We start from the raw sequence: 139,513 nt of genomic DNA, 5'->3' as shown, positions 1-139,513 counted from the left end.
CTTGATGACTTATTTAAACTATCAAAAATGAATATCTAAATCAATACACATAATGTCACTGCAACCACATCTACATGTCTGACAAGTTCTGCTGAAGAGACACTTACATGATCTGTTTCTAGAATTGTGAGCATATTTGATCCCTCATGAGAAGTATGCAAGGCAGCAAAATCAAAAAGCTCATGAGGTCGTGCAAAACATTACTAAAGTACTACCATTATTCATAACCATGATTTACCACACACTTTGCAAGGAAACAAACTGGGCCAAACTTTAAAACCTCTTGGCAGAGAAAAAGAAACAGCCCTTTCATCAAATTGTGCCGACAAACGGTTCATTACTCTCATCATCTTGTTCTCCCTGCCTAAGCTTTTAACACAGTGTGCATAGGCTTCGATAATTACTAGCGACATCTGGCCGACAAATAGTCAGACTTGTTTCCTCCACCATATCTAAATCATTGCGGAGCAGATCTATGGTTTGAAAAAGCACGTGACCAGAGCTTCGGAAGTCCGTAACATATGGAATCAGTCTTGAATCAGTTCTATCTAATCTGATGTAATCTCATCTAAATTAATTTGTGACAATAGGCTTGTTTGAGATGAGCAAAATCTGTGCAGAATCGATCACTGATCACCGCGAGATGACCGTGGATTTCAATGGCTACCAACAGATTGAAGGTCCAAATTGCAGTTTCAGTGCAGCTTCAAGGGCTTTAAACGATACCAGATGAGTAATAAGGGTCTTATCTAGCGAAACGATCGGTCATTTAAAAAAAAAAATACAACCGTTTATGCTTTATAAACAAAATATCTCCTTGAACGTACTTTCCGCTTCCGCATTCTTCATAACGCTTACGCTGAATGTTCTACGCCTTCCCTGTTCTATTTACGGAACGAACGCGGTGCCAGTTTCGTTTTTTTCCGTAAGTTGAATAGGGAAGGCGTAGGACATTCAGCGTATAAGCATTATGAAGAATGCGGAAGCTGAAAGTACGTTCAAGGAGATATTTTGTTTATAAAGCATAAACGGTTGTATTTTTTTCGAAAATGACCGATCGTTTCACTAGATAAGACCCTTATTACTCATCTGGTATCGTTTAAAGCCCTTGTAGCTGCACTGAAACTGCAATTTGGACCTTCAATCTGTTGGTAGCCATTGAAATCCACTATAAGGAGAATAATCCTGGAATGTTTTCATCAAAAACCTTCATTTCTTTTCGACTGACGAAAGAAAGACATCAACATATTGGATGACATGGGGGTGAGTAAATTATCAGGAAAAGTGTATTTAAAGTTGGACTAATCCTTTATTTCTTGCTAAGGACACTCCATATACCGCATCCTTCACAGGATTCATCCTCTTGAGGATACAGCCTTTGAAATTAAATGAAATGAGACACAGCTGATCTCTGTGTGCTGTGTGATCCTGTCTGGTTCTTGCCAGATTGGCCTTGTGCTGCACACCTACCAAAGCACACCAACCTGTTCACACCCTGGGCTGATCTCAGCGGCCTTTCCCTCAGCTTGCCTGTCATCGTGCCTCATCCCTACCGACTGTATGGACTGTTCACCACCTCATCCTCAATATTTTGTCTTGTCATTGTCTTATTGAATAAACCTCAAACTCATCCTGCATTTGAGTCCTCCCTCATAGATCCCTGCGAGTAGTTAAGTATATCATATAAAGAGAATATTAACATAGTTACAATACATTTGAAACAAATAATTTAATGTATAAAAAAATATGTGGGCAATACATTATACAGGTCCTTCTCAAAAAATTAGCATATTGTGATAAAAGTTCATTATTTTCCATAATGTAATGATAAAAATTAAACTTTCATATATTTTAGATTCATTGCACACCAACTGAAATATTTCAGGTCTTTTATTGTTTATCTCAAAAAATTAGCATATCATGAAAAGGTTCTCTAAACGAGCTATTAACCTAATCATTTGAATCAGCTAATTAACTCTAAACACCTGCAAAAGATTCCTGAGGCTTTTAAAAACTCCCAGCCTGGTTCATTACTCAAAACCACAATCATGGGTAAGACTGCCGACCAGAAGGCCATCATTGACACCCTCAAGCGAGAGGGTAAGACACAGAAAGAAATTTCTGAACGAATAGGCTGTTCCCAGAGTGCTGTATCAAGGCACCTCAGTGGGAAGTCTGTGGGAAGGAAAAAGTGTGGCAAAAAACGCTGCACAACGAGAAGAGGTGACCGGACCCTGAGGAAGATTGTGGAGAAGGACCGATTCCAGACCTTGGGGGACCTGCGGAAGCAGTGGACTGAGTCTGGAGTAGAAACATCCAGAGCCACCGTGCACAGGCGTGTGTAGGAAATGGGCTACAGGTCCCGCATTCCCCAGGTCAAGCCACTTTTGAACCAGAAACAGCGGCAGAAGCGCCTGACCTGGGCTACAGAGAAGCAGCACTGGACTGTTGCTCAGTTTTGCATGTCATTCGGAAATCAAGGTGCCAGAGTCTGGAGGAAGACTGGGGAGAAGGAAATGCCAAAATGCCTGAAGTCCAGTGTCAAGTACCCACAGTCAGTGATGGTCTGGGGTGCCATGTCAGCTGCTGGTGTTGGTCCACTGTGTTTTATCAAGGGCAGGGTCAATGCAGCTAGCTATCAGGAGATTTTGGAGCACTTCATGCTTCCATCTGCTGAAAAGCTTTATGGAGATGAAGATTTCGTTTTTCAGCACGACCTGGCACCTGCTCACAGTGCCAAAACCACTGGTAAATGGTTTACTGACCATGGTATTACTGTGCTCAATTGGCCTGCCAACTCTCCTGACCTGAACCCCATAGAGAATCTGTGGGATATTGTGAAGAGAAAGTTGAGAGACGCAAGACCCAACACTCTGGATGAGCTTAAGGCCGCTATCGAAGCATCCTGGGCCTCCATAACACCTCAGCAGTGCCACAGGCTGATTGCCTCCATGCCACGCCGCATTGAAGCAGTCATTTCTGCAAAAGGATTCCCGACCAAGTATTGAGTGCATAACTGAACATAATTATTTGAAGGTTGACTTTTTTTGTATTAAAAACACTTTTCTTTTATTGGTCGGATGAAATATGCTAATTTTTTGAGAATTTTGGGTTTTCATGAGCTGTGTGCCAAAATCATCAGTATTAAAACAATAAAAGACCTGAAATATTTCAGTTGGTGTGCAATGAATCTAAAATATATGAAAGTTAAATTTTTATAATTACATTATGAAAATAATGAACTTTTATCACAATATGCTAATTTTTTGAGAAGGACCTGTAAATACATTTTATATATTTATCATATTATTCTTATATTTTAAATAAATCATAAGTCTGATAGTGTATGAAAGGGTTCAAGTGTACTACAAATGGTAATGAAATACTTTTTTTTTTTAAAAATACAGAGATATGTTAAAAGCACATTTTAGTTCATATTCATGGTGTCTCAAAATAGCACAGTGGAGTACACTTAGGTGTTCTTAAGATTATCTTAAGAAGTACTAAAGAAGAATTTTTAGTATATTAAGTACAAAATTAGTGCATGAAAATAGAGCACTTTAAGTATATTATAGAAGTATACTAAGTGTACTGAAATATTTCTACAAATATGTATTTATGTATTTATTACTTTGAAGTACATTTTTTCTTCAGTTTACTTTTGTCAAACTTTAGGATGTGACAGTAGCATAATTTTTTTATATTTGTTTTAATCACATGTCACTTTCTAAAACAGCATTGGCAAAGTGGAACTGCAGGCACAATAGACTTTTTCTACTAATTGATCAATGGTATTCTCGGTGGGAGTTGCATGGGATGCTCTTAAGGCAGTTATTAAGGGTTGAATCATTCAAATTGCTTCACAGAACTTTTGGAGTTGGAAAATAGCATTAAGAGGGCTGAAACGAAGATGAAACATCTAGTGACATCTAGTGGTCTTAGAGATTTAACTCAACTAAAATACAGATATGGCACCATTCAGTCTCAAAATATTTAATTTTTGCTATTCAGGACAAGACAAGAGAACCACATGAGCTTATGTTTTATGCAGATGACATTTTAGTATTTGTTTTTGATCCTGGTAGGGTTTTACCTTGCCCCCTTAGAACAACTGACATTTTCTCTAAGTTTTCAGATTATAGGGTGAAATGGTCTCAGAAGCTCTTGCACCAACTGCATTTGTCCTGTCACAACTTTTCATCCTGGCATGTTTCAGTGGCCTATATCGGGCATTAGATATTTAGGCATTTTATTTGAATGATTTGAACTGAATTTGAATGATTTAATGAGTTGATACTGTCTCCTTATGAAAACAATTTCCTGTGATATGGATAGATGGTCTCCACTCCATATGTCAATGGCTGGAAAAGTCAATGTAATTAAAATGTTTTGTAAGGCTAAGCTGAATTGTCTATTCTCTGACGCACTGACACAATAAAGTCAAGCTCCCAGTTTCTCCTACTGCAAATTAAAGATCACTACATTGTAAAAGATTTTTAAATACAAAATGGTTCATAACCCTCATGTACTGTTGCGGGTCAATTTGACCCGTTTTGATTTTTAGTTGTCAGAAATATCAGTTAACCAATGTTTTTTATTATTATTTTTTTTTTATTATTGTTTTTATTGCTTCTAAAAAATATATAGTATATGTTTTATGGCTTCCACCCACATTCACTTTTGATGAGTGGACAAGAGCCACTTAAAACTCATTTAGATCTCAACCCTTATTTCTGAGACTCACCAGCACCTTGTCTAACATTATCAATGAATATCTCATAAACTGTCAATGAAATTAGATATACAGTAGATAGGTAAAGAGGACAAAATTGAACAAAACACAAGTCCAAAATACAATTTCACACAGAAAAGATCCGTCCAGAAATGTGCATGTGGTGCTGGTTCTGTAATTCAATGCCGACTTTATAGGACTAATTTCAAATTATTTCAGAAATTAAATGGTTGTTCTGGGGAAAAGATCAAAGCTGATAATACACGACATTAAAAATATATATTGCCAGCGCAGGGCTGTAAAATGTTTTTGTAAACCTCATTTTGGAGGCCTTCTGAGAAAGAGAAAGGGAAAAAAACTAAATGTAGTCTCAAACATGACCACTGGATGTCACTGTCATTCCATAACCACAACACAGGCTGACTAAATGAGAGATTTGGTGATTTAAGAGAAACTTTTGGTGTTTTTCTACGTGTACGATTTCACACTGTTACACTACACATTTTGTCATGTAATATGAATAACACAAATATATTTAACCTCTTTCTGGCTGTAGATGCACTGCGTTGAGCAGTTAATCGCATGACTGTCACTGCCTGTCTCGTGTTTAATTCACTGTTAGCGGTAAATCCTGTCGCTCGTGCTCTGAACTGCTGAGGATCTAGAGCTCGCAATGGGTGACTGGTGGACAGATTATTGGAGTGTTTCGCGCTGTCAGGACACTAGTTTCTACACGGACGTGACCACAGTAGGACGTATGAAGTCAGCGACAGTTTTCAAACAAGAGAAAACTGAAATGTTACCTTTATTTCACTGGATTATAACGGAAAGCTGGCATTAATTTAGAGAAGATCAACAAAATGTGTTCTAAACTAATACATCTCGCTAAAGATACCCAGTTTTGCACACGTGCCGCCCTTCCAACTGGAATGAATCTTTCAGAAGTGTGAAGCTCTTCATAGTCTGTGGAGCGCGTGCACAGGTGAAGATTCCACAGGTAAAACAGCATCATGATGCCGACGGACCAAACGCGCTCCTCTGTCTCTCCTGTGTAGGGTTCATAAATGTCAGAAACGTTAATGGGACATATCATAGATAACCCCTGTGGCCAAAATGAGCGTCTATTCTCACCTATGGCGGATTCTGCAGATATTATTGGCAACGATAATCACGGCTGTCACTCAAGGTATGTAGATTTCTAGTCAAGTTGGAAAAGCTCAATCATGTTCTTGTCATTGTAAATAGTATTATACTGTATTTAGGATGTGAAAGGGGTTTGTAATTCTTGAAAATGAATTTAGGAGCATTCAGAATCTTTACATAGAAGAACAAATGGGTGACGAGTTTCGTTTTAGACAGGCTATTTAAATCTAATCATTCTATTAATGGCCAGATTCCAGAAAAGGAATTTTAGCCTATACTACTTTAAGAGTTAATTGTGTTCCATTCCACCTTTTTTTTTTCTTTTTTTTTTCTTTTGCAGAGACACAAATCTTTTTTCTTTTCTTTTTTTTCTGAGACTTATTACTGTATAGTTCTATTTCATAAAATTAATGTAGCATGAAAAGTTGATGGTTAAAACAAATCAAATGTATAATCAAATATCAAATGTTTGACCCAAGCACTTTGAAACCTTCTTGCAGTATCAGTATACAGATTCTAACAGTACAGTATAAAGTTTGTTTGATTAAAATTGTACAACATTGTAGAAGATTGGTCAACATTATATTAAATTACCCGAGTAAAAACTATTTCCCATGCATTATTATATGCTGGCACGCACTATCTTATGAATGGGCATGATCTTTCTGACATACATGAATCTATCTGTAAGGTATGCCTACTTATCTGCAGAAACTATTTTTAAAACCTTAAACATTCTGGATAAAAGCATGAAGAAGTTTACATCCCTATAAAACTGATTTTTCAAACAAGTTTTAAGGGCATTATTGGATACAGAACCATATCCAACCTTTCCTCAAAGGTATTTGCTCACTTCTCATTCTTTAGATTCCCATTTCTCTCATCTGTCTCAATCCTTTCTGTACTTTTCTTTTTGTAGTGAGTGCTTGTTTCTCAAGGCATGGTCTGCACAGGATTAGTGCTCATCCTGTCCCAGAAACAGTGTTTCTACAGCTTCACTCATTCACAGGGGCTGAGACATCTGTGCTGTGTGTGTTCTCTCTCTTTAATGGTGTTTTAAGACATTTTAGGATCACTTCTATGTTGTTACACATGATGGAAACAGTATCATGCAAGAAATTGTGCTATTATTGTACTGATTAAATATATATACTTTTATACAACAACTTTAACAAAGTTAATATTGAGTAACTTTTCGGACAAAATTTGTCCAGTTAGTTTATTTATTTTATGTCTCTACCAACAAAACTTGTTCCAAAAGAAGCAAAATAATCAAGCCCTTTCAGAAAAGCACTCAGCCAATACAATTTTCAGTGTTACAGTACCATTTGTTGAACATCAAATGATATGTGGCATAGTTATACAGTATGCTGGCATATGTATTACATTCATTTCAATATTGTCTACTGATATACTGTTAAATGTCTACCATCTGTGTTAGACTTCATTAGACCCCATCAGTTTCACCTTCTTAGGAGAAGTCACCTTCTTACAGTTTAATGTGGTGATTTTTGGCATCAAGGATGTATTATAAAGGTTGGTGCTGACTTAAAAAGTAGCATGCAGGCTTGCTTGTTGACAATGTGATAATGTAGTATAATCACAGAAAGTATCTGCTATATACTAACAGCTGTCATAACATATATTTATGTCATCAGTACCAAAGTCTTCCAGCATTAAGGCCCCAATTGGTCAGTGTGAATGTTCTCTGCTCTGACAAGCAGTTTTTACCACTTGTACTAGAAAGGTTATTTAATAGAAATAATGTAATGCCAATTTATTAAACTTACAAACTTTTTTCCTTAAACAGTAAGTGAATGTGTCAAATTGTTTTAATCCTTTTTTAGACTTAGAGTGAGGTGTTAAGGTGTCATAGCAAGAAAGAGTGTCATCTCCAGTTTTACTCGAAGAAGTTTGAAGTATTTGAAAGAAGGGAGACAACTGTTGATGTGTCTCAAGGGGAAACACATCTGTGCTGTCAGCTACTGTTTGTAGTCCTCTGAGTCTTTTTACTGTATTCTCACAGCATGATAGTGAAACCCACTGCTTTTTTCAATGTTATCAAATCTACTTAAGAGTCTTCTTGTTTTAAAAAAAGTGTTCTCACATTTCAGGTTGGTCCAAACGTAAATAATTAATATTATAATCTTATGTTAAATATAATATATTTCAAGGACATTTTAAGGACATTTTTGTTGCAATTTTGGTGTTGCAATGGGTCGCCAATTTGTTTGAAATATACGCTCCAGGTCTTCAAGCAAAACCAGTTGAGAAGCCCTGATCTAGAACATCAGTCACACCACTTTTGCTGTTAAAGCCACATTGCTGAGCACATACAAACAGCAGAATGCTTTATAGGGTGGACTGATGATGCATGGATGGATAGAATCTGAGTGATTTTACAATATTTTCAAGAATATTTGTGGAGGGTGAAATCAAAGTAATATTATTTATATCTGCTTTCAAACCTGCTATCGATGTTTCATTAGTACTACAATAATAAGTTCCCATTAGTTAACTAACATTGACTAACAATGAGCAATTTGTTACAGTACATAATATATTTGTTAACTTTAGTTAATAAAAATACAACTGTAAGTTTTTAGTTTATATTAGCCCTGGTTCATTAAAAAATAATAAAGTGCCCCTATTTGGAAGAATGCTTGTAACCAAGCAGATCACGCACCCCATTGACTACAATAGTAGGAAAAATAAATACTATGTTACAGGGACGTGCACAGACATTTTGGGGGGCAGGGGCTCAAGTGGAAAAAAGGGCACTTCTAATAATTATTTATTTAAAAAATAATGAACCCTTAAATATATTAAGACAACTTTGACTTCCCTTACACTCATGCAATTGTTTTATACTCCACAGATTTCTACAAAATAATCAGTTCACACAGAGACCATGGTCTTCTTTAGTATTCACTAGGTTTATCACAAGAGAAGTAAACAGCAACTATTTTCAAGCAGCTATATATATTTAGAATAAATAACTGCACCAAGGAGAGGGACATAATCTATATAATTTGTTTATTTTGCACAAATCAAAAATTGTTTTATTTCTTTTGGTGTTATTGTAATACTTCTTTCATGAAGTGGACAATTTTAAGATTGTGGTCCATTTTTGTTTCCATGTCTTTTACTCTAATGGAAAGAAAACTTAACCCTAACTCTACACATTTAGATGGTGTTTGTTTTAAGCCTTCTACCATCCGTCTGTTTGCATCTGTAGATTTCTTCCAAATTAACCAAAACAAGCTAATCTGCATATTATATATTATTATATATTATAACAAATGCCTGCAGAGGGCGCCAAAAGCCTGCTGATTTTTGTAGTTACACAGCACAGCACGATCAAAGCCAACCACCATAACTGAAAATATATTATTAGTTAAATAATAATATTCGCCCACTTCTTTGTGATAGAAATGCTACAGCCACTGTAATTTCTTCAACAAGAATATGTGGACATCAAACATGCAAAGACGGAGCGAGGGTTTAAACTTTTATTCATGTAAGTGTAAGCGTAGATTTAAGAATAGCATTATGTAGCTAATACTGTATTATGATTTTTAAATAGTTTTATTAAACCATGCATCCTTAGAAAACGGTCTAATAATGTGGTTCATGGATGTTCGTCCATATGGAATGCTCCTCTTCTGGTATTGACAGCCCTACAGATATCTTTACCATGGTTCATAACGCAATGCATGGCACAATAAAATAACTGAAATTATAATATGACATAAATTTCATTAGTATCAAATCAGGCAGATGTGTTGATGTGTTGACTACTAATGCAGCGTTAAATGTATAAATAACCCTTAAATAGCCAAAACTTTCAGGTTTGTGAACATATAGGCTAGCCTACCTGAAAGAAATGCACGGGATGGATCCATCTAGGGCTTGTTTCTTTTTCGCTTCTCATTGCCAGACAGCAGTTGCATTTTCGCGGGAATAGTTGTCACAAGTTTTCAGCCAGCAGCAAACACGAGGCGGGGCGTGGCGCGCGTGCGCGCGCGCTTTCGGAAATGAATGGCGTGTCGCGGAGGGAGGGCTGCTGAACTCGACAAAGCCAACCTAATATAGTATTTTTTAATTTGTTTTATTCAGTAAATATATTTGTTTGACAGGGAAGCTGTGCTCAAACAGCTTCAATAATATATATTCATTTATTAAAAAATAATAATAATAAAAAAAGCACCCCAGAAAAAAGGGCACTTTCTCTCGAGGAAGAAAAAGGGCAGGTGCTCAAGCCCCTTTTTTTGTCTATGTGTGCACGTGCCTGCTATGTTAGTCAATGGGGGGTGAGATCTGTTTGGTTACTGACATTCTTCCAAATATCTTCCTTTGTGTTCAGTAGAACAAAGAAATGTACACAGGTTTGGAAGAACTTGAGGGTGAGTAAACACTCTAAAAAATGCTGGGTTAAAAACAACCCAAATTGGGTTGAAAATGGACAAACCCAGCAATTGGGTTGTTTTAACCCAGCAAATGGGTTGTTTTCCCAACCTGCTGGGTAGTTTTATTTAACTCAAGTGGCAACCTCCCCCGTTTCTCTTGAAACCAATTTGGAAGAGACTTAAACTGCAATTCATCGACTGGCCACTAGGGACAGGCTACAAAAGAGAGCAGAATCTCATTGAGCCCCATGTTAAAATGCCCAACTTTACAAAAAAAAAAAAAAAAACATGTTTACAGCCTGGTAAAAATTGTGGTTTTGGTCTATATAGCTAATTTTGCCTTTCATGACAACTGCGAGGGGGGTGATTCTTTTTATTTATATATATATAAAACTTATGCATTTAAATTATATTAAGCCTTAAAGTTCTGCATAATTAAGGGAGCGGTCACTTGAGTGAAAGGTGGATTGCCACTGCTGTCACCACTAGTCGTTTGTCTGCTGCCGTAACATGACCTCAGCTCCACCCACATCCCACCTCTTTGCCCATTTTCTGTGTGCAAAGTGACGACTGAGTGACGCGCGGTGGTGCTCTGCCAAGATGGCAACGACCGGCTTTAGGTTTCAAAAATGCTCTTCAGAAACCTACGGGTGACGTCACGAACACTATGTCCATATTTTTTTTTTTACAGTATTTGATTTAACTCAACTCAACAATTGTTTAAAAATTACAGTATTGCTTGCTTAAAATTAACCCAAAGTATGTTGGAAATTAACATTTATTAATATTTTTAATAAATGAACATTTATTAGCAAGTTTAATTAACAATAATTAATCAATAAACATTTATTAAATTCCTTTTTAATAAATGTTCACCTTTTGGTTATTATTGTTGCCTCTAGAAATTATGTGTCTGATTTTTAATTTTCCAACCTATTTTTTTATATTTTGGGTTCATTTTAAGCTAGCCATATATTAATTTTTAAACAATAGTTGGGCAAATTAAAACTACCCAGCAACCCCTGGGTTAAAACAACCCATTCGCTGGGTTTGTCCATTTTCAACCCAACTTGGGTTGTTTTTAACCCAGCATTTTTAGAGTGAATGATGACAGAACTATCCCTTTAAAGGTTCCTAATTTTGTTTTGGAGATCTCTTGCAATAGGTTTACACGGAAACGTGCTGGTCAAAGTAGATGTAATTTGCGGGCAGCCAATGAAGACTATATAGCCTGGCATTGTGCAAATTTGTTACATTTTACTTAGGTATTTAATGACTAGTGGTATTTAATGACTCGTTAAAGCAGTTCAGAATCAATTCTTTCTTTTCGGAGACAATAACTTTATTTGTTGTGCATTTTGATTTTTAAAATGTATCACTAAATGTTGAAATTAACATTAACTAAGAATAATAAATGATTTAGAAGAATTTTCCATTGTATGTTAAAGCTGCAGTCCGTAACTTTTTTGGTTAAAAATTATTCAAAATCATTTTTTTGAGCAAGTACATAACCAGCCAGTGTTCAAAACTATCTCCTTACCTTAGCCTGATTCACAACGGTAAGCTTGTAATAATGTTTTCTAATTAAATCAGTACTGTTGGGTTTCCATAGGAAATTTGAGCATGTCGTCGTTCATCTTTGCATCATTACGTCACGTCTGTTTACATAAAGGAGTCCCAGCTAGTAGGCTATATCATGTGAGGATGCTGCTGATACATAGCAGATCATTTTTAGCCTTTTCTCACAGCAGCTGGAATAATTAAACTTATCATTTTGATGGTGGAAATGCTGTTATTAATATTAACAATTTGAGAAAAAAGTATAACAATAATAATAATTTGCACTCTTACGTGACTCTGACGTGATCCGAGATAAGCGATCATTAGATCATTAGATTTAATCACCATTGGCAGCTCAATTTATTGCTTTTTTCCCCTCAGTTTGTCAGAACAAAAGTGGAAGACATGTTACTTTTTCAGATGACATTTTCCAGTGAAAATTCTTATTTTGGTCATACTTCAAGACGTAGAATCTGTGATTCTGAAATACAGTATCCACACTGGTGCAACGATTGACACCAAACATTAGATTCATCCGCACCGAGGAGCCGTGCGATGCGCAAAACCTGATATTGCTGAGTTCAACATGTTCCTGGGTCAAAATTTTTGTTGATCTTGGAACAACATTCAAATCAACCAATCAGATTTGAGGGACAAGTTTACTGATTATGTCAAGTTTAGGCTTAACATCATGAATTGGTGCTTCTACATCAGTGTTATTCATCTATCATTTCCCTCTGATTTTTGGGATAACTTATGGGTAGGGTTAGGTTTAGGGGTAGGAATTGGGTTAAGACTAAATTTTCAGACTAGAATGTTGTTCCAGGATCAACAAAATATGTTGACCCAGGAACGCATCTAACTCAGCAATATCAGGACATGCTGCTGATGCACAGCCCACGTAAAGATGATAATTCCGCAATTAACTGCAATTGCAGGTTTCAAACAGAGATGGCGACAAAGAGGCAAAACTTACGGACTGCAGCTTTAACTAATGTAAACAAATGATACCTTATTATGACACGTTACTAGTGTTTGTCATGGCAATGACAACCTTTTGACCTGCCAAAGTCATGCATCTAATTGCTAAAATGCTATTTATGACTTCATACCTGTTTAAAATGCTACCATGTAAGTCCCCATTTACAGTATACAGTTATGCAAATTAAATGTATATCTCAGTGTTTAAAAACACACATTAAACATACTGAGCATTTATCTCAGTGTTTAGCATGTATCCTTAACACTGTTTTCCCCATAGTGTGACTAGCAGGTTTATTAGCCCATCATACCTACGGATTAGAGCTGAATCCAGCCAGATGTTATCTATGTCATCTGCTGAAATGGAGGGTAAATAGAATGGATGTTGACCTATTGACCTGCACAACTGCTCATGCTAATGCATCCAGTCCTGCTCTTGGCTAGCAGAGAGACCTTTATATGAACTCAAAGCCAAATGCAAATCTGAAACAAACAACTCACCAGACATAATTTCTCTAACAAATATACACATTATCTGCTCAGATATGTTGACATGGACGAAGCATTTAATCTTAAAACATTACAGAAGCACATAATTTAACATTCATGCTCAAAAATGTAACCTTGCTCTTAGATGTTCTTAAGTAGTAGTATCATAATGAGTGTGAAGTTCATTCTAAAGAGATTATGAGGAAGTGTAGGCCACTATTTAAAAGTGAAAAATAAAGGTAAAGCAAATGAAAGGTAAATGAAAGTGAGTGTTTTTAGAGTCTTGATTCCACAAACAGTATTTTGAGGGATATTCTTCTGAAAATGTTGTCATTGTTTACTCACCCTCTTGTCATTTCAAACCTTCCTTTTAGATTAAATGAATTTCATTGTTGTTGCTGTAGTTGTTGTTTGTGTTCAAATCCAGTCCAAAGGGTTCAATTACTTTTCCCCCAACAACTGTGCAAAACACAGAAAATGAATAATTTCAACGACAATGTCAGTCAGGCAGAATTTTATCCAATTCAGATTAATCTTCTCTCCTTTGCATGTTCTGTTTCAGCTATAAATGTGAGTGTAGGGGTTGTCATGTGCCATGAGTTCAGTGTGAGATTAGTTTGAGTCAACTGGCCTTCACTATATTGACTGCATGACCCTACCACTCAATCTGCTTTTTTAAAAATTATTTCCAGGAATTTTGAACCGTCTCTTTTGAGCTCATCCATGTTATTGGAGTTTACTTTTTTCTTTTTTTTTCTTTTTACTGGCATATAATACACAATGCGGGATCTCAGACTTCTCTGAGTTTACCAATCTGCAGGAGTTTTTCATGAATATACTAGAATATTGAATTGATATTATGCCTATAAGATGAAAGTGGCTGAAGCTTAGGTGGATTAAAATAGGCTGCATCGGATGCAATATTGCAGATTTACATTTGGTATTTGGAATCAAAAATCTTCAATCTTTCTAAAATGTAATATTCATATTTCAGTAACACTTTACAATAAGGTTCATTAGTTAACATTAGTTAACTACATTAGTTAACATTAACTAATAATAAACTGCACTTATAGAGCATTTATTAATCTTTATTAATGTTAATTTCAACATTTAATTTCAACATTATTAATCTTGTTAACATTAGTTAATGCACTGTGAACTAACATGAACAAACAATGAACAACTGTATTTTCATTAACTAACATTAACAAATACAGTAACAAATGTATTGCTCATGGTTTGTTCATGTTAGTTAATACATTAACTAATGTTTAACTAATGAACCTTATTGTAAAGTGTTACCCATATTTCCATATGTGGTAGCAGACCAGGGCATTAATAGAGCTTTCTTTATTTTATATTTGACAAATATGCCTCTCATGTTCAAGTCTGGTCAAGTCTAGTTGGTTAATGAATCAGAAATATTAAAGACAGTATTGCCTTTCAAAATCATCATCGTACAATTGGTCTTCATACAGTGCATTTTATTTTATTTTATTTAACCATATCTCTATTTGCAAAAAAAAAAAAAAAATATGAAAGTTCAAGAAAATCGTCTCGGTTACGTATGTAGGAGGGAACGGAGACGTACGTCAGTAGTGACCGACGAATTGGGATATCGCTAGAGAGCCCTATCAGCTTCGAGTGAACTAAAACAAGCCAATGGAATTGGCGTGCGATATTTGCATAATGTGCACCGCCTCCGACAGGTGTATATAAATAGGAAGCAGATGCAATCGCACTCTGTTTTTCGCTGAGGAGACAACTGGTGTCCGCACAACAGCGAGGGTACAGAAACTGTGGCGACAGGTCCTGAGGTCCTGAAGCTTTGCGTTCTGTCCACGCACACACGCAGAACGCGGACGGGACAGAGCAAAGCTAGGGCTGGGTCTGCCTCCTCCGAAGGCAGCGCTTGCAGGTTCACTACCTGATCTCTGAAGGGAGTGGTAGGAACCTTGGGCACATATCTGGGCCGGGGTCTCAGGATGACGTGAGAGTCGCCAGGCCCGAACTCTAGGCACGATTCGTCGACCGAAAATGCGAGCAGATCCCCTACCCTCTTCAGAGAAGCCAATGCAACCAGGAGGACGGTCTTGAGAGACAGTGCTTTTAACTCGACTGATTGCAAAGGTTCGAAGGGCTGACCCTGGAGAGATGTAAGAACCAGGGTCAGATCCCAAGAGGGTATGGAGGAAGGGCGAGAAGGATTCAGTCTCCTCGCCCCCCTCAGGAACCTGACGATCAGATCGTGTTTCCCCAGGGACTTACCCTCAACTGCGTGGTGATGTGCAGCGATAGCGGCAACATACACCTTCAGGGTGGAGGGAGACAGCCTTCGCTCCAACCCTTCTTGCAGGAAGGAAAGCACGGATCTGACCGAGCATAATCGGGGGTCCTCTCGGCGAGAGGCGTACCATTCGACGAATAGGTTCCACTTCAGCGCGTAGAGGCTCCTCGTGGAAGGAGCTCTAGCGGAAGTGATGGTGTCTATGACCGCTTGCGGGAGATCACTCAGAACCTCCACATCCCGTCCAGGGACCACACGTGGAGGTTCCACAGGTCGGGACGCGGGTGCCATAGGGTGCCCCGTCTCTGAGCCAGGGAGGGGCTGTCGCGAGGAGCATGAGGTCCGAGAACCAGGTCCAAGTGGGCCAGTACGGCGCCACTAACAAGACCTGCTCCCCGTCCTCCCTGACCTTGCACAGGAGTTGTGCGAGAAGGCTCACTGGGGGAAACGCATATTTGCGCAGACCCTGGGGCCAGCTGTGTGCCAGGGCATCCGTGCCGAGCGTGCCGCCGGTCAGGGAATAGAACCACTGGCAGTGGGCAGTTTCTGGGGAGGCAAACAGGTCTACCTGGGCCTCGCCGAAATGCTGCCAAATCAGCTGAACCGCCTGGGGGTGGAGCCGCCACTCGCCCGCAAATGGAGGCTGCCGTGAGAGCTCGTCGGCTGCACGGTTGAGCACACCTGGGACCTTGACGGTTGATGTACGCAACGGCCACAGTGCTGTCCGAGCGGACCAGTACGTGCTTGTCTGACAGCAGCTCCTTGAAGCGGCCCAGTGCAAGACGTTCTGCTAGCAACTCCAGGCAATTGATATGCCAATGCAGTTGGGGCCCCGTCCACAGACCCGATGCTGCATGCCCGTTGTACGTGGCCCCCATCCGGTGGCGGAGGCATCTGTGGAGACCACAGCGTGCCTGGACACCTGTTCCAGGGGCACTCCCGCCCGCAGGAACGAGGGGTCCGACCACCGGATGAGGGTGCGACGGCAGCTCGGTGTCACGGGGACACGGAGCGTACCGCGCTGCCACGCCCATCTCGGGACCCGGCCGTGGAGCCAGTGTTGAAGTGGCCTCATATGGAGCAATCCGAGCGGCGTGACTGCGGCTGCAGATGCCATATGCCCCAGGAGCCTCTGAAAAAGTTTCAGTGGGGCCGCTGTCCTGCGCTTGAGCGTACTCAGGCAGGTCAACACCGACTGGACGCGCTCCTCGGTGAGGCGCGCAGTCCGGGCGACCGAGTCTAGCTCGAGACCGAGATAAGAGATCCTCTGCCCGGGGGTGAGTTTGCTCTTTGTCCCAGTTGACCCGTAGACCCAACCGGCTGAGGTGAGCTAGAACCATGTCCCTGTGATCGCACAACTGATCTCGCGAGCTGGCCAGGATCAACCAGTCGTCGAGATAGTTGAGAATACGAACGCCTTGTTCCTTGAGGGGAACAATGGCCGCCTCCGCAACCTTCGTGAAGACGCGGGGTGACAGGGCCAGCCCGAAGGGTAGGACTTTGTACTGATATGCTCGACCCTCGAGCGCAAACCGTAGGAAGGGTCTGTGGCGAGGCAAAATCGAGACATGAAAGTATGCGTCCTTCAGGTCGATCGCTGCAAACCAATCCTGGGGACGGACGCATTCGAAAATGCGCTTCTGCGTAAGCATCTTGAACGGCAACTCGTGAAGGTACCGGCTCAGGATGCGCAGATCCAGGATTGGCCGTAGCCCACCGCCCTTTTTGGTACAATGAAGTAGGGGCTGTAAAACCCTGACTTCATATCGGCTGGAGGGACCGGCTCGATTGCATCCTTCGCCAGGAGGACAGCAATCTCTGCCCGGAGAACAGGTGCATTGTCCAGTGACACCTGAGTGTAGTGGACACCCCTGAAAACCGGGAGACGCCGGGCGAACTGAATCGCATAGCCGAGTCTGATGGTACGAATGAGCCAGCTGGACGGGCTGGGGAGCGCTATCCACACTTCCAGACACCGAGCCAGCGGGACCAAAAGCACCACAGACGCACCGGGGGTGGGGCAGCGAGGCAGAGTACGGGGACCCGACTCGGACGGCATGGGAGCGGCCCGGAGTGTGGTCAGACTCTGCGAGGCAGCAGTGCGTATGGGAGACGGCGCACGGGGCGCGGCCTGCACCATCACACTGCCACCTGCTGGCGATGTGAGGGGGGGCTGCGCTTGACAAGGCAGGGCCTCGCACGCTGACAGCCGCCAGCAGAGTACGGGGACCCGACTTGGACGGCATGGAAGCGGCCCGGAGTGTGGTCAGACTCTGCGAGGTAGCAGTGTGAATGGGAGACGGCACATGGGGTGCGGCCTGAACCACCACACTGGAACCTGCTGGTGAAGTGAGAGAGGGCTGAGAGCGGCAAGACAGGGCCTTACACACTACCAGCCACACCCTCTTGGGACCTGGAGGATCAGATAACAGTTCTATTCGTGGGTACCGCTGGACTCCGTAGAGCCAGCGGCGGAACAGACCAGAATTCTCCACCCGGCCCTCCTCCGGGGGAAGAACTGTTTACTTCAGCTTCAGGTCGCCATATCCCCAGGACCGCCTCCCGCTAACCAACTGGGTTGGCTGCGGGGGGAGCGGGCTGGGTTTTAGGCCAGCTTGTGAGATGAGTGCGTCGAGAAAGTGTACTTTGACAATGACACATCCCAGCAAGACTAGCCAGGGGTGTTTCCGGACCACCACAGTGGACATTGTCTGGCCAGGGGCCTGCGCTATGACATGGATCATGCGTAGCTCAACCCTGACTCAGAACTAACCACAAGCAATGAGTGCTTTGGCGTACCACGGACTTGCCAGGGGCCAAGACCCATGCAGGGCAGAGGTGGTGTGACCGTAGTACTGCCACCCCACCCTAAAGGGTAGTGAGAGAGAAAAAACTTGTAATGCAGATTATGGCCCCCTTGGCGTACCATATTTGACACCAAAGAGGCTACAAACTGCCAAGTTTTTCCATGCACGTCCGGGCTAAAGACAGGGGCGGGGCAAGGCGAGTATGCGTCGCACAACGCCCCCAGGGGTCCGGGAAAGCATGGTTGTCAAGTCTGAATCTGATTCAGCATGAGCACATCACGACTGTGGGACAATCAGCATCATCTTTATGTTCAGAGCCCAACAATACTCTCTCCAATGTAGCAGTCGACATCTGATCCTCTGCTGGAGCCCAGACTAAGAACGTGGCCGTCCAACTGGACGACACACGGCGCACTGGGCGCCGACGTGGCCATGTTGTACTAAACATGAACCACCCACGGACATAGTCACAGCATATTTGCGATGCACTAGAGGAGTGGGGGGCCCACGGAGAATGACTCGGCGGGTATTGCCCCACTGTGATCCTCTGGTCACCCAGGCTCATTAACCAAAGTAGTATTTTTCTGATTCAGAAAAATAAACTAGATTGGGGAATAAGTGAGGGGACTCCACCTCATTAAAGGCGCTCGAGTCTCGACCGTGCATCTAGAGCGCCAGACAAGCCCTTACGAGAAAGGCGAGACAAACAATGCGCCGACGTGGGCATATTCTCATAAGAGAATATGAACCACCCACAAACACAGTCTCAGCACGCTAAGCAGACATGAGAGAAAGTGATTGTGGCCGTCAATGAGGATGGGAAACGACCGCCTCCAGAAACGCACAGACAGAATGACGTCTTGAAAAAGACGCAGTGTCTGTCTGTGAAGCTCTTTTAGAAGGGGAAGAGTCAGCTCTCTCGTGCTGAAGCACACAGGGAGTGACGCGATGTGTTCGGGTACACCACTCCCCGAACACACCGGGAGGAACGGCCCAAATCGCAACATACAACTGCGTTTTATATGGGAATTCAGTTGCTGTTAAAACAGCAGTTGAGAGCTTAGCTCAGGCTCCCCGGGAAGCTCGCGACCTCGCTGTTGTGCCTTAACGCCAACACAAACAGACGCTGAATCTCCAAGGCTGTTTAGTTTCACTCTTGTGAAGTCTGAAGCTGGACACCAACTGTTGGCTCCGAAGCGAAAGACAGAGTGTGATTGCATCTGCTTCCTATTTATATACACCTGTCGGAGGCGGTGCGCATTATGCAAATATCGCACGCCAATTCCATTGGCTTGTTTTAGTTCACTCGAAGCTGATAGGGCTCTCTAGCGATATCCCAATTTGTCGGTCACTACTGACGTATGTCGAACGTGACCGACTGAAAGGGAACTCCACAGTTCATTTTATTTTAGCTGTTCTATGTTTGAAGGCCAATCTTGCAGTGGAAATGTCACTCTACCAATTGTTTTCTTGTGCATATAATAAGATATTTTTAATGACAGCACTTTATGAATTACTGAGGCAAACTAGCATTAATTGGCTGCAAAAATGTATGAGCCTTTGCCATATAAAGAAGTAAAACTAAGTGGCATTTATTTTAAAGAAATATTGCGCAAGCAAACTTCTCATGTAAAACAATAAAAATATGTTTGCTTAAATTATAACAGAAAGGATGAATTAGTGAAAAACATATTTGGACAATTTCTGTTTGTCAAACACAGTATTGTTCATCTCAGAGCAACCTTCTTACATTCTATAAAGTTTCATTAGGATACATTAAAAATAATATGGAGGAAATTATCTATGATTTACTGAATGAGCTCTGTTGTATGAATAACATTACCCACTCACGGTATACAATATAGTCAGAAAAACAGTCTTGAATATATACAGATTATATATATATATATATATATATATATATATATATATATATATATTAAATATTGTCTTCTATCACTAAACATGTTGAAAACTGTGGAAAAAATTGCAAAATTCTTACTTAAATTACTGCTAAATTTGATCCAAAACAGTCAGTAGTGTAGGCAGAGTGGCAGTGGTGCATGCTGGGAGATTTAAATTGGGAGATTCTGAATATTTTCATGCCAGAAATGTTGCTATGATACAAACATGCATTTCTTAGTGTGATTTAAATGTCATAAAATGGCCAGTATGTGTGATATAATGGTACAAAAGTCATAAATTTGAAAGGAGTGTAAATCTAATATGAAAAAAAAAATTACTTGACTTGACTAAAGCTTGCTTAGCTTCCAAGATCAGGAGTTTCCATGGTTGTATAGTCGTAAGCAACATCCAAAATAATTAAACCAAAAAATCAAATATAGCTACTAAGAGACATTTTGGTGGTGCATACGCAGGACTATGTAGACACACTGTATGACATGCAGGCAATATTACACATTTCTCTTAAACTTATTTCTCTCCTTTTTCATTTGTTTCTTTGTTCTCCTACAGAGCTGGACAGTCAGGAGATCTCTGATGCTACCAAATCCTCCCCCCCATATCCGTTGTTCCTTCCTGTAACTTATCAGGTATGGGATGCTGAATACTTCCTACTAAAAGAAGCAGGACAGGACATCATGCGCAATTCCAGCATGCAGAGCCACACACAGCCATTTGTCATGCTCCAAGCGGAACGTCTCCCAGTTATCAATGCCAGCTATGGCCCACTCTCAACCAAACAGGAGATCCCCCTGGACTTAGTGCAGTCGGTGCAGTTATTCCGGCCCTCACCACCAGTTTTCACCCTCAATTGGAGAGTCCAGTCCTTTGTCCTGACCCGGTGGGTCTATTCATCTTCTCCCAAAGTGCGAGTCCTGTTCTACGTGGCTGGGAGAGACTGGGACAGAGGAGAGAAGGAGAAAGGAACAAAAGATGAGCTGCCATGCGTGACTGTGTACGCCTTCTGGCAGACTCAGGAGGTCCGTGGCTCTTGTGTCATCCGAAATGAGCATGGGTCTTGCATGGCAGAGGTTGACCCTCCTGCGAGCTGGTTCAGCCCAGTTGAGGACAGTTCCAGTCGGGAGAGACAAAAGCCAACCCAGGAGAACCCTGTGGAACTGTATTACCAGGCCCGATCCAGTGCTTACGGCCCGTGTACAGCCAGTGGGGAGGAGGGCAAGAGGTGGGATTTGGGTGGTGGAAATGCTGGGCAGCCTCAGGCTGAGTACATGCCCGTGACCCCCATGCAGAGAATCGGGAGTGTTCGGCTCCAGCAGGTCAAACAAGGGGCCATGCCAGTGTCCGTGCTCAGACTGAGAGAGTCTGTGGTCATCCAGACCTCCTCTAAACCCCTTAAGAAGACTGATATTGCTTCCTTTTATGTCTACGTGAGGAGCTCAGCCAACCTGGACACTTTCTCCCTCAGGTAAGTCCTGAAAAAAGACATTTATGCATTTCGTAACTTTTCCTGGGAATCAAACCCACAACCTTGCCATTGCTGATGCCATGCTCTTTAAGCTACTAAACAGAAATGCCTTACCACAGTCCTAATGCATTATGAAAAATATACCAATACATTTGGAACAAGATTTTAATGGATTATGCCTTTTTCCTGAAAATACCAGTAATTTTAGCATCCTTTCTGGAAGTAGTGCAGATTATAAGTGCAGAGAGGAGAAATACATGTAATGATAATAACACATAATGATATTTTGAGCTGTTATTTTGATGGCAGAACTCTGGGGTCAAGTCTTGGAACACAGCCTGGAAAGCTCATTGTGCAGATTTGATCATCTAGCTATATGGCTGAAAAAAGACATGCACGTTTAATCTCTCAGATTATATGCTGTGCCACAAACATTCTTTTTGCTTCTCTCGCTCTCTGAATGCTTTGGCTGCTCATTCATTGTCATGCTGTTCTTTAAAAAGCATGTATAAATAGAGAGTCTCTACTTGGTTAGAGAAGGTGAGCATCATTTAGAAACCAGGAAGGGTTCAGTCAGAACCTTTATTCAAGGAGAAATGACTAGTTTAAAATTAATGTGTTGAGTGGCACCACCCATTACCCATTTTTTTGCAGGCATGTTCTATCTGACAAAGTTTAGACCAGAAAACTGTGCCATTCTATGAAAATGTTTTAAAACAAAGGTTCGAAACAGTATGAGGTAACAAAGCTTTGTTGAAAATCACATGCCTTGGTGAGTTTGAAACAATCTCTGAATGACTGATTCAAAACAAAAGATTTGTAAGTGTTTTAAAGCTTCATGAAGCTGTTGCCTTTGTTAACTTTTTCTCAAATGTTCTTTGGGTGTAAAAGTAAAATTATTCAAATGAAGTTGGTCGATGTAACGCCTTTTTTTTTTTTTTTTTACCATGATTGACACAAGGTTGTACCTTTTGACAACCTGAACTAAATTTGCCATCTAGTTAAAACAAAATAATCTGATATTTTATAGAAACATATTGATCTGATTATACCTTGACTTCAATTTGTCAGACAAATATTTCTCAAATATTAGTATCTTAAAACAATAGTATTATAGTATTTTTAAGACTTTTTAATGAGCCTTTAAAAATGTTATTATATATGCAGGGTTGTAACACTTTGATATTCTGACTTTTTGCCCTTATTTTAAAGTTTTATTTTAATTCAGAAATTCTAAAATGTGTTGCTCATAGAATAGTACACAAAAATGAATGTCACTTATCATTGATGATCACTGATGCCTAAACATCAATTCATTCTCTTCAAAGAATATAATTGAGATGTGGATGAGCTTGTGATGCAGTGGATTTCAGCACTGAGGAAATTTGGGAAATCTCAGAAAATTAAATTAAAAAGCTTAGGAAGACTGAGGACATTTGAGATGTCAGTTGTAGACTTTCAGTAGTGTGCCCATCATGCTTTCTGAAAGCATGGTATACATGTAAAGCTGCTCTACTTCTGTGATTTATGAGCATATATTTTGACTTTTGTTGTGTGTGGACCATTTTATATTCACATGCCAGGCTGTTTCTGTGTTATTAGGGTCTTAAGAGGACAGCTGGACCTGTTGGTCTTGCCTACTCCTCCCCCTAATCCCCTTCATTCTTAACATCCATCTCTGTTGTCTCAGGCTTCCCTGGTGAAGTTCATTCCTCTCTGAAGCACATTTCTTCCTCTAGCCCTGTGTGTGAGCTTTTGCTGCTGAAATACCATCTCTCTCTTTCTCTAAGGCCTGTTGCTCTTGCCACTTAATCACTGTCACCTTAAATCTCAGTCTGTCCATGGCCAGCTCTCTTCTATACAACTCACATCAGTCACTGCAAATCCAGTTTCTCTTCTCTTCTCTTCTCTTCTCTTCTCTTCTCTTCTCTTCTCTTCTCTTCTCTTCTCTTCTCTTCTCTTTAATCGCAAAACATTTTAAATGCACGCAAACATGATTACACTTCTGAATGAAATACATTAATCAATTTGAAACTTTTCATTATCTGATGCTATAATCAAATAATGAACAATTGCTCAGTTGCCCTTGAAGCATTGAGCTGTTAACATTTGTGAGCTTTAGTGAGGTTTGATACAGTATGTCATGCTGTGATATAACTTTGGTGGCTTTAAATGGTGATGAAACTATAGCAGAAATGGGAAATATACCATTTGTATTGGGCTTAATGAATTTGTTTTAATGTTCTTTTAAAAGACATGACCACTTATAAATTATGGTAGCTGACTGGTCCAATAGCAGTAGAGCATTATTAGGCCATTATAGAGGATTGTTATTGAATGGACACATAAAACATAAACATTATGCATGCATACAGATTGTGTTATAGTGTGGGTTATTACTGTTATTAGATGTGTATTTATTTTAAAATATACATGTGTATGATTTGTTGCTTTCTACTCAAAAACCTGCCTAATATGCGGTTGGTTCTCCGCATGCTGCCAAAACAGCAGTGAGCCACATAGGCATGGACTCTACAAGACTCCTGAAGGTGTATCTGGTACCAAGACTTTAGCAGCAGATCCTTCAAGTCATGAAGGTTGTGAGGTGAAGCCACTGTGGATTAAACTTGATGGTCCTGCACATCCCACAGATGCTCAACTGGATTGAGATCTGGGGAATTTGGAAGCCAGGGCAACACCTTGAACTCTTTATCATGTTCCTCAAACTATTCCTGAACAATGTGTGCTGTGTGCATTATCCAGTTGAAAGAGGCCACTTCCTCCAGGGAACACCATTGTCATGAAGGGGTGTATCTGGTCTGCAACAGTGTTTAGGTAGGTGGCACGTAGGTGGCATGTGTCATGCCATGGAATCCAAACAGAACATTCCCCAGAACATCACACTCCCTCCACTGGCTTGTTTTCCCACAGTTTATCCTGGCGCCATCACTTCCCCAGGTAAAATGGTGTAAAAGAAAACCTCCTTCTACTGCTCCAAGGTCCAGTTCTGATACTCACATACCCAATCTAGACGATTTCGATGGTGTACATTGTCGATGTCAGTACATTCAGCAGTTCATTTTAACCGCTAAATCACACAGGGGTCAATCAACGCTTCACCAATCAAGCCTTGTAAAAAATAGCTCCTGCTCGTCTGAATTTCATCACAAATAAATCTGTCAGGAGGCCCGTTAGGAATCACCATGATAAATTTCACCTGTAGTCACGCTCATATTTTATAACAGAAAGTGACGTGTCACAGTGGTCATAAATTAGGAGGTTATGAGGCAGGAAAGATAAACTGTTGCTCAGTGATTGTTTTGATTAAATGAGAGAATTTTCATAATTTAGACTTGTCTTTTCATAATTAAAATGCTGTGAGATTCATTTGGGTTTCTCATCTGATTGTCTCACTAACTGCTATGGAAGGGCTTTTGAAGTATACAGGAAGAGTTTGTTAGAAAATGCAGAAAAGGATCCAGTTTCAAACCTGGATTCCTGTGAATTGAGAACTTCTGAGCATGTGCACAATCAATCGAGAAAGTTTTCAGGCATTAATATTTCTTAGAGTCATGAAACGATCTTTTTTAGTAGACCTTTTGAATCTTTGATTCACACTATCATTCCCACACTGACTAGTCAAGAGTCAATATTCTAACCCTAAAGCATATTTTAACACTGTTATAGAAAGCCACTCTCTCAATTATGATGCAGAAAGATCAAACCATTATTTCCAAACGGGGGAGAGGTAAGCAAAATCAGCATTTTCTCAGAAATGCAAATACAAATGGACCACGAATGGCACCATTATCTGATGATAAGCCAATCCCACTTTGTTTATCCCATTGTTCCTCACATTTAGCAGTTGGTGAGTGTTAATTTTTGGCCCTGGGTGTTTTCCCAACCACTTGGTCATTTAATATTCTGAATATGGTGCTTTGGCATTTTCTGTACCTGTTTGAGTATGTGCATGACATTTCAAAGCCTACATTCATTATGTGAAATGTCAGTGATGTTTGATGGATAATTAAATAAGGGTTCACAAATTCGTGATATCAGATGTCGAGCTCGCTCTTATACCCTCTACCGTAATACTGTGAGGCTGTCAACAGTGACACACAGAAGATGATTTGGGATGGATGTTTCACAAGTTGTTTGGTCTCCATAGGTCAAATAGATTGATTTGGTTAGCAGTGTTAAATGTCTTGGACAGATGTTTCCCAGGATTGTCAATGTCAGAGAAGGGGACATCGTTCATCAAATATTTTTGCAAGATTTGATGATAACATAGGCAAAGTTTCACTTTTAGGGGTGGGGTCACACAATCTGCATCTTACATAGAATTAATATCATGAAATATGTGTTTACAAAGACATTTTAATGCACAAACACAAATAAAATGCAAGCATAGTGTTTTAAAATAGGAATTAGAGAGAGTAGTTTATAACTACATCATTCTAATTGAAAATAACTATGAAATACACTGCATTCAAAATTAGCTTGGCTCACTTGATGCTTCCGGTACTGGAAGTGAAAATGCACATTCAGAAACTTGCAGCAGAAAGATGAAAAAAAAGATATAACATTTTCAAGAAAAGGAGGGCCAATTGTGATCACTGTAAAAAAGAAAAAGTTAGTTCAACTCAAATTTTCAAGGCAACCGACTGCACAGAATTTTTGAGTTGAAGATATCAACTTATTTTTTTAAGTTTTGAAGAACTACAATTATTAAGTTGCGTCAGCTAAGTTTTTCAAGTTCTGACAACTAAGTTTTTTAAATTCAAGTTACTGGAACTTTCAAGTCTGTAAAAGCTTACTATTTTGAGTTCAGATTACCATCCCTGTAATAACTTACTATTTTGAGTTTAAATTTTGATTGGTGGCTCCCATCATGCACTGCAACATGAAGCACTTTTTTTGATTGTCACCATTGTTGAGAGTCATATGCTGATTCTTGATGTCTGTGTGTTTAAAAAAAAAAAAAACCTTCAGATTATAGAAGCTCTGCTGGATCTCAAGTGGTAACCGATTTACTATAAGAAATAATATAACATATCACCAGTTAATGCTGGACGTCACCAATGAATCTGTCCATTTCACAATGAGAAAACACAACCATTATGACTGAGCTTCCCAAAGCATTGTAAACCTAAATTGATGAACTTTGGCTCACAGCACTTTTGGGAAACACAGCTCAGTTCATAGTTTCTCTGGTCATAACAAATGTGCTCTACAAACACAAAGTTGGAGCAGCCAGAGATAAATTAATGTTAATAAATAGAGTCAAGAGCCCAACTAAAGGAAATGCTTTTCACCATCATGGTGACTTCAAACTAAACTTTCATTAAAACATTAACATCTAAACATCTGTTAATTCTCAGTAAGAACTTTTGTTGATGTATGACAGAAATCAAATCAAACTGGTTAATAATAAGTGTAATAATGTTTAATGGCTGGAAGTCAGGTGTAGATGTTGTGTCTCTCTTTTTTTCTCTTGTTGTTTCAGTGATTCTGCTTATCAGGTGTCTCCACTAATTGTCAATCATCACTCAATCATCAATCAATTATCTCATTAACTTTAACACTGCTTCAGTGTTACTTTTTAACACCCGGCAAGATGGACTCATATGTACACTTTGGGGTGTTAATTTAACACTGGGGATTTTGCTTTGTGGGTGTCAACTACAACTTCAAAATAAAATCAACTCAATTTATAAAGTAAGATGAACTTTTCCTTAGAAACGTCTGAAAGTGAGTTCAAGTGGCTTACAACAGATAGTTCAAGTTCCAACTAGCAATTTTATTGTCAGTGAATGCAAAAATCTTAGTAAGGTGAACAATTTTGAGTTGTCGTTTTTACAGTGATCTTACGTCTGAACAGTCCCAGAATCATCTCTTGGCATCTGTCAATGCCAAGATTAGTGCTCCCATGAGCCCTTCACTCAAGACAGTGATTACATCTTACAAGAACAGAAAGCAAAGATGGCCCCATACACACACACACATTTTAAACACAAAAGGATCACATCTTCTGAAACATAACCTTAACCCTATATTACATGCACGAAAAACACAAATCTTTCTGTTTTCATTAAAAAAATCAATATAATGCAATCTTCCCTGTGCTTATATGTTTGCAAACATGATTATGTGTGTATGTTCAACTGCCCTATAGCAAATCTGGCCCGATTACCAAGCAGTCAAGCAGGCAGGCAGCTAGGGTCTTACAGTACAGCCCATGTGAGACTAATAGTGTGCCCTATGGCATTTTATAACCCTAAAACACTGCATTCCAAATTATTATGCAAGTGACATATCAGTAAGATTTCAGTAGAATAAACATTCAGATTTTAGTTTTTCTAAGGAAATGTTTGTTTGTTTATTTATCCATGTCTTTTTAGATAACTGGTATCAATCTCGGACAAAATAATTTGCCAGGTCTATGGAAACCCTACTTAGAGGTTGTTCCACATTATTAAGCAAGTCACAGTTCTCCTGAAATATGGAGATGAAGAAAGATCTTTCTGGAGATGAAAAGCATGAAATGGTCCAATGTTGTGCAAAAGGCATGAAACAATTAATATTTTGTGAAAACTGAGTGGAGATTATCAAATTATCATAAGATTTGTGAGTGATTAGAGCACAGCAGAACTCGGTCAGATAAAGGCTTATTAATGAAAGTTCCTGTCAAAAAAAAATATTGTATTAAAAGGGCAGCTATAAAAAGCCAGTGTTGAGCAGCAAACAGGTATTTGAAGCTCCTGGTGTCTCTGGAGTCTTGAGAAGCTCTCCATGCAGGCTGGCAGTTGTGCGTAAAGATTCATTTTAGACACCACTAACCAAACCTCACAAAGAGAAACATTAACAGTGGGTTTAGAAATACATGAAGACTCATTTTTAAATAGTTTTATTCACTGACTAATGCTGTACTACAATAGATGGTCTAAACGGATGGATTTCTGGATGGTTGGTGAATGGCCACCATGTTCCAACAAGACTGTGACGTCAGCAAGGAGCTGGTGGGTGATGATTTGGGCTGGAATATTGGGAAGTGAGATGGAAGGTCCCTTTAGGGTCTCTGAGGGTATTAAAATGACTTTTGCAAGATATGTGAAGTTCATAACTGGCCATTTTCAGCTATGATATAAAAAGGAGGATAGTGCCTTCTGAAATACAATGCACTATGCACTATCCCATGCTGCAAAAAACACCACAGCAATTAAACTGTTTGAAAATGTATTTGTACACCCACTGTAAATGTTTCTCTTTGTGAGCTTTGGTTAGTGATGGCTGAAATGCATCTTTACATGCATGGAGAGCATCTTGAGACTCCAGAGACACCAGGAGCTTCAAATACCTGTTTGCTGCTCAACACTGGCTTTTTTTATAGCTGCCCTTTTAATACAATTATTTTTTTTGACAGGAACTTTCATTAATAAGCCTTTATCTGACCGAGTTCTGCTGTGCTCTAAATCACTCACAAATCGTATGATAATTTGATAATCTCCATTCAGTTTCACACAATATTAGTTGTTTTCATGCCTTTTGCACAACATTGGACCATTTCATGCTTTTCATCTTCAGAAAGATCTTTCTTCCTCTCCATATGGCATGAGAACTGTGACTTGCTTAATAATGTGGAACAACCTCTAAGTAGGGTTTCCATAGACCTAAGTAGACCTGGCAAATTATTTTGTCTGAGATTGATACCAGTTATCTAAAAAGACATGGATAAATAAACAAACATACATTTTCTTAGAAAAACTAAAATCTGAATGTTTATTCTACTGAAATCTTACTGATATGCCACTTGCATAATAATTTGGAATGTGGTGTATTTATGACAGACACTCATGGAGAAAAAAGACCCTTCAGCTACAGATGAAAACACAAATATGGCTTTGAGATTACAAAAGATTTCGAGCAGTGGTCTCAAACTCAGTTCCTGGAGGGCCACAGCCAGTCAGAGTTTAGCTCCAACCAGGTCCAATTCACACCTGCTTGGAAGTTTCTAGTAATCGTGAAGACCTTGATTAGCTGGATCAGGTGTGATTGATTAGGGTTGGAGCAAAACTGTGCTGAGCTGTGGCCCTCCAGGAATTGAGTTTGAGACCGCTGATTTAGGCCCCGTGCACATGGAGATGCGTTTTTGTGAATACGCACAAATTTTGTATCAGATAGGCGTTTCGTCCACACGGATCCGGTGTTTAAAACGCCGTCTTTGCGTTTTCGTGTGGACGGCCTATCCATATATTTTGTGAAACGATGATGTCATCACCCCACATGTCGACCCTAGTCAGATGCTGCTAACAGCACAAAACAGCAACAACAACAGCAATAGCAGACTCTAGATGCTTGTGTTTGTGCTGCAGAAGCTACTGAGCCAAAATAAAGCGTTATTTCTAAGCTTTACTATAGTTTGTATACAGCGTGCAAGGTTTATGCACATGCTCCAAGTCTTATTCGCTGTTTTAAGTGTATCTCTGTGGCAGAATTACAGTGCCACATAATGGTCTGGCATGTATACTACATCGTTTTGAGTCGTTTCAGTGGTTTCGTGTGGACGCAGATATTTCTTGAGACGAGGAAAACAAAAGATCGGATAGGGTAAGCTCTGGCTTCATGTGGACGTAGCCTTAGAGGGTCCTGGAATCTGGAAGGTGCATATTTTTTACTCATATTTTTTTACTCATATTGATATCCTCTATGCCACTTTGTTTGCCTGTATTGGTTCTCGGGAAGCTTTTATATTCTGTTCCAAGAGCTGTAATGGTCCCTTGGGCTAAACAGGGTTTTGACACTATTGAGCTGCTGAACTTCCTCTCTCCTGTGGGTACATAATGTTGCAGTTGAATGTTCAAATATATTGATATATTATTCTGATAATAGTGTGATATAGGGTCAGTGTGACAGTTTGTAAAAGTTTAGGAGGAACAGGAACTAGTTATAGTCTTATACTCACAGGAACTTCTGAGAGCAACTTCAGTTGACCAGTGGAGCATCTGCATCATGCAATATATGCGTCTCATTACAGTTATTTTTTTCTTTGACAGAGCTTTTAAACAATTAATGTTTGAAACAAAGGTTGTAAGGGTTTTGTGTGTGTGTGTGTGACTGTGTGTAGGTTGGGGTTGTCGTGACCATTTAGGCTTGGCTAACTGGGTCTGATGTGGATGTCATTGATTTCCTGTCCTCTGTAAGAGAACGGAGACTAACATACTTTTCTTCACCCCTATATTGGAAACCACACTGTCAGCCTCAGCTTTACACTTCTTGAACAAAGCATCATTGGCCTTATCTTCCCCTGCCATACACGTGCACCTACACATGCAAACCTGCTATGTATAGAAACATGAGCATTGCTTCCAATGCGCATGGAACCAGTAAAAAATGACAAAAAGAAAAGTATACTAGAGTTATCTACAAAACACATTTTAAAACATACATAAGGATAAGCAAAACTGCATTTAAAATCTGTGGTGCTTTAAAGGGGATAAATGTAAAGACTTACCTTTTACAAGATGATTTTACCATGCAAACTGTCTGACAGGTGTTTCTGTACCTCAAACAACAGATCATGGTTCTAGCAACACTAAAGTCAAGGGTTCGATTTCCTGGGAATGTACGCTGATGAGTCAAAACATTATGACCAGTCAGAGGTGAAGTGAATATCGTTGATCATCCCCAAACAAGGTATGGGTAGATTATATGATGAGCAGACAATCAGTTTTCATAATTAATGTGTTGGATGCAGGAGAAATGGGCAGGAATAAAATATCTAAAAGACTTCAACGGGGTCAAATTGTTATGGTAAGGTGACTGGCTATGAGTATCTCTGAAATGGTAAGGCTTGTGGGTTGCTTCCAGTAGAAGGTCGCCCGGTCTAGTAGGTCCCATTTTCTTTTACATCATGTGGATGGTTGTGTACATATGTGCTATTTACCTGGGGAAGTGTTGGCATCAGGATACACTGTGGAATGGCAACAAGCCATGTGATGCTCTGGATACTGTTCTGCTGGGAAAACCTGGGTCCAGCCTTTCATGTGGACGTACATTTGACATGTGCCAAGTACCTAAAGATTGTTGCAGACCAGATACACCCCTTCACGACAATGGTGTTCCCTGGTGGAAGTGGCCTCTTTCAGCAGGATAATGCACCCAGCCACACTGTACACATTGTTCAGGAATGGTTTGAGGAACATGATAGGCAAGAGGATAGGCAAATCATTTGTAAATAGACTGCATGCCCACAAATCAAAATGCGAAAAAGGACATTGATTAATTACACCAGTGGAAACCTATATAAGTTAAACAATAAAGGATCCAGAATCAAGCCTTGGGGGACACCACGTTATCAGAGTATACCATTATATTGTTTAAAAAAAAAATTATTCAACTTTATTTGTCATAACAGTCTATGAGATGACCTGTTGTGTTACTAGTTTAACCACTATTTTGCTTACTAATAAAGACTTCTGCAATCTATTCATAATTAATACATTTGCTTAAAGTGATACTAGGGCAAATCTAATCATTTTTCTTTTTTACACTTAACAGAGCCATGGTAAAAAAGGGTGTGTCCTTCCGTACAGCCACACCAACCAACACGCTACTATGGGACATTACCCTAGACACAGGTCCCAGATGGAAGTGTTGGAGTGATCTGTCAGAGAAAGACAACTGCAAACGTGAAAAGGTGAGTGTGTCTGTTAAGGAAAATTTAATTAATTACTTTTTAATCAGATGATTAGATGGTGTTTAACCAACTCTCACTGGTGCCTCTGATTAGACATTGCCAGGCTGGAAATATTGTCCATGGAAATATTAAGCAGATTGGTCAAAGTGAATTTCTGTTATTATTCCCATAATTGGTTCAGTAGTCCTTATCTGTTTAATATAATAACTTTTATGCTCTGCTTTTATGCTTTCAATTTCAAGTGAATTATCCAAAGAAACACCTGAGAATTGCTAACAGACCTCAATACACACATACACATGTATGTTTGCCACTGAGTTCTGCATGTATGATTTACTATGCATGCATTAGATGGGAGCACAAAGGTCAGGGTTGTACAGTGGTGCGTGTCAGAATCCTATTAGTGAAAGCCTGACTTTAAGTCTCCTCAGTATTTATGGTTGATGGCAGGAATGATTCTAGGATTTCAGCCTTTGATTTGAGCATTAGATGATGTGGCATTTAATGCCTTAAGAGCAAAGTCGGTAACACTTTGGTTCACTGTTTTTTTCTTGATTGCGTTTATGGGGCGCAGTTTAACATGTCTTAACGCTTCATTTTTTAAAAAAAAACACCATATTTTTCATATATTTTACCTTTATTCTACACCACTGTTTCCATTATCATTTGAACGGCAGGATGACTTCCTGATTCTATGATGCCACTCCCTCCGAAATACGCAATGTGCTCAGATTGGTTAGCTGGCCCAGTGTATTGTGATTCACTGAAGCGTCTGGAAACACCACGCCCCTTACCATTAGTTGTTGCATTTGCTTCTGTGGAAATGTAAAAAATGGCATCTATATTGCTGTATCAAATTGAGCCCGAATCAGACCCAGATAGCAGTAATGATGAAGAGGGTCAAGCAGAACCTCTGCAAGCACGGTTTTTAAAGGACGTTTATAAATGGTAAGTATTTCCGTTTATACTTGTGTCAAAGTGATATTCATCATAAGTTGATATACGTTTAGATATGCTAAGTCATTTGGTAAATGTTACTGCTGTTTAAATGAGCTCTTTTTAAAAAAGGTTGTAGTAGAGAAGAGGCTTCAAAGGACTTCAACAAAACAGGGTATTTATTATACGTAGGAGAAGGAACACAACCAAAACATATCTAACGAACAATAAGAAGAGACAAGGATTGCAGGGAGTGAGTCCATTATAAAGGGTGTGCAGATGATGAAGTCCAGGTGCAGGAAATGAGTGCTGATGGGGAGATGACGAGGAAGTGAGTGCAGGTGTGGAAACACGAAGGATTGTGGGTAATGGAGTCCGGGAACAGAGGGAACTGTGACGTATATAGAGTCATTTTAAGCAATAGTTGAGTTAAATTAAACTACCTAGCAGGTTGGAATTAATAGATATGGTGTATATATTTAGCTAAATGCTTCTCTCTAGAGTTAATTTTTCTAGCTGACTAACGAGTTTATGGTCACTGAATGTTTTTCTGAGGTAAATGTGACGTTATGTGACATTGTTTACAAGCGGTTATTAAAGTCTTTCCGCGGTTGAAACACTGATTAAGCGAGTATATCTCATGATATGGATTTTGTTAAGTTGAACTGTATCTTTTATCATACCTTGAGTTGCTCCTTCATGTTTATTTCACGCTGTAACTGGTATTAAAGCAGAGGAGAGGATCAGTTCACGTGTGAGTCAGGCTGCCGCTTCTCTTGAACTGATACTGCAATCTGTCACTAAGTTACACATTAAAGAGCGCCAAAACGGTATAGGTTTTTGTTTTATTTATTCCGAAGTAAAATGGGCAAGATATGAAACTTGAGACTTTGTTTCATGTCAAAAGCAACAAACCACAAATCATATTTTGTGATTTATTGGATGGTTATTTATCCTCACACTTTTTAAGTGGGTATACAGAAATCCTTGAACATTCCTAGTGGATATACAGCATATACCTGCGTATCATGTAGACTACACCACTGCTTTTGATGCATCGCATCACATCGACGTGGGTTCCTGTGGGTTATGTTAAGTACTTTCACTCATCAGTACAGACTTGGGTTCTGTGTGGAGTGTGTGACATCCTTCCAGTGAAGCTCACATGCAGGTACACAACCGTTAAAGTCTCCATGTTTGTCAGAGAAGACAGCTGTCTACACCCTACCCAGTCAGTACTTTGGTAGGTAAAACCAGTTCACATTATCACTAGATCCCATAGACTCCACACAGAACCCAAGTCTGTTGATGAGTAAAAAAGGACTTAACATAACCCACTGGAATCTCCTGACTGTAAGTCATTTATAAATGTGTATTTACTTAAAACAAATAAATTACATAAAAAAAAAAAAAAAAAAAAAAAAATTCAGTTTGCTTTAGCACATTTGCATGTTTGTGCTTTTAAACACAGCTTACAAATTCACAATACATCAATTAATTATATACTGATCATTTACTAATGGTTTGTTCATCATTTGTTGAGATAATATACAATCATTTAACAACAAAAAAGTTATTAACCCTCTATGGTACGCAATATATCAATAAGGAAAAAAATATTTGTGTTGTTTTTCCTGCTTAAAATTGGACACTTTAACAATATCAATAAACATTTTCAGAATTTCTTAATTCATTTAATTTTTATAAGTTTGTTGCCTCGAGGCAACATTGTACCACAATGGAAAAATTTAAACATTTGGCATTTTCATGTAGAAAAAAGAAATATATTTATTGATAACATCAAATTCTTTAACTACACACTTGAACAAATTTATCTAGTTTTTAATATTAAAAGTTTCATATTTAATAAAAAGTAACATTTTATATCCAGCTGTTGCCCTCAGGCAACATTGTACCATAGTGGAACACAAATATTACCAAACCATCATATTACTATGTTATTATATCAAGTTATCATATCCATATTCATCCTCATCTCCATCTTCTCCCTCACCCTCACTCTCTGATCCTGACGAGATTGCCCGTCACAGTCACCAGAGGGCACTCCAATCCAGACTATTCATTCATACCAAAACTCCATTTCACCAGTACACCCTGCACCTGCCATTCAGCATCCTCAGTCACTCACACACACGCTCGGACTGCTTCATGCTACATTTCCCACAATCCCTGTCTCTGGACTCTGTTTTGTACAGTGCTATAGACCAGCTGGTGCAGATCATTCAATCATATGACAGATATCCATGTACTGTTCGTAATTACTACTTCTTATAAGCCCCGTGCATTGGACAAAATCTGATTACCCCACAGTGAAAATAGCTCATCATATTTAGATAATTCTAAGCTGTCTGTTTCTTCATGTCAATCGCGAAGTCTTGCATTATCATGTTGTATTGCATTTCCCTGCCTGCCTGCCTGCCTGCTATGGCCATGCCCGCAATTCCATTATGGTACAATATTGACTTGAGGCAACACAAAGTTTGTTCATTATTTTCTCTAAAACATTTGATGATATATAATGTAAAGTTCTTAAAAATACTTCTTTACTTGCCAGTGAAGGTGACTCATATTTTTTGTGGGTGATTAAATGGATACAAACAAGTGAAAAAAGTGAACACTTTTCATTGGAGAAAATATGGAGTCATGTGACATGTGCACGTGTGCTAAAACAAGACACAAAATGGATCCCTGTTGGTCATGTTTTGATCTTTTTTGCACTTTTATTGATTAGTATTTGAGTTATTCTGTCCTGAGATATGTTTGATCAATCAACTGGTGCCTTATTTTATTAAAAACAAACTAAAATAGACCATGTTGCCTGGAGGCAACACCGTATCATAGAGGGTAATATAACAATTAATAACACATTTGTAAATCACTTGCGTACCACTTTTTAATCATTAATCATGACTGTATAGTCATGTTTTGTAAATTATGAGTTCATTATTAACTAATAACTTATAAATCACTTATAAATGAATTAACAAAATATCAATTAAATGTTAGCATATCACGCATTAATCATTTATGAATGTATAGTCATGTTTTATAAGTGATTAGTTCATCAGTAACTAATAACTAAACATTACTATAAAGTCTTACTGCAAAGTCATTAGTTAGAATCTAGCGTGACTGACCAGATTTTTAAACACCACATGTTTGGCTGCATTATTATTTTGTGATTTCCTTTGAAATATATATAGGAAAAACACTTGCATCTAAGAGCTCTGTGCTGGAAGGATACTTAATGTGACAAACTAGTTTTTTAAACAACTGCTAAGTGAAGGATTCAGGGTGACATCAGATAGCTCACTACAGCTCCTGTTGTCAGCAAACATGATCAAATAATCAAGATTTTTAAGACTTCTAAATCGTTAGTTAATTACAGATTTTTAAGGGGTCAAATAGAGTCTAGCAATGTTGTGATGTTGATGTTGGGAACTCAGTGGACAAAAAGAAAAGTACAGCGGGATGCAACATAACCCTTAAAGGGACAGTAGACCTAAAACTAAAAAAAAAAAAAACTTTTTTACTCACCCTTATGTCGTTCCAAACCTGTATTGCCTGTATGATGCAAAACAAGATATTTTAAAGAATGCTTTTAACACAGCTCAGTAAAAGCCTTTATTATCTACATCTTTTTGAGAGAATGTCATTTATCCTCATTTTGTATTTTCTTCCCCTAATGGATTAGGATCAAATTTACATCTTAGAACGAATCTTATCTTAGAACTAATCCATAATATGCTCAAGCGAACCCTACAGCAATCACCTAATGTTAGAACAATAGAGGGATTTGTATATCCCTTACAGGGATTGTATGCCAATAAGCAAGTGATTTCTTGTTACATGTGCCCTGGGTCTGTGTTAATCAACTTGGTTATATGGACTCCATTTCCCACAATTCCCTATCTAGGAACTAATCACACACTCACACCTGTTTCCCATCATTGACACTTTATAAGCTGCACTCTAACACACACACATTGCTAAGTATTGTTTAGTCGTATGTTATCCTGTCTTCCTTGTTCTGCCTGTGTTTTTTGACCCTGGACTGATTTCTTGTTTTTGATCATTTGCTGCCTGCCTTGACCATTGCCTGTGTTTTGGATTACTCTCTTGCCTTGCCTTCTTGTTACTGTTTGCTGGTGTTTGACCTACTGCCTGCCTCTTATGAATAAAGCCTGCCCACTCCATACATTGCATTTCTGAATAAAGAATAACCAAAATCTCTCTCCAATATTGCTGCGGAGGCAAAGAAGTGTATCTGTCAGTAATCTGTTTTATTATTATTATTATTATTATTTTAAATAAAGTATGTGATGCATAACAAAAACATCTTATGGTAGGCATCCATATTCAAGCCCGAAGGATTATTATTACAATATCCTGTCTTAAAAAGTGATTTAAACATATTGAAGTAATACGTCTGAAGAATAGTATCATTTTGATTTCTTCAAAAGTCATTTCTATGTCAATCCTAATTTTTGAAATAATTGCCTTTTTGGTTGTACAAACAGATCCATACATGCATCTATGAACAAATGTGCTGTTCACACAAAATAGCTATCTGAACTCTTTGGTTCATCCCCAGAGCTTGAAAGCTGTGCATTTTTAAAGCTAAGATTTGAGACAGATGCATCAGATTAGGGGTGATCTCATGTTCTATTGAAAGCATTATGCAGGGCATTGATGAGGTTGCACTACTAAGAGGTTAAAATGATATGGCTTGCTGATTGCTGAAAGGTTGGTACCACAAGCCATGTATCTTTGAAATTTAACATGAAATTAAATTGACCCTATTTAGGCCCAATCCCAATTCTATTTTATACCCCTTCCCCTTCCCCTTACCCCTTGCCCCTTGAGTGTCAAGGGGTAGGGCTGAAAATATTCCCCTAAGAAATGGGACACCACTACTAGACCGTTACACGTCATCATAAGTCGTCGCTATCTCCTACGTCATAGATGCGCCGATGTTTATCACACACTTCTAAGATGCCATCGATAGCAGTAGTGATCTCTGTTGCTTGGGCGACAGCTATTTTTACTATTAGTGCACATATCTCACAGTAATCAGGCACAAGCAACATAAACGTTTAACAGAAGACTCACTCCCAAAGTTGTTTTGCTGTGTATTTCGATTTCAAGAAACGCTGCTCGTTTTCTGCACGAAAACGTATGAGCCTGCGTGTTTCCTCAGGAGTCCCTACATACAATACTGATGAATAAGCACGCAAACTGAATGCACTTTTTGTTTATATCATGTAACGTACACGTATTTATGGACGTAACCACAACAAAACAATACATTAATTAGGCATGCGGCAAAAAGACAAGTTAGCTGCCACCGGATTTGAATTTATGTTGTCAAATCAACGCGGGTTTCATAAAATATAAAAAAATATGTTGTGGAACATCATAAAGTAAAAAACATTAGCGAACTTTTTTCATAGCGATTTTAACAAATCTTTTTTCGGAGAACATAACCGTATACATGAACACAAGATTAAAGGCAACATAAAACAAGTGATTATTTATTACTAAAATACTGTTTACCGTAAAAAAAAATACTTACATTTATGGGTCTCTCTGCTCGCTCGGTCGGCCATGTTGAAAATTTATCATACCCCTTCGTTTGAAGTGTGGTCCTGAAAAATCTTCGTTTGAAGGGCTACCTGGCCCTTCCCCTTCCCCTTCCCCTCCAACCAAATGAGAATTGGTAAGGGGTAAGGGGTAGAATTGGGATTGGGCCTTACTTTTCACCATCTAATCAATTCCCGATGAACAAATTCACATGCTGCCCTATATTTTTTATGTTGAATATCCTGTTTCACTCGTAAATGTCACATTATTCAAGTGAAATGGGTTGTTAGTGGCAATGACGGTATAATCAATATACAATTATTGACTTAAAATCAATTGTTGCACTCATTTTTTTTTAGAATCAAACAGAGCAACTAGCAAATGCAGTTCATTTGACAATTTGATCACAAAAGATTAAGAGGGTTTAATATATATTTTCAGATTAAGCAAACTGAAGTGGAGGATGTCAGCAGTCAATCAGAGATTCAAGTGGGAGTTGACTCTTCCAGATGAAGTCAAAATGATGGGGGCATCTGAAGGCACCATGAGGATCTACACCACTCAGAGGGACTTTGTAGGCCTGGCTCCTCTAGTTATGGTTGGTAATTCATTAAGTCTTCACTAATATGTTTAAAAAAAAAAAAAAACTGATTACAGTTTATTTTAGGGTCTTTTAACTAGTTGCTTATTAGCATGCATATTACTAGAATATTGGCTGTTTATTAGTACTTATTAATTAACCTTATTCTACATGACCTTCTTCAACATCCTTGATCCTTCCCAATATCTAAACTTAACAACTAAATTTCTAACTATTAATAAGCAGTAAAATAGGAGTTTATTGAGGGAAAAGTTTTGTAACTTCTCAATATGTCAATATGCAAATATTAGTCCCTCTACCTTTTTTTGCCTACAGACTATTTCACACTCTGAGTTACTGGACCTTATTTCTAACTTGAAATCAACTACTACTTCTCTTTATGTTAAGTCAAGCTCTTCTGGAAAGAAGCATCCTCGATGTTGGTGTTGGTGAGTTGGCACTTTAGCGGTGGTTGAGCCTTTCATTCGCTTTTTTGCTCTCTTTTTCTTTGTGCCTTTAGAGTGAGCATGAGTATTAACCCTTTGAGCGGTATGGTCCCACATATGGGATTTTTATTTCAGTGCCCCTGGGCGTAAAATCCCACATATGGGATTTTTAATGTTCAGAGACGTCACAAAACTGCCAGATTCAAACTGTGCTTTCGCACTTTAACTGTGAGACGGACGCACACAGTGCTTGTCATATATTACAACAACAAAATACACTCACACATATTTGAGAATTCAGAATATCAGGTAGTTAATGACATGGTAAGTTTGTGAATATTTTAATTAAAAAAGGAAAAACAAAATAATAGCGATCCATCTGTCATACAGTGTTATTGTTGCAGCATTCAGTGTATGTGACACACAAGACACGTCGCCATGGAAACAATAAGGGCAAACGTTCTAAAATAACGGTCGCCTTAAAAAAACTCACTCTGGGGGGTCAGTTAGAATTTTTTAAACTCGCGCTCAAAAGGGTTAAATACGCATAAGCACCAGTAAAACAATAGATTTAGAGTTTAGAAAAGACACACTGATGTCAGACATCTGTGGAAGCAGCAATAACAATCCATTCAAATATAATTAGCCGACATTTATGCATATCAGACACACATAATGGGCCTAAGTAACTATAAAAATTTACTCTTATTCTTCCAGTTCACCAGCCACTTATATTTTCGAGATTTCGAGAGAAACTGATGAATTCACCTGCTGTAAATCCAACTGACAGGACTCTGCGAACTGTGGGTCAAACTAAGATGGCGGAGCCCATCTCGCATTATAGATCAAGATCATTTATAAAGGATTTTAAAAGCCAAAACACACTCAATTACACATATTTGAGAATCGGAATATCAGATAGATGATGACATGGTAAGCAAGTTTGTGAACATTTTAAATAAAAAAGAAAAAACAAAATAATTATCCATCTGTCATACAGTGTTATTGTGGCTGCGTTCAGCATCTGTGACATGCATGATGCGTCGCCATGAAAACAATAAAGGCAAATGTTCTAAAATAACGGTCGCCTTAAAGGTGCCCTCGAATGAAAAATTGAATTTATCTTGGCATAGTCAAATAACAAGAGTTCAGTACATGGAAATGACATACAGTGAGTCAAACTCCATTGTTTCCTCCTTCTTGTAAAATCTCATTTTTTAAAAGACTCCGAAGAACGCGAATTCAACATAACACCGACTGTTACGTAACAGTCGGGGTTAACCCCCAATATTTGCATATGCCAGCCCATGTTCCCAACATTATGAAAGGCATTAGACAGGGCAGCCAGTAACATCTGGATCTGCACAGGTGAATCAACAGACTAGGTAAGAGCAAGGCAATAGCGAAAAATGGCAATGGTGCAATATTAACTGCTGTCCATATATCATGATATTTTTAGTGATATTTGTAAACTGTCTTTCTAAATGTTTCTAGCATGTTGCTAAGACTGTTAAATGTGGTTAAAGTTACCTCGTTTCTTACTGTATTCACGAGACAAGAGCCGTGTATTTTCATTTTGAAACACTTGCAGTCTGTATAATGCATAAACACAACTTCATTCTTTATAAATCTCTCCAACAGTGTAGCATTAGCCGTTAGCCACGGAGAACTACACTCATTCAAAATCAGAAGTAAACAATATAACGTATACAATACTCACATAATCCGATGCAGCATGCCGCATGCATGCGAACACTTTGTAAAGAGCCATTTGGGGTTATATTAGCTGTGTAAACTTTGTTTATGCACTTTCAAGGCAAGCCAAGCTCCGTGGGCGTGGACAGGAGAATTAAAGGGCATAGCCCTGAATCGGCTCATTTATAATGATGCCCCAAAATAGGCAGTTTAAAAAAATGAATTAAAAAAAAATCTATGGGGTATTTTGAGCTGAAACTTCACAGACACATTCAGGGGACACCTTAACTTATATTACATCTTTTTAAAAAAAGTTCTAGGGCACCTTTAAAAAAAAAACTCACTCTGGGGGGTCGATATTTTAAACTCACGCTTGAAAGGGTAAAGCTTTTCACAGTGTGCGCCATGAGGGCGCTGAAAAGCTGTTATCACAGTAGTAAGAGGGTGCCTTCACGAGTGTGAGTGCACACTGCAGGCTACACTTTTCCCCGGCATGTTGCCACGGCATTTACCCCTTGTACTTCATCGTGCCTCACGTGTCTGGGCATTAAGGATGCGATGGTAGCTTTTGTGGATGTCATGTACCCACTGCAGGAAGATGACCATCTTGGTGTTGTGGTCTAGATTCCAGTACTTCAAAAGTCCCCTCACCTCTTCCTCGATCTAAACTTCCTAAACAGGGGTTACTTAGGGCAGTAGCCTGGGTGACCTGAGGGTTACGGTGAGGCAGAGATGGGCACTTGAGTTAGTGACTCGGACTCGAGTCACACTCAAGTCACATTTTAACAGACTTCAGACTTGACTCGTACTTGACCTGAAATGACTTCAGACTTGACTCGACTCAGCACAAAAGACTCAAAATATTTTAAAAACAACTCAAGTGTTTTACCTTTAACTACTGATAAAATAAATAAAGAATTTGTGTTGTTTAAATAGTTATTATAATATCTGCATCTCACATATTTCCTTATGTGTTGTGGTAGATCGGACTCTTGTCATAGAATTTGATTACGTATGTCTGTGTGCGTAAATTCTGAAATGTCATAAGAGTCCCTTGAAACATGAGGGGATGTTCTTGTTCAGGATGCCATATGTTCTTCCGTTTGGGTTTATCACGTCAGATTGGTTAGATGCACAGAATGTGGGAAAACAATTAAAGTCACTGGAACAACATCATCAAATTTTATGAGACATCACATCCACAAAGGTTAGTCACATTAACTCACGCAGCTAGCTATTATAGTGTGGTGTAGCTGCATGGCTAATTTGAATTGCCAGCCTGTTAAAATATGAACAAAAAAATCTAGACTTTAAATCTAGCACTACTTTTTATCAATCTTATATCAAATCAATCATATTATATGCAGCTTTTCTATTTCTTAATGTGTGTCCATAAGAGAGAGAGATAGAAAGAGATGTTAATCCATTTGTTACTTAAAGCTCATATTTTAACGTATCACAATCTGCATGAGTAGAGTTTTCTATTGACATTCTTAAACATTCCGAAGGTTTGATATTTTCTGATAATGACTGTCATCACTAACAACAAAGCTATATAACAAACTGCTTGTATAACAAACAGTGACTCATTGGCGCCATCTTGCGTCCACTTAACGACTATATTGAAAATGACTACTTGAGTTGCCAGGACGACTGTTTTGTACATTGTAATGGATTATAAAGTAACAAGCTGGATGTACAATATCCCTTATATCATAGGACCTTAATTTTAAGACTCTGAACCAGTTCAAGGAACGAAAACGGAAACAAACGAAATTTTGACCGGAATGTAACCACAAATGGAATCAAATTTAATCGTTCTGAAGAGAAACGATAATTTGAAATGGCCATTAACCGGTTAATAACGTTATTTCATCGTTCCGTTTAATATTTTGATTTGGCAGTCAACCAATCACGAATTCAAAAAGTACAGCCTATGAAAATGTGACGCTGACACATCCAACCTGACACGCTCAGGCTCAGCTGTCAAGTCATCATAGGTAAGTCACATTGACAATGCCCTGGCATTAGTTTTTCCAATGATATATGTCACCAACCGTCAAGTATTAGGCCTACATTTAAGTGAAAATGAATGTCACGTAATGCAGCTTGTTGTGCGTTTTGAAACCAATGAAAATTGCAGGATAGTACAATTTTCAACGTCACATCACGCATCTGCAGTGCTTCTGTGAACGGAGAAAACTAGGCCTACCTACATAACACATAAAATAAAAGGGAATATTTAGGCCTATAAGCTACATGAAATATTTCACTTAAATAATTAGGTCTACAGATTCACAAAACGAAAGTGGTTATTTGTGGCGTACTCCAAAGATCTAGAAAAGGAAACAGACATTTTGCTTGTTTTCGTTATTTGAATGTCTTTTGTAAATGTATGAATTATGTCTTGCTTTTATCTGTATGACCATAAATTACTGAGTAGCCTACAGTTTACTGTCTTATAGAAGGAAAACAAATCCAGTGGTCCCGCCGGCGCCTCACGTGGCACACAAATTCTTGCATTGCTTACTTGATATCGCAGCCTGTTAAATATTAAAATAAAATATAATCAACTAACTGTTACACTGCTCAATTCAATTCTGTAATACAATCTGCCATTTACCACCGCCTCACTGTGCTGTTATGTGAAGGATGTTTTACGCAATGCGAGTGAAGCAAGCTCATAATAAATAATAGTTTTGCATTCGTCTCGAAAATGAAAACAGTTGGATGCATGACGAATGAGAAAGGTAGGCTACAGATTCACTTTAAATTAATTCGTTTTGCATCTTATTTAGTTTTATTTCCAATAAATAAACATGTTTCTCGCCTTGAATATAGCAATAGAAGCTGGAATGGCATTAACCCTTTCATGCATAGAGGCCACTACAGTGGACAGCTATTCAATAGTTGTTTTCTCCTATATAAATGAGTCTGAATGTCAGATTTGCACATCAGTCACTACATTGGACGCTAATTTGTCATGCAATACACTGCCACCCACTGGTCAACTTTTGCAAGTGCAAAACAAAATTCTCTAAAACAAGATGGCAGACAGAATAGCACATGTGCCTTGCAGGGGAGGAATGTTTGTCCATTCCTTCTATTCTAGCAGACCCTTGCAGGTACAAAAAATGTGAGGACATCAAGCAACAACTAAGAAGCAATATAATTGTTAAAATATCCAAGTATTGATTTTGTGATTTGAGGAAATTGTGATTAATCATATGTCCACTCAAGTGGACATCATGCATCGCTGGCTATATTTAGAATACAATTTATAGTATTGCTTTTTTTTTTTTTTTTTTTGAAATATGCCATCTGCAGTAATGTTTTGGCAGAAAATCAATTTAATTTTTATTATAGCAATATTTTGTGCATATTAGTTTTATCATGAGAGTGATGATCCTTGAAAAAAAACTCTATAAACTGTACTATTAATTGTAGTCTAAATATAGCCAGTGATGCATGATGTCCACACATGATTAATCAATTTCCTCAAATCACAAAATCAATACTTGGATATTTTAAAAATGATATTGCTCCTTGATGTCCTCATGTTTTTTAGTCAATACAGTGGCAGTGGACCCTAATGTGTCATGCAATACACTGCCACCAACTGGTCAACTTTTGCAAGTGCAAAAAAAAAAAAAAAAAAAAAAACAGATTGTTAAAAGTTCTGGAATATGTTCAAAATACATGAACACAATGTTAAAGAGCAAAAAAACACGTTTTATAGTGTTTACAATATTTATTTTTAATAACTGTTTTCTCAAACACATATTTCATTGGTTCCTCAAATGCGCGTTGTCCACTCTAGTGGACATTTCACCAACTCCTTGAAAAATGCATGTTTGAAAAAAATGAAGGTGATTTTTTTTTTTTCATGCCTAAAGAGTAATAAAAACACTTTTGAAAAAATCCTGAAGTAGCCTTTCATAATTCGTGCATGAAAGGGTTAAAAAAGAAAATATAATTTTGGCTTGACATTTATAAAGCCTGAATAGTCCAACTGTTAATTTTAGAGGTTTTGTTGTGGAGTACATAAATAATATACGGCAGGTTTGTTCATAATTTATGTTTACAAACATTATAAACAAAGATGTAATAATGTAATATAATAAAATGCGACCTAAGCCTATTTCGTATTCGGTATTTTTAACCATGCAGCAAACATTAAAATATCTTGAAAAAATAGTTTAATTTATAAACCATAATTTTTCCTTTCGTTTAATAGGTTTACATTTTGACAGAATCTTTTTATAAAAGATAATTGTAGGCCTGTTGGCTAAGACGGCAAATACACTCTCTTTGTTCTTTAATAAAAAAAATGCTGTACGTATATTATAATTATTAAGTAGGCTACACACACAAAATAAATAAAATAAAAATAACGTTATAAACTGTTATTTTTTCTAATCAAACTGGTTTCGGAACATTTATAATACAGAAGGAACGCTGGAACAGAAACGTTAAAATACCGATTCTGCTCGGAGTGGAACAATTGATTTTTTTTTTTGTTTGTTTGTTTTTAAGCCCTGTTTTAAATAAAGCATGATAGAAAGATCATATTATTTTGTCTATATAATCCAACTAGGATAAACATAGGATTTGATTATGAGAGAAAAAAAATTTAATGACTCAAGACTCGACTCGACTCGTGACAAAAGACTCCAGACTTGACCCAGACTCTAGTGATAAAGACTTCAGACTTGACTCGGACTTCAGATAAAAGACTTGTGAACATCTCTGCGTTGAGGGCTTCTCCTTTGGGGAACCAACCCCCTAGGGCCCCTCACCCCTCCTGCGCTCCGCAGCCAGTCGAACTGCCTGAGGAGCATGCTGGACCATCTCAAAGGTGTATACCAGTCGTATCCTTCTGTGCTCCCACTGAGTATCAGATGTCAGCCGCTGCATCTGAGGGTAAGCCAACTCTATCTGGGTATGAAGATTCACCTGTGTTGCCTCCTTCTGGAATGGTAGCGTCATCTGAGTCAGATTCAGAGGTGACGTCTTTGCTTGAGTGGAATCCTCCACCATGTCCTGAGCCCTCAAGGTTGGAAGATTGGTTTCTCAGGGCGGCTCGTGCTGCTTCTCAGTACCCCACCCCAGTTCCTTTCTTCCTGGAGGTGCATGAGGAGCCTTTTACTGCCCAAAATAGACCTGGTGTCTCTTCCTCTCTCACCACCCTCGATGGCTGGGCGGCAAAGGGTTGCACGCAAATCCATTGCAATGTAACTGTGAACTAACTCCACCTGGCGTGGGCATCCGTGTCTCCCTTCCCAGGCCTGTATGCATTCTTTAAGTCTAACCAGCAAGGCTTACCAGGATTGTGGAAATGCCACCTCTGCCTTACATGCTATGGTATTACTGCAGGTCCCACAGGTCAAAGCACTCAAGGACCTGCATGAGGGTGGTCACGATCCATAAGTTCTCCAAGAGCTTTGCATCACACAAGACCTCATGCTTCGAGCAGCGAAGGTCACTGTGCAGTCTTTGGTTATTGTGATGTCCACATGTGGGATGTGGGATGCCAGTGAGATCCGGTCTTTGAATTCGGTGATCTGGGAGACAGGGGAATTCAAAAACAGGCCTCTTCAGCAATGCAATTAAGAGCTTTGCCCAGAGGTCTTACCTGCTCAAAAGCAGACAGAGACTATCAAGTGCATCCTGCCTTGGCGGTCAGCTGCTGCCTCCACCAAGAAACCACCAGCTGCAGCACCCGTCTGCTCATCGCTGAGGGCGCCCCCTGGCTCCACTTCCATTTCCATGCAGCATCAGCAGCAGCCTCCACCCAAGCAGCGTAGAGGTGCCTGTTGCGGACAGGGTGCCCAGAGATGGAGGGGACAGCTCTTTGGGTGATGCCGTTGACCGCACTATTCCTATCCCACAGAGGATGTGATTTGCAGGACTCCCACAATATAGAAATATCTAAACATAAAATATCTAAAAACTAATAAATTGTTATTCATATATTGCAAAAAAGCAACAATAAAATAAAAACGATTTACACTCACAAGCATATGCGAGATTCTGTTTATAACTTGTGTTTGCAGTGTTGAGCAATGTAGCCAATCAGAGACATATCTGTTGATTTCTGAGACGCAATGGAGGAGACGCAACACAATCAGGTGTTTGTTAGAATTTTTATGCAGTGCTGAAATTTCTGCGCTCACGAATCCTATTATTATAACACACGAAGTGTAAACATTATGAAAGATTCATTGTTCATATATTCATTTGTGTTATAACAGAGCTTTGTGAGATCACGATGAACTGAGATGTCAGCTTTTTAGTCGTTAGGCCGGTTTCACACCTCACGCGTCAGCAAAGCGTAAGCAGCGCATATTTTTTTCGCCGCCCATGTTAACAGATGAGAGCATTCACACCACATGCAGAGGCTTTGCGGCAGTGCGTAGCAGGAGCAGAGCAGAAGCAGCAGTGCCACGATCGTTTCGGCGCTGGGTCTATTTTTGCTGCGCTACTAATGCTCAATTAAAGTGAAAGAACACCTTTGATGGACAAAATAAATGTGATTTCACACAAAAAGTGTTCAAAATGCACAGAATAAGCATATTCAGTGTGTTTTAACAAGAATTGGATTAATATTAAAACAAGAAAATTAATATTAAAAAATATTAGATTTACTCATTTAAACTTTTTAATTATTTAGTTTGGGTTAAAATATGGTGTATTATAAAAAATTAAAGTAAACTGGTCAGAAAATATGATACATACACATTATTTTAGTTATTACACAGACAGCTATAGGCTCTAGCATACCCAAATCAAACCTGAGTTTGCTGGCTTTTTTTGCCGAGTTTGTTGTGTTGTAAACGTGCACATGGCAGATGATGTAAAACACAAAGCTTTCAAGACTATCAAGTTTAAATGACCAACTTGTAAAAAATCATTTATAGCTGTCTTTTTAAAGAAATGCTCACTTTATATGCAGCTTGGAGCCGCTGCTGTGACGCTGTACAAACGCTTCCAGTGTGAATACTTGCATGTCTTTGCAGCTGCAGTTCACGTTCATGCTCTGCTAATGCGCCGCTGATGGTTGCGGTGTGAAACCGGCCTTATAAAGGAAGCGCTCTGCCAAACCAAACCATGCATGCTGCAGCTTTCTTGTTGGTTAAAACTGTGGTTTGTGAATGTTTATGCTTTAATAATAAATATTTTATCAGAAGCGTTTATGCTGGGGTGTTGTGGTGACACATAACTGAATTTTTCATGGATGTACTGACAAAAATCTATAAGCTACTTTTATGCAGGATTTTGCGGGCAAGAGCAGGACAAAACATGAGTGATTTGGGTGGGAGCAGGACAACATAACATTTTTTAGTGGGAGCAGGACAGAATCCTGTGGGAGCGGGTAGAACCGGACCACTTTCATCCTCTTCTGTCGCTAGCAGGCAGCAGTGAGCAGTTCGAGGATGCGACCAAGCCTTCTGACACACCCTCTGCCCAATCGTGGAACCAGGTAAGTGATGCGATGCACACTCAGACCTTGCTGTGGGCCACCTCGAAAAGAGAGCCCCCAAGCCGGGTCCCTTTATTCCACCTCACTGCCCCACTGTGGATACGCAGTCTTGCATGCGGCAAAGGACACTATAGAGCTGGTCCTTCCAGCCAATATGAACACTTCAACCCACTTAAAGTTAAAACCAAATCCAAATCCTTGCAACCAAAAACGACAATGGCTGGGAATTCGCCGGACAGATCATGGCGGCAGCTCAATCCAGCCATGATCTGTTTACATTCACAGATAAGTTCTGTTGTCTTGTTCATACTAGTTCCTCAGATGATGAGACAATTAAGACTCTGTACCAGATCTGGGCAAACTTTGTCAATCCCCGAGAACTCCCCAATCTCACTGGATTGGACTGGAAGGAGGCCAATAACCAGTGTTTGAAGAGCTTCATTTCGTCATCTGCATTTTTGCCTCTTACTCGTCCCGAGTCCAGAGGCGACTCCCTGCCTCATCGAGAGCCCTTAGATGGCTCCAGCCCATTAGCCCGCTCTAGCCAATGAGCCCGCTTCATGTCCCAGAATTCGCACACAATGACTCCAGCTCCACTATCGTCCAGTGCCGGGTCCAGGCCCTGACTACCGTAGGGGGGTTGGGGGTGGGTCCTGAACTGCCTGAACCGCTATGGCTTCCCGAATGGGCAACACCGCCATGACCTCCTGAACTTCCAGATCCACCATGGCCCCTTGAACTGCCATGTCATCCTGAACTGCCAGATCCGTCCAAGCTCCCTGTACCTTCCTGGAGATGACCTGCCCTCATCACTCGGATCACCTGTCACGACTCCAGGATGCCCTCCTTCCCTCCCCGGCTGAACCATCTACGGTGTGAGGGCGCGCCTCCCGGGAGGGAGGAGTACTGTCAGCCACCAGCTCAGTCACCTTCCCTGCACTACATTTCCCAGAATCCCACCTGATTCAAACCTGCACCCAGTCAGCTCGTCATATGGAATCACCTGCACCTACACTTCTCATCAGCACTCCCTATATCTGCAGTCACCATCCTTGTCTGGTCTTGTCTACATGTTACCACAACATCCATATGAACCTCAAGACCACTTCCCTGCTACTTACCTGATCCATCTGTCAGCCTTCAGTCTTCTCAACAATCCTGCAAAGAGACATTGTGTTTCTTTCAGCTAAAGCCGGGCACACATTTAACGATTGTAAGGCCGATTATGAATGTAATTTGATACTTACGACTGATCATGTCCAATCGCGCCGAGTCAGAGCCAGTTGCGTTCAGTCGGTGTTTACAGTTGGTGCTTAAAATCGTGCAGTGTGCTGCGTCTAACGATTCTAGTCTTAGAATTTTAGAAACAGTCATTGACAGTCCTCCTCACAAAGATTCTTCTCAAATTTGATAATTCCCACTTCTGAAGTAGTGATTACGAGCAAATCGCATTCAAGTTTCGAACTGGGGGGCGTTCAATTTTTTTCAAGGAAACTCGTCTTTACAATAGCAATGAGAGCACGTGAAGGCAGCATAATATTTGCGACCGATGACGTCTCTGTTTCCTTAGAGACTGTGTCAGGCGATTGTATACAAGGGGCGAAATGGCGTAAAAAAAGTTTGCAACATAAAAACACATTGGACAACCGGTATGGAAGAAAAACTGGTTGAACTCTGGCAAGAGTACTAATGTCTATACAACATATCTTCGAAGGAATACCATAATAGAAGCGATAAGGAAAGAAGCTGGGCTGCTATTGTGGAAGCTTTGAACATGTCAGGTACAGGGCCGGATTATCCATAGACGGGATTGGGCGAGTGTCCTGGGGCACCAGCCAATAGGGGGGCAACAAGTGATAAAGATAATGGCTAGACTTTTTTTTTTTTTTTTTTTTTTTTTATCATGTTTTGTATATATATTATTTATCTGGAAAGATACGGATACAAAATTAGCAGTTAATGATACAATATATACAGAGAGAATATAAAGAGCCCCTTTGATCGCGAAAGTGAAAGTGCCCTTTGAGGTCGCATTGTGGTAGTGTACTTCTGTGGTAATTTAATGGTCTGTACAGTGCCGTTTCAAGTCGAACAAGCTTCATTGAGGATCGCAGCTTATAGTTGCTTAACAACGGCCGACACCACCGGAGTGCAAGCTCTAAAAATAGATTAATTTAACAAAGTTTACTCACCTCAAATTCTCTCTGTAGAGAACAAAGTCCATGTTGCCTCTCCAGCCAGGATCTTACCCATATCCTGCGCGTTTTTCCTCTTTTTTGTTATTTTTCCGCACAAATATAGCTGCAGATGAAGAGCGCCAGCTGTTTGTTTACATCCATTTTCAAAATCCCGCGCACAGTGTGTTGCTTAGCAGCGGTCTCAATCGTAAACGTTTGTGTTCTTCTCCGACTGTCAACGATTAAAATCGGCTCCAGTCGAAGGAAACAATCGGTATGTGTGTTCAGTTCAGTCTTAGAATGTTTCAGCTAATCGTTAGGTGTGTCCCCGGCTTAAGTCATACTTCAACATGCTTTCTACTTTATACTCACCATTCATCTCCTCTGTCCAGATCTGTGCCTCTGATTTAAATAAAGTTTTTGTGTTACTCACCTGTCTGTTCCTTTCTGTGATGTGACAGTTAGTTTTTAGATGGTCTTTTTGTGGAAGATGAAAAAAGCTTCTGAAAATATAGCAACAGAAATCATAATCAAGTAGTAAAGGAATACATCTTTACAAAATAACAAAGGTACATAGTAGAAGTAGAAACATTCTGCAGCTCCCATTCTCCTTTATGTGAAGTGCATCATAAAATACAAATGCCAGTATATTTAGAGTAAATTAATTTTATTGGATTACTACCATTACATACTGTAATAATATTTAGTATTCATTTATACCTCATTTTCAAATAAATGTTTAATTTGTGTATGTATGTATATACACATACATATTATATAATATATATAATATTGCATGAAATATTTAAATCCACCCAGAAAGAAACTAGTAAGATAGGATACATTGATAATCTCACTTTTTTTTTTTCAAAAGAATAATTTGAATTGCAAATGTGATGTTTTTAGTAAGGTTTTCTTAAAGAAATAAGGTTTAACATGCATGTTTGGTGTTACATCGAAAGCAAAGGTGGTAATGCTTCTTGAAATATTAAAGATACAATAAAATGCTAGGACAGATTTAATCCAGATTTATGCCTCTATGTATTTATATCTTTAACATCAAGAATGTCACCTGTTGTTTGAAATGACACAAAAGTGAAATATAGTTTATTTTATTTTAGTTTTATTTTATTTTCAGATTGCTCAGTTGATTAATAGATCGGAAACACTTTTCAGTAAGGTCTCATTTGTAAACATGCAGTAAATGCTATGACTAACATGAAATAACAAAAATATTCTAACAATAAAAAGCTGTTAGAAAAGTTGTTTCTGACTGTGAGCTAACGTGAACATGAACATTAAGACAAGTTAATAAATACTTTTTTGGCACAAGAAGTATTCTCGTTGCTTTATAATACAACAATATTTGGCGATGGCCGATTTTAAAACACTGCTTTGAATGTTTTGTTTAGATTCAGATCCTTTCTTGATCTTGAGAAGTTCAGTGGCATTGCTGTCTATGCAGGCCTCACTGAGCCATCGGATTTCAAGTTGTATTCCGAAGATGAACGAAGGTACGGGTGTAGAACAATGTAAGGGTGAGGAATAAATTACATTAATTTCATTTTTGGGTAAACTAACCCTTTAATATAACCTCTGTTCCCTGAGAACATGGAATGACACACTGCATCAATGACACTATTGGGGAACACCTCTATGTGAACTGGTGTCTGAAATGCTTATCAAATCACAGCAATTGTATAGTATATAAGGGGTGCCTAGAGAACATGTCATCTGCTTATTTTCTGTAGAGACTGTTCAGCAGGCAGCCCCAAGGCATGGCAGGGAGATGCAGTGTCTCATTACCTGTTCTAAGGGAAAAGAGGTTACATTAGACATTCCCTTTCTGGAGGATGTCAATGGGACAAGAACTATTGTTAACTAATGAAACCTTATTGTAAACTTTTACCATTGGAACTTTTCAAAGTGTGCTTCCATGGTTCCATAGGTCAGTTGCAGCTTTTTCCTTTAATGAGAAACAATGTTCCAGCAGCGACTCCCAACAGTCCAAGAGTCAGACCCATTCCACAGAACACAGCTGGACCAACACCTGGGAGGGCAACTTCAACATCTGGACAACACATGCATAGGATATTGGAGGGTGCATGAATATGATAAAAGCTTTCTGTTATTATTATTATTATTGTTATGTTGGACTGTACTGAAACATTATGTCTGTTGATTCTATTTGAATCCCACTCACCCCATATTTTGGTCTGAGGTTGACCCTGGAGGGCTCTGTGGTTCACCGTGCAGCTGTAAATGTCTCCTTCAGCAGGTGTAAACTTGAGAGTGGAGAATATGTTAAATGTACCATCTGTCCTTGGATGGTACTGACTTAAACTCATACCCTCTGTCACATTAACATTATTCTTAGTCCATGAGATGCTGAGAGATGGAGGGTAGAAGCCAGTCACATGACAGACAAGGGTGTTCAGAATACCCAGCTGTACATTATCCTTTGGATAGATGGAAGTCTGAGGTGCATCTAGAAACAGATAGAACTTAATAACAGATAGAAACTTTATTCATTCATTCTTCAGTTAATTCAAATAAAAGTAGATATCTTTACACACATTAAGCTATATTGTTAAGGTGTTATAAAGGAATTCATTAGCCCCTTTCACGCATAGTCTTTTTAACGTTAAGAGATCATGTGTGAATAGGACCTTTCAAAAATACCAATAAATTGTAAATTACTTGTATGAAAAAAAGAAGCATGTACAAGTCAGAATGTGTTGATGTAAAAATCTGCTTTGGGCACAAAGTTCTTATGGAGATGATGTGAATACTGCGCAGTAAGCGCCACTGCTTTTTAATAGTTTTTTCTTTAAAAATTTGCATTAGATTTTAAAGGATTAGTTCACTTTCTAATTAAAATTTCCTGATAATTTACTCACCCCCATGTCATCCAAGATATTCATGTCTTTCTTTCTTCAGTCAAAAAGAAATTAAGGTTTTTGATGAAAACATTCCAGGATTTTTCTCCATATAGTGGACTTCAATGGAGCCCAAACGGCTGAAGGTCAAAATTACAGTTTACAGCGATCTCAGCCGAGAAATAAGGGTCTTATCTAGAGAAACTATCGCTCATTTTCTAAATTTTTTTTTATACGTTTTAACCATAAATGCTCATCTTGAACTAGCTCTCTTCTTCTTGTCCATTTGAATTCCAGCAGTGTAGACACTGCTAAGTGTATTACTGCCCTCCTCAGGTCAAAGTTTGAACTAAATTGTCATATACAATATTGTAGTGCAAGTGTTGGAGAGGAAAGGAGACTGCTAGGCTCTGTAATACGGTATACACCCCTGTTCGGTCAAATGAGGAGACTGGAGCTTCCAAAGTATTGAATATTAGTCAAAACAAAACATAACAGAGTGGAAATAGATTACAAATAAATCAGATCCTTAATACTAACATTTCCAATATAATCTTTAAATGATTAAATATGCAGAGGATGTGCAAAGGACAATATAACTACTGTCTGGTCCCAAATTGTAAATATATTAATAAATCATTTTAACAAACAATGAATCCCAAATAACCTTCAAAAGTATACGGGTTAAATCTTTCCAAAGTATCAAAACATGAGCGATTACAGATCGATACATGTAAACTGTAACATTTGAATCTGTATTTAGTAGAAATTACTAGCATATATTGTTTGTCTATCGAACAGCACACATGAAACGTTACATGTCCGTGCATGCCCGTGCAAATGTACAAAATTAAATAATAGAAAAAATAATAATAATCGAAGAAAACTTACTTTATGGTCATGAACTAACACTTTGAAACACCAAAAAAAAAAAAAAAAAAAATCCGAAATAACAGGCAGGAAAAACTAAGTGCGCAGTTGCCGGTGTTATGAAATATTTGGTGTCTGAGATTTTTGGTGACACGGAGCTTACATGAATATTCACGAGTTTCCTGTTTTGTGTTAAAGCGGCACTGAAAATTTTAGTGCACGCTCTTCGGCTTACATTAAAGGTAATTAGCCTATGTTTCAGCGTTAAACGAAGTCAAGCTTATATTCTAACTGTTATTGATGCACAAGATTTTATATATAAACTATATTGTGTTATATTTCAAATATCAAAAATCCTGTCATAGGTCTACATCTGCTGTGTATTGACATTACACTGATGAAGTTTGAAGCAAATCAGGTAAAAATAAGAGGGTGATCTCAAAACATTTCAAAAAGTGATACACTTCCTGCTGCCAGTTTGGTGGCGCTATAACTTTGACTCACAATAGTCACATCCATGTGATCAGACTCCTATAAAGAACACACTCGTGAAGTTTCATAAAGATCAATATATGTATGCAGACGTTATAACACATTTCCTGTTTCCTTTTTCTCGCCATAAATTCGTTGCCTCGCCACGGCCAAACCGTTCGAGATATCAAAAATCCCCTGGCAATTTTTAATCATCAGTGTCTTGACTTCATGCTGACCGAGTTTGGTGGCGATCGGATTAATCGTCTAGGAGGAGTATATCAAATTCCAGAGCATGCGTTTTTCAAACAACCCTTAATAGCTGACTTCCTGTTGGCGTGGTGTTTAACTTAGAGCACGAAAGTTGTTCGGCCCGATGAGGTCTATATGTGTACTGAGTTTCATACTAATACGTGCAAGCGTGTTTAATATATGGACCAAATTTTCAGACTTTTTCAAGGGGGCGCTGTCGAGCCCCCCTGCCACGCCCGGGTACCAGCCTCTCCGGCGTCCTAATGGCCGCGGATTCCAATGTGTGTGCCAATTTTCAAGAGTTTTTGAGCATGTTAAGGCCCCCAAAAAGCCCCGGAAGACGGAAAAAAATAAAAAAAAAAAAAAAAAAAAAAATAATAATAATCCTTAGAAGAACAAGAGGCCCTGCGCGAATTTCGCTTGGGCCCTAATAATCCTTAGAAAAACAAGAGGGCCCTGCGCGAATTTTCGCTTGGGCCCTAATAACAATAGGTGCCTAAGCACCTTCGGTGCTTGGCCCCTAATAATGTAATATAATATAATATAATATAATATAATATAATATAATATAATATAATATAATATAATATAATAATGTATTTGCTATCAAGGGTAATAACATGCAGTATGTCTGGGGTCAATTTGACACTCCCTTGGGACCGCCCCACTCATGGGTGGTCTCAGGATGCTTCACTGTTGGCATGACACAGGACTCATCATGGCAGCATTCACCTTTTATTTCCCTGGACTAATCATTTTCCAGATTTCTCAAACAGTTGGATGGGGGCTTCATCAGAAAAAAATAACTTCTTTCAGTCTTCTGCTGTACAATCCTTGCTGTACTTGCAGAATTCTAGTCTGATCTTGATGTTTTTCTTGGAGAAAAGTGGCTTCTTTGCTGCCCTTCTTCACCAAGCCACTGTCCAAAAGTCTTGACCACACTGTGCCTACAGATGCACACCTGCTATCAATGTTCCCTCTAAGCTGCGCGCAGAAAAAATAATTATCGCGCAGAGAACAGACATGAAAATCATGTGTGGGGAAATCCATTTGATTGTTGTAGTTTAAATGAGAAATAATTGCAGTGCTCTGGACAACCGCTATAGAGTTATTGTCGCTATAGAGTTAGAACCGGTGAATGCGGTTTACAGGTTTCATAGAAAGAGAACGACTGAGCGCGTGTGAGCTGGCTGGCCCTGAGCCAAATCAGTCGCGGTAAGAATACTGTAATGTTTGCGGACTAAATATATCAATACGAGAGGCAACGCGAAACGAAAAGAAATGTGAAATAAAACGCCATGTTTAATGAAAAGTGGTGGAAATAACGGATGATGGGCACAGAATGCTAACAAAACTCTGAGACATTTACAATCACACACCCACCACAGGTGTAGCTTGAAAACTCAAAATACATCAGTGATATACCTCAGTTTAAATAGATTTGTGTGTGTGGTGGTGTGGGTTTCAGGGATGTTTAGATAACTATAAACGAGTTAATGTTCACTTTTCTTAAAAATATTTAGCAATCAGATCTGTTTAAATGCTTCAGTTTGTTTTCACTTTATAATATATTAAAACAAATGGAAGCATAATACTGTATAATACATAATATAATAATGTATATCAGTTTAAATACTTAAATATTATATTATACTTTTATATTATAATGTAAGCCTAATAAAAAAATGATCTCACAAGGATTGTTTATGGCTCCTTGCCACGAAAAATCTTAACCTCCTGGTATATAAAATCTGGGAAATTCATAAGCAATAAACATGTAATTTTGATGGTTTAACACTGTCTGTTGCTAATAATTGACTGTACAAAAACACATTATGGTTGTCCCAAACCATCATTGTAACTGCTCATATTATATTATTATAAAGAATTGAACTGTCCTGCAGGAGGACAGAAATTATTTTTTAATAGAATTTCTTGGTGAAGACTGGTACAGTTAATACAGCAATGTGAAAAAAAAAATCTCAAGTAACCTAAAATTAACCTAAATGCTTAATTTAGTGACTGAACTGCTTGTTTTTCAAACATATTATTTAATAAATCACTAAGTTACATCAAGGGTCAAATACAATAGAAACGGCACATTAAAGTTAAATGTTACAGTTGCATGATAAAACCATTTTTTTTGTGTGTGTTTACGTTCATTGTACAGGTCTGATATAAAGTATGTTTTTGCTCCGGTGACCAAAATGTGCGCTCAACATAGAAAAGTTTTGCTCAGCGAGAAAAAAAATTAGAGGGAACATTGCCTGCTACCATAATAAATTGCCATTTTTGAAAGGTAATGTACCTTCTTGTGGTTGAGAGACAACAGAAGAGAAAACGTCTTGGTTATGTATATAACCTTAGTTCCCTGAATAGGGAACGAGATGCTGCGTAGTCGCTATGGGAACTATAGTGTGGAGGGGGATAACCCTGAAGAAAATCTTTCCTGCAGGAAATCCAGAACTGCACTGACTGGGAAAACTGAAATGCACTGATTTTCACACCAAGAAGTGAATAATTTCCACTTCAAGGCATACAGTTTCCTCGTGGAGGGAGCTCTGGACTGGAGTATGGTCTCAACAACCTCAGTTGAGAGACCAGAATATATGAGCTGTGCCCCCTCAGAGGCCACACCCACAGCATCCATGACTCCTGGTGGGGGTGCAATATCAGATCGCCTGCCTGAGAGAGAAGGTCCCTCCTGATTGGAATCTCCATTGGAGACCCGTCGAGAAGGGATATCAGGTCCGAGAACCATACTCGGGCTGGCCAGAACGGGGCTATTAAAGATGCCATCGAATTAAAAATTGAATTTATCTTGGCATAGTTAAATAACGTACTCGGTTACTAACGTAACCTCGGTTCCCTGAGATACGGAACGAGTACTGCGTATGGGGAAAGGTCTCCCTTTTTCCCCGCTGCTGAAGCCTTTTTCAATAACGCAGTGTAACTGCATCGTCATTGGTTCAATCATAGACAAGTTGTTGAACCAATGACGGCGCGGCATAGCTGCGCGGCCTATGGCGACAAAGCGTGCGAATATTCCCGCCGAAATGGGCGGGGTTAGGGGCTATATAAGCAGGCGTTTTGCCATAGGATTTCAGTGTAATCGACTGAAGCTACGACCCTGAAGCCGCAGCCTCGTGGCACGGCAAGTGACGCAGTACTCGTTCCGCCACGGCTGGGAACGATATAGCCTGTATTTGGACACATGGGAGGGGGTCCAAAAAGACAAGCGAGAATGCAAAGCCTTAACCGAACCCTAGTTACACTTAAGGAAATAATTCCTGGGGTTGTGTGAGGCGGAACTCACTAGAGGCCGCTTAATCACACTGAAAGAACCCGAGCTTGCAAGGTCGGGACATCGAGATGATAGAATCTGACAAAAGTGGACGGCGAAGACCAGCCGGCCGCCTCACAGATGTCTTGATTGGAAACTCCGTTGGACCAAGCCCACGAGGAAGCCATTCCTCTAGTGGAGTGGGCCCTGACTCCTATGGGGCAGTCTGCACCCAGTGAGGAGTAGCACAGGTTAATAGCGTCCACTATCCAACGGGAAAGGCGCTGTTTTGAGACCGGAGACCCCTTGGTGCGGCCACCAAAACAAACAAAGAGCTGATCCGACTGCCTAAAAGGCCGCGATCGCTCCACATAGGTCCTCAATGCCCTGACTGGGCAGAGTAGCTCCAGCTCTCGTTCATCCGCTGAGGGAGGAAGAGCAGAAAGCGAGATGACCTGAGCTCTAAACGGGGTTGAGAGCACCTTAGGAACGTAGCCATGCCTAGGTTTGAGAACGACCTTCGAGTCTCCAGGCCCAAATTCAAGGCATGCAGGGCTCACAGAGAGGGCCTGCAAATCGCCAACGCGCTTAACCGATGCCAGTGCTAACAGCAGAGCGGTCTTTAGCGTTAAGGGCCTGAGATCGGCTGAACCCATTGGCTTAAAGGGGGTTCCCTTTAAGGCCCTGAGGACCAGTGAGGGGGAACGGTGAGGGGGCGATGAGGATTCAATCGCCTAGCACCCCTCAGGAAACGGATTACAAGGCCGTTACGTCCCACTGATTGGCCAGCAATGGGAGCATGGAATGCCGCAATGGCTGCTACGTAAACCTTAAGAGTAGAAGGGGTGCGCCCCATTTCCAAGCGTTCTTGGAGGAAAGACAGTATGAAGGATACGTCACTCTCCACAGGGTCTATGTTGCGTGAGGAACACCAATCAAAAAAGACAGACCATTTCGGGTCATAGAGGCGTCTCGTGGACGGGGCTCTAGCCTGAGAAATGGTATTTAGGACGTCCCCGGGGAGGCTGGTCGGCTCCCATCGAGGGACCAGAGGTGCAGAGCCCAAAGCTCCGGCTGTGGGTGCCAGATCGTTCTGTTTGCCTGAGAGAGGAGGTCCCGTCTCAGGGGAATTGGCCACGGGGCTCTCAGGGAGAGCTTGAACAGCTCCGAGGACCAAACCTGGTTCCTCCAGAGCGGGGCCACCAGAAGGACTCTGTGTTGGTCTTCTCTGATGCGCCTGATAACCTGAGGGATCAGTGCGATCGGAGGGAAGGCGTAAAGGAGCGTGCTGGGCCATGTATGGGCCAGAGCATCGACTTCCTTCGAGAAAAATGTTGGGCAATGAGAGTTGTCTTCTGAGGCGAAGAGGTCTATCTCTGCCCTCCCGAAGAACTCCCAAATCTTGAGGACTACTTGGGGGTGGAGCATCCACTCGTCGGAGGGGATGTTGCTCCGTGACATCATGTCTGCGCCCAGATTGTTCCTGCCAGGAACATGAGTCGCTCTGAGCGACTGAAGCCTCGGAAGAGCCCATTCCAGAAGACGTTTCGCCAGAGCGCATAAGCGGCTGGACGAGAGACCGCCCTGGTGGTTTAAATATGACACCAATGTCATACTGTCCGATCGAACTAGAACATGACGTCCTGTCAAGTCTGAAAAGACTGAAGGGCCTTCATCACTGCTAGCATCTCTAGGCAGTTGATGTGTAGACGGCTTTCCTTGTGACTCCACGAGCCGAAGGCCGGTCTGCCCTCGCACACAGCGCCCCAACCCGAGTTGGAAGCGTCCGTTGAAAGCACCGTCCTTCGTGAGACTGCCTGTAAGGGTACTCCGCGCTTGAACCACGTAGGGTCCATCCAAGGTTTCAGGGCTAGAAGACAAGCCTGATTGACTTTGAGACATAAGCGGCCGTGCCGCCAGGTGCTGGGAGGAACCCGGAACTTCAACCAGTACTGAAGAGGCCGCATCCGAAGAAGGCCGAGCTGCAGCACCGGGGAGGCAGAAGCCATCAGCCCTAGCAGCCTCTGGAAAAACTTCAGAGGGAGACAGGCTTTGTTCTTGATTGAGGCCGTGAGCTGCTGAATCGCTAGAGCACGCTCCGGCGAGACTACTGCCGTCATACGGACTGAGTCGAAAACTGCCCCCAGAAACTAGATTCGCTGGGTGGGGCACAGCGAGCTCTTGGCTAAGTTGACCCTGAGACCCAGACATTGTAAATGGCTGAGGAGCACGGATCTGTGGTGTTCCAGCTCGGCTCGCGAATGGGCTAGAATGAGTCAGTCGTCGAGATAATTTAGGACCCGGATTCCCATTTGCCTCAGAGGGGAAAGCGCCGCGTCCATGCACTTGGTGAAAGTGCGAGGAGCCAGAGACAGCCCGAAGGGCAGGACCGTATATTGGTACGCCACTCCCTCGTATGCGAATCTCAAGAATCGTCTGTGACGGGGGGCTATCTGGATGTGAAAATACGCATCCTTCAGGTCCAGCGAGCAGAACCAGTCCTTGGGGCAAATGTGCGCGAGGATCTGTTTCAGCGTCAGCATTTTGAACTTCCGTCTCATGAGTGATTCAAAAGTCTGAGGTCTAGAATGGGTCTGAGACCACCATCCTTCTTGGGGACCAGAAAGTAGCGGCTGTAAAAGCCTGACTCGCTCTCTGTCAGGGAAACTATTTCCACAGCTCCCTTTCTTAGCAATGTCATAACTTCGGCTCGGAGGACATGCGCGTCGTCCGGATTGACCGAGGTTTGAAGCACCCCGCCGAAGCGAGGGGGCCGTCATGCAAACTGGAGCGAGTAGCCCTGGGTTACGATCCCCATAACCCATTCTGACACATCGGGGATGGCCTGCCAGGCCTCGGCCCGAGTGGCAAGGGGTTGAATGATATCGGGTGACAGACCGCCGTTGAGGGGGTCGTACACGGAGAGGGGTGGAAGAGGAAATTTGCTCTTTTTTAGATGAGGTAAATATTGTTCGCCGTGAAAACGGCGTTTGGAGTGGGCGCAACAGGTGTGGGCCCAGCTGTCACTTGGAGCATGTTTCCCACGCCCGGAATTAAACGAGGCGGAGGGGAAATTACTCGTGGGAGCTTTTGGGGCTGTCCGGTCGCAACAGGACGATCCCCCATCCTCTTCCTTCCTGACGAATCAGGACGACTTCGGAGGCACCGGGTCCAGCACAATCTTGGGCCGGGGTCCCTGGCGTCTCGGGAAAGGAGGGCGCTTCGCAGGGCGCGAGCGCTGGCGATGCTCCTTGGGTGGCGCTGCCTGTGTTGCGGGTGGAGCTGGCTTGTTCTGCTGAGCCGGCGCAGTCCTGGGGCGGCTGGACGCAGAAGCAGAGCTGGAGCGCTTCGGCAAGAAATGCCTCATAGCCTGAGATGATTTCGCGCTCGGTGAAGCCGTCCACTGCAGGCCCGAAGAGACCAGAGGGAGAGACCGGGGCGTCTAAGAAGGCCGTCTTGTCCAGGTCCTTGATCTACGTTAGGTTGAGCCACAGGTGGCGCTCCAACACTACCAGGCTGGCCATGGAATGCCCGATGGCCTGGGCCGTGGCCTTCGTGGCTCGCAGGGCAAGGTCGGTGGCACTGCGAAGGTCCTTGAAAGCCGGCGCTCCAATTCCAGACTCTTCCAGCGAGCGGAGGAGTTTGGCCTGGAAGACCTGAAATATGGCCATTGTATGGAGCGTGGAGGCAGCCTGGCCCGCCGAGGTGTAAGCCCGTCCAGCCAAAGTAGAGGTGGTCTGACAGGGCTTGGAAGGAAGGGCCCTCTTAGTCTTCCATCCCACAGCCGCGGGAGGGCAGAGGTGAGCAGCCACCGCTTCGTCTAGGGGTGGCAGGTGCTCGTATCCCTTCTCCTTCGGTGAGGGCGGAGCGGTGCGTTGTGTGAAGGCGGGCGGAATACGGAGCGCCATGACTTCGTGAGCTCCTCGTGGACCTCAGGAAAAAAGGGCGCTGAGCGCTGGCGAGGTGCTTGGCGGCGGCCTGGCAGGAACCACTTGTCCAGGCGGCTGCGAGACGGCTCCTCTGGAGGGGCCCACTCGAGGTCCAGCTCTTCCACGGCTCTGGACAGGATGCGGAAAAGTTCGGCATCCATGCCCTGGCCGTGCTCAATGGGCTCCAAGGGATGCGGGGGAGCGGGGTCATCCGGCTGGCCAGTCCATCCTTCCGCTTCGGAAGCCGCAAGTGACATGGAGTCATCCTGCTCATCGTCTGTTCCTCCGAATGAGACAAGGTCACTTGCTTCGGCAGAGGGACGCTGCTCAGGGCGAGAGAACAAGACGGGAGAGAGTTCCCTCGGAGGAGAAGGCGAGGCACGCGGGGGCTGGGCCGGCGTGAGCTCGCCTAACTCCGGGCGCTGTGCCGCTCTACCCCGCTGTCTCTTCCTGGCCGGTTCGCGGGAGGAAGGAGACGGGAGGGCGCGAGCTGAAATCGCTCTTTTAGAGCGGCGTTAAGCCGCGGGTGAAGCTCTCAGGCGGCGCGCCGGATGGCAGCAGGGGACGCACAGGAAGCGGCCGGGAGCGGGAAGCGGGAGACGGCGGCTCGACGACGGCGCTGAAGCTGCAGTCAGTGAGGGCGCCGGCGCTGTCCTCAACCGGCGAGTCCAGGCGAGTCCGCTGCGGGAGCCTCTTCAGACGGCGGCGAGAGCTGTCAGGAAGGCGGCGAGCTTCTTCGGCTTCAGGCAGAGATCAGCGAAGAGAAGTAGAGGTCGTCGCTGAAGGAGAAAACACTGAAATCCTATGGCGAAACGCCTGCTTATATAGGCCCTAACCCCGCCCATTTCGGCGGGAATATTCGCGCGCTTTGTCGCCATAGGCCGCGCAGCTATGCCGCGCCGTCATTAGTTCAACAACTTGTCTATGAGTGAACCAATGACGATGCAGTTACACTGCGTTATTGAAAAAGGCTTCAGCAGCGGGGAAAAAGGGAGACCTTTCCCCATACGCAGTACGAGTGAAGTATCGAAAGGGAACAAGAGTTCAGTACATGGAAATGACATACAGTGAGTCTCAAACACCATTGTTTCCTCCTTATATAAATCTCATTTGTTTAAAAGACCTCTGGAAAACAGGCGAATCTCAACATAAGACCGACTGTTACATAACAGTCGGGGTGTATGCCCCCAATATTTGCATATGCCAGCCCATGTTCAAGCCATTCGACAAGGGCAAAACATCTGGATGTGCACAGCTGAATCATCAGATTAGGTAAGCAAGCACGAACAATAGAGGAAAATGGTATATGGAGCAATAATAACTGACATGATCCATGATAACATGATATTTTTAGTGATATTTGTAAATTGTCTTTCTAAATGTTTCGTTAGCATGTTGCTAATGTACTGTTAAATGTGGCTAAAGTTACGATCATTTCTTACTGTATTCACGGAGACAAGAGTCGTCGCTATTTTCATTTTTAAACACTTGCGGTCTGTATAATTCATAAACACAACTTCATTCTTTATAAATCTCTCCAACAGTGTAGCATTAGCCCGTTAGCCACGGAGCATAGCCTCAAACTCATTCAGAATCAAATGCAAACATCCAAATAAATACTATACTCACAGGAATCGATGTATGCAAGATGAACACTTTGTAAAGATCCATTTTGGGGTTATATTAGCTGTGTGAACTTTGTGTTTGCTGTTTAAGGCAGTTGAGAGCTCGCGCGGGCGGGGGAGTGGGAGATTTAAAGGGGCCGCATGCTTAATCGGTGCATATGTAATAATGGCTCAAAATAGACAGTTAAAAAAATTAATAAAAAAAAAAATATATGGGGTATTTTGAGCTGCAACTTCACAGACACGTTCAGGGGGCACCTTAGACTTATATTACATCTTTTGAAAAGGGGATTTAGGGCACCTTTAATAACAGACGGGCCCCGTCCCGGCGTACTCTCTCCAGAACTCCCGGGAGCAGCACAATCGGGGGAAATGCGTACAGCGGTAACCTCGGCCACAGCTGTACCATAGCATCCAGCCCAAGAGGTGCTGGGTTTGACATTGAGAACCACAGTGGACAGTGAGTCATCTCTCGAGACGCAAACAGATCAGCTTGGGCTTCGCCATAGTTCTCCCATAAGAGCTTCACCACCTCGGGGTGAATTCTCCATTCCCCAGGCCTCAGCCCCTGCCTCGACAGGATGTCTGCTCCCACATTCAGGTACCCTGGGATGTAAACTGCTCTGAGGGAGAGCAGTTTCCCTTGGGACCACAAGAGGATCTGATTCGCCAACTTGTAAAGTGGGCGTGATCTCAAACCCCCTTGATGATTTATATATGAGATCACTGCTGTGTTGTCTGATCGAACTAACACATGCTGATCTCTGAGGTCTGGGAGGAAGTATTTCAAAGCTGGAAATACCGACTCAGGGTCTGTGGCAGGACCATCATCTCTCGTGGCACATAAATTGCCTGGAGATGATGGTCCTGCCACAGACCCTGAGTCAAGCGACCACTCATGATCGCCGTGAGGGATGCATCCGTCGTTAGAGTGACTCGACGAATGATAGCCCCCAACACAGGTCCCTGGGACAGAAACCAAGGTTTCTTCCATATGTCTAGAGCACGTAAGCATCGCTGCATGACTCTGATCATACAAAATGAATTCCCCCTCGGTGAGAACCCCTTGGTTTTGAGCCACCACTGTAGTGGTCTCATGTTCAGCAGGCCAAAAGGTATTACGTTGGACGCTGCCGCCATAAGACCTAACAGTTTCTGGAACTGTTTGACAGTGAGTGACTGGCCTAGCTTTATGTGTGAGACAGTCGATGGGATTGATGTCATGCGCGCCGGAGATAGACGGGCCTGCATAATCACCGAATCCCATACCACGCCTAGATAAGTGGTTCTCTGAGCTGGAGAAAGCACACTTTTCTTTGCGTTTCGTCTCAACCCCAACCTTCTCATATGAGCGAGAACAACATCTATGTTGAACCATCACGATGTTGAACCGCCATCTGCTCTGATTGAGCCAGAATCAACCAAACGTCTATGTAGTTCAGTATGCGGATGCCCTGCATACACAAGGGTGCCAGAGCCGCATCTACACATTTTGTGAAGGTTCGGGGTGACAGTGCTAGGCCTAAGGGAAGAACCCTGTATTTTTAAGCTTCATCCCCGAAAGCAAACCTTAGGAACTTCCTGTGTTGAGGAAGGATTGATACATGAAAGTATGCGTCCTTTAGATCTATCGTGACGAACCAGTCCATGGATCTGATTTGTGACACGATGTGTTTGACTGTCAGCATTTTGAACTTGAGTTTTGCTACTGATGAAGATCTAAAATCGGACGCAACCCTCCGTCTTTCTTTGGCACAATGAAATAGTTGGCTGTAAAACCCTGACTCCCTGCTGGGAGGAGGAACCCTTTCTATAGCCTCCTTTCGCAAGAGTGTCTCTACTTCTTGTGCCATCACAAGAGCCTGCTCGGAATTCACCACTGTGGGTAGGACCCCATTGAAATTAGGTGGGCGTGTTCAAAACTGAATCACATACCCTCTTTCTATCGTGTGCAGGACCCACTGAGATATTTTGGACAGATTTTTCCACTCTGGTGGAATATGGGCAGCCAGCACAGTGCCCTGAAGCGGAACCCCGGCAGGGAACAACTGTGCTGACTGCAGAGAAAGCATGCCACCCTTGGGTGACACGCGAGGAACTACTGCGCCCCGGTTTGACAGCAGGGTTAGCAGAGCGCCTCCCTGAGGGCACCGAAGATTCACGGGCACCGATTTAAGAGGTGAACACCGTTTGTCTCCAGAGGGGACCACCATCAGGATCCTACCACTCCTGGCGTCAGGATTTCTTTGCTGAAGCCCTCTTAGCTGCAATGACAGTCCTTAGATCTGTCTTGCCTCTAGAGGGCTTCGGCTGAGAGCGGCGCTCCGCCTCCCAGCTCCTCGGAGGTGGAGCACGGGTAGCAATGCTCTGCTTCTGGTGTTGTCTATGCTGTGAGGAGCTGGTACTCGGCTTCGGCTGCTCCCGCCCAGACGTGGGCACAACGAGGAAGAAACTGCTGCATAGCAGCAGCCTGCTTCCTCATCTCCTGAAACCTTTCGGTGACGGTGTTAATAGTGTCACCGAAAAGGCGAGAAGGACTTAGTGGGGCATCCAGCAAAAAGGACTTGTCTCTGTCCTTAATGTCAGACAGATTCAGCCACAAGTGATGCTCCGTGGCCACCAGGGGCCCGTTCTTCGTACGTCGCTTATTACATCCGAGATCAAATGACACATACAAGATAATATCATCGTGCTAATCATGATCCGGCTAATTGGGTTCTTCGAACACACCTGTTGTGTATGATTAGTATCGCTGGATTTAGTTATCTGAGATAATTGCGCGTTCATGTGTTGGCTTAAAAGGGGATATGTATCGATAGTAGAAACATTGATCAGCAATGCAGCGATTGGCTGGAGTCAAGACGGCAACGTAATGACATCATAGAATGAGAAAAGACACCTGACGAAAAACTTGACGAATTTCTAGACATTTATAAGGAAACAGCCAAGCGAATAAATGACAGAAGAACGACATAAATGTTAGATAAATTAAATGTGCACTATTTTTTTTTTTTTACATGATTACCCAATTATTTAGGCTATATTCACAATTTCTATTATTTGTACATTCAATTTTTTTTATTTCAATGTTGTAATTAGCAACTAATTTACCTTTGAAGCATATTTGACTGCATTAATTAAAGTTTCTTAAGGGTCAAGATCAAGTTATCTGCATCTCCTGCGCTTCATCAAGCCACTCCCATAATATATGTTGCGGTTCAAATGCACAAATGCATGTATGGCATAGACATCTGTACATCATGTGTGTAAAACTCCAATAAAAAATATTACGTAATTATTCCCTCACGAATGAATCTCTCACAGAGTAAAACTGTCGGTGTCTATATTATGACACTACATGGCATTATAGTGTTATTTGCAAATTTATTTTTAAATCATTATTATTGTCCCTGGTTTACATTAGGGTACTCTTATGGGAAAGTAGCAGAGGCTGGGACAGACTTTAAACATCACCTCCGCTTAAAAAGATGCAATCTAATCCTGTTTACATGAAATAAGCCTGCTCCCGAGCAGGTTTGAGCTTACGGACCTGTTGCTATGACAGCAAGTCTAGGATGAGCTTCGAAGAACCAAACGATCCAAGATCATGCCAAATCGTCAACAATCAAATCCAGCTAACTGAGTTAGCGACGTACGAAGAACGGGCCCCTGGGCTGCCATAGAGCGGCCGATGGATTTGGCCATCTCCTTGGTGGCACGGAGGGCTAAATCTGCTGACTGGCGGAGCTCATGAATGAACTCCGCCCTCACTTCGTCACTATTGCCCAGGTCCTTCAGCAGGTCGGCTTGGTATGCTTGAATGATTGCCATAGTGTGCAAGCATGCTGCCGCCTGACCTGCTGCCAAATGCGCTTCGCCCACTAGCGCTGAGGTGGTTTTCAGTGGCTTAGTGGGCAATGTCAGGGTTTTAAGAGACGATGCCGCCTGCGGAGAGAGATGGATCGCAAGCGTCTCTTCCGCTCTTGGCATTGCTCCATACCCGTGTTTTCTCATACCAACCACATTACTGTAGGTGGAGGTTTGAGGGGTGAAAACACGGGATGATACCGGTCTCTTCCACAATCTCGACACCTCAGTGTGGAGATCGGGAAAGAACGGCAGTGCCGACGTGGAGGTTGAGCAGATCTCGATGGCAGGAAGCGCTCATCAAGCTTACTTTTTGACTGCTGCTCTTGCTGCTCAGCTGGCCAGTCAATGTTAAGCTTGGCGACAGCACGAGTAAGCACCTCCATAAGCTCCTCACTCGCGGGAGAGGGAAGTCGCGAGTTGTTGGTCTCTCCCATTGCAACACTAACAACATCCAGCTCCTCAGAACTGGACGGCATTAGAGTGATGGTGTCAACAGGAGAGGAAGAAACCGCAACGCATGCTTCCTGCCTCCGAATTGACACAACGGATGCAGCAGGTGAGGGCAGAGATAAGGCTGGGCCCGACTCTAACCCCGCTGCTACATCCATCTGCGAGCCCCAGGACATAAGATGCCGCCCTACCTCAGCAGAAGCGGGGCCCGAGCCCTGAGACACGCGAACCGAGCCACCCTCCTTGAAGAGGGCTCGGCGGGAGCGCAGCATCCTCAGCGGAAACTGCTCACAGTGCACGCGGGCAGCCCCCTCAAGAGCTGCCTGGGCATGCTGCACTCCCAAACAGACAACCACCCCCCACCCCCCCGGTGACAGTGTTTCTTGTAATACTTCAGGTATGGTTAAGATAGGTTAGGGCCCTAAAGCAGATGAAAGTTGTTTGTAGATTATAAAATTGCATTTTATAATGACCTCAGTATTATCCAAAACAAATATGTGTAAAATGTTTATAATTCTAATATGTTTTATACAGATAAATGAGCCTGGGGTCAAATTGACCCCAAGGATCACCGATGTGTATAGGACCGTGTACAGGACACTGAAAATATGTCATCATGAAAAAAATTATGTTTACCTAGTTGTCCCCATTAAATGGCGAAAAGTCTTCGAATATGAAGCAAAAAAAAAAAAAAAGATGTCAACCATATTTTTAGAGGCGTTAAACATTGCGTGGGGTCAAATAGACCCCAAAGATAATACGAGGGATATGACACATCTGTTCAATGAAATGAGGGGCTGGAGTGGGTGCAGCCTTTTCTGTTTATCCACATTTCATGATGGATATATTATCAGGGACCCCCAAGGGTTACATAAAAACAAACAAACAAGCCCTATAATTTAATAAAATAACATGTATTATGAAGAAACTTCATATGTAATTAGATGATTTGAAATTGAACAACTTCAATAAAACATTTGCATTTTGTTTGTAAAAGGTGTTTTTATGAATGTTTGGCTGAGTTTTCATTATATTTACACTTTTCTGACCAGCAGTGAATCATTTTGCGAAACAATGGTTGATTCAAAGTTTTAAAAAACTTAATTTCTCTCATCACTACAGCAAACATTTTGAACATGTGTATGTTTGGCTTTTTATGCAATGATACATCAGACCATTCAACATTGTATTTGAAATGGTAAAACATTGTTGACTTCTCTTAAGTGTTTGAATTTCTGAGGAACTCTTGTCGCGCTGCAGGGCTAGCCTACAGCAAACACTGAACCAGACTATTGAATGTTGAGAAGGGATCTCATTGGCTGCAGGATCAGCAGAGACCAATCAGCCTGAGTCATTTGGTATTGATGTGATTGCTTACAGTCTGCATGTAAAGGACCGATCAAAGCCTGTGCCATCTTCAGTTTCATGACTGAACTAGATTTCTGACATGTCAATTCTTGGAGAGTTTGTGATGGTAATGAATATGACAATGTTCATGTGTTTGGTCTGCTGTTGTTGATTATATCTGCTGTAGAGTACAGAACTTCCCACTGCCAACACACACACAACATGCTGCTGCTGTATGAACAAACATGAATCACCCCATAGCAGATCTGGACAGGTGGAGCTGGGGGAGGTGGAGGTTTTCTGAAAGTACACTGCACTGCTACAGCAAACGATAGACAAGTGTTTGAATGTTGAGCAGCAAGATCATTGATACTGATACAGCAGGAATTATTCAGTTGTGTCCTGTAGAGAATGATGTGTGAATGTGTGTCTGACTCTGTATATTTACTGTTACTGTGATTTGGTGATGTAAAGCCTTTCTTTTAACCCTGTCAGTAAAACTATTGGACTCTGAGTATATATCGTCCTGATCTCTCTTCTGTCTTTTGCATTCAGAGGGTGTTTTACATGAGTGGCACATGCTTCACTGCTCTGAATGTGTTTATGGCTCTATGAATTGAACATGACATGATCAAGAGCTCTTCTTCATCAACCAACAAACATGACTTTCAGCTGCAGCTGCTCATACAACACAATCACACACAACACTGATCACAGACAAACACTAATAACACTAGATCATCTAAATCAACATCAATCTTGTGTTTCTGAAGAGAATGAGTCAGTGTTTAATATGATCATCATGTTTTAGGTGCAATATATGATCCCTGTCAATCAAACTGAACAGACTGAATTCAGTTGATTTTCATGACATTTGCATGTATCTATTTTCATCGTGACATTTTCAGCAGAAGTGAAACTGGTGTGTTCCAGTTGTTGTGGAAATTCCCAATGCTGATCTGACTTCACAACTGACAATTCAAACAACCTCCAGTTGTCAATATAATATATATAATACTCAGTAATACTACAGTATCTTGAGGTAATTCCCTTCTCGAATACTTCTAATACATTTCCAATACTTCGAGGTACTTCCCTTCCCGAAGTAAGGTGACGGCGTCCCGTCAAGAAGCTACTATCACTACCTTAATCACACATGAGCACACAGGTCTTTAGCATCTATACACTCTCACTGTCCTTCTCAGGTGTACGCTGGTCCGACACAGGATCATTAATACTAACTCAGAGTATTACAGCCTCACCCCGAGGGCGACTCTATAGTCTTCCAACACTATCACTGTCTCTGCTGTGGTCTTTTGAGCATAGAATCTTTAGTACTTCTATTCCTTAGCTGCGCAGCATATACCTGACACGACTTCCAAGTTGATCTTTGTAGAAATTAAGTTTTATTTACGGCCGGGAGGTCACTCGTCACAACAACAGAATAAGTCTCAATGAATAGAAAGATACATGCACATTTAAGTCTTACAGTTGAGTAAAAATCAATGTCTTCATCACTGTGATTTGTTCTGGTGATTGGTTTGTAATGATCTAAGCTAATCATGTGACTGGTCTTTGACCTGAGCATCCTTAGTCTGCATTTTCTGTACATTTCATGTCGACATAAAATATTTCCATCACACAGTCCAGATCATGTGACCAATCAAACAGTGAGACTGAAAAGCCATTTGCATTGTCAGGGTGGAGTGATTGTGATCCTCTCAGAATAGAGCAGCTCTGTCTCCAGAGACCATGTTCAAACCCCAAGAGCTTTATTTGACTTTATTTCCTGCTACATCAAGCTTGTGAAAAGCGCCTGCATCTTCATCTGTTAGTTGAATGATGTTGTCAGACACAAAGTGAACTTGTTGAGAAGCTTTATTGAATGTTACAGCAGATTGAAAGATCACACAGTGCTTTGACACGCCAGCTCTCTTTCAGTATTGAGTTGTAAATCACTACAGCTGCAGCACTAGACTCATGTGAATCCTGCCTGACACAGGACACTCAGATACGGCTCATCTTCAGGAGAGAAACATCAGCACTCAGAGCTCTTGTGGAACGAGACCTCATGAGGAGCTCCATCATGTGTTACTCTGCAGACATACACCTCTCCCTCTTCCCAGCGTGCTTTGCTGAGGGTCAGGACGCTACTGCGGCTGTAGCGGCCGTCCCGCTGGCTCTCCGCGCTGGTCACGACCCCCTCGGTGACCTCAAACTACACAATCACTATATACATTTAAATCAAACCTCAGAAATCAAACTAAACATACTGAGACACTGACTGATTTAATTCCAGCAGTTTTTACATCCCAATATAATTTACATTTTTACTTAAGTGAGAAATTCAACTCAAAATGTAACTCAATTTCAAAGTTTGACTAAAGCTCAGACAAAATGAAAATTATATCACTGATAAGAACTAGAAAACAATAAATTAAACATTTTTAAACATATGTATATTTTGTATAAGCTGTACATGCATTAAAAACATTGAATAATAAGCACAACACGAGCAAAAGAGATTCAGTATTTAGTTTTTTTTTGTTGTTGTTGAAAGGATTTATGCTGTTCTTCTGAATGAATAAATATGACAGTTTCATTATTTTAGATTAAATAATTATAAAACAATATCAGTAACACTTTACTTAAAGCCTTCATACACAATACATTATAAAAGTATTTTAATGCATTCATTAAGGATTGTTATACACATTATAATGAATGTATGATCTCATGAATAATTATAACCAAAATAATGACACATTATAATACTTCTCTATTCATTGTTACACCTTTGGAAAGTATAATGTATTAAAACACATGAGAAACAACCAATTTCAGATGTAACAAGGAACTTGCAGATATAATGAATTTTACCTTTGGTTACAATAATTTATGAAAAGATAAAAAGCATTAAAATCTATATTATGAATACCTTTATAACACATTATACATAAATGCATGAATTCAAGTAATGTTTCTCCACAATATTTAATAACCATTATTTCTAATAAATGCTGTTCTTGTTTCAACACTTCCTGAAATGTAAATTGTATTTTTTTTTTTTTTTTTTTTTAATAGTTAATTAAAAGACTTACATTTGACAACCAGTTTAGTTCCTCCACCGAAAGTCCACCACAGTGATACAATCTAATGAAACGGTCGTACAAAAACCTCTATTCCACTCGAGTGAACACAAACTCCAGCAGAGAGAGAGAAACAACACTTCAACACACTGATATTAGAAGAAACTCACATCTTCTCAACACCCAGACATTCAGTTTGGACTAAATGATTTTTGTTATCACTGGAAAAACAGTCATAATCAGTTGAAAATTTTATTGATCTCATTTACAATAGACATGATTCAGTTTGACTTCATATCCTATATTTCTCATTCATTCTCTTGTCGTGTGCTGATATAACAGTAGGTCGATCACATGGAGCATTGTGATCGGTTTAAAAGTCCACTCCGAATGAAAATGCTCCATATAAACACCTCAATCGGAATAAAAATGAATGAAATTGTAATCGGTTTGAGAGGTGTGGGATGAACCTTTCTATAAACCGAACAAAATAAAAACCGATTACTTTGTCTCTACGTCATCACGTCAAGAAGGTCGGGGGTCGTCAGAATGTAAAATGGTGGTGGAAAATCAAACTGGAGTAAAACTGAAACACATTTATTAAATACACTGAAGGAACTCAGTTTATCATTACTACAGACCTTCATTGTTGTGCAGTGTTGTGGAGTTTCTCATAATGATCTTCTGTTCTTCACATGAAGCTCAATCATCATGATTCACAGAAAAACCTGCAGCTTCAAATAAATTAATCAATAATTCTGAACATTTCATATTTACATGTTTAATCTAGTGTCACATGACCTGATTATGAGACCTGATGAACTTCATACATGTGGAAAATGTGGGAAAAACAGGCAACATGAAAATATTTCCCAGAGAGCAACATGTCAACATTGATCAAAAGACAATAACAGGGTTGCCAACTTTGGGACTTTGGCTGGAGTGAGACTTTGTAAAAATTTCAGTTTGCGCATGTGCGTGGAGAAAATGTTTGGTAACCCTAATTTTAAAAATCAATGTCAGTCCATGTTTACTTAGTATCATTGGGGTTAAATAATTTATTTTATTTTTTGTCAGTTTTGTTACCTGACAGGGGCGGAGCCAGACATTGTAAACATTCGGGGCTTAGCCCAAATCTATTTTTGTCCAAAGACATTTCAATTTTCTATTAATAGCTTTACTGACTTGAAAGGAGCTTTTGTTGTCGTATTCTTGTTTAGAAAATGTACATTATTTGACACTGTAATTTGTAAAACTTTGTTGGATGTACCTCCGCTAGGGGGGTCCGGAAGAAAATTTTGTACATTTTAAGGTTAAATGCATGAATCTGGTGCACTCTGGAAACTCAAAATTAAGTGCTTCAACCCATGTACAGTGTGCAAATTGAACAAAGAAACAGCATTGACTTGTACCTGGGCATTAAAAAGGGTTCAAACATTTTTTTTTTTTTTTTTACAATACTTTTTTTTTTACAATACCAGCTGATCGCGTGCGCAAATGCGCTCACTTCTCTTTAAAACACGCAGCACATACTGTCTTTTGCTGTTTTATAAAGGCACAAAGCCATATCACAGTTTCGATTTTAGTTCGTTGGCAAACGTAGTATGTTTTACATTTTCAGTTCATTATGAAACGGTGGCGGCAGCAGAGGGTCATTAATGGAAAACACTGAATGAATGTATAGCTGATAAATGTGCTAAAGTTGTCATATCGGTTGTTAGGCCTATATAACAAAACGTATATAACGTACTCGGTTATACGTAACCTCGGTTCCCTGAGAGATAAGGGAACGAGTATTGCGTTGCAAACGCTATGAGAAAACTCCTTTTCTCGAGAAAATAACGGCCATGGTGTGTAAAGCAGAAGCAGCCTGGCCAGCGGCGGAGTGTGCACGATCCGGGAGTGCTGAAGACGTTCTGCGCGGCTTTGATGGGTGCACGGCCACAAATGGGCGGCGACCGCTTCTTCCAGTGGCAGGAGCTTCACATATCCTTTTCCTCAGCGCCGTCAACAAATAGAGCGTTAACTGTACGTACACACCGCCGCCGACTTGAGCTGCAAAGAAGCTCTGGCCGCTTTGTCAAAGACGCTTGTCAAAAAGTACGGGGAAGCTTGACGCTTTGGCTGCTCTGAATATTGAGTGCGCGCGCGCGGCCGGGGCTCTCTCTCTCTCTCTGCTCGTGCGCGCTGAAAATTTCATATTTTGGTATGAACATTAACCCGCCAGTGTGGCGGATAGCCTTTTGAGATTTGCTCGCCAAACGGAAAATCTACCCGCATTTGGCGCTTGGCGGGTGTTAATTTCGGACCCTACATGAGACTATTTTTATTGAGCAATTTAGCTAGCCCACATCATAACGCACGTCAGACAACATTTGCAACTATAGTTGAAGTCTGTAACTTAGTCTCGGCACACAGACTGATTAGGCAAGGCTACGTCTGTAGTGACAAGGCTCACCATTTTATTATTTGCTTACCTTGATTGTCTTCCAAACTTTCACACGTGCCGACTCCGACTCCGACCCTACAGTTCCGAACTCTCTGAACTTCTCACACGCAACTGACGTATCAGGTGCAAGGTTTTCAGCTAATCAACGATCAGAGAATACTGCAGTGAGAACCTTGTAGGGAGATGTAACAGCTGTGGGCCTTAAACTCCTCTCCTGTCATTAATACGCTGTGGTCTAGTCATCAACAGAAAGTAACGGATTGAGAGGGGAGAAAAATGGATTTTGGCGTGACATTTCTTGCGTGTGCGTGAGAGCGTGAGATTGATGCTGAAAGCGTGAGTGTCACGCCAGATGCGTGAGAGTTGGCAACCCTGCAATAATGGACGTTCTTTCTGGTTTACTCTAAATACAGTAAAATTGATTTATTTAGTACTTGATTTCTCATTGTTATCATGTTGTTAACGATGAAGTACATTAATGTGTTCATAAATAAATAATTATTATGTTTGACGAATATGTTTAAAATGATCTACACTCTTGATTCTCCAGTCATTTCAATGGCCTAGAAAAATCTTTTGTCCTCCTTATGGTGGCCACTATGTTGAGATCACATGACCAGCTGAATTCTGCTCACTTTATCTTGGTCACATATTATCAGAAATATTCACCTTATATAAATGAATCATGAGAGTGAATAGATTATCTCTACAGCGGCACTGAAAGCTGAAAATGCTTCATCCACACTGAGAGATGTTCATATAAAGTCAAAGACTAGTGTCTCATCAGACTGTCAAACATAAAAACATCTCACAATTAAAAATTTAAATTAAAAATATTATACAATTAATCAATATGTACAATTATTACAAAATGATTCAACATCATCAATCTGAATGTAAAATCTTAGGTTGCACTTTATTTCGATGGTCCACTTTTGATATTCTACTTACTATAAGTAACTTTTCAACTACATGTCGACTAACTCTCATTACATTAGTATTAGTAGACTGTAGAAGAGTGTTAGGTTTGGGATCTGGTAAGTAGAATAAGTTGACATGTAGTTGTAAAGTTACTTACAGTCAGTAGAAATACTAAATCTTATATGTAGAGAGTTTATTAGTTTGTCTGTTGTAAATCCTGCCCACTTGTTTGCATTGTCACTCATGCTTCAGTGCTCTGAGAGTGTTTATAGTGCTGTGAGTTTAACACTTCATGACTGAGAGCAGAACAGAACACAATCTTCATCATCACACAAGACAAAAGAACAACAATGAACACAATCACCTTCTTCATCTGGACTCTCACACTGTTTATTCAAGGTAAATGTTTCAATATTTTTCTTATTTAAAATATAATATCATCAACAGTGAATCTTATACAAATATTCTGCTTTTTCTAACAGGTTTCAGTGGACAGGTGACTATGACTCAAACCCCTTCTGTAAAAACGGTTCAGATTGGTGAATCTGTCACTATAAACTGCAAAACAAACACAGAAGTGAGCAATTACTGTACAGGTTCATATACTTGTATGGCCTGGTACCAGCAGAAACCTGGAGAAGCTCCTAAACTCATGTTTCATTCTGCAAACCAAAGAGTTTCAAACACTCCATCTAGATTCAGTGGCAGTGGATCCAGAACTGATTTCACTCTGACCATCAGTGGAGTCCAGACTGAAGATACAGGAGATTATTACTGTCAGAGTAGACACAGTGGTGATGTGTTCACACCAAGGTTATTATAGTTTTGCATTTTTCATTAGTTTTTATTTTTATTTCGTTTTGACTTTTTGTTTTCAAATTCAGTTTAGTTTTAATTAGTTTTTAAAGTGGGTTTGCTAGTTTAGTTTAGTTTTATTTTTTGAAAATGCTTAGTTTTAGTTTAGTTTTTATTAGTTTTAGTGTTAGTTTTAGTCTTTTTTGTAATTTGGGTTATTTGTCAGGGGCAAGATTCAAAAAGGTCAGAAAAAGTATTGTGTAATAATAACTCAACAAAAACATCATATAATTTTAGAAAATATTCATTCAAAAATAAAACCAGTACATAAAATGTACATATGGGCACAAATATGTAAACAGTCTCAACACTCTCAGCAGTAAGTGCAAAATGTGTAAGTGACGTGTGCCAGTAAAAACCTAAAGAGCCAACAGACTAAAGAAGACATACATGAACCGCATGTATTCAACCCATTTTTGAGCCACAACAAGACATTTCTGTCAGATTGTCAGGGAGCTCAATCTGAGAAAAGAACATGACAAATAACAAAAAAAAAAAAAAAAAAACAACCTTTAAATACAGCTTTTCAATTTTTTTAGTGTGTGTGTGACACCTTCAGAAAAATGCCAAAAAATCTACCAAAAATCTACACATCTTCTATACAGAATTCACACCCTATACAAATACCACAGCTGTACAATTTTCACACCCTATAACAGTTACTAAATTTACAAAAGCCTACTCGTCTGGATTGAAGCAGCAAACATTCAGTGTAAAGGCCAATTCACACCGCACCGACAAACGCCAACAAACTCGTCTGTTGGAGTTTGTTGGATCGGTGTGATAACCCTGATACCCGGCGTTGGTCTGAGTCGGTTTTCACCCGACTGAACATGTTTAATCGGCGTTAGTTTGGTAGTCTGAGCATCCAACAAACGGCAACCAACTCTGACCTAATCTGACCTGACTACGAACCGTTGCCATGACGATGAGGCAAGTCCCCTGCAAAGACAGCTGTTTGATCGCGCCTGCGCCTCACGTACACACAACAAAGCAGCGGAAATGTGACATCGCAGCTTCGTTATAAAAAATAAAATACAGTTAAAAAAAATGAAAACATACAAAAGGTACAATAGTCCATAGTGCAATCCTTGTTGCCATTCAGCGTTAACGTTAACCACCATGAGCAACGCAGGTTTACCTTCAGTGACACTAAAACTCTGTAAACTTGATTTTTTTCTAACAGTAATTTTCATTTTGGGTGAACTATGCAAACACATTTGGATTGAAGCAGCAAACATTCAGTGTAAGAGTAAACAAATTACATTATTTAATATTTGAATCACAGCTTATACAGTGTTTTGACATCGACAACCCAAGTGCATTTTACCTCAAACTTGCGACTAGTTAACTTGCTATAGTAGCAATCGCTTCTCGCGTCGACATTAACACGCTGACAAAGTTATATTCAGAATTAAAAATATTTTTATACCACTTTTTAATGTGTGTTTGTGTAAAGGTGTTCACGAGATACCAACCTTTAGCGAACTTGCTTTCAAAGTCGAACACTCGTTCTCATGGAGACGCGGTGTGCACTGACGGGAGGGGCTGTGTGTGTGTGTGTGTGTGTGTGTGTGTGTGTGTGTGTGTGTGTGTGTGCGCGCGCGCGTGTATGTGATAGACGCAGGGAAAGGAAATGCAGCTGAACGTTATTTGCTCTATGAAAGACATTGATAAAGACGAAAACTAAGGACATTTAATCTATAATTTTATTTTATTTTAGTTAGTTTTGCCAAACACACATTGCAGTTTTAGTTAGTTATCGTTTTTTTGTAATGCCTCGTTTTTATTTTATTTCAGTTAACGACAATGTTTTTTCCCACCTAGTTTTCGTTTTTTCGTTCGTTTTCGTTAACGATTATAACCTTGGTTCACACAGTGATAAAGAGGTACAAAAACCTCGGTCAGTCAGACGTCACAGTGATGCACTGATACAGCTGAGAGATACTGCAGCTGCTGATGGAGGATCACAAACAACACAATGGTGTATCAAACCTTTCAGAGACTTTATTTATTATGATGTGTTTAGTAAACATGTAACATACAATCTTATCTAATGCCTTACTAAACTGGACTAAAATCTGGAGAAAATGTGAGTGGTGCTCATCCCTGCAAAATTTTACACTACAATATTGTATTATTTACTGTAGGAAAGTCAATCCCTTTAATTGCACTTCCACACTTCACCACTAGAGGATCACATGTCTTTTATATTTTCTACACATTTCCTTTAAGACTGTGGCTGCATCTGAAATCACATACTTAGGAGGTCATAAACAGTAAGTGACAAAATTACGTCTGAATTCACAGTATTTATAAAAGTACCGGATGATCTACTACTTCTGATGTAGTTTGTCCAGATTACATTCATACACACACTCACACTATACAGAACATACTTTAGTGGTCATGAAGTAATTACTTGTTCAAAATAATTACCTACTGAAGAGAGTGTGATTTCAGACGCAGTGCATGTGTTTGATACTCCATACACTTTATTGATATATTAATGTCTAACTGTTAATCTGTTACCAGATCAAGATTACTTTGTCACACTACATGATATTTGTGGAAGTGTCAATGAATTTCACATGATGGCTGATTGTTCTTTATTCATTTATGTTTATGATGATAAATGTTTAATATCTGTAACAGTTTAACAGAAGGATTGTTCATATTTGTGTCTAATTTTCATAATTTGTCTTTGTTTCAGACCACACTCACCCTCATACATTCACACAAACACAACTGCTCACAGACGTGACCTGTTTTCTGAATCCAGCGGATCATTAATAGTTTTGTGGATTGAACTCTTGGAGCTCTTACTCTCTTACTCTCTACTCTCTTACTCTCTCTTTCTCGTTGTTCTCTTGTTCCTCGTAATACACACCAAAGTTCAGGAAAACCTGCATGATCCAAAAGCGACTGTGGAAATTACTGAAGCACATCTGATGAAAAGCTGCTGTGATACAGAAGATTATTGATTGATTGATTTTTTATATTTGTTACTTTTGCAGTTTAAAACTTTTATTATAGTACTTTGATGTTAATTAATTTAGTATATATTAATAATTAGTTAATATTAATGATATTTGTAGATATTTTAAAATGAACAAAGACATTTGCTTTACTGTTTCAGGCCCCTCTCTCTTGATATAAGGGCCATTTGAAAGACACAAATGTGATCAAGGCCTGTAGGCCAAGATGTGTGTACATCGGGGTCTACAAATGGTCACACCTTTAGTACAGTGGGGGAAGTTTAATCTTCTGATTGGTCAGTTTGAATGTCTCACATTTGGGTTTCAGTCACATGGTCAAGGAAGGGATAAAAGATGAATGTAACTGTTGCTCTGTCTCTTTTATTCTCTGCTCTTTTGATTCTGAGCTTTTCTTGGGCACTCTCTGGCCCTTGTCAAATCCTTACGCTTGCCCATCTTTCCTGCTTCTAACACATCAATTTTGAGGACAAAATGTTCACTTGCTGCCAAATATATCCACCCACTAACATGTGCGCTGATGAAGAGATGATCAGTGTTATTCACTTCACCTGTCAGTGTCATAATGTTATGTCTGATTGGTGTTATAGTTGTTTATTTTTAAATGAAATAACCATTAGTGCTGATATTACAGTTTTTTTTCAGTTGCTAAGAAGCATTGTTCAATACCGAAACCACATTTTCAAAACTCTTCACACAGTCTGCATTACCAGCATGAACAGTTAATCTCACCTACAAAACTCACTCAGACCAACAGAACACTCATTCAGAAACACACATTTCATTCACAACACACTGACCTAAAACACACTAACAACAGGAAGCATTACATAATTACTGAACTTTTCTGTTTTAAAGTTTCAATGATTTTCCACATAAATCAGTTCTTCATATAGAATAATGTAACACAATTTCACTTTATTGAAAGCATTTGTAACACGAATGAATCAGAAATTAATCAAACTATCATTTTTTTTTTTTTTTTTTTTTTTATATATGAAAATTTGATGGAAATTATAACCAAAAGGTGAGAAAAGAGGGAAAAAACTCCAGGGCTGCAATGATAATAATAAAAGAATAAATAAAATACATTCTACACTTTACTGTAACAACATGTGTAGTTGTTCATTACAGTAAATTACAGTGATGTTCTAGTCTGCTCTCTCTCTTCCATTTGCCCACAAGTTCTCATCAACATCACATCAATACTCAAAAATATGATTTTTTTTTTAATTTTTGGCTATAAAATTGAGAATATTTTAAAATAATTACTGCATAAATGCTCAGAATTTGCCATCATTCTGTTTTGAATGTGTTTTTAATCATTTTGAATGCAGTGTGTTAGCATTAGAAAAATGTGCTGAAAATACATAGTGGAGTACGAATGGGAAAAGAGTTCCTGAATTTTGAAAAGTGTGGTCACTGAATGCATTTTGTCTGAAAGCAATGAAAAATGGTTCACAGTTTGGTCTGCATTGACTTCTGTTTCTCTGACTGTGTGAAGAGTTTTGAAAATGTGGTTTCGGTATTGAACAATGCTTCTTAGCAACTGCAAAACAAAAAAAAAAAACTGTAATTACGGCAGCACTGGGATGTTTTATTGTTTGTGTTTCAGATCAGAGTATGAGAGCGATGTGGAGTGAAGCAGAAATGGATGTTTTTAATGTGTTTTCTCTCACTCCAGGATTGAAAGAAGTGGTTTCTTTCACCAGATGTCATGGGAAAATATGCAAACTAACTAATCAGATTTAATCTGAAAGGTAAGTTAGAAAGTTCTTGCTTATAGAATATAGCTGTTATATAAAAGTAATATATGACATTCAGTCGTGCTGCTCTTCATGTCTATGGTAGAATCACAGCCGTGCTGATATTCAGTATAACTGCACTCGTGGTCATGTTACACGTGGCAGCCTGTTTGATCAATGCTGTTTCAATTATAGATGTATTATCAACCCTGTATCACATGAAATACGTTCTGAGGAAACTATTTTGCAAATCGCAATTACGTTACATGCCAACATATAAGCAGTGCTATTACGTTGGTCCTTAACCTAATATAAGCAGTGCTATTACGTTGGTCCTTAACCTAATAAAGCCAATTTATTGCAGTGCTATTACGTTTGTCCTGAACATAATACATCCAAAGCAGGTTTCTTTTCACACGTAGCAGCTAATGCTGTTCATTTTGTTTTAATTATTTACTCCCTTTTTTCTGATCGGGCTACAAAATATTATTTATGCCAGGGGGAGTCAAATGGCGGCACCCAGATAATTTTTATCTGGCCCTCCAACTGGTTTTTGATGTTTAAAACCGCTCGCAATCTGATATCAAAGTCCCCGCAAAGGTTTAGCGTTTTCAGCGGTGAGTTTAACGTTGTTGCAAAGATTTTTCTGATCTCGCCAGAATAATGTGAAACTGCTACGTTTTGGTTGCTATGAACAATATTTTATTTTCTGCATCAAAATAAGGTTTGATTACATTTTAAGCAAAAAATATATATTTTATTTTCATAATATTCATTCAGTGAATGTACATAATCACTCGCTTGCGCGTTGTTGCAAAGATTTATCTGATCTCGCCAGAATAATGTGAAACTGCTACGTTTTGGTTGCTATGAACAATATTTTGAGTTAGTTTCTGCATAAAAATACGGTTTGATTACATTTTTAGCGAGAAATATATATTCTATTTTCATAATATTCACTCAGTGAATGTCAACCCGTTCTCACTCCTGACCGTTCTCACGCTGAAGAAGTCTCCTTCAGAACACATCGCGATATTTGGCATCAGTTCGCGTGTGCTGGATGTTGGTAAGTAGTCGTAAATACGCTGTTCTAATGTTTGATATAATGTCTTTTCTGTTTGCAGATATTAATCAGATTAACGTTAGCTCCCTCATGTTCAGTCACTGCATTATATCTGTCACCTCCGCTAAGGTTTTGCTTTTCATTGTTTTCTATATTAAATAGTACTAAACTAGGGTGATTAAACACTGTCACGTGACGTGCAATATATTGCACAATATATATAACATATTCATATCAGGTTCAAAGTAGTACAAGTGTAGTTTCAAAATGGTATTTGTTGTAGAAGCACGGTAAAAAAACAACACTTACCATGCTTTTTACCACAGTATTGGTAGTTTTAATTTGATTTTTGTTGTAAATACAGAGTAACCACAACACTTATCATGCTTTTAATGCCTAATAATGTTAAATCCAAAAACTGTAAGGTCAATAAGAACTTCTTTCCTATATATATTTATATATAAACCTATATATTATAAATAATGATATTTTCTTTTCTCTTGTTTTAGCTGAAAAGACAAAAAGGGCCTTTTGGAAATGGATGAAGGAGACAGAAAGCTGCAAAGGCAAATAATTGCAATGGTATGTATGTGTTGCTTTTAACCCTTTATCAAACATTTTATGAAGCATTTGTTAAATAGTCTCACAGTAAATTAAAATTAAAGTCAAATCCTGTACATATTTATCACCTTATTTGTAAATCAGTTGTGCCCCTTCTTGGACAGTTGGACGTCCCACACATAAAAGTTTATATTAATTCCATTGAATTCTTTAAAATGATTACAGATTGGGCCCAAAATGTTCCAATGATACATGATGTCTCTCCGCACCTCATAACTACCTCTGTTTGCAAGAGTGGAAATTATCATTTGACTTGTCACATGACATCAGATATTCAATTATTTTGTCATAATCAAAATAATTGAATATCTGATGTCTATTCAATATCTAATCAGTTACACTGCTGATAATGTCCTGCTTGCATGTGAAACATGTTATTTTTTTATTTATTCTTTTAAATATAAATATAGCTTGCTATTAAAGACATATGTTTAATCATGGAAATGCCCACATATCAGTGAACTTATTACATAAATGCATTTAACATTTAATTATGCAACACTCTTTACAGAAGGAAATCCTACAGTTATGTGTAAATTGACAACTTGAATGTGATGTAATAAATTTACCTTCCTTTCTGTCTTGCAGGATTACTTGCAGATTACTTAGTCCTTCTTTTTAGGATCTCTACAACATCAAACTCAACAGCTCTTTTAAGAGCCGACCCTCACAAGAGCTACTAGTGAGTCGCTGCAAACCTGCCGTGATCAGCCCTTTCCAGGTAAAGTTTCTAGATATTTAAATCAGTATTTACTCATCAAATGCTCTCCTGGATGGTATGGTAAATTAACTGATTTATAACTGTCTCAATTTGTATGTTTTAAGAACAAGAGTAATTGCACACAGAGTAAGTAGAGACTTTCTTGTTTTTCTGTGCAGAGAAGGAAGACCAGTCCTTATATCAAAACAAGCTCATCGAAGTCCTTTGTTTAGGGTGAGGAAGGAACATGACCATCTCATGACCATCTCATGCCCAAAGAAGACAGAAGTCCATTGGTATGTCTTGTGTTGAGGCAATGCTGTAATATGTAGTACAGAATTTAATGTTGTTCTCTCAAAGGACTATTAAGTTCTTAAAAAGTTCTTAAAAACGGTTCCTTCTGGTTTTTTTTGTTTGTTTGTTTGTTTGTTTGTTTGTTTTTAGATAAAAGCAGACAGGGAAGCTTTGGAAGATAATGAGTTAATATAATATAGTATAATAGGAATTAAATAGTAAATGTTCTTTAAATTATGTGTAATACCTAGTTTTTTTGGCTTGAAATAAGGCCTTATACTGCACAGACCTAAAACATTGTATTTGTGTTTTAAAACATATAGCAAGTGAAGTCACTAACAGAAGATCCTAGAGGAAAAACGACTGATGTGCAGCTACGGAGGAACACAAGAGGCAGAAATATGCATGGCCATGGCTTCTTCATGAGTACGGTAAGTCCTGTGCCTATTCTTAATTCTTGCCTTAAAGTTTTTATTGCAGTATTTTAACAATTTTACATTGTACAGGTTATCACTTGGTTTTTGACCAAATTATGCTCTTGAAACAAGAAACAGAAGAGTATGTTGTCCTGAAAGAAATCAAGGCTCAAAAGAGAGCATGCCTTTCTAAAAGATCTTTTAAAACAGGTTGCTGTTAATATGGGTAAAACAGTTTTTGTTCAGTACTTAGCTTACAGTCTGTGCTGCATTTTTATTATAATATATATATTATGTACTGCTGTTTTGTAAAGTTAAATCAGGAACAGGCAACTCTAGCCCTTTTGCTGTCTCCTTTTTGAGGTGGAGAGTTTACCTCCAACCATAATTGAGCACACCTGAAAATTTTAACCAAAGTCTTCAGGTGTACTTATAGACAGTTATAGGCAGTTGGGTTTGAGGTTGGAGCTAAATCTGCAGGACCGTGGACGCTGAGGGCCAGAGTAGCCCACCACTGTTTAAATCATGCAGAACATAAGCTGACCTGGCTGTCCATTAAACTACTTAACTTGAATTGTCTGTGTTTTTTTGTTTTACTTTTAGACCAGGACTGAAGAACGCCTGACAATGGGATGTTAAGACTTCTTCCTCTGGTTGAGAAAAAGCTACAGCACATCAGTGATCACATCTTCTGGTCATCAGTTGTACTGTAGAGTACAACTGAACAAACTGTTTAGAAGAAGAAGAACATGAACATGATAGAGACGTGTACAGGGAAGAGCAAGAACCCAGTTCAGCTGTGATAATGAATCTTTATTTTAAACTCAATATCAAATCTGTTTTCTGGATCATAGTTGACTGGATGGGATTCTGTGGCGCTCATTTGTGCAATAGGAGTAAAGTCTGTGAATGGATTATTATGACATTAACGTATTTTTGAAGACACGTTTTTATTTATCTTGAATCTCATTTGTCTTTATGCAAATTTCAACCTTATGCTGTATCCTCCAATAAAGTGTTGTGTAATAAATTATGGTGAACGTGGTGTTTGGTAGAGTAAAGTTTATTTCATAATTTAAAAAAATGACATATAATTTCCATGATTGTTTTACTTATTAATACATAAATATATATTACATAAATATTTTCGATCTAATTCATGATATTTGGGACAACAATGCACCAAAAGTTGCATATACTTTCATGTTGTGACAAGGATGGCAGTTTCCAGATAAATAAAGGGAAGTGAATAAAGAGAGGCTGCAGTGGGTTATACTGATACAAACACTTCAAGCAGAACTGAAGAAGATCGATGTTGATCATTCTGGTACATCTACTACTGCATTCAAAATGACAGCTGGACATTACTGATGTCAGGCATGTGAGGAGCAAGAAGAGGGGGTGATAATGACATTTTGGCACAGTTTCTTATTTTACTGAATAGTGCATTATCCTTGTGTAACAGTAATAGTGAAGTGTAAATATAAATAGTTTTTAGTTTACTGCCAACACTGGCAGCTGGATAATGGCAAGTTGTTGTGGGTTCATCCATTATATTTATTGGTGTTCATACAAAAAAAAAAGCAAAGAAATAATCAACTACTATTCAATTAATCTATTATTATTATTATTATTATTGTATTACAACATTTTGTTATAATATTTCCATATTTCATCAGATGGTCTCACAATACCCATCAAAAACCTATACAAGCATGATGTTAGAATGGAAAATGAGGAAATGATAAAATACTGCAATATTTAAATGTGATTCAACAAAGTTTGTTATCCATGATGAGGAGTACACACCTGTGTAGATTTTAATGCCCTTCCACCCCCAAGGGGCCAGTACCGGCCCCTGGAAGAGCAAAGAAATGCACATTTCAAATGGTTGTAACTCAAAGTCCGGTTAGCGTATCAAAGAGAAAATCAACAGGACAACTGCTTATGCTATGATTACTAAATAATGTTGGGCACAGTTTTCAGACATACATGGAAAGCTGGCATAAAGGTTTTTTAATAGTGATTACAGTAAAATATTAAATTTCAGCCTGTCCCTCATATATGTAATAAATGTTTGCACAATAAACATATTTAGATATCGAGTTGTCCATTAAAGATCTTATTATTTTAACATTTATCATTTCTTTACTAAACGTTTTAAACTACATTACCCATATGTCTCTGTCATTCTATCAATGAACGGGAAACATGGCGCTGTAGTTCATTGAGAAGCTAGGGTTAGGGTTGGGATCTCGGTAAAGGAGTAATTTCTCACAACATGGAAACACTTTATAGTTAACTTAATGTATGAGTAACGTAATATTCACACTAAAACAAACTTTGTAAGATAAAGCGCCGTTTTATATGGGTTGAAAGGTAGTCCAATCACAGCGAGTTCTGCGATAGAGTCACAGCCAATCACAACACAGCTGAACAGATGCGTCACGCTTACTTGTCCATTTATGGTAAATGACGACAGATCTCCTTCGGTTCCGGCTGACGAGAAAGATTCCTTAATAATTAATCTAATTAAATATAATAAAAATCACATTTTACAACGAAAGACTCCTTTGTGTTTTAAACTGATGCATAAATATATTTGAAAGAGATATAATTGCATCTACTAAAGTGCTTCTAACATTTACAGTAGATATGTAGTATATTAAAGGTATACATTTAATCACTTATTTATACCATTCTTCACCATTTGAACTCTTGGAATTAAAATAAATATAAATAAAAGCATAATGAATGTACTCGATTTTGTAATCATATTCCAATATTTAGTGTCAAAGACAAATGTAGTCCCCAAACTACTGCACAACAGTATAAAAATCAGTTAATTGTGAGAAAAAAATATATCCAGTTACAGAGGCAATCTATTATAGTGAAATATAACTACACAAATCGATATGATGAAGTATTATTTTTACAAACCAAGAGATGAGATAAAATTCCATGTGAAAATATGTTTCTTTAAAGAATAGGGGGAAAAAAATAACATTTTACATTCTCAACTTTAATACAATACAATATTGTGTTTATTGTTCACTTTTACTGTAACTAAATGAAAGGCAAATTCAAATAGTTAATGCATTTTATAAATGTTAAATATTTTCAGCAATAAAATGCTTCTATAAAATACATTCATGGGTATGTTACATTTACATTATCCAGGTACTGATATAATGATACCATAGATGTAGTTAAGGTGGACATTTACTATAGTGACACTGTAATAAAAGGTTTAATGAAACAAAATGCAAGACATTTTCAAGTCCATCTAAATGAAGAGGTAACAAACTCACAGAATAATGTCCAGAATGTCAATGTGTCATTTCTGTAATACTCTATATCAGCACCAAACAGAATTAAATAAATATTGATTGTTCTCAGAGGGTTTTCCTGAACACTCTCACTAACTTCAATTGTTCGGACAAACACCTGCTATACACACATGCAGAAATACATATTTGACTATAGTCGCAGCATTACTAGAACTTTTACCAAAACTCCGGATGAGCACTGGTGCTTCTTTGATAAAGGCAAGAATATGGAAAAAGATAAATTACTATTTTCAATATTGGTTCTGCACGTTTCAAGGAGATCATAAGGAGGAGTCCACGTGAAGACTTTTAAAAACTGTGACAGAGTGAAGGGTGCACCTCCCCGGACACACCCTAAGCATGACCAAACAACAACACCCAAAGACAGATATGAAGTGGACACCACCAGGAGAATGCAGGGGAAGACATGGAAACGAAGGCCTGAAGAATGTCGGTGTCCCATGGGAAGATGTGGAGAATGTGGTCACAGATTGGATACGTTGGAGGACACTTGTTACCCAATGTGCCCAGCACAGCACTTGATGATGATGTTGTGAGTTCATACATAACCGTAGGATTTCCTTCTGTAAAGAGTGTTGCACAATTAAATGTTAAATGCATTTATGTAATAAGTTCACTGATGTGTGGGCATTTCCATGATTAAAAGTATAGCAAGCTATATTCATATTTTAAAAAATAAAAAATAAAAATAAATAAATAACATGTTTCACATGCAAGCAGGACATTATCAGCAGTGTAAATGATCATGACAAAATAATTGAATATCTGATGTCATGTGACAAGTCAAATGATAATTTCCACTCTTGCAAACAGAGGTAGTTATGAGGTGCGGAGAGACATCATGTATCATTGGAACATTTTGGGCCCAATCTGTAATCATTTTAAAGAATTCAATGGAATTAATATAAACTTTTATGTGTGGGACGTCCAACTGTCCAAGAAGGGGCACAACTGATTTACAAATAAGGTGATAAATATGTACAGGATTTGACTTTAATTTTAATTTACTGTGAGACTATTTAACAAATGCTTGATAAAATGTTTGATAAAGGGTTAAAAGCAACACATACATACCATTGCAATTATTTGCCTTTGCAGCTTTCTGTCTCCTTCATCCATTTCCAAAAGGCCCTTTTTGTCTTTTCAGCTAAAACAAGAGAAAAGAAAATATCATTATTTATAATATATAGGTTTATATATAAATATATATAGGAAAGAAGTTCTTATTGACCTTACAGTTTTTGGATTTAACATTATTAGGCATTAAAAGCATGATAAGTGTTGTGGTTACTCTGTATTTACAACAAAAATCACATTAAAACTACCAATACTGTGGTAAAAAGCATGGTAAGTGTTGTTTTTTACCGTGCTTCTACAACAAATACCATTTTGAAACTACACTTGTACTACTTTGAACCTGATATGAATATGTTATATATATTGTGCAATATATTGCACGTCACGTGACAGTGTTTAATCACCCTAGTTTAGTATTTAATATAGAAAACAATGAAAAGCAAAACCTTAGCGGAGGTGACAGATATAATGCAGTGACTGAACATGAGGGAGCTAACGTTAATCTGATTAATATCTGCAAACAGAAAAGACATTATATCAAACATTAGAACAGCGTATTTACGACTACTTACCAACATCCAGCACACGCGAACTGATGCCAAATATCGCGATGTGTTCTGAAGGAGACTTCTTCAGCGTGAGAACGGTCAGGAGTGAGAACGGGTTGACATTCACTGAGTGAATATTATGAAAATAGAATATATATTTCTCGCTAAAAATGTAATCAAACCGTATTTTTATGCAGAAACTAACTCAAAATATTGTTAATAGCAACCAAAACGTAGCAGTTTCACATTATTCTGGCGAGATCAGATAAATCTTTGCAACAACGCGCAAGCGAGTGATTATGTACATTCACTGAATGAATATTATGAAAATAAAATATATTTTTTTTGCTTAAAATGTAATCAAACCTTATTTTGATGCAGAAAATAAAATATTGTTCATAGCAACCAAAACGTAGCAGTTTCACATTATTCTGGCGAGATCAGAAAAATCTTTGCAACAACGTTAAACTCACCGCTGAAAACGCTAAACCTTTGCGGGGACTTTGATATCAGATTGCGAGCGGTTTTAAACATCAAAAACCAGTTGGAGGGCCAGATAAAAATTATCTGGGTGCCGCCATTTGACTCCCCTGGCATAAATAATATTTTGTAGCCCGATCAGAAAAAAGGGAGTAAATAATTAAAACAAAATGAACAGCATTAGCTGCTACGTGTGAAAAGAAACCTGCTTTGGATGTATTATGTTCAGGACAAACGTAATAGCACTGCAATAAATTGGCTTTATTAGGTTAAGGACCAACGTAATAGCACTGCTTATATGTTGGCATGTAACGTAATTGCGATTTGCAAAATAGTTTCCTCAGAACGTATTTCATGTGATACAGGGTTGCGTATTATATAACTTTATTTTAACTTTTCATTTGTATGTGAAATAAACACCTCTCATGATCTGCAATGGCAATAGGGAAAATAATGAGTTCAGGTCATTCAAATTCAGTCTCATCAAAAACTTTATCCACTGTTCTTACTCTCCACACTACAATAATCAGGATAAATCCTCTACTTCTGCAATAACAGCAGCTCAAATATATTTAAAAATGTATTGAAACAGCTGATGAGCATATTTTAAGTGACAGATGACTGAAACATTGAGAATGATCTGATTCGAATCTCAGTCTGAGACAGTCAGGTGTTGAACTTCTTTCTGTTTCATGGAGATACACTGTAAAAAAAGACTCTTTGATGGTTTTGTTCAATATGGATGCAGAACAACACAGAGGAGCAGAGAGAGAAAAATAATGTCTGTGTGAGGGAGAGGAACAGATGAAGGAGTGGAAGAGTAGTTGGATCAGGACAAGGGAGAAGGAGAGGTAGAGGAGAGGAGGAAGAGTGTGTGCTGGACTGTGCATCTGTTTTTTTCACTTACACATGTGAAACCAAAGGCCATGTATGTTTGCTTTCTAAAGTCACCGTTCATTGTGTGCGTTTTTGAATTGCTTTGACCTTTCTCTCTTTCAGTCTCTCCTTCTTCACCACCATTGGTCGGTCATGTACACAAACACTGGTAACAGTTCAGTGACAGTCACATGGAGACGACGGATGGCGGGTTTGGTGATTCCCTGGATGTTATCGCGCAGAACTTTACGGTGACGCTTGGCGCCTCCTTTTCCGAGTCCTTTACCGCCTTTGCCTCTTCCAGACATTGGGTGTGTCTCAATCAGTTCCCTAGCTCCCGAGCTCGTGAATCAGTATATCGTGTACACGAATTCGGGCACTGGTAAGGACAGTAAAAGCTGCTGGTTCACTACACATTGGGACACTTATGACTCTATTTCCGGCGACGTGACAACGTCCTCATTGTACAACATCACTACTGGTATTTATGAACAACAACAGAGCTGATATTTTCTGACATTACTTGTAATGTTATTTAAAGTACATTGTGATTAATTATTTGCTTACGTGCAACATTTCAGCCGTGAATAAATTATAAGTGTTAGCTAGATTATGCTCATTACCTGTCTAGCGATGTGTGTTTATGCTGAAATATAATAAAATAACGGTTTGTATTTTTAAAAACATCTATCGTATCGTTATGTGTAGTCAGAGCCATAGAGAGACAAAACGCTTGATCGTCACGTGATTCGTGTAGCCTTCAGATAGTTCCAGGAAGTGCTTCGGCGGCAATTCAAAATGATAGGGTTTGAGAGACAGAACCGTGATTTTTGGTAATTTATAGTCAATAAATGCATCGGTTTACAATATTTATATAATACACCGACATGTGAATGTAGTATGTGTATGTAGTTACAGCAATGTTGTTTTTAAAAGATAAAAACCTGCTAATATTTGAGGATTAGTGTTTTCAACCAGCGTTGCCTGCCTTGTTAACATATTTCTGGCTAACATTACCTTGTTTAAAGATCGCGTTGCAGTTGTTTTGAAGTATTTTTTATGTTTTTAAACTTGTATGTTAGTTAAGGGCAATCATGTCATGTTCACTATGGTTTTACAGGGACAGGAGACATGCAGGTGACAGGTGATTGTCTTAAAAACCCATTGCAAATAAGTGAAATGTAAAATTTAATGAAGTTAAATTTAATTAATCTTAATGTTTACAATTCTTATGCACCCCATTCACTTATTACTATATACATTCATACACAATATATTCAATTCTAAAATAAAACATGATTATACACACATTGACTTTTGCACTGATTTAGTACAATGGATTTATACATTTATAATAAACTGCATGTCAAGCATTTCGTCTGTCCTTTCCTACATGTTCTTGTAGTCTCTGCTATGGTTTGCAGTGCTGCATGAGGATGATCCAGTCACTCAGAGAAAGCAATATGAATGCATGGTTTCCCCACTGACACGGAAAGGAGAAAGTTATGTTCTAGTCAACAGGAGCAATCTAAATAGAACTAAAGATTGTGCGCCAAGTTGTGTGTTAATCATATACAGGTGTATCTGCCTTTTTTCACAAAAACCAACACTGGGAACTTTTATGTTTATTAAAGGTTTATTAAAAATAAGGAGCAAGGAAAACTTGCAAAATCCAAGGAGCAGAGACTGGCGGTGACAGCATCATTGCATGGAGTCTTCAGGATCTGAATCCCCTTTGTGCTTGTATTGAAAGCAAGATAAAAGGAAACAAAATGGGCAAAATTAAATACAGTAGTAGTATATAATATACAGTTTTTTATATGATTTCCCATTTAGCCTAGTGTGTGTGTGTATATATATATATATATATATATATATATATATATATATATATATATATATATTTTTTTTTTTTTTTTTTTTTTTTTTTTTTTTTGCTGCTTTTAAGCATTGTTTTTTTAATCTCACTTATAAACTTCCCTCTCCCTATCAATCCAAAAATCAGCTGAGCTGACACATAACAGACAGTCAACTGAATCACAATACATTCTCAAATATAAATTCTAAAATAAGGATTTTTTTCTTTATTCCCAGGTGAAAAAAATATTATAGTAATTTATAGTAAATACCATAGTGTTTTTGAACCATACTATAGTAAAGTACTTGAATTAATTTGTTGTGGTAATTCTATAGTTGCTGTGATAATAAAACAACTATAGTAATATAAACAAATTACGTTACCCAATACTGTACTAAGTTTTCTACAACTTTAGGGTATATTATACTACAATATACACTACAGTATACTGTAGTAAAAACTAAAGTATTTATTACAGTTTTCAGTTCACTTATTGCAGTATGCTGTAGCATTCATTAACAACGTGTTGTAAATACTATAATATAGTATACTACAATTTACTATAGTATGGTTCAAAAACACAATACTATTTACTATAGTATTTTTTCACCTGGGTTGTACATTTAATAAGGAATAAGGATATTCTCATTTTACCACTTTCACCCACCACAAGCCCCAAAGTTATATTTAACCCCGTTTAGAATCCCTTTTCTCTAATTACACAACGATGAAAATTGTTTTAATCTATTATCTAATCTACTATCTGATAACATCCCCTGGAACTATTTATTTAGTGAGCAATATCAGCTAGCATGCTTTAATACACAAGTTAATTTGATTCAGATGTACTGATAATATAAAATCTAATAATTTAAACAGCTTACCTTTTAAAAGTGCATCACAAACGGTCTGTTCTGCTGTAACTCTACGGCGCGGCTGCTACTTCCGGGAACTATTAAGAGGCTCCACGAGCCGCCATTGCTGTAAAAAACCGTTCCATTGGAGTCTATGGAGTTGTCGCAACTCTCTCTCTATATGGCTCTGTGTGTAGTGAGTTGGCTCACGTGATTCAAGTTTCGCGCTTCAGAACTTCCGTTAAGGGAGCATAGTGAGCATCGATGCTCCCTGGTTTTCACGGTGCATTGTGGGACTTTTCAGGGCGCGAACGTTTCAGTGCCCTGGAAGGATTCTGCGATTGAGACAGCCCTTAAAATGGCTGGTCAGTGCCCTGACTACTGAACTAGGGAGCTGATTGAGACACAGGGATTGCACAGGGAGACACTAACGAGATTTAATCGCAACTGAACGCCTGAATGTCAGCAGAGCGAAGAAGAAGAGCTTTTACAATTACAGGACCTTGTTGAAACACATGAAGGCGGAGCTATGCCACGTTATTAGGGTTGCCACCCGTCCCGTGAAATACGGAATCGTCCCGTATTTACAGCCAAAATGACGATTTGTCCCGTATTTTACATAGGTCCACGTTATGCAGCATCCCATGCAAATCACCCCACCCTCATTGTGTAAAGACACGTCCTATTCTGCCCCTGATTGGGTAATACTCGCTGCCATCGTGGTTTGATTGGTTTCAGGTTCACGTGCCGTGAATCACGACCAATCAGAGTCAGAGGAGGGCGGGACGCCGCCTCACCAGTTCTCTCCTGAGGCAGATAGTGTAATGTTTTTTTTTTTTTTGTTTTTTTTTTTTATCACCTCAAGTTTTTGATTGATAACGTTAGATTTCATATGCTGCCTATCAAGAAATAATGTTAATAATGTACATTAATCATGTTATGGTAGGATTTGTTTATTAAGGTTAAGTTGTACAGTCAGACACATAAGCATTACTTTAATAAGAGATAAGAGATATATATTTAATACATATTTAATCAAAATATAGTACCTATGTGAATAAAATAAACAACTATTTATGCTTAACCAATTTAAATAATTGCATCATTCAATACTATAGAATTAACAATAGTCTATATAAAAATGGAATAAATAAATACAAAAATATATTTACTTACCAATAATAAAAATGTTAAATGTTTTACTTAAATAAGAAATGTTTGTAGATATTATGTCATTTACTGTTATTTAGGTGTGATTTCACTGTTTGGATGGTGTTACTGCAAACAATGACAAATATTTTAGCCAAAATCTTTGTTCACAACAAATGACAATTTGGTTAATTTATAATTACTAAGTTATGGATCTGTTAATTTAATAAGTTATTAAAATATGGTTCACATCTCACAAGTTCCTCCAAAAGCTTATTTTTTGTGGTCTCAGTCACTTTGTTGGCCTATGTTTATTTTTGTCATAGCTGTGTATTCAATATGAACACTTGAGTTGTGATAGTGAGAGATTGAGTGCATCTGTTCACACTGATTTCAATAGCACATATCTTATTATAATGTCCATTGGTTCTATGATATACCACCACTGGCACACCATCGGGACTGTGGTCATCGTGGCCCCAAGGGGTGTGGCCCCCGCTGCGGCCGGCGTCCCTTATTTTTCTGTATTGAAGGTGGCAACCCTACACGTCATATAATTTGCGTGGTTCATTTCAAAATGTGACAGAAGCAGTAAGCGTTTATCAAATATATTAAATCTGGAAAGAGTGAGTGGATGAACAAGACATACTTACGAAAATTAACCTTTTCTTTTTTTGTAGTAACCATGGATTAACCATGTTTTTTTATAGTAAATCCATAGTAACTACACATTGAACCATGGTTTAACTATGGTATTACTACAGTAACCATGGTGTAACTATGGCCTGTTGCAGTAAGACCATAGTAACCCAGCTAACAATGTACCATGGTAAGCGATAGTGGATAGTCTGTCTAGTGTTTCTACTGAGTGCTACAGGACATCTTTATTTTATAAATTTATATTTATATATTTTTTTTTATATAAATTTATTTTTATGGTTAAAAATAATAAAAAAATAATGAGACTACTTTAATATTTAACCAAAGCAAAGTGTTGGAATTAAAAAATACTGTGTCTGCATATAAGCACGGTTTAACATGAAATAATTTGTGTTCCTAAACAAAATAATTCAAAATCTAGAAGTTTATTTTTGTGACGCATAACGTGTTTTAATGGGCGTGCCCTTTGAACATTCGAGTCACGTGGAGCAAGCGCGAGACAGCAGAGTTGCCATGGAAACGGAGAAACAACAACTGCAAAACTCCAGTCTCTCGCTGTTGTTTCACTGCTTTCAGGTGAGTTTAGTTTATAAAATCACAGAAATAATACATAAAACTCAACCGTTTTCAGAAGAGGTATGCTAACTCTATCGATTGAACTCTTATTTATGAAAATGTGTTTTTTTTTTTTTTTTATTAATATGTTATGTGTAGATGAGAGGTTTTCATACATTTTGTATGTAATTTGTATGTACTGTTTTTACTATTGGTTCACATGAAGCGCAAAAATCAAAACTAGTTCAAACGTTTGATCTCATGATAAATAAATATTATTCTGTAATTTTAGGAGTGACAGAAAAAAACCCTCTACAACAAAGATAAAACTCTGACATTTCTAAAGGGATCTGCTGACAGAGAAGAAGGAAAACTCACAAAATAACTTAATATGCATTTTTCACAATATATTTCACAGCACAGTACATATATTACAGTACAATAACGTTTGGAATTATTACTGTTTTTGTTGTTTTTGAAAGAATTCTTTTGTAATTATATAAAAAAAAATTACAGTTATTTTAAGAAAGCTTTGACGTCCAAACGTAAGTGACATTGTATGAGCAATAATTTAAAGATTAAGATGAAGATAAAGATTTTATTGTATGAGCCCCTTTCAAGAATAAGTAAAGGATAATACAGTCTGCCGGTCATATAATGTTTCTTTCTGTCCTGATCACCCTTTTAGGGTTATTTGTGATAACACCGGCTGAATGGACATTATTGCACTTATTACATGGCTAGATGATTGTTCAACTGACTAATAACAACTGTATTCCAGCAAGCTGTGTATTAATGTTGTGTACAATATTCTTCTCATTTAGGTCATTTAGGCATTTTAGGTCCTGAGTCCATATGGGGTGAAGGTGAAGACAGAACCAAACTAAAGCTGGACTGTAACCTACTAGAGTCTATATGATAGTCCATGGATGCAACATCAAAACTCTGCAGGGAGCGGCCCTCCAGGACCGAGTTTGCCCAGCCCTGACAAGAGACTTCATACTGACACCTACTGGCATGGATGCAGCATCACAAGTTTTTTCAAGAGGGGCATTGTCCTCCAAGAAAAGTGTGGAGGATTCATCTGGCCTTCATCAGCCCCATGAGGTGACTCCATGGAGAATACATCAGCTTTCTGTAGGCCTCTGATAGACTGAACTCTTCATCTCATGTGAGTTGATATCATTTTAAACATTCTTAATTTTTTTTTTTTTTTTTCAATGTATTTTGTAGTATGTGTAAAACTGTCCCAATGAAAGAAACTTTTTTACCTTTAATGATTTTGTAATCAAGGTTGCCTGTGTTGGGCTTGTGTTTACATGTTGTATAAGACTAGATCTGCAAAAACTAATCAATAAAATCTAGGTAATATTATTGATAATGAACATAATCGTCTACAAATTTCATTAGCACATCAAAACAGACAGAGCACAGTAGAAAAAGATCAATAATTATGACTAAAATACGCATTTTGCTAAAAAAAAAAAAAAAAGTTAGAAATTAAGTGTAGGTTTAAAACCCTGCACATAACACAAATAATCATATTTATGAGAGCAGTAACAGTAAATGCACTATTGTTGGAATTGTTCATTAATATAATATAATTGTATGATTAAAATCGAATGATTGTGCTTGTTCCTCATACCTCATACAAGTTAACATTTTGTGCTTTTGTTTTTTCACTATTTTTAATGAAGTTGTTTTCATTTCTGTTATAAATTAGCAATCAAACTGTTGTTTTTAGGTTTATAATGTGATGTTTGTATTTGAACTCTTTAATGCTGATAAGTTATAATGTACAGCAGAGCCTGCACAAATACAGTCACTATAGGCATTATTTTACACATTGTCTAATGGACAACACTGGGCATGATGTGGACTGACAGTGTTTAAAACAATGGATTAAAACATTTTTTAATTAAAAAAATAATTTATTTAAATTTGTCATCCAGTTAATAAAAAATACATTGACAGATACATTGGTTATCAAAATAATCGTTAGTTGCAGCCCTACATAAAGAGGAGGTAGGAGGTATAATGCTGTGTATGTGCAATAAGTCATGTTTATTTATACATGTAATTCATTTCTATAGAGATAGTACATTATTACAGTGAAACAATTAGCTTTTTATTTTGTAAATTAGCTGAAATCCATTGGAGAAACAAATATAATAATTTTTATTTAGTAATATGATGTACATCAACTAAAGAAAACGTATTTAAGTTAAAACATTAATACTTGTGTGATCAGACTTAGGTTACATATTTAGTTATTATTATTATTACTATTATTATTATTATTAAATGGAGAGATGATCTGCTGAGTGAAGATGAGGGCCAGACAGGAGAGTCACAAACAGACTCAGATCCTCCGGATGATGTTCGTGTGCTTCAAGCTGCCCAAAACCACAGCTGTATGAAAGCCTCCTCACGCCCCTCACTAATGCTGATTTCATTAAAGTCGCTTTAAGACTGTTTTCTGAACACACAGAGGACGCGTTCAGGCTTTTAACAACTTTTCCATTAAAACTATTCATCAAATTTACACGCAGCTTTTCCCCGTGGCTGATGCTCGCCTTGGATTTGATCTGACGGAGACAAAAGAAACATTTCCTCTTCGCGTATTTTATTCTCCAGTGAAAGTTCAGAACCTCTGCTCGGTGCTCACTTTGTTTTGACTGCGACAAACTATTTTACCGCTTCAGTTTTGCCCCAAATGTAAGAGAAGAAAACACAATCGTGAGGGGCTCGTGGAGGCGCACAGACACCGAGCAGGGCGGGTTGAGTCTATAAGGTTCTCATGTGTTATTTAAGAGCGCAGCGGCGCTCGAGCGCTGATCATTGCTGAAACCAGACAGCGTTTGAAAGACTGTAGATCCGATCCGAGAGAGAGATGGCAGAAACCGCTCCAGCCCCGGCTGCTGCCGCCCCGGCCAAAGCGCCCAAGAAGAAGTCAGCTGCGAAAGCCAAGAAAGCAGGTCCAGGCGTCGGTGAACTCATCGTCAAAGCTGTGTCCGCATCCAAGGAGAGGAGCGGCGTGTCCCTCGCCGCCTTGAAGAAAGCCATCGCCGCCAGCGGCTACGACGTGGAGAAGAACAACTCCCGCGTCAAGATCGCCATCAAGAGCCTGGTGACCAAAGGCACCCTGGTGCAGGTCAAAGGGACCGGCGCTTCGGGCTCATTCAAGCTCAACAAGCAGAAAGCCGAGACCAAGAAGACGCCGGCCAAGAAAGCGGCTCCTAAAGCGAAGAAGCCCGCGGCCAAGAAACCCGCTGCTGCCAAGAAGCCCAAGAGCGCAGCGGCAAAGAAGCCCGCGGCGAAGAAATCGCCCAAGAAGGCCAAGAAACCCGCCGCCACAGCCGCTAAGAAGGCGACGAAGAGCCCCAAGAAGGCAAAGAAGCCAGCAGCCGCTAAGAAAGCAGCCAAGAGCCCCAAAAAGGCCAAGGCGGCTAAACCTAAGGCGGCAAAGCCTAAAGCCGCCAAGCCTAAAAAGGCAGCGCCCAAAAAGAAATAAAGTATTTACTGTTTCTCCTCAACGGCTCTTTTAAGAGCCACCCACCAACTCTGAATAAAGACCAAAACTCCTGTATCTTATAGCGTAAATAAAATAAATATAGATATGTATAAATAAAATAATAAAATATAGATATAGTAAATAAAGATATGATTTTAGATCTTAGACTGCATTCAGAAAAGAACAAGCCACCCAGTTCTGAAAATAAACTCCAATAAACCATTTTATATGTAAGATTTTGATTAAAAGATGATGTGGGTTCAGGCCGTGATCACAGTCCTAATGGGATGTTGTACACTACAGACATTCACAGACAACACTCGGCTGGAAAACTATAACAATACAAACAACAGTGAAAACACAACAGGAACATAATACTGTACAGTATCAGATTAAAAATATATTTGAAATATATATATATATATATATATATATATATATATATATATATATACCATGAAACCATTGAAATTCATGGTTCATAGTCAGAAATATGTGCATACATAATTATTCCGGCAGGAAGGGGGTTGGGCTTTGGAGGGAAGTTCAATGATTGGTTTAAATCTTTACAGACTCTAAACCAATGAGCGACTGGCACTCTAGTTTAAAGACAGTATGTGGAGACCAGAAATTTCATTCTGTTCTTTCTGTCTGCGAAAGAAACATTAACTGAAAGTAAAAATGAGTGGACGAGGCAAAACCGGAGGAAAAGCCAGAGCAAAGGCCAAGACTCGCTCATCCAGGGCAGGACTGCAGTTCCCCGTCGGCCGTGTTCACAGGCTTCTCCGCAAAGGCAACTACGCCGAGCGCGTCGGTGCTGGTGCTCCTGTTTATCTGGCGGCTGTGCTCGAGTATCTTACCGCTGAGATCCTGGAGTTGGCTGGAAATGCCGCTCGGGACAACAAGAAGACCCGCATCATCCCCCGTCATCTGCAGCTGGCGGTGCGGAACGACGAAGAGTTGAACAAACTTCTGGGCGGAGTGACCATCGCTCAGGGCGGTGTGCTGCCCAACATCCAGGCTGTGCTGCTGCCCAAGAAGACCGAGAAACCCGCCAAATCCAAATAAGCAGATTGTCTGTTTCATTGAAACCCAAAGGCTCTTTTAAGAGCCACCCATTTCATCTGATATAGAGTATTTTCTTTGTTTAAAAGCATCTTAAACCCTTTCGATTGAGAAGAGGGAAAATAAGACCCATCAATCCAGTCAAATGTACGAGGGTGTTTTTTTTTTTTTTTTTTTTTTTTTTTTATATAATAAGCACATGATGATCCCTTGATGTGTCTGTAGAGATCGTTTAGGAGGCGTGTAGGATCGCCAACATACCCTTCTCCCCTAATATTAAAATGCATTTATTTTTCTCCTCTGATAATGTATTGAATATTATTTTGATAGATTACCCAAAATAAAAACCAATATACATATCAGCGTATATAACCGAAATGGGTCATTGTTACTCTGGGTTTTTTTTTTTATTTTTTTATCACGGCTGCACGCGGCTTTATATATTTTAGATTTTATACTGATTTTATACAGACCATAATGTGTTTTTCTAATCAAAAATCTGCACACCCACTGGGAATTAAGTGTTTCAGAATAAATAAATAAAAAATAAAACAATGTGAGTATAAAGCTCATGGAGGTGTCATCTGACACTGAGTCAATCGATCAAAGCACATTGAGCGGGAAATCCTCTTCTTGTTTGAAAAAGAGGAAACGCGCAGTCATGCACAGTCATGCACAGACGTCAAATATTAGCCAATCACAAGGCCTACATCCTCGCGACACTATCAGCACGTGGTGGTAAAATGATTTAAAAGCAGGCGTGTAACACAGAGCAGCATTTCCCGCGCAAGGAGAACAGAGAAGTTTACTTCAGCAATGGCAAGAACCAAGCAGACCGCTCGTAAATCCACCGGTGGCAAAGCCCCGAGGAAGCAGCTCGCTACCAAAGCCGCCCGTAAGAGCGCTCCGGCCACCGGCGGCGTCAAGAAGCCCCATCGTTACAGGCCCGGGACCGTGGCTCTCCGAGAGATCCGTCGTTATCAGAAGTCCACCGAGCTGCTGATCCGCAAACTGCCCTTCCAGCGGCTGGTCCGAGAAATCGCTCAGGACTTCAAGACGGATCTGCGCTTCCAGAGCTCCGCTGTCATGGCCCTGCAGGAGGCCAGCGAGGCTTATTTGGTCGGTCTGTTTGAGGACACCAACCTGTGCGCCATCCACGCCAAGAGGGTCACCATCATGCCCAAAGACATTCAGCTGGCCCGCCGTATCCGCGGAGAGCGCGCCTAAACCCGCATCAGCCACATCAAACCCCAACGGCTCTTTTAAGAGCCACCAAAATTGCACTAAACGAGACGACTTCTAATTTAACGCTTACTATCGATCAAAAGTTGTATTAACATTAGTTGGTACACCTCAAAAATTACCATTATTTAATAATAAAAATAAATTATATATTTTATATATATATATATATATATATGCACGCACAAGTTCTTAATGTCTTTGAGAAATAGTTTACTACTTTAAATTAATATATACAACTTGTAGCTAATAGTGTAAACACGTTCTTTACAGTTTTTCACAATTGCAAAAACATTTCTTGAAACTTTTGTCCACTTTCTTTTTCATAGCATTAAACAAAAACTAATCTTTATTAACAAAACCATCCAGAACATCTAGTTACACAGTGTTTAATGTATACAGTAAACAAAATTTGTAATTATGTAAAAGTATATTAACTAAGTTGAATTTATTGTACACCATATGCACTCCAAGTTTAGTGTAGTATTGCATGTCTGTACATTCAACACTTGCATACTGTGAAAATACTGTAATTCAAATGCAAAAGCCCAAAAAGCAGTGGTCTCAACTCAATTCCTGGAGGGCCACAGCTCTGCACAGTTTAGCTCCAACTCACACCTGTTTGGAAGTTTCTAGTAATCCTGAAGACCTTGATTAGCTGGATCAGGTATGTTTGATTAGAGGTTGGAGCAAAACTGCAGAGCTGTGGCCCTCCAGGAATTGACTTTGAGACCACTGCCAAAAAAAAAAAAAAAAAAACCTCTAAATGAAACATATTTGCAGTACACTCAAAAAAGTTGTGCAACTGCAAAATTCATTCTGCCTCAGCATCACATCTGTGTGTTGGGTTCATCCTCTTCCTCGTCTCTATCATGTTCCTCTTCTCAGACATACTCTTCCTCGTCTCTATCCTCTTCCTCCTCTTCCTCTCAGATTGTTTCCATCCATTGCTCGTATCATCATTCAATGCACCTGTGCACTCTGAGCTGCTTTATATTTCCCACAGCTGGTTTGATCACATCATTTTTGAGCTCATCCAGTTATCAAATGTTCTACCTAAAAAAAAAAAAAATACTACAGTAATTCATAGTAAATAGTGTTTTTGAACCATAATATAGTAAAGTACTTGAATTAAATTAGTGTGGTTGCTGTGATAATATAACAACTGTAGTAATATAAACAAGTTACAAACCTGATTCCAAAAAAGTTTGGAAACTGTACAAGCTGTGAATAAAAAAGGAATGCAATAATTTACAAATCTCTAAAAACTTATATTTTATTCACAATAGAATATAGATAACATATCAAATGTTGAAAGTGAGAGATTTTGAAATGTCATGCCAAATATTGGCTCATTTTGGATTTCATGAGAGCTACACATTCCAAAAAAGTTGGGACAGGTAGCAATAAGAGGCCGGAAAGTTAAATGTACATATAAGGAACAGCTGGAAGGACCAATTTGCAACTTATTAGGTCAATTGGCAACATGATTGGGTATTAAAAGAGCCTCTCAGAGTGGCAGTGTCTCTCAGAAGTCAAGATGGACAGAGGATCACCAATTCCCCCAATGCTGCGGTGAAAAATAGTGGAGCAATATCAGAAAGATTGCAGAGTTTGAAGTTATCATCATCTACAGTGCATAATATCTTCCAAAGATTCAGAGACAACATATGCTCCCATCCAGATGTCGTCTCTTTCAGGGAAGACCTTGCATTTTCCAGCATGACAATGCCAGACCACATACTGCACCAATTACAACATCATGGCTGCGTAGAAGAAGGATCCGGGTACTGAAATGGCCAGCCTGCCGTCCAGATCTTTCACCCATAGAAAACATTTGGCGCATCATAAAGAGGAAGATGCGACAAAGAAGACCTAAGACAGTTGAGCAACTAGAAGCCTGTGTTAGACAAGAATGGGACAACATTCCTGTTCCTAAACCTGAGCAACTTGTCTCCTCAGTCCCCAGACGTTTGCAGACTGTTATAAAAAGAAGAGGGGATGCCACACAGTGGTAAACATGGCCTTGTCCCAACTTTTTTGAGATGTGTTGATGCCATGAAATTTAAAATCAACTTATTTTTCCCTTAAAATGATACATTTTCTCAGTTTAAACATTTGATATGTCATCTATGTTGTATTCTGAATAAAATATTGAAATTTGAAACTTCCACATCATTGCATTCAGTTTTTATTCACAATTTGTACAGTGTCCCAACTTTTTTGGAATCGGGTTTGTACTTTACCCAATACTTTACTAAGCTTTCTACAACTATATGGTAAATTATACTACAATACTACAGTTTACTGTAGTAAAAATTAAAGGATACTACGCGATTTATAACAGTTTATCAGTTCACTATAGTTAATACTACAGTATGCTGTAGCATTGATTAAAGTGTTGTAAATACTATAATATATACAGTATACTACAATTTACTATAGTATGGTCCAAAAACAATATAGTATTTACTATAAATTACTATAGTATTTTTTCACCTGCCGCATGGTCTGTTTTAAAACTTTTATCGCATGTTGAAGGCCAGAGAAGAGATTATTATTATGCAGGTACAAATTCAGCTAAGAGACCTACAGTTTAAATCTCAGAGGCCTAAAATCATTTATATTCTGCACATATATCTGAACTGTCTAATAAACTGTTGATCTCCAGCACATTTCATTGTCATTCAGTATCTCTGTATATTACATGACAATCTTATAATATTCTCTTTATCAAATGATTCAGTAACATTTTAGTATAGGGAACATATAAACTATTAACTAAACCTTTTCCCTCAATAAACTCCTAATTTACTGCTTATTAATAGTTAGTAAGGTAGTTGTTAAGTTTAGGTATTGGATTTAATTAAGAATGTAGAATAAAGTCATGCAGAATAAGACATTAATATGTGCTTAATAAGTACTAATAAATAGCCAATAGTCTAGTAATATGTATGATAATAAGAAACTAGTTAAAAGGCCGTAAAATAAAGTGTTACCAATGACTTATAAAACTTGATTTTTTATATTAAAGCACAGGGCTCGTTAGATCAGTGTTAGGGTGAAATCACAGTGTTTTGTGCTCGAACTATATTGAGGGGAGGGGCGTGTTGCGCCTTGTGACGCGGTGCTGCTTTCTATCAGGTCCTGTAAGCAAATGTAAAAGGCCTCCTAGTAACACTCATCTACCATTCTTTATCATCGCTTGATAGAGTTGTGTTAAACATGTCTGGAAGAGGCAAAGGCGGTAAAGGGCTCGGAAAAGGAGGCGCCAAGCGTCACCGTAAAGTTCTGCGCGATAACATCCAGGGAATCACCAAACCCGCCATCCGTCGTCTCGCTCGCCGTGGCGGTGTCAAGCGCATCTCCGGTCTGATCTACGAGGAGACCCGCGGAGTGTTGAAGGTGTTTCTGGAGAACGTCATCCGCGATGCCGTCACCTACACCGAGCACGCCAAGAGAAAGACCGTGACCGCCATGGATGTTGTGTACGCGCTGAAGCGACAGGGACGCACTCTGTACGGCTTCGGAGGATAAACTTCTGAAACCAGGAACAACTACACCAACCCAACGGCTCTTTTAAGAGCCACACACTCTCTCACTTAAAGAGTCCAATGTTTGTCGACCCACACATTGAATTATAAAATGTTTTGTTTTCTGAATTCAGCATGAACTTTAGCAAAGTTCAATAAACTCATAACCTTTAACAGTAATGCATGAAGACTATCAACATCTTTCCCCCGCTATAACCGTAATGGTTCCCAAAATAAAAGTTTTGCTTTATATAGTGGTATTTGTTATATAGCGAACTATTTGTTTCTGTCACACAATCCTTACTAATTCAGCAGATACTGTGTTTTACAAAACAAATAAAGGGGCATTAACATTAAAATAATAGCAAAGTTAGCAGAAGTGGAAATGCAGAAAACAAAAATGTTATTTATTTTACACAAAAGGTCAAATTGGCTTTTATTTACTATTTTGTTAGTTTATACAGTTAAACATTTTCATGAATCAAAACGTTTATAGGAAAAAGACTTTGTAAAGGGTGTCTGACCATTATTTGTCTCTTTCCTCCAACACTCCCTCAATGGCTCTATAATTGTGTTAAAATTACACGATGGTTCACAGTTTTTGTCTAGAATCGCTTATTTTCTCAAACTAATAATAAAAAGAGCGGGAGACGAAACAAAGGACACAGTCAGGGTGTAGTTCAAACTTTGAGCGGTTGGCGGCGGCGCATGTGATTGGCCCTCATTCCGCTCGTGACGCTTTGAGTTGTCCAATGAAATACGACTTTATGGGTTTGGCCTATTAAAAGAGGCAATCAGAGAGTTTCTGTATCTCTTTGAAAATTAGCACAGGGCGGTGAATAAATATCTCTGTGTCGCTTCTGTTCTCACATTGCTTTGAGAAGTTTGTGTTCAAAAAGCATCATGCCTGAACCAGCAAAGTCCGCGCCTAAGAAGGGCTCCAAGAAGGCCGTCACGAAGACCGCCGGTAAGGGAGGAAAGAAGCGCAAGAGGTCCAGGAAGGAGAGCTACGCTATCTACGTCTACAAAGTCCTGAAGCAGGTTCATCCTGACACCGGCATCTCTTCCAAGGCGATGGGCATCATGAACTCTTTCGTCAACGACATCTTCGAGCGCATCGCCGGTGAGTCGTCTCGTCTCGCTCACTACAACAAGCGCTCCACCATCACTTCTAGAGAGATCCAGACCGCCGTGCGTCTGCTGCTGCCCGGAGAGCTGGCCAAACACGCCGTGTCCGAGGGCACCAAGGCCGTCACCAAGTACACCAGCTCCAAGTAGAGATTCAACCGAGACTCTCAGGGACCCAAAGGCTCTTTTAAGAGCCACCCAACTTCTCCTTAAAGAGCTTCGGTTGTAAACTAAATATCAATTATATTTGGAAGTGAATCTAGGTAAACTATGGGGTTAAAATGACGTGGATATAGGGGGAAAAAAGGCTTTCAGTTTTACAAATTATTAATTTAAATAAACAGCTGAAATTTCAATTTTAGTCCTCAAGTGTTTTTAGTTACAAATCATGTACTTTTATTGCTGTTAAAACACTTCAAAACTTGAGCTCATTAGTAACTGTTGCTCCATTATCAGAAATCTGCATATTAATGGGGATCAAGTTTACTATATGCATTTACAAAGCATATGATTATAAGGTTCATTACTGTAGACAGGAACATTTAAGTCTATTTGATTCATTTTTACAGTCAGCGCTAATAAAACAGTTTAGTTAAATTCACTTGTCAGGAGGGTGTTTTTACAATAAAGTCTGATCAGTCTTTCAGTCTTTAGATTTCTCATTGTCAGCTTATTATGGACTAATGCCCTGCAGCTGTCTGAAAATGTTTTTTAATAAAGTATTTTCCAAGTGATCTGTCAAATGATGATGATGACGACTGAAGGACAATAATGAGATCTCTGAATATTACTGGAACAGCTATTATGATGCTTAATGAAAGAAATTAAGTAGTCAAATATTGGTGACAACATGGCATATAGAGAGGTTTATGAGCAATTTATGTAGGCCGGTTATTTTTGACCTGCAACACCACAAGTGTGACTTTGTGCCATTTTGTACCAAATAAAATAATTTCAAAACAAGCTTCCTAGTTACACAAAAACCCAGAACCAAAAACTAAGTTGTCGACCCCCCCCCCAAAAAAGCGTTTAAGGACTAAAAAGTGTGACGTTATATTGCACTGAGAACTACGCCCACTAGAAGGTAACATAATCAGCGACAGGAAATATAATATATAAAACTGACATTTGGATAATTGAAGGGCTGGCTTTTACGGTTCGGTAGCTTATAAAACTAAAAAGTTCTGGGTTTTTTAGCTTGTTTGCTGTACACCTTGTCACATAGCACTTTTACACATTGTTCTGGTTTTTGTTACAAGTCAGAAATGACAAGGAGGCAGCCTCACGCTCACGCAATACAAAATCAATGGAGACTAAAACGTTCTAAAATGTGGAAATGTCCAGTTTGCTTAACATTGCTGGAACATTATCTTAAGGTTAGCATAATGTTCCTGCAATGTTCTTTTGACCTACATTTTACTAATAATTCAACATTCTAGGCATGTTGATTTGTAACGGTCCAAGAACTGTAAAATGTCCATGTCTCATCTTGTAGAGCACGCTCAGCACCATCGCTTTTGAATTTCAAAGCGAAAGTACAGCATAAACTCCCTGATGCGCGCAAAATACATACAATAGCAAAATACATACAATAGCATGTCCCCCAATATCAAACCTATCTTAGGCAGTTGTAACCACCTCTTAGCTCTGGTCTCTGTTTGCGCTTTGTACATTGAGAGAGTACCTTGATTATAGTTGCACTTATTGTTTGCACTTAATAAGACTAAGAAAAAAACTGTTATTTGTTTTTGATATTTATACTTTTTTTCCTGAAAAGACTCATGTGAAATCATACAGGAGTTCATAGGTAAACTAACCCTTTAAAGGTGATTACCCTTGAACCAAGCAATTACCAAACAGCCCAAATCAATATGTATATGCATACATACATACATACAACAACACATTTGCACTAGACACACACAAACAAACCAACTGGACAGTCTTAAAAACATACCTAAATAACTGAAACATCTGTCAACTAAAATGGTGTGTTTGATCCGGGTTGGAGTTAAACTCTGCAGGACAGTAGCCCTCCAGCCGCAGGGTTGGACACCCCTGTTCTACCATAAAATGAGCTGCGTGAAACTCTGCAAGAAAATATCTAGTTAAAATTGCAAAGATGTAGTCAACTAAACATAATAATATCAGTTTTACAAGTAAATATTAACATTGGCACATTTTTTTTTCCTATTTTCGTTTTTCATAGATTGAGAAGGGGGACTGTGTACAGTGGGCCCAGAGGCCTGGAGGGCCTATACGGGTCTTCCCTAAGGGCCCTGGTCCTGGAACGAGATTTTGCCTGGCCCTCCCACAACCCACAAACCACCTCTCACTCATCACCCTGGAATTCACAATACTGCATTACAAATCAACATGCCTAGAATGTTGTATTGTTAATAAAATGTAGGTCAAAAGAACATTGTAGGAACATTATGCTAACCTTAAGATAATGCCGCAGCAATGTTAACCCTCTACAGCAGTGGTTCCCAAACCTGTCCTGGAGTACCCCCAGCCCTGCACATTTTATATGTTTCCCTCATTTATCACACCTGATTCAACTCATGTGCTCATTAGTTGAGACAGCAAGACCTGAAATGGGTGTGTCAGAAACAGGGAGACATACAAAATGCGCAGGGCTGGGGGTACTCCAGGACAGGTTTGGGAACCACTGCTCTACAGCACAGCATTTAGCTTAATATATGTACCATATTACATAATCATATTTTTTTATGTTATTTAATATATAAGGCATGTTTGAGTAAATATATCAAGTTGACAGCCACCATTTAAATGTTTATATTTCAAAAAAATGAATTTGAGTAGAAATAATTTTGAAGTTATTAGGCCTACCAACTTTATTATTATAAAAATTTCCTTAAGTGTAATTTAAGTTTGTATACTAATCGTTTTTTTTACCTTCAGTATTAATGTAGTACCAACTGATTCCTATGTACTATATTTTACAGCATTAGTTGAGAGATTTTTTTTTTTTTTTGTCTTGAGAAAATTTGCCATGTACTGTACCTGATATACAGTATATCCAAAATAACTGATACTGAATCGAATTGCAAGCTTGTGAATCAAAATGCATAACTATGATGGACAGACTGGCAGAAAATTATGCAAAACAGAAAACCAGGAGTCCAAAGAGTCCAAACAGGTGATATTGTGACATATTGATAAGCCTCATCTTTCCAATATTGTTAATAATAGTTGCAAACTGCACTCTTAAATGTGCATTGAAATTTGCCAGCTGATAAACCCCCGGGAATGCGATCACGGGTGCCCCCTCCTGGAGGTTTGCTTAGGACCCCCAATAACCAAAAACTGCCACTGGTTATAAGAAGGGAAGATGCAGGGTTCCTGGGTGTGCAGGAACACCCAAAGTGATGTGAAAAAATTGTTACATACAACACTATTTCACAGCAGAAAAGAAGTGCTTTTTGAAGGTTTGTATGGAGTGAAATCTTGTACATGAAGTACTATATATGGCATTATATGACACACTACATGATACAGACCTATGCATGTATCAAATTCAATATATCAATGCCTTCCAAGTGTTTTTCCCGTTTTAGTTAATGATTTCTTGACATGTAAAAAAATAAACAAATAAAACAAAAAATTGATTTTGATGATTTCTCTGATTCTGTACCATTGTTGCACAATGTTGCCCTGAGGCAATGAAAAAAAAATATATATTTTGAGGTGGGGGGGCCTATTTTTATTTTTTTTTTTTTACAATAAAACATGTGTGCAGTAGAAGGTTAAGCAAACTGGAATTTCCCCGTTTTACAACATTTCGAATCGCCGTTCCCACAACCAAAGCAGAACGCTTGGAAACATAACTTTGTTACGGATGTGTCCAGTGTGTCTGGATCTGTACCGAGATCCTCACCTGCTGCCCTGCGGTCATAACTGTCTGCTGTGTCTGCGCAGACTCAAGAGCCACTCAGATCACGGCCGTTCGGAGTGCTGAGTCACCGCAGCTCCACCAACTAGAAGTGCAAACTAAGCCCATCCCAAATGTACATCCTTATTCACATGCGGTACACTGAGCTTTGAAATATACCTGACTGGAATCTTGTTCCAGTCAATTTTTTGTTTTGCGTAAAATTTGCATTCTTTTATCAGACTAGTGAATGGCTTGACACAAATCTTACTGGTGCAGAGTCAGGGCTTACTTTTGTGTAGACATAAATTCATCTACATGTGAAATATTAGTTTATCTCATAAATATTAATTTACTTTGCAGCTGCACACAACTACCCCAGCCTACAACTTTGGCACACTGCCTGTTTAATTTAACTGACCAACTATAAAAATCTAGCGAATGTACAATACATTGAATTAAAGTTCAAAGTACCAGTATTGATTTAAGTGTAAATGTGCAGCAGTCATAACTTTTGTTTTAGACAACATGGGATGAATTTAAATTGTTATGACAGATAGGCTATGAAAATATATTAATTTCAGTGTATTTTACAGTCACAGCATATCCATTAGGCCTATTCTATTTTGAGAGTTTTTTTTTTTTTTTTTTCCATAGAGAAGTGTAGAAAATGTAGGTTATCACTGGCCTATGATGTCAAATATACAGTATGTATATAATAGGCAACATGCTATTTTTTTTCTTTTCTTAAAGTTATAACTTTTGTTTTAGGCAATATTCTGAGTTTATTTCATATATTTAGTATTAATGAATGTCACACAAAATGGTGTTTTATTTTATCTGCCAATTAAACTTTCAATGCAAATCGACTGACTCGTAGCGCACAGAGCAGTGTTTCATTCCTGAATGAATCAGAGTCTTTGAACAAATCAGTTGACTGAATGATTCAATGGCCCAAAAGATTATAGAGATCCAACTGATAGTTATTCCTGAATGAATCAGTGTTTTGAACAAATTGGTTGAATAAATGACTCATTCATTAACAAAATAACTTGCCGCCACCTACTGGCAACATTAATGTCATAATCCAAATATCCAAATTGGTAACAACCTTTAGCATCATATTATTAATTTAATTGACTAAGTTTAAGAACTTAACATTGAAGATAGCATACCTACATATTTAATAAGATTAGGAAAAAAATCATATATAAAGGTAAAACAAAAAATCCCCTGAAAATCTGTTCCCCCTTAAGGTAAAGTTCATTTCTGGTAATAAATAGGTTATTAAAATACTCTTCATCTCTTTATTGTTAGTGTTATTTTAGGGTTTTGATATCTTCTTATAACTAAGAGAGCACTATAATGGCTATGTTTAATATATTTAATTAACATTACCTCTATTTATTTATTAATTATTATTATTATTATTATTATTATTGTGTGTGAAATCACAAATTGACATCTCAAAAGAGTTTACCTCCGTCATCAAATCATGACATCCATTTTGCATTTCAATAAAGTCCATCTCTGAACTAATAGCACCGCCTTGAGGAACTAATAACATGTAATATCTTTTTAGATCTGTCATATTTCAAATTCATCCCATGTCTAAAACTCATGGTGTCTAAAACAAAAGTTATGACTGCTGCATTCAATCTACTGATTTGCGCTTTACTTCAATGTTGTACATTTGCTCCGTGCTGTCCAGTGCGTCGAGCAGCTTCACTATATTTTTATAGTTGGTCAGTAAATAAAACAGGCAGTGTGCCAAAGCTGTAGGCTGGGGTAGCTGTGTGCAGCTGCAAAGTAAATTAATATTTATGAGAAATAGATTAAATGTAGTTGCAATAAACACGTTAAGAATCCGCACAGCTGTAGAGCGAGGGACTTTTATTCTGTTAAGCAGAACAGATGAACAACTGATGACGACATGGTTTGACGTCTGGTTGACCAATCAGCGGAAAGAGGCGTTTCATTCCCGCCCACATGTAGAGATTGATTATTCAAACATTATTAATTTCCAATCCCAGAACGAAAAACGTAAAATCAAGCCAATTTTTAGTTTTTTCGTTTTCTTTTTAAAACGAATGAACAGAAGATTTTGATTAGATTTTCGTTTTTTAGTAAAAAAAAACTGGATGTCTTCAAATTAAAGGTGCATTCACGCAGCCTCATAATTCCTGTAGTTACAAGATTCTAGCTTGTAAAAAGCATCCATGTCCTTGTAGAGCTCGTAATTACAGCTTGTAAGCTGGGAGTTTTCTGAAAGCTCCAAGATGTACCACGTGGCCGCTGTACCACCTGACCACTGTAGATTCATAGGCATTGATAGTGGTGCCATAGAAACGCATAATTCCCAGTCTAAGGATGTGAACAGCTCCGAATATAACATCACGTGTTGTCATCTCAAGATTCCAGTAAATACGAGGTGGGTGAACGCAGCATTAGTTTCCACTAATGCTGCATTAATGCTGCACCCAATGCATTAGGTGTGAACGACCAGCTAAAACAGGGGGGGTTCATGACCCTTTAAAGGGCATATTGCAGGTTAGAGCTTTAGTGATTCAATGTGTAGAAAAATAATGTATGAAATAGATGTTCTTGAAAAAACACGCGTAAATACGCTACATATGCTTCTGGAGTCATTTTTTGTGAGAGAATTTTACTTCCGCATCTGAAAAATGCCAAATCGGACGTGACGTCACTGAAGGGAACGCGATCAATATAAACTATAGGAAAACAATGGATCGCAATGATAGTTCGGATGCTGAGGAAATTGTAAATGCTTATTTATACTCGTATAACTAATCACAGCCATACAGTTAGCCTGCTGTGTGGTCAAGAGAGCAGGGACAGGCCAGAATTAGACAGAATAACGGTCAAAAGAGACACATTGAGCTGTTGTGTGAGGAGAAGCAGTGGAGAACAGGACAGAGACCGGTGTTAGCTTATAGATATAACGTTAACGACATGTGCTCAGATCACAATATTGTACAGATTATTATCATGAATCAGGCAATAGCAAAGCTATTGGTCATCTAGGAGTAGGCCTAACTGATTACTAATAACAGAAACGAATAAACTTTGATCAAGCGTAGGCCCTATGTCACACGCGTTAATATCCGTCCACACTAACGTTACGTGATATAGCCGTTTCTCATCACGACTGATTTGGTAGTTAGCAAATGTAATAATCAAACACAAAACTTAAAATGTGCACCGTAAGTCTTCATCGAGCTGCATCTCTGACGGATCCGTGATCATGTCTCCCGCCGGCGGCCAAACATATAGTGTTAACTTACTGTATGTATTTCATGTTATCCTTTATTCATTAATTCTGTGTTATGAGTTTATTCCGTGCCCATTCACTGATTGTGTGAGGATGTATGACGCCGTGATTATGTAGTTGTGTGAACTTGAATGTATATATAAGTTTACATACATGGCATGCATGAAATTGGAGTATTTACATTACCAGCACATCATTCAAAACTGTTTTGTGTGAGTGTGAGACTGTATGCATGTGTACATAATTTGTATTCATCAGTGTTATAATTGATTCAAGTAAAAACGGTGAAGAAGCATAGCGTGTGTAAGTTTATTCATTTAATATAATCATTTACAGAAGTATTACAATGTTGAACTCCATCATATCGCCAGGATGATAATCCTCCAGTCTAAAATGAACGCGTTTTTCGACGCAGATGCAGAAGTGAAGTCCCAGCTAACAAAAAAAGGTCCCCAGAACGTCCCCTGAATGGCCTCTGCGAACGTCCCCCGAACGTCCATGTGTAGGGTCCTCTGGCTGTCACGGGGACGTTCACAGGACGTTCAGCGGCCATTCGGGACGTTTAGGGGACTTTCGATTAAGTCCTCTTATTGTTTTTTATTTTACTTCTAGGTTAACAAAAGAACACAAACACGTTGTAAGGAGAAAAATACATTTATTTATTTATAATAAATGAGCAGTTTCATAATTGTGCTCTTTCCGTGTGTGTGTGTGTGTGTGTGTGTGTGTGTGTTATGCAGTTGTGCACGCGCGTCTCTCGTTGTCAGCTGTGGTAGTCCGATGGCAGTTTTTTCGATGGCTTCTAACCTAAAACGACAAAATGAACACATTCAATAATGTTTCAGGTATCGTCTGTCTATTAAGAAACATTTGTTACTGACAATTTGGATTCGTGAGACCAAGATTAGCGTACATTTGAAGATAGGCCGTAACGGTCAGCCGCGACGGACAACAACTTCAGCAAACGTTTGTAAATGTAATCTTGTCATATAATTTAAACTTTACAAGATAAACAGTGGTTATGGTAGCTAATGTCTGCTAAACTAAAATTTAAAATACCTTTTTGACCGACGAAAGAGAAAACTCAAGGCCTCATCTGAGAAAATCACCGGCAGGACCGTTAACCGTCGACGCAGCCGAGCGTTGCCATGGATACATGCGCGTAACCTAAATAATGACGTCACTCGATCGTCACTTGCTTGTATCTCACAGTGTGGCTATATTACACTTTTTGCCACATGCTATACCTTTCTTATGTGTAAAAATTTAAGTATTTTTTTTTAAATAACTTTTCTTTAATAAAACCATGTTTGACAGGTATTTATGGGTATAGGAATTGTCTTACCTGTGTTATTTTCCAATTTCTTTGCCAGCAAAGTGCTTTTCCATTCTTCATCTTTTCTTTGGCTGCATTCATCAGTTGAAGTCAATAAAATTATTTTAGAGCTCCAGTTCAGGGTGATTGGGACACTTTTTACCATTGAGATGACTTGGATAAAATGTCCCATTCTTATATTATCCCACATCTTATATTCAGTAGCCTACTATTGGGGGGCATCATGATTTTGATGTTTAAAATGATAACTGCTGAAAGCACACATGATCTGATGACATCTTTAATTAGTTAGTAGGTTGAAGTTACTCCATTATTTTTTCCCATAGGCTAACATGAAAGTTGTTCATTTTTAATATTTACTTCATTTTACAATGAATGGGTCATTCTACAGAAAAGTCAACTTTTCTGTCCCTTTACAGAAATATTACACTTGAAAACACTTTTTTTATATTGAAAACATTTTTTTTTTATATTTTAATATGAAACAATATTTGAACAATTAAACCTTCTTGCGCATCAATGTGGCAGTATTTGTTTTTTAATTATAAAAATTCCAAACAGCACAGAAGTGCTCGTCCCCACAGTCATGTGGGAAAGTGCTTTATTTTGAGCTCAGAAACAGGGTTTAAATACAATAATGTATGCATAACTGTCAAATATATTATGTAAATGACATAAAAAAACAAAAACAAATGCTGAATAAATATTATAAAATATATATATATATAAAAAAAAACCCTGGTGTTGTGTCACTGGTGTTACCTTTAACAAAAATCTCTTATTTTGAAATAAAAATCACACTGTTGACATCAATTGACTACCTTCTTCCTATTTCCTGAAGATCCATGAAGAAAGACACATGGAAAGTCCACTATCTCTTTTCAGTTATCAGAAATTTTAATTAGAAAATCATAATTTCATATGAAGCTTTTAGTTGAAGTCACTGGTGTGACCTACTTTATTATTAGGGAATTTTAAAAAACTAGAATACAAATGGATTAAACTACTTAATTTAGTGAATATACCATGATTGACAACATGTTGATTGATACCTTGCAGCAGCCATAAAATGCATTTTTCATGAAAAATGTCACTGGTGTTACTGTCACTGGTGTTGTTTACAGAAAAAAAAAACTTTATTCAAAGCTATTTATTTAGTTATTTTGCATAAAATAGCACTAAATAATGTGATTCTAACTTTTTTCCCTATTGTTAATCCTCCTTTGGTCAGATATGGCTAAATTGAGGGTATTTGGCTAAACTGAGAAGCTGAGAAGCAGCGATTTTACGGACAGCGTATTTTACAGACATTTTTAAAATGTTGTTTATGATCTTTTACTGACTGCTTTCACTAAGTGTCAATGAAAAGTCTTTGATTGTATAAAAAATGTAAAAAAATTAGTCTCCTCTCCTTGATTATAGTTGAAGAATAAGTAGGCTATATTTGGTCGTATCTGTCACTGGTGATTCATTGTGTCACTGGTGTTACTGTTTTTTGTCTGTCTCATTAAATAAAATGTGTCATATGTGACATGATAATACTTTTACATTCATTGAATTCTGCTAAACTCAAGAATTAAGATGTAAAGGATTGCATTACTTGTTTATAACTGTTTTTCAAATATTTCCATTGTTATAGCAAATACATGCATAATTAAATTAGCATAATTCAATCACTTTTAACTAACCTGATTGAAAAAAAAAAAAAACACACATAATCTCCTTATTTTTTTCATTATCTTTTTTTCTGTAACTCTGACTGCATGTGCTGAAAAAATTGAGAAATATCATTTCATAAAAATGTTTAAAATGCCAGAGAAGTATGGTAACACCAGTGACAAAAAAAATGGTACATGCTGTCTTTAAATGCACAAAATAATAATAATAATAAATCATAAAGCTGTCAAAGAAATACATTTTAAGACATTTTGTCATACCAAAAGTGGACTTTTCTGTAGAATGACCCGAATTCAACTATTTTTGATTATTACTTGAACTATTACTTGAAGTAAAACCATAATATCAACCTGCACAACAAAACAATCATGGTTTCTGTAAATCCATTATCATGTTTAAAGGGATTTTAAGGAACACAACCTCCTTTAAATCCAGTAGGTTTAGTTTCATTTGCCCTTTGTCTGAGTTTCAAGGTGTAAGGTCTGTTGATAAAAGGCAACGCTGTTTTTTTTTACAAGTGTTGTTATGGAAATACCAGATGAGGGACGTCAGTAGGACTTTCGCAAACTGGCAAGGACTTGAATGTCCTCCGAACGTCCGTCAGCGAACGTTACAAAGCGGACCAAACGCGGACGTCCCCCGAACGTCCGGCGAACGTCTGCCAGCGAACGTTAAAAAGCGGACTAAACGCGGACGTCCCCCGAACGTCCGTCAGCGAACGTTACAAAGCGGACCAAACGCGGACCTTAACGGACGTTCACAACGTCCGGGGACGTCCCTTGTACGTCCCGTCTCTTCACCTGCACAAAACAAACCCCGGCACAGAAGATAGCAGCGTAGTTTTTCTTGTTAGTAAACCTCTGTACTCGATGTCCTGACAGGCTGAAGTTTGTGCAACCTCCACAGACACAATAATTTACCATTACGATTATAAATAGAATACAAAAACTACCGAAAACACACTGATTCACGGCCGCTGTTGCTAAATACCAATATATTCTGCACTGAGTCAACACAGAGCTCTGAGAACATCTCCCTGTAGTGACGTAAAATGATGCGACGCTGAAAAAAAAGCGGTTTTACAGAGACCGTCACTTTATCTACTAAATTAATGCCCTTATGTCTCGCAAAACATTTTTAAACCCTGCAGTATCCTTTTATATGGTATTTTTGTACAAGGTTATATATTCATCTCGAAAAAAAATGTTAAACCTGCAATATGCACTTTAAGCATTTTAATAGCTGCTCCAGTTATATTCAGAGTTCTCATTATTGTCCTTCAGTCTTAGATCGTTTGACAGGTTAGTTGGAAGATATTTCAATAAAAAAACATGTTCAGACAGCTGCAGGGCATTAGTCCATAATAAGCTGATAATAAGAAATCCAAAGACTGAAAGATTTGTCAGACTTTATTGTAAAAACACCCTCCTTGAATCAGAAGTCAACTTAACTAGGCCCAAATGCTCCTGTCTACAGTATGAACCTTATAATCACATGCTTTGTAAATGCGTATAGTAAACTTGATCCTCAATATGCAGATTTATCATGGAGCAACAGTTACTAACGAGCTCAAGTTTTGAAGTGTTTTAACAGCAATAAAAGTACATGATTTGGAACTGAAGAACATTTGAGAGCTAAAAAATGAAATTTCATCTGTGTACTTTAATAATTTGTCCTACATTGAAAAGTGTAGACTATTAAAATCAATCAGAAGTCAACTTAACTAGGCCCAAATGCTCCTGTCTACAGTAATGAACCTTATAATCACATGTTTTGTAAATGCATATAGTAAACTTGATCTCAATTAATATGCAGATTTCTGATGATGTAGAAACAGTTACTAATGAGCTCAAGTTTTGAAGTGCTTTAACAGCAATAGAAGTACACGATTTCCAACTCGATTTTTTGATACATCACATTTAGTTTTAAACAGATTCTACAAACAACAAACTCTTTAAGGAGAAGATGGGTGGCTCTTAAAAGAGCCTTTGGGTCGCTGAGAGTCTCGGTTGAATCTCTACTTGGAGCTGGTGTACTTGGTGACGGCCTTGGTGCCCTCGGACACGGCGTGTTTGGCCAGCTCTCCGGGCAGCAGCAGACGCACGGCGGTCTGGATCTCTCTAGAAGTGATGGTGGAGCGCTTGTTGTAGTGAGCGAGACGAGACGACTCACCGGCGATGCGCTCGAAGATGTCGTTGACGAAAGAGTTCATGATGCCCATCGCCTTGGAAGAGATGCCGGTGTCAGGATGAACCTGCTTCAGGACTTTGTAGACGTAGATAGCGTAGCTCTCCTTCCTGGACCTCTTGCGCTTCTTTCCTCCCTTACCGGCGGTCTTCGTGACGGCCTTCTTGGAGCCCTTCTTAGGCGCGGACTTTGCTGGTTCAGGCATGATGCTTTTTGAACACAAACTTCACAAAGCAATGTGAGGACAGAAGCGACACAGAGGCATTTATTCACCGCCCTGTGCTAATTTTTAAAGAGATACATGAACAATCAGATTGCCTCTTTTAAAAGGCCAAACCCATAAAGTCGTATTTCATTGGACAACTCAAAGCGTCACGAGCGGAATGAGGGCCAATCACATGCGCCGCCGCCAACCGCTCAAAGTTTGAACTACACCCTGACTGTGTCCTTTGTTTCGTCTCCCGCTCTTTTTATTATTAGTTTGAGAAAATAAGCGATTCTAGACAAATATTGTGAACCATCGTGTAATTTTAACACAATTATAGAGCCATTGAGGGAGTGTTGGAGGAAAGAGACAAATAATGGTCAGACACCCTTTACAAAGTCTTTTTCCTATAAACGTTTTGATTCATGAAAATGTTTAACTGTATAAACTAACAAAATAGTAAATAAAAGCCAATTTGACCTTTTGTGTAAAATAAATAACATTTTTGTTTTCTGCATTTCCACTTCTGCTAACTTTGCTATTATTTTAATGTTAATGCCCCTTTATTTGTTTTGTAAAACAGTATCTGCTGAATTAGTAAAGATTGTGTGACAGAAACAAATAGTTCGTTATATAACAAATACCACTATATAAAGCAAAACTCTTATTTTGGGAACCATTACGGTTATAGCGGGGGAAAGATGTTGATAGTCTTCATGCATTACTGTTAAAGGTTATGAGTTTATTGAACTTTGCTAAAGTTCATGCTGAATTCAGAAAACAAAACATTTTATAATTCAATGTGTGGTCGACAAACATTGGACTCTTTAAGTGAGAGAGTGGGTGGCTCTTAAAAGAGCCGTTGGGTTGGTGTAGTTGTTCCTGGTTTCAGAAGTTTATCCTCCGAAGCCGTACAGAGTGCGTCCCTGTCGCTTCAGCGCGTACACAACATCCATGGCGGTCACGGTCTTTCTCTTGGCGTGCTCGGTGTAGGTGACGGCATCGCGGATGACGTTCTCCAGAAACACCTTCAACACTCCGCGGGTCTCCTCGTAGATCAGACCGGAGATGCGCTTGACACCGCCACGGCGAGCGAGACGACGGATGGCGGGTTTGGTGATTCCCTGGATGTTATCGCGCAGAACTTTACGGTGACGCTTGGCGCCTCCTTTTCCGAGCCCTTTACCGCCTTTGCCTCTTCCAGACATGTTTAACACAACTCTATCAAGCGATGATAAAGAATGGTAGACGAGTGTGTTAGTAGGAGGACTTTTACATTTGCTTACAGGACCTGATAGAAAGCAGCACCGCGTCACAAGGCGCAACACGCCCCTCCCCTCAATATAGTTCGAGCACAAAACACTGTGATTTCACCCTAACACTGATCTAACGAGCCCTGTGCTTTAATATAAAAAATCAAGTTTTATAAGTCATTGGTAACACTTTATTTTACGGCCTTTTAACTAGTTTCTTATTATCATACATATTACTAGACTATTGGCTATTTATTAGTACTTATTAAGCACATATTAATGTCTTATTCTGCATGACTTTATTCTACATTCTTAATTAAATCCAATACCTAAACTTAACAACTACCTTACTAACTATTAATAAGCAGTAAATTAGGAGTTTATTGAGGAAAAAGGTTTAGTTAATAGTTTATATGTTCCCTATACTAAAATGTTACTGAATCATTTGATAAAGAGAATATTATAAGATTGTCATGTAATATACAGAGATACTGAATGACAATGAAATGTGCTGGAGATCAACAGTTTATTAGACAGTTCAGATATATGTGCAGAATATAAATGATTTTAGGCCTCTGAGATTTAAACTGTAGGTCTCTTAGCTGAATTTGTACCTGCATAATAATAATCTCTTCTCTGGCCTTCAACATGCGATAAAAGTTTTAAAACAGACCATGCGGCAGGTGAAAAAATACTATAGTAATTTATAGTAAATACTATATTGTTTTTGGACCATACTATAGTAAATTGTAGTATACTGTATATATTATAGTATTTACAACACTTTAATCAATGCTACAGCATACCAACAACCACTGTTTTTCACCACAGCATTGGGGGAATTGGTGATCCTCTGTCCATCTTGACTTCTGAGAGACACTGCCACTCTGAGGGGCTCTTTTTATACCCAATCATGTTGCCAATTGACCGAATAAGTTGCAATAGATCAGATATAGATATAAAGATATAGATCCTCGTGGTGTAATGCCAATTAGATACTTCAAGGTGTGATGGTGTTTGTAGTGGGAAAATGTCTGTGCTCTAGCTTTGAGATTTGATGCTCTTTCAATACGAATTTCAAAGCAGTCCACAATAACTGACACGATTGCCAAAAGCCTCGACAAAACTGATGTGGCATGATGGGATATTTTGTTTACTGTATACATTAAACATTGTGTAACTAGATTCTCTGGATGTCAGAGGTGTTTCTTGAAAACAAATATTTACGCACACATTTTATTATTATTGGTCATTTGAGGTATACCAGCTAGTGTTAATACAATTTTCGACTGACAGTAAGCGTTAAACTGGAAATGGTCTCGTTCAGTGTAATTTTGGTGGCTCTTAAAAGAGCCTTTGGGGTTTGATGTGGCTGATGCGGGTTTAGGCGCGCTCTCCGCGGATACGGCGGGCCAGCTGAATGTCTTTGGGCATGATAGTGACCCTCTTGGCGTGGATGGCGCACAGGTTGGTGTCCTCAAACAGACCGACCAAATAAGCCTCGCTGGCCTCCTGCAGGGCCATGACAGCGGAGCTCTGGAAGCGCAGATCCGTCTTGAAGTCCTGAGCGATTTCTCGGACCAGCCGCTGGAAGGGCAGTTTGCGGATCAGCAGCTCGGTGGACTTCTGATAACGGCGGATCTCTCGGAGAGCCACGGTCCCGGGCCTGTAACGATGGGGCTTCTTGACGCCGCCGGTGGCCGGAGCGCTCTTACGGGCGGCTTTGGTAGCGAGCTGCTTCCTCGGGGCTTTGCCACCGGTGGATTTACGAGCGGTCTGCTTGGTTCTTGCCATTGCTGAAGTCGACTTCTCTGTTCTCCTTGCGCTGGAAATGCTGCTCTGTGTTACACGCCTGCTTTTAAATCATTTTACCACCACGTGCTGATAGTGTCGCGAGGATGTAGGCCTTGTGATTGGCTAATATTTGACGTCTGTGTATGACTGTTAGCCAATGACTGCGCGTTTCCTTTTTTTCAAACAAGTAGAGGATTTCCCGCTCAATGTGCTTTGATCGGTTGACTCAGATGACACCTCCATGAGCTTCATACTCACATTGTTTTATTTATTTATTTATTCTGAAACACTTAATTCCCAGTGGTTGTGCAGATTTTTGATTAGAACAAAAACACATTATAGTCTGTATAAAATCAGTATAAAGTCTAAAATATATAAAGCCGCGTGCAGCCATGATAAAAAAAAAAATAAAAAAAAACCCAGAGTAACAATGACCCATTTCGGTTATATACGCTGATATGTATATTGTTTTTTATTTTGGGTAATCTATCAAAATAATATTCAATACATTATCAGAGGAGAAAAATAAAAGCATTTTAATATTAGGGGAGAAGGGTATGTTGGCGATCCTACACCCCTCCTAAACGATCTCTACAGACACATCAAGGGATCATCATGTGCTTATTAAAAAAAAAAAAAAAAAACACCCTCGTACATTTGACTGGATTGATGGGTCTTATTTTCCCTCTTCTCAATCGAAAGGGTTTATGATGCTTTTAAACAAAGAAAAATACTCTATATCAGATGAAATGGGTGGCTCTTAAAAGAGCCTTTGGGTTTCAATGAAACAGACAATCTGCTTATTTGGATTTGGCGGGTTTCTCGGTCTTCTTGGGCAGCAGCACAGCCTGGATGTTGGGCAGCACACCGCCCTGAGCGATGGTCACTCCGCCCAGAAGTTTGTTCAACTCTTCGTCGTTGCGCACCGCCAGCTGCAGATGACGGGGGATGATGCGGGTCTTCTTGTTGTCCCGAGCAGCATTTCCAGCCAACTCCAGGATCTCAGCGGTAAGATACTCGAGCACAGCCGCCAGATAAACAGGAGCACCAGCACCGACGCGCTCGGCGTAGTTGCCTTTGCGGAGAAGCCTGTGAACACGGCCGACGGGGAACTGCAGTCCTGCCCTGGATGAGCGAGTCTTGGCCTTGGCTCTTGCTTTTCCTCCGGTTTTGCCTCTTCCACTCATTTTTACTTTCAGTTAATATTTCTTTCGCAGACAGAAAGAACAGAATGAGATTTCAGGTCTCCACATACTGTCTTTAATCTAGAGTGCCAGTCGCTCATTGGTTTAGAGTCTGTAAAGATTTAAACCAATCATTGAACTTCCCTCCAAAGCCCAACCCCCTTCCTGCCGGAATAATTATGTATGCACATATTTCTGACTATGAACCATGAATTTCAATGGTTTCATGGTATATATATATATATTTCAAATATATATTTTTAATCTGATACTGTACAGTATTATGTTCCTGTTGTGTTTTCACTGTTGTTTGTATTGTTATAGTTTTCCAGCCGAGTGTTGTCTGTCAATGTCTGTATTGTACAACATCCCATTAGGACTGTGATCACGGCCTGAACCCACATCATCTTTTAATTAAAATCTTACATATAAAAATGGTTTATTGGAGTTTATTTTCAGAACTGGGTGGCTTGTTCTTTTCTGAATGCAGTCTAAGATCTAAAATCATATCTTTATTTACTTTAAACGCTATAAGATACACGAGTTTTGCTCTTTATTCAGAGTTGGTGGGTGGCTCTTAAAAGAGCCGTTGAGGAGAAACAGTAAAGACTTTATTTCTTTTTGGGCGCTGCCTTTTTAGGCTTGGCGGCTTTAGGCTTTGCCGCCTTAGGTTTAGCCGCCTTGGCCTTTTTAGGGCTCTTGGCTGCTTTTTTAGCGGCTGCTGGCTTCTTTGCCTTCTTGGGGCTCTTCGTCGCCTTCTTAGCGGCTGTGGCGGCGGGTTTCTTGGCCTTCTTGGGCGATTTCTTCGCCGCGGGCTTCTTTGCCACTGCGCTCTTGGGCTTCTTGGCAGCAGCGGGTTTCTTGGCCGCAGGCTTCTTCGCTTTAGGAGCCGCTTTCTTGGCCGGTGTCTTCTTGGTCTCGGCTTTCTGCTTGTTGAGCTTGAATGAGCCCGAAGCGCCGGTCCCTTTGACCTGCACCAAGGTGCCTTTAGTCACCAGGCTCTTGATGGCGATCTTGACGCGGGAGTTGTTCTTCTCCACGTCGTAGCCGCTGGCGGCGATAGCTTTCTTCAGGCGGCGAGGGACACGCCGCTCCTCTCCTTGGATGCGGACACAGCTTTGACGATGAGCTCACCGACGCCTGGACCTACTTTCTTGGCTTTCGCAGCTGACTTCTTCTTGGGCGCTTTGGCCGGGGCGGCAGCAGCCGGGGCTGGAGCGGTTTCTGCCATCTCTCTCTCGGATCGGATCTACAGTCTTTCAAACGCTGTCTGGTTTCAGCAATGATCAGCGCTCGAGCGCCGCTGCGCTCTTAAATAACACATGAGAACCTTATAGACTCAACCCGCCCTGCTCGGTGTCTCTGCGCCTCCACGAGCCCCTCACGATTGTGTTTTCTTCTCTTACATTTGGGGCAAAACTGAAGCGGTAAAATAGTTTGTCGCAGTAAAAACAAAGTGAGCACCGAGCAGAGGTTCTGAACTTTCACTGGAGACTAAAATACGCGGAGAGGAAATGTTTCTTTTGCCTCCGTCAGATCAAATCCAAGTCGAGCATCAGCCACGGGGAAAAGCTGCGTGTAAATTTGATGAATAGTTTTAATGGAAAAGTTGATAAAAGCCTGAACGCGTCCTCTGTGTGTTCAGAAAACAGTCTGAAAGCGACTTTAATGAAATCAGCATTAGTGAGGGGCGTGAGGAGGCTTTCATGCAGCTGTTGTTTTGGGCAGCTTGAAGCACACGAACATCATCCGGAGGATCCGAGTCTGTTTGTGACTCTCCTGTCTGACCCTCATCTTCACTCAGCAGATCATCTCTCCATTTAATAATAATAATAATAATAGTAATAATAATAATAACTAAATATGTAACCTAAGTCTGATCACACAAGTATTAATGTTTTAACTTAAATACGTTTTCTTTAGTTGATGTACATCATATTACTAAATAAAAATTATTATATTTGTTTCTCCAATGGATTTCAGCTAATTTACAAAATAAAAAGCTAATTGTTTCACTGTAATAATGTACTATCTCTATAAAAATTAATTACATGTATAAATAAACATGACTTATTGCACATACACAGCATTATACCTCCTACCTCCTCTTTATGTAGGGCTGCAACTAACGATTATTTTGATAACCAATGTATCTGTCAATGTATTTTTTATTAACTGGATGACAAATTTAAATAAATTATTTTTTTAATTAAAAAATGTTTTAATCCATTGTTTTAAACACTGTCAGTCCACATCATGCCCAGTGTTGTCCATTAGACAATGTGTAAAATAATGCCTATATAGTGACTGTATTTGTGCAGGCTCTGCTGTACATTATAACTTATCAGCATTAAAGAGCTCAAATACAAACATCACATTATAAACCTAAAAACAACAGTTTGATTGCTAATTTATAACAGAAATGAAAACAACTTCATTAAAAATAGTGAAAAAACAAAAGCACAAAATGTTAACTTGTATGAGGTATGAGGAACAAGCACAATCATTCGATTTTAATCATACAATTATATTATATTAATGAACAATTCCAACAATAGTGCATTTACTGTTACTGCTCTCATAAATATGATTATTTGTGTTATGTGCAGGGTTTTAAACCTACACTTAATTTCTAACTTTTTTTTTTTTTAGCAAAATGCGTATTTTAGTCATAATTATTGATCTTTTTCTACTGTGCTCTGTCTGTTTTGATGTGCTAATAAAATTTGTAGACGATTATGTTCATTATCAATAATATTACCTAGATTTTATTGATTAGTTTTTGCAGATCTAGTCTTATACAACTTCCTAACTTCCGGCTCCCGGCGCATGCTCTGCTGCGACGACACTGCTCTGTCATTTCGTTTGTTATATTTTTGTTTTTGTTTTGTTTTTTGCTGTTTAATGGCACACGCAAAATGCTGTATTTGATCAAGATTACTGCGATCATATTGTTACTCTTGTGGTTTCTAAACATCTGCGGGGCTTTACATCCAGGAATTAGCGGCTCTGTACCACTCACCTATAGCCGGCATGAGCTTCTTCAGCTTCGCTCTTCCTCCACCTGCCTTCAGAAACCGACAGTCAATCTACCTCCAGAACTTCGACTAAGAAAACGGGGTAGGAGAGGTGGGGTGCGCACCAGGTTGAGGAGGCGTCCTTTTAGACCCCCTCTTCCCTCCATTCTGCTGGCTAATGTTCGCTCTCTCAGGAACAAAATGGATCTGCTGCATGCCAAATGCCGTCTGGAGCGGACCTTTAGAGATGCATGTATCATCGCCCTGACAGAAACCTGGCTGGATGGGACCACCCCGGATTCAGAGGTCAGTCTCGATCACTTTACTTTATTACGAGCTGACAGGACACGTAAGTCTGGAAAGACTAAAGGTGGTGGTGTCTGCATCAAAACTGAAATGCGCTAAGCCAACTATATACAGCGCCTCCATCTGGTCGGAGGATACCATGGCACAGCTGCAGGGTTCATTAGCATGCACAGACTGGGAGATTTTTCAGGGAGACTTGGAGTATAAGGTCTCAGTTATCACGGATTACATTAAATTCTGCATTTTATCTACTATACCTACCAGAACATTTAAGAAATACCCAAATTCTCATCCTTGGATTACGTCTCACATTAAAAGTTGCATGAAAGAAAAATTCAAGGCTTTCCAGCAGGGGGACTGGAACACTGTCAATATACTAAACAGACAGATTAAGAATGACATAATAAGAGCCAAACTCAGATACAAGGACAAGATTGAGCAGGAATTCAGCAGTATGAATACTAAACAAGCGTTTCGGAAAATCAAGATTCTTACTGGTCAAGCATCCGACACAGGGCATTATGTAATATCTGACCCGGCTACCTTTGCTGACTCTCTGAATTCTTTTTATACCCGTTTTGACAGAGATGATCATTCTGCCCTTTGTGAAGAGCTGCTCAGTGCCCTGCCATCAGTTGTTCCATCCGAGCCTCCATTTACAGTGGAGGATGTACGACAGCAATTGAGCAGGTGTAAAGTGGGTAAGGCGCCGGGCCCAGATGGCATTCCAGCCAGGGTGCTGAAATCGTGTGCTATGGAGCTGTCCCCGATTCTTTTTACCATCTTCTGGGACTCCCTCAGGGGGGCACATATTCCAACAATCTGGAAATCTTCTACAATCATTCCGATTCCTAAGAAGCCCCGTCCATCCGAGCTAAACCATTATCGACCCGTTGCACTTACTTCAATAATAATGAAGTGCATGGAAAAGTTAATTCTCAACACTATTCTTCCAGCAGTCAGACCTCTGCTGGATCCATATCAGTTTGCGTATAGGGCCAGGCGGGGAACAGAGGATGCTGTAGCATGTCTCCTCCACCCCCTCCTACAACATCTGGAATCGCCTGGAACCTTCGCATCCATTTTGTTCATTGATTTCAGCTCTGCTTTCAACACAATACAACGGCACCAACTGATTAAAAAGCTTCAATTTCTTAACTTATCTCCACTCCTCATTCACTGGATTCACAATTTTCTTAGTAACAGATTACAGGCTGTTAGAGTGGGCTCAGTCACCTCCTCTATTATAGTTACCAACACCGGAGTCCCCCAGGGGTGTGTGCTCAGCCCCGTTCTCTATACCCTGTATACGAACGATTGTATTAGCTCATCTTCTGTCACCACATATTTTAAATATTCGGACGATACTGCCATTCTGGCCTTACTCACAGACAATAACTCCATTACTGCTTACCATCAGTCGGTCACTCACTTTACCAAGTGGTGCTCCGAAAATAGTCTGGAGCTGAATGTGGATAAGACCAAGGAGTTATTAATTTATACCCACCCACATATCCCGGATCCGGCCCCCATCATCATACATGGCAAAAAAGTGGAACGTGTCAATCATTTTAAATATCTCGGACTCACATTAGATAATAAACTCAACTTTGAACAACATGTCACAGACACATATAAACGTTCCCAACAGAGACTCCATATTCTTCGTAAGCTTCATGCCCTTTTTGTCAACCCACATCTTCTGTTACTGTTGTATACTAGTATCATTCAACCCATCCTCCTCTACTGTTCCCCTTGTTACTTCAACATGCTTTCCATCACTAATAGAAATAAGCTCATTAAAGTCACATGCACAGTATCCAAAATTATCAGTTTACCCATTACGAATCTCTCTCTTCTTAACAGCAAAGCTGTTACACGTATGGCTCGGACAGTCAGTAGAGACTTGGACCACCCTCTCCACATTTACTTTTCTCTGCTGCCCTCAGGCCGCAGATATAGAACTTTAAGGTGGAGGCGGGCACGCTTCAGTAAAAGCTTTGTCCCTTCTGCCATTGCTGCTTTAAACAATTTGTAACCTGGACAGATCCTGCATGCGTTGTCTTTTTGCATTTTTTTTTTTTTTTTTTTTTTGTTGTTGTTGTTGTTGTTGTTTGTGTATCGACAGAGTCTGTGAAAGCAAATTTCCCTTGGGGGACAATAAAGGGTCTATCTTATACAACATGTAAACACAAGCCCAACACAGGCAACCTTGATTACAAAATCATTAAAGGTAAAAAAGTTTCTTTCATTGGGACAGTTTTACACATGCTACAAAATACATTGAAAAAAATTAAGAATGTTTAAAATGATATCAACTCACATGAGATGAAGAGTTCAGTCTATCAGAGGCCTAAAGAAAGCTGATGTATTCTCCATGGAGTCACCTCATGGGGCTGATGAAGGCCAGATGAATCCTCCACACTTTTCTTGGAGAAGACAATGCCCCTCTTGTCAAAAACTTGTGATGTTGCATCCATGGACTATCATATAGACTCTAGTAGGTTACAGTCCAGCTTTAGTTTGGTTCTGTCTTCACCTTCACCCCATATGGACTCAGGACCTAAAATGCCTAAATGACCTAAATGAGAAGAATATTGTACACAACATTAATACACAGCTTGCTGGAATACAGTTGTTATTAGTCAGTTGAACAATCATCTAGCCATGTAATAAGTGCAATAATGTCCATTCAGCCGGTGTTATCACAAATAACCCTAAAAGGCTGATCAGGACAGAAAGAAACATTATATGACCGGCAGACTGTATTATCCTTTACTTATTCTTGAAAGGGGCTCATACAATAAAATCTTTATCTTAATCTTAATCTTTAAATTATTGCTCATACAATGTCACTTACGTTTGGACGTCAAAGCTTTCTTAAAATAACTGTGAAAAAAATATATAATTACAAAAGAATTATTTCAAAAACAATAAAAACAGTAATAATTCCAAACGTTATTGTACTGTAATATATGTACTGTGCTGTGAAATATATTGTGAAAAATGCATATTAAGTTATTTTGTGAGTTTGCCTTCTTCTCTGTCAGCAGATCCCTTTAGAAATGTCAGAGTTTTATCTTTGTTGTAGAGGGTTTTTTTTTTCTGTCACTCCTAAAATTACAGAATAATATTTATTTATCATGAGATCAAACGTTTGAACTAGTTTATTTTTGCGCTTCATGTGAACCAATAGTAAAAACAGTACATACAAATTACATACAAAACTTATGAAAACCTCTCATCTACACATAACATATTCAGAAAAAAACACATTTTCGAGTTCAATCGATAGAGTTAGCATACCTCTTCTGAAAACTGTTGAGTTTTATGTATTATTTCTGTGATTTTATAAACTAAACTCACCTGAAAGCAGTGAAACAACAGCGAGAGACGGGAGTTTTGCAGTTGTTGTTTCTCCGTTTCCATGGCAACTCTGCTGTCTCGCGCTTGCTCCACGTGACTCGAATGTTCAAAGGGCACGCCCATTAAAACACCGTATGCGTCACAAAAATAAACTTCTAGATTTTGAATTATTTTGTTTAGGAACACAAATTATTTCATGTTAAACCGTGCTTATATGCAGACACAGTATTTTTTAATTCCAACACTTTGCTTTGGTTAAATATATTAAAGTAGTCTCATTATTTTTTTTAATTATTTTTAACCATAACAAATACATTTATATAAAAAATATATAAATATAAATTTCTAAAATAAAGATGTCCTGTAGCAGGGACGTGCACAGGGGGGTTGCTCAGGTTGCCCGGGCAACTGCCCATATGCCCTTCTCGACTCACGTTGCCCTTCCTAGGTGGAAAAAAAAAAAAAAAAAAAAAATCGTACAATGGATGCAGAATTTCACGTAGGCCTAGATGAAAATAAATAAATAAACAAATAAATAAATAAATCGCAAAGCCTCATTCACTTCCATATTCGGGCATCCGTCCGAAAGTGAAAGTCAGTAGGGGAAGGGCAAACTCTGTTTACGTGGCTGCAGCGCTGCACGCGACCGGCACCTGAGCTGAGCCTGCATGAGCGGCACTAGAAGGAGATTGTCGCGGTTGTCGGGTGAGACGACTTAGAGGTCCTATTCTTCGTGATCCCATGTTTCAAAGTTTAGTTAGTGTGTAATGTTGTTGTTAGAGTATAAATAAAATCTGTAAAATTTTAAAGCTCAAAGTTCAATGCCAAGCGAGATATTTTATTTAACAGAGTTTGCACGCACAGCTACTAGAAGATTTACATCTGTCAGACAGGTTGCTGACGTCATCAAGCTTAGTTTGAGTCTGCGCGTCAGAAACGGAAGTGCTAAAAATCGCTAAAAATGGGCTTCACTTGTCTCAATTGAGTTCCAATGGGGTCGCTGTGTCCATTTCTTTTACTGTCTATGGCCCGTTTTTATGACAGTGGAAACAGCGGTATACAGATAAGTAAATTATGTGAAAAATACTGTGTTTTTTTACACGCGAAACATGAACACATGTTATATTGCACACTATAAACACAATCAAAGCTTCAAAAAAACCTTTAACGTTGTCGGAAAGGTGAGTAAGGTTATAATCGTTAACGAAAACGAACGAAAAAAATTAAAACTAGGTGGGAAAAAACATCGCCGTTAACTGAAATAAAAATAAAAACGAGGCATTACAAAAAAACGATAACTAACCAAAACTGTAATGTGTGTTTGGCAAAACTAACTAAAATAAAATAAAATTATAGATTAAATGTCCTTAGTTTTCGTCTTTTGTAACTGCAACTGCCCCTCAAAATTCCTGTGCACGCCCCTGTCCTGTAGCACTCAGTAGAAACACTAGACAGACTATCCACTATTGGCTTACCTATTGTTAGCTGGGTTACTATGGTCTTACTGCAACAGGCCATGTTACACCATGGTTACTGTAGTAATAACATAGTTAAACTATGGTTCATTGTGTAGTTACTATGGTTTTACTATAAAAACCATGGTTAATCCATGGTTACTACAAAAAAAGAAAAGGTTAATTTTCGTAAGTATGTCTTGTTCATCCACTCACTCTTTCGAGATTTAATATATTTGATAAACGCTTCTGTCACATTTTGAAATGAACCACGCGAATCATATGACGTGGCATAGCTGGGTCATTCTACAGAAACGTCCACTTTAGGTATGACAAAATGTCTTAAAATGTATTTCTTTTTTTAACATTTAAACTTAGACAACATTATTATATTACACTTAGACTTTATGAATACACATAAATGACAGCTTAATGATTTTTTATTTTTTTGTACATTTATTTAAAGACTGCATGTCCTCTTTTTTGTCACTGGTGTTACCTTTCTTCTCTGGCATTTTCAAATGTTTTTATGAAATATTTATTTTTATATTATTTTTCAATTTTTCCAGCACATGCAGTCAGAGTTACAGAATAATAATGATAATGCAAAAAATAAGGAGATTATGTGTTATTTATTTCAATCAGGTTAGTTAAAAGTGTGATTGAATGATGTTAATTCAATTGTGCAACCATGTATTTGCTATAACAATGAAAATATTTGAAAAACAGTTATAAACAAGTAATGATGCAATCCTTTACATCTTAATTCTTGAGTGTAGCAGAATTCAGTGAATGTAAAATTATTACCATGTCACATATGACACATTTTATTTAATGTGACAGACAAAAAACAGTAACACCAGTGACGTATACATGAGACCAAAGATCCTTATTCTTCAACTATAATTAAGTAGATGAGACTAAATTTTTACATTTGGTGTACAATAAAAGAATTAACATTGACACTTAGTGAAAGCAGTCAGTAAAAGATCATAAAAAAAAAAAAACATTTTAAAACTGTCTGTAAAATAAGGTGTCCATAAAGGCGCTGCACTGAATTTAGCCATATATCCTTAATTTAGCCATTTCTAACCAAAGGAGGATTAACAATGAGAAAGAAAAGTTATAATCATGTAATCTTAGTGCTATTTTATGCAAAATAACTAAATGAATAGCTTTAAATAAAGTTTATCTATAAACGGGTAACACCAGTGACGGTAACACCAGTGACAATTTCATAAAAAGGTAACACCAGTGTCATTTTTAATGAAAAATGCTTTTTACAAAATGGCTGCTGCAAGGTGTCAATCCACATGTTGTCAATCATGATATATTCACTAAATCAAGTAATTTAATCCATTTGTATTCTATTTTTTTGTGATTCCCTAGCAATAAAGTAAGTCACACCAGTGAGTTCAACTAAAAGCTTCATCTGAAATTATGATTTTCTAATTCAAATTTCTGATAACTGAAAAGAGACAGTGGACTTTCCATCGGCCTTTCTTTATTGATCTTCAGGAAACAGGAAGAAGGAAGTCAAGTGATGTCATCAGTGTGATTTTTTATTTCAAAATAAGAGATTTTTGTTAAAGGTAACACCAGTGTCACAACACCAGGGGACCACTACATTCATTATATATTTTATAATATTTATTTGGCATTTGTTTTGTTTTTATGTCATTTACATCATATATTTGATAGTTATGCATACATTATTGTATTTGAAATGGTAGAAAAACCTGTTTCTGAGCTCAAAATAAATCACTTTCCCTGTACATGACTGTGGGGACAAGAGCTTCTGTGGTGTTTGAAATTTTATAATTAATTAAAAAAACAAATATTGCCACATGTATGGCTCAAGAAGGTTAAATTGTTCAAATAACATATTGTTTCATATTAAAATATATATATAAAAAAATTTAATCCTAAAGTGTTTTTCAAGTGTAATATTTCTGTAAAGTCTAGGGACAGAAAAGTATGAAGTGGCATAGCTCCGCCTTCACGTGTTTCAACAAGGTCCTGTAAGTGATTGTAAAAGCTCTTCTTCTTCGCTCTGCTGACATTCAGGCGTTCAGTTGCGATCAAATCGTGTGAGTTTCAACAATGTCTGGAAGAGGCAAAGGCGGTAAAGGACTCGGAAAAGGAGGCGCCAAGCGTCACCGTAAAGTTCTGCGCGATAACATCCAGGGAATCACCAAACCCGCCATCCGTCGTCTCCATGTGACTGTCACTGAACTGTTACCAGTGTTTGTGTACATGACCGACCAATGGTGGTGAAGAAGGAGAGACTGAAGGAGAGAAAGGTCAAAGCAATTCAAAAACGCACACAATGAACGGTGACTTTAGAAAGCAAACATACATGGCCTTTGGTTTCACATGTGTAAGTGAAAAAAAAAAAGATTCTAGATCTGATCTAGAATCAGATCATTCTCAATGTTTCAGTCATCTGTCACTTAAAATATGCTCATCAGCTGTTTCAATATATTTTTAAATATATTTGAGCTGCTGTTATTGCAGAAGTAGAGGATTTATCCTGATTATTGTAGTGTGGAGAGTAAGAACAGTGGATAAAGTTTTTGATTAGACTGAATTTGAATGACCTGAACTCATTATTTTCCCTATTGCCATTGCAGATCATGAGAGGTGTTTATTTCACATACAAATGAAAAGTTAAAATAAAGTTATATAATACATCTATAATTGAAACAGCATTGATCAAACAGGCTGCCACGTGTAACATGACCACGAGTGCAGTTATACTGAATATCAGCACGGCTGTGATTCTACCATAGACATGAAGAGCAGCACGACTGAATGTCATATATTACTTTTATATAACAGCTATATTCTATAAGCAAGAACTTTCTAACTTACCTTTCAGATTAAATCTGATTAGTTAGTTTGCATATTTTCCCATGACATCTGGTGAAAGAAACCACTTCTTTCAATCCTGGAGTGAGAGAAAACACATTAAAAACATCCATTTCTGCTTCACTCCACATCGCTCTCATACTGTGATCTGAAACACAAACAATAAAACATCCCAGTGCTGCCGTAATTACAGTTTTTTTTTTTTCAGTTGCTAAGAAGCATTGTTCAATACCGAAACCACATTTTCAAAACTCTTCACACAGTCAGAGAAACAGAAGTCAATGCAGACCAAACTGTGAACCATTTTTCATTGCTTTCAGACAAAATGCATTCAGTGACCACACTTTTCAAAATTCAGGAACTCTTTTCCCATTCGTACTCCACTATGTATTTTCAGCACATTTTTCTAATGCTAACACACTGCATTCAAAATGATTAAAAACACATTCAAAACAGAATGATGGCAAATTCCAAGCTTTTATGCAGTAATTATTTTAAAATATTCTCAATTTTATATTTTTGATTATTGATGTAATGTTGATGAGAACTTGTGGCCAAATGCAAGAGAGAGAGCAGACTAGAACATCACTGTAATTTACTGTAATGAACAACTACACATGATGTTACAGTAAAGTGTAGAATGTATTTTATTTATTCTTTTTTTATTATCATTGCAGCCCTGGAGTTTTTACATTATTCTATATGAAGAACTGATTTATGTGGAAAATCATTGAAACTTTAAAACAGAAAAGTTCAGTAATTATGTAATGCTTCCTGTTGTTAGTGTGTTTTAGGTCAGTGTGTTGTGAATGAAATGTGTGTTTTCTGAATGAGTGTTATGTTGGTCTGAGTGAGTTTTGTAGGTGAGATTAACTGTTCATGCTGCTAATGCAGACTGTGTGAAGAGTTTTGAAAATGTGGTTTCGGTATTGAACAATGCTTGTTAGCCACTGAAAAAAACTGTAATATCAGCACTAATGGTTATTTCATTTAAAAATAAACAACTATAACACCAATCAGACATAACATTATGACACTGACAGGTGAAGTGAATAACACTGATCATCTCTTCATCAACGCACATGTTAGTGGGTGGATATATTAGGCAGCAAGTGAACATTTTGTCCTCAAAATTGATGTGTTAGAAGCAGGAAAAATGGGCAAGCGTAAGAAAAGAAAGAAAAAGAAAAGCTCAGAATCAAAAGAGCCCAGAAAAAGAGCAGAGAATAAAAGAGACAGAGCAACAGTTACATTCATCTTTTATCCCTTCCTTGACCATGTGACTGAAACCCAAATGTGAGACATTCAAACTGACCAATCAGAAGATTAAACTTCCCCCACTGTACTAAAGGTGTGACCATTTGTAGACCTCGATGTCCACACATCTTGGCCTACAGACCTTGATCACATTTGTGTCTTTCAAATGGCCCTTATATCAAGAGAGAGGGGCCTGAAACAGTAAAGCAAATGTCTTTGTTCATTTTAAAATATCTACAAATATCATTAATATTAACTAATTATTAATATATACTAAATTAATTAACATCAAAGTACTATAATAAAAGTTTTAAACTGCAAAAGTAACAAATATAAAAAATCAATCAATCAATAATCTTCTGTATCTCAGCAGGTTTTCATCAGATGTGCTTCAGTAATTTCCACAGTCGCTTTGGGATCATGCAGGTTTTCCAGAACTTTGGTGTGTATTACGAGGAACAAGAGAACATCGAGAAACAAAAGGAAGAAGAGAAGAAAAAGAAGGAGGAAACAGATCATTAAAGTAATAAACAGCAAACACATCCTTAACATCATTGCCTATATTTTGTTCTTTTTGACAGAAAAAAAGAGATTTCTTGTATTTCATATATTTTTTTTCCCACCACCCAGCTGAATAAACTTGACCTGCACACAGCAGAGCAGCATCAGACTGCAGAAGTTTGTCTTCCTCATGTGGCGTCACTACAACTACGAGCGAATGAGACAAGGAGCTGATTTCTACCTGCTTCAGTCCAACTCCACTTATGTGAACATCTGGACTGCTGTTCAGAGTCTCGTCATCATCACCGCTGGATACCTGCAGCTCAGCTTCCTCAAGAGGCTCTTCAAGAGCAAACCAGCAGAGGGCGACAAACCCCGCTGTTAACAAACTCTAGAACTGCGACTGTTTCACCTCCATTTATAACCTGATCTTCAGTGATTATTCTGATCTTGAGTAACAGATTTTTTCTTTTTCTTTTTTTCTTTTAGTAACAACAAGGTCTCATTTGAACTGTTTTTTTGCTTCTTTTTTAATGCAGAGATTTAATAATTTTGCCCTTGTCCAATGAAAGAGACTTAAGAATATGAAAGTATATAATATTTCCATCACACCGAACAATTACAAGAAGACAACAGTGAAGATGCTCGAGATGAAATGTGACACATCTGATGAGTATAGGAAATAAAGGAAAGTCAAAGTAAATATCAGAATATTTATGCAGCATTTACAACAAGCTGTGTGGAAAAAAGTATAAAAATATAATTCATTTGTGTGTTTAAAATATTAGGAGAAATTAGCCTTGGCAGAACCGAGGAGGAGGCATTTTATTCCAAAAATATTAAAATGTAATTTCTATGACAGAAACATTACACTTTAATAGTTTGTAACCCCAGTGTATCTCCAGAAAGAAGAGCAGCAGTGGATTCCAGTCACATGAAGCTCCTGTGAGGACGCTGAACATCTGCTGATGGAGCTGCTGTATTCTGAGAGGAACAGAATCACCTGATGATCAAACATGAGCTTCACTGTCCACACTTTATTCTCTGAAATGAGTCAGAAGAGTTGGACTAATGGAGAGATGAGGTTTGTTCATGTTCATCAGTTTATAATGAAACACTGTCAGTGTCTGAAGCCTCTGGACTGCTGAGATCGTCCTTGACTCGGTTAGAGAGTAAGAGCTCCAAGAGTTCAATCCACAAAACTATTAATGATCCGCTGGATTCAGAAAACAGGTCACGTCTGTGAGCAGTTGTGTTTGTGTGAATGTATGAGGGTGAGTGTGGTCTGAAACAAAGACAAATGATGAAAATTAGACACAAATATGAACAATCCTTCTGTTAAACTGTTACAGATATTAAACATTCATCATCATAAACATAAATGAATAATAAACAATCAGCCATCATGTGAAATTCATTGACACTTCCACAAATATCATGTAGTGTGACAAAGTAATCTTGATCTGGTAACAGATTAACAGTTAGATATTAATATATCAATAAAGTGAATGGAGTATCAAACACATGGACTGCGTCTGAAATCACATACTCTCTTCAGGTAATTATTTTGAACAAGTAATTACTTCATGACCACTAAAGTATGTTCTGTATAGTGTGAGTGTGTGTATGAATGTAATCTGGACGAACTACATCTGCCATGATGTCATTATCATGTGATCTCGTGGCCTCATTGGATAGTAAAGTTCCCATCAGATGGTCATCCGGTACTTTTCACCTCCTCTTTTATAAATACTGTGAATTCAGACATACTTTTGTCACATACTGTTTATGACCTGGTGTGTGATTTCAGATGCAGCCACAGTCTTAAAGGAAATGTGTGTAGAAAATATAAAAGACATGTGACCCTCTAGTGGTGAAGTGTGGAAGAGCAATTAAAGCGATTGACTTTCCTACAGTAAATAATACAGATAATATTATAGTGTAAAGTGGACAAGCACCACTCACATTTTCTCCAGATTTTAGTCCAGTTTAGTAAGGGATATAAGATTGTATGTTACATGTTTACTAAACACATCATAATAAATAAATAAAGTCTAAAATAAAGTTTTGATACTCCATTGTGTTGTTTGTGATCGTCCATCAGCAGCTGCAGTATCTCTCAGCTGTATCAGTGCATCACTGTGACGTCTGACTGACCGAGGTTTTTGTACCACTCTTTATCACTGTGTGAACACTGAGCCACTGCTGTGGTAACTCTGACAGTAATAATCTCCTGTATCTCCAGTCTGGACTCCACTGATGGTCAGAGTGAAATCAGTTCTGGATCCACTGCCACTGAATCTAGATGGAGTGTTTGAGACTCTTTGGTTTGCAGAATGAAACATGAGTTTAGGAGCTTCTCCAGGTTTCTGCTGGTACCAGGCCATATATGAACCTACACAGGCATTGCTCACTACTGTGTTTGTTTTGCAGTTTATAGTCACTGATTCACCAATCTGAACCGTTTTTACAGAAGGGGTTTGAGTCA

General features: G+C 39.0%; 10 protein-coding genes and 5 long non-coding RNA genes across 17 annotated transcripts; 6 read left to right on the top strand and 9 right to left on the bottom strand.

Annotated features, from left to right (window-relative positions):
- Positions 1 to 52,286: 52,286 nt before the first annotated feature.
- LOC125247985 (immunoglobulin lambda-like polypeptide 1) lies at positions 52,287 to 62,842 on the bottom strand. Its single transcript, XM_048159539.1, has 4 exons — positions 62,649 to 62,842; positions 58,476 to 58,671; positions 53,620 to 53,944; positions 52,287 to 53,487 (listed from the first exon to the last, which is right to left on the bottom strand). The coding sequence occupies exons 1-4, from the start codon at positions 62,840 to 62,842 to the stop codon at positions 53,366 to 53,368; spliced, it is 837 nt and encodes a 278-aa protein (XP_048015496.1). The 3' UTR covers positions 52,287 to 53,365.
- A 20,084-nt stretch (positions 62,843 to 82,926) lies between these two features.
- On the top strand, positions 82,927 to 86,585 carry LOC125246668. 2 transcript variants are annotated; one of them, XR_007179913.1, is made up of 7 exons: positions 82,927 to 83,064; positions 83,412 to 83,513; positions 84,020 to 84,092; positions 84,720 to 84,852; positions 85,011 to 85,127; positions 85,449 to 85,556; positions 86,145 to 86,585. It is a non-coding gene; the product is annotated as an uncharacterized LOC125246668 (long non-coding RNA). The 2 variants fall into 2 exon arrangements; XR_007179912.1 differs by lacking the exon at positions 82,927 to 83,064 and having other exon boundaries at positions 83,339 to 83,513.
- A 2,042-nt stretch (positions 86,586 to 88,627) lies between these two features.
- On the bottom strand, positions 88,628 to 91,387 carry LOC125246673. Of its 2 annotated transcripts, XR_007179925.1 has the most exons (4): positions 90,990 to 91,387; positions 90,541 to 90,642; positions 89,966 to 90,038; positions 88,628 to 89,454 (listed from the first exon to the last, which is right to left on the bottom strand). It is a non-coding gene; the product is annotated as an uncharacterized LOC125246673 (long non-coding RNA). The 2 variants fall into 2 exon arrangements; XR_007179924.1 differs by lacking the exon at positions 90,990 to 91,387 and having other exon boundaries at positions 90,541 to 90,717.
- An 8,442-nt stretch (positions 91,388 to 99,829) lies between these two features.
- LOC125246653 (histone H1-like) lies at positions 99,830 to 100,567 on the top strand. Its single transcript, XM_048157631.1, has one exon. The coding sequence runs from the start codon at positions 99,842 to 99,844 to the stop codon at positions 100,460 to 100,462; it is 621 nt and encodes a 206-aa protein (XP_048013588.1). The 5' UTR covers positions 99,830 to 99,841; the 3' UTR covers positions 100,463 to 100,567.
- Positions 100,568 to 101,096: 529 nt separating this feature from the next.
- Positions 101,097 to 101,577, top strand: LOC125246613 (histone H2A-like). The gene has a single exon (XM_048157590.1). It carries the CDS (start codon positions 101,144 to 101,146, stop codon positions 101,528 to 101,530), a length of 387 nt encoding a protein of 128 aa, XP_048013547.1. The 5' UTR covers positions 101,097 to 101,143; the 3' UTR covers positions 101,531 to 101,577.
- Positions 101,578 to 102,328: 751 nt separating this feature from the next.
- On the top strand, positions 102,329 to 106,361 carry LOC125246662 (histone H3-like). The gene is made up of 2 exons (XM_048157638.1): positions 102,329 to 102,672; positions 105,982 to 106,361. The coding sequence occupies exons 1-2, from the start codon at positions 102,344 to 102,346 to the stop codon at positions 106,304 to 106,306; spliced, it is 654 nt and encodes a 217-aa protein (XP_048013595.1). The 5' UTR covers positions 102,329 to 102,343; the 3' UTR covers positions 106,307 to 106,361.
- An 803-nt stretch (positions 106,362 to 107,164) lies between these two features.
- Positions 107,165 to 107,624, top strand: LOC125246628 (histone H2B). Its single transcript, XM_048157606.1, has one exon. The coding sequence runs from the start codon at positions 107,206 to 107,208 to the stop codon at positions 107,578 to 107,580; it is 375 nt and encodes a 124-aa protein (XP_048013563.1). The 5' UTR covers positions 107,165 to 107,205; the 3' UTR covers positions 107,581 to 107,624.
- Positions 107,625 to 115,145: 7,521 nt separating this feature from the next.
- LOC125246674 lies at positions 115,146 to 116,562 on the bottom strand. Its single transcript, XR_007179926.1, has 3 exons — positions 115,963 to 116,562; positions 115,677 to 115,784; positions 115,146 to 115,424 (listed from the first exon to the last, which is right to left on the bottom strand). It is a non-coding gene; the product is annotated as an uncharacterized LOC125246674 (long non-coding RNA).
- Positions 116,563 to 119,584: 3,022 nt separating this feature from the next.
- On the bottom strand, positions 119,585 to 120,082 carry LOC125246624 (histone H2B). Its single transcript, XM_048157602.1, has one exon. It carries the CDS (start codon positions 120,020 to 120,022, stop codon positions 119,648 to 119,650), a length of 375 nt encoding a protein of 124 aa, XP_048013559.1. The 5' UTR covers positions 120,023 to 120,082; the 3' UTR covers positions 119,585 to 119,647.
- A 780-nt stretch (positions 120,083 to 120,862) lies between these two features.
- LOC125246642 (histone H4) lies at positions 120,863 to 121,263 on the bottom strand. The gene has a single exon (XM_048157620.1). It carries the CDS (start codon positions 121,228 to 121,230, stop codon positions 120,919 to 120,921), a length of 312 nt encoding a protein of 103 aa, XP_048013577.1. The 5' UTR covers positions 121,231 to 121,263; the 3' UTR covers positions 120,863 to 120,918.
- A 1,315-nt stretch (positions 121,264 to 122,578) lies between these two features.
- LOC125246600 (histone H3) lies at positions 122,579 to 123,119 on the bottom strand. Its single transcript, XM_048157577.1, has one exon. It carries the CDS (start codon positions 123,067 to 123,069, stop codon positions 122,659 to 122,661), a length of 411 nt encoding a protein of 136 aa, XP_048013534.1. The 5' UTR covers positions 123,070 to 123,119; the 3' UTR covers positions 122,579 to 122,658.
- A 615-nt stretch (positions 123,120 to 123,734) lies between these two features.
- On the bottom strand, positions 123,735 to 124,297 carry LOC125246614 (histone H2A-like). Its single transcript, XM_048157591.1, has one exon. It carries the CDS (start codon positions 124,254 to 124,256, stop codon positions 123,870 to 123,872), a length of 387 nt encoding a protein of 128 aa, XP_048013548.1. The 5' UTR covers positions 124,257 to 124,297; the 3' UTR covers positions 123,735 to 123,869.
- Positions 124,298 to 124,864: 567 nt separating this feature from the next.
- On the bottom strand, positions 124,865 to 125,484 carry LOC125247984 (histone H1-like). Its single transcript, XM_048159538.1, has 2 exons — positions 125,400 to 125,484; positions 124,865 to 125,352 (listed from the first exon to the last, which is right to left on the bottom strand). Exons 1-2 carry the CDS (start codon positions 125,482 to 125,484, stop codon positions 124,865 to 124,867), a joined length of 573 nt encoding a protein of 190 aa, XP_048015495.1.
- Positions 125,485 to 134,562: 9,078 nt separating this feature from the next.
- Positions 134,563 to 137,728, top strand: LOC125246679. Its single transcript, XR_007179933.1, has 3 exons — positions 134,563 to 134,699; positions 136,898 to 137,047; positions 137,155 to 137,728. It is a non-coding gene; the product is annotated as an uncharacterized LOC125246679 (long non-coding RNA).
- On the bottom strand, positions 137,540 to 139,209 carry LOC125246693. Its single transcript, XR_007179947.1, has 2 exons — positions 138,991 to 139,209; positions 137,540 to 138,310 (listed from the first exon to the last, which is right to left on the bottom strand). It is a non-coding gene; the product is annotated as an uncharacterized LOC125246693 (long non-coding RNA).
- Between the last annotated feature and the right edge of the window lie 304 nt (positions 139,210 to 139,513).

The sequence above is a fragment of the Megalobrama amblycephala genome, linkage group LG15, assembly GCF_018812025.1.
Source record: "Megalobrama amblycephala isolate DHTTF-2021 linkage group LG15, ASM1881202v1, whole genome shotgun sequence".
NCBI lineage: Eukaryota > Metazoa > Chordata > Actinopteri > Cypriniformes > Xenocyprididae > Megalobrama > Megalobrama amblycephala.
The sequence above is the reverse complement of the archived record's forward strand: the minus strand, read 5'-3'. Positions and strand labels throughout refer to the sequence as shown.

Excerpts from the sequence above, each read along its gene's own strand:
- LOC125246624 (XM_048157602.1), bottom strand. The coding sequence starts at position 120,022 with ATGCCTGAACCAGCAAAGTCCGCGCCTAAGAAGGGCTCCAAGAAGGCC.
- LOC125247985 (XM_048159539.1), bottom strand. The coding sequence starts at position 62,842 with ATGGCCATATTTCAGGTCTTCCAGGCCAAACTCCTCCGCTCGCTGGAA. Across the intron at positions 53,945-58,475 it reads ATTCTGGTCTCTCAACTGAG|ATAAAGTTTCTATCTGTTAT; the intron begins GTTGTTGAGACC and ends AAGAATGAATGA. Across the intron at positions 53,488-53,619 it reads ACCTCAGACCAAAATATGGG|ATGTTGAAGTTGCCCTCCCA; the intron begins GTGAGTGGGATT and ends TGTGTTGTCCAG.
- LOC125247984 (XM_048159538.1), bottom strand. The coding sequence starts at position 125,484 with ATGGCAGAAACCGCTCCAGCCCCGGCTGCTGCCGCCCCGGCCAAAGCG. Across the intron at positions 125,353-125,399 it reads TGCGAAAGCCAAGAAAGTAG|GAGAGGAGCGGCGTGTCCCT; the intron begins GTCCAGGCGTCG and ends TCCGCATCCAAG.
- LOC125246628 (XM_048157606.1), top strand. The coding sequence starts at position 107,206 with ATGCCTGAACCAGCAAAGTCCGCGCCTAAGAAGGGCTCCAAGAAGGCC.
- LOC125246653 (XM_048157631.1), top strand. The coding sequence starts at position 99,842 with ATGGCAGAAACCGCTCCAGCCCCGGCTGCTGCCGCCCCGGCCAAAGCG.
- LOC125246662 (XM_048157638.1), top strand. The coding sequence starts at position 102,344 with ATGGCAAGAACCAAGCAGACCGCTCGTAAATCCACCGGTGGCAAAGCC. Across the intron at positions 102,673-105,981 it reads CTGTTTGAGGACACCAACCT|AGTTGTGTTAAACATGTCTG; the intron begins GTGCGCCATCCA and ends ATCGCTTGATAG.
- LOC125246600 (XM_048157577.1), bottom strand. The coding sequence starts at position 123,069 with ATGGCAAGAACCAAGCAGACCGCTCGTAAATCCACCGGTGGCAAAGCC.
- LOC125246613 (XM_048157590.1), top strand. The coding sequence starts at position 101,144 with ATGAGTGGACGAGGCAAAACCGGAGGAAAAGCCAGAGCAAAGGCCAAG.
- LOC125246614 (XM_048157591.1), bottom strand. The coding sequence starts at position 124,256 with ATGAGTGGAAGAGGCAAAACCGGAGGAAAAGCAAGAGCCAAGGCCAAG.
- LOC125246642 (XM_048157620.1), bottom strand. The coding sequence starts at position 121,230 with ATGTCTGGAAGAGGCAAAGGCGGTAAAGGGCTCGGAAAAGGAGGCGCC.